The sequence below is a fragment of the Hibiscus syriacus genome, unplaced genomic scaffold, assembly GCF_006381635.1.
Source record: "Hibiscus syriacus cultivar Baekdansim isolate YM2019G1 unplaced genomic scaffold, ASM638163v2 tig00109972_pilon, whole genome shotgun sequence".
Classification (NCBI taxonomy): domain Eukaryota; kingdom Viridiplantae; phylum Streptophyta; class Magnoliopsida; order Malvales; family Malvaceae; genus Hibiscus; species Hibiscus syriacus.
The window spans coordinates 2,577,156-2,711,202 of NW_024062543.1; the positions used below are offsets into that span (position 1 = coordinate 2,577,156).

General features: G+C 35.1%; 8 protein-coding genes, 1 long non-coding RNA gene and 9 pseudogenes across 10 annotated transcripts; 11 read left to right on the plus strand and 7 right to left on the minus strand.

Annotated features, from left to right (window-relative positions):
• Positions 1–2,958: 2,958 nt before the first annotated feature.
• LOC120211350 lies at positions 2,959–4,242 on the plus strand (annotated as a pseudogene).
• A 12,870-nt stretch (positions 4,243–17,112) lies between these two features.
• LOC120211535 lies at positions 17,113–28,123 on the plus strand (annotated as a pseudogene).
• A 5,117-nt stretch (positions 28,124–33,240) lies between these two features.
• LOC120211351 lies at positions 33,241–36,269 on the plus strand. The gene is made up of 7 exons (XM_039209902.1): positions 33,241–33,420; positions 33,518–33,604; positions 33,704–33,928; positions 34,076–34,240; positions 34,325–34,378; positions 34,876–35,022; positions 35,670–36,269. The coding sequence occupies exons 1-7, from the start codon at positions 33,241–33,243 to the stop codon at positions 36,045–36,047; spliced, it is 1,236 nt and encodes a 411-aa protein (XP_039065833.1). The 3' UTR covers positions 36,048–36,269.
• A 3,722-nt stretch (positions 36,270–39,991) lies between these two features.
• On the plus strand, positions 39,992–41,737 carry LOC120211250 (annotated as a pseudogene).
• A 10,289-nt stretch (positions 41,738–52,026) lies between these two features.
• On the plus strand, positions 52,027–55,086 carry LOC120211536 (annotated as a pseudogene).
• A 5-nt stretch (positions 55,087–55,091) lies between these two features.
• LOC120211352 lies at positions 55,092–58,801 on the minus strand (annotated as a pseudogene).
• Positions 58,802–65,032: 6,231 nt separating this feature from the next.
• On the plus strand, positions 65,033–68,980 carry LOC120211537 (annotated as a pseudogene).
• LOC120211538 lies at positions 68,858–69,046 on the minus strand. The gene is made up of 2 exons (XR_005524605.1): positions 68,989–69,046; positions 68,858–68,909 (listed from the first exon to the last, which is right to left on the minus strand). It is a non-coding gene; the product is annotated as an uncharacterized LOC120211538 (long non-coding RNA).
• Positions 69,047–70,134: 1,088 nt separating this feature from the next.
• On the plus strand, positions 70,135–75,278 carry LOC120211353 (annotated as a pseudogene).
• Positions 75,279–75,606: 328 nt separating this feature from the next.
• On the plus strand, positions 75,607–76,021 carry LOC120211278 (probable E3 ubiquitin-protein ligase XERICO). Its single transcript, XM_039209861.1, has one exon. It carries the CDS (start codon positions 75,607–75,609, stop codon positions 75,985–75,987), a length of 381 nt encoding a protein of 126 aa, XP_039065792.1. The 3' UTR covers positions 75,988–76,021.
• A 171-nt stretch (positions 76,022–76,192) lies between these two features.
• LOC120211540 (beta-1,4-mannosyl-glycoprotein 4-beta-N-acetylglucosaminyltransferase-like) lies at positions 76,193–78,329 on the minus strand. Of its 2 annotated transcripts, XR_005524606.1 has the most exons (3): positions 78,199–78,329; positions 76,326–77,541; positions 76,193–76,208 (listed from the first exon to the last, which is right to left on the minus strand). XR_005524606.1 is itself a non-coding variant. In XM_039210052.1 (2 exons), exons 1-2 carry the CDS (start codon positions 78,277–78,279, stop codon positions 76,447–76,449), a joined length of 1,176 nt encoding a protein of 391 aa, XP_039065983.1. In that variant the 5' UTR covers positions 78,280–78,329; the 3' UTR covers positions 76,219–76,446. The 2 variants fall into 2 exon arrangements, 1 of the variants encoding a protein (XP_039065983.1); XM_039210052.1 differs by lacking the exon at positions 76,193–76,208 and having other exon boundaries at positions 76,219–77,541.
• A 4,162-nt stretch (positions 78,330–82,491) lies between these two features.
• LOC120211541 lies at positions 82,492–84,664 on the plus strand (annotated as a pseudogene).
• Positions 84,665–85,326: 662 nt separating this feature from the next.
• Positions 85,327–85,924, minus strand: LOC120211265. The gene is made up of 2 exons (XM_039209849.1): positions 85,780–85,924; positions 85,327–85,707 (listed from the first exon to the last, which is right to left on the minus strand). The coding sequence occupies exons 1-2, from the start codon at positions 85,908–85,910 to the stop codon at positions 85,434–85,436; spliced, it is 405 nt and encodes a 134-aa protein (XP_039065780.1). The 5' UTR covers positions 85,911–85,924; the 3' UTR covers positions 85,327–85,433.
• Positions 85,925–104,175: 18,251 nt separating this feature from the next.
• On the minus strand, positions 104,176–105,417 carry LOC120211354 (ethylene-responsive transcription factor ESR2-like). The gene has a single exon (XM_039209903.1). The coding sequence runs from the start codon at positions 105,415–105,417 to the stop codon at positions 104,176–104,178; it is 1,242 nt and encodes a 413-aa protein (XP_039065834.1).
• An 8,421-nt stretch (positions 105,418–113,838) lies between these two features.
• LOC120211542 lies at positions 113,839–120,042 on the minus strand (annotated as a pseudogene).
• A 1,519-nt stretch (positions 120,043–121,561) lies between these two features.
• On the plus strand, positions 121,562–123,627 carry LOC120211543. The gene is made up of 4 exons (XM_039210053.1): positions 121,562–122,047; positions 122,162–122,314; positions 122,427–122,632; positions 123,318–123,627. Exons 1-4 carry the CDS (start codon positions 121,562–121,564, stop codon positions 123,523–123,525), a joined length of 1,053 nt encoding a protein of 350 aa, XP_039065984.1. The 3' UTR covers positions 123,526–123,627.
• Positions 123,628–126,364: 2,737 nt separating this feature from the next.
• LOC120211544 (60S ribosomal protein L27a-3-like) lies at positions 126,365–126,985 on the plus strand. The gene has a single exon (XM_039210054.1). It carries the CDS (start codon positions 126,421–126,423, stop codon positions 126,859–126,861), a length of 441 nt encoding a protein of 146 aa, XP_039065985.1. The 5' UTR covers positions 126,365–126,420; the 3' UTR covers positions 126,862–126,985.
• Positions 126,986–131,897: 4,912 nt separating this feature from the next.
• On the minus strand, positions 131,898–133,668 carry LOC120211355 (glycosyl hydrolase 5 family protein-like). The gene is made up of 3 exons (XM_039209904.1): positions 133,301–133,668; positions 132,430–133,201; positions 131,898–132,331 (listed from the first exon to the last, which is right to left on the minus strand). Exons 1-3 carry the CDS (start codon positions 133,649–133,651, stop codon positions 131,898–131,900), a joined length of 1,557 nt encoding a protein of 518 aa, XP_039065835.1. The 5' UTR covers positions 133,652–133,668.
• Between the last annotated feature and the right edge of the window lie 379 nt (positions 133,669–134,047).

The window sequence follows — 134,047 nt, forward strand, 5'->3', positions numbered from 1 at the left end:
GTGAGCCATTGACCCAGGCTGAAAATATGACTGTTATAACTCACTACATTATTAAGTTAATAAATCCATGATCGAATCCTAGCTTGGTTATAACTCCACGTAGAAAGTTCCATGTCACCCTATCATATGCCTTTTCAATATCTAATTTCATCGTAGCACCTTTGTTAGTCCCATTCGTTGCTGAATTTATACAACTTTACGTAAAGATGATAGCAGCAATGTGCGTGCTTAGATTTCTGTAATTTGCTCTTTCTTTACCAAAAAAAAAAGTTATTATTATAACAATGTAAGTTATTATATTTATCAAAAATAAAATAAAATTGATGACTAAATAAAATAATTAATATAAAAGTAAATAATTGATTAAATAAATAATTTATCTTTATTTTTAGAAAAAAATGTGGAAGTAAGGAGATGGATAAAAATATAGACAAGGAAATAGGACCCATATTTGGATAAATGGACCCATTATTATTATTATTATCATTATTATTAAATTTATTAATTTTAAAAAAAATATCTATCATAAAGTTGTAATGTCTGCTTTATTAAATTCCAAGCCCGAACTTGTTGTGTAGGAAGATAGGAATAGTCTCTCGAGAGAGAGACTAGCTTTGATCTGCCCCAATGATCTTTCGTCATATGAATACTACTATTCCATCATACTCTCCAAAACAATGTACTCGATAAAGCTTGGATGGTTTTGTGAATACCCTTCCAAGCATAAGAACTCCTATCGCCCTTAGGGGCACTTAGTATGTCTCAATTGGATAGTATGTGCTTTCAGACTATGCCAACAAACAGTCAGGATGATGAATTAATCTTTATATTTATTTACCGAGCATATCCAAATTAAAAGAGCGAAGATCCCTTAACCCAAGCCACACTTGACTCTTCGGGGTATAAATTGTTGACCACGCCACTAACGACCATCCACGTTATGAGATCTTACATGTCCACCAAAATCGTCGCATTATGCCAGAGATTTCATTAAACAAGTGTCCTGGAATCAGATAATAAGGCATCGCGTACTGGGGGAGGACTTGAACCACGAACTTTAGAAATACCTCCCTACCGCCAGAGGATAGCAACCGTTTTGTCCATTCAGTAACGCGTTCATGAACCTTATCTCGTAGATACGAGTTTTCCCCCCCAATATATAATGGAAGTCCTAAGTAATGGCCTATGTAGTCGACAGCCTATATACCTAAGATATTAACCATTTGTGTACGATGTTCTGGTAAGGTTCGTGGGCTAAAGTACAATACTGATTTAGTTAAGTTCACACGTTGACCATAAGCATGTGTGTAAACGTTTAATGTTTCCTTGATCTGAATAGCCTCATACATGGAGTTCTTTAGAAAGATCAGACTATCATCCGCAAAAAAAAAGAGATGAGAGACACTTGGACCTTGTTGAGAAGCTCGAATCCCTTTAATTAGACCTGTCTTTTGTGCTTCATGGAACAAAGCCGACAATCCTTGGTTAACAAACAAGAAAAAAAAAGGCGATAACAGATCCCTTGTCTCAATCCCCTTGCGGGGGTGAATTCACGAGTGAGTGAGCCATTGACCCAGGCTGAAAATATGACTGTTATAACTCACTGCATTATTAAGTTAATAAATCCATGATCGAATCTAGCTTGGTTATAATCCACGTAGAAAGTTCCATGTCACCCTATCATATGCCTTTTCATATCTAATTTCATCGTAGCACCTTTGTTAGTCCCATTCGTTGCTGAATTTATGTAATGTATATCTCATGAGCAACAAGAATACCGTCAGAGATCTGCCGTCCTGATAAAGGATATAATTTATACATTATAAAATGTTGGACAAATGATACATTTGAAACATTAACTAATTAGTTAATTAGTTGATGTTAGCTGAGACTAAGGTAGAAGGATGTTGGTTTGGTTACAACTTATTAATGTTGGTGTTATATAAAGTCGTAAATGTAAAAAGCCATTTAAGGCCAAAAATATCATTATTTTTTTAACAAAGAATGAACCAATAAGTAGTTATGCACTCACAGGTTTAACCAAACGAGATCATGCAAGCAAACAAATTAAATCTGACCAAAAGTAAACGAGGAGTGCATACCTACAGTAATGGATGACAATGGTGAAACAACTACGTCAACTTACAAATAATAGCAGAGGAAACATCGATCAAAACAATGGAATGCAGTGGCAATCCGTTGTAATGCATGCGTGCATTAACAACCGGAGCAAAACAGACGGATAAATCTTCAATCTTCGACGATTGGAGCATCAAACAAATCACTCTGAAAAGACGATTCGAGTACGATGGATGTAATGAAATGGTTTGTCGGAGATATTGTCCCGGGAGGAAAGGTGGTTTCGAGGCTGTCTGGGGGTTGGTGGCTTCTCTTATAGCACTCACGCCCTCTTGCTCAACTCTCCTAAAGGTCCTGTTTCGTCGGGTCTTTGTTCCAAGAGTCTTATAGCCCGAGACGAGCAATGCCACCGCCGTTTCACTTCGCTCCTCAGTTGCCGAGGCACTGCAGCGGACGCCTGTGCCGAGGGACTGCGGCAGGGGCCTGTTGGCACCGAGAAAAAGATTCAACCTGACAATGCGTCAACTTACAGAAAAGCAAGACTTTTGAAGCAGATTGAGGATAATCGGCCGTTTCCGGAGAACCCGGTTGGGAAATTTCTCTGAGGCAGCAAATAATGGAACTTTGGTAGGTGGAAATGCGAATGCGAACAATGAGGGCGATTCGCCGATCAAAGAGGAAGTTGTCGGAGAAGATAAGGCCGTGGAATTGAATGATCCAAGGCATAATGAGACTTTCAAGACGTGTGATCTCTTTGACGGTAAGTGGGTGAAAAACGGTCGTCGGAAGCCATATTATCGGACAGGTTCTTCCTTTCATCGACAAAGACTTCGATTGTCAGCGCAATGGGAGGCCTGATGATGGCTACATTAAGTGAAGATGGCAGCCAAATGGATGCGACATACCACGGTAAGCTCCCCATCTTCATGCGAGGAACATGAAAAGCTCTTTTAACTCTTTCATCATACAGCTGAATGCAAATGATCTTCTCGAGAAATTGAGAGGAAAAAGGTTGGTTTACATCGGCGATTCATTGAACCGGAATATGTGGGAGTCGATGGTGTGCATTCTCCGCCATAGCGTCAGAAAAAGAAGAGGGTTTACGAATTTCCGGCAGAACTGATTTTAAGAAGCGGAGAGTTTTTGCATTCAGGTTTGAGGCAATTTTTTTTGGGAGAGATTAACGTTTGTGTTACAAAATCTATACCAACTGTATCTGCATCTATAAGAACATGATTTGATGTCCTTGTAGGATTACAATGCTCGGTGGACTTCGTTTCTGCTCCGTTTCTCATCCAAGAATCGTCTTTCAAGCGAGCAAATGGATCGATCGAGACACTCAAGTTGGATCTCATGGATCCTGCAACTTCAATGTATCATGATGCTGATCTCATAGTGTTCAACACGGGTCATTGGTGGACTCATGATAAAACTTCCAAAGGGTGACTCCACACCAGTAAACTCTTGTGCTTTGCATGTTACATTACCATTATGATGCCATTGGCTTTTGTGATCATGCAGGGAAGACTATTACCAAGAAGGCGACCACGTGTACCTCGGCTCAAAGTCCTGAAAGCGTATCAGAAGGCAGTAACAACCTGGTCGAGATGGGTCGACGCAAACGTCAACTGCAGTCGGACTCAGGTTTTCTTCAGGGGATACTCTGTTGCCCATTCTGGTATGAACCTCTTTTCTCTATTTGCATACAGGTTAACATATCATACTGATACATGTGTGCGCAGATGTAGTATGTAGGCTACACTGCTATGTTTCGGACTCTCCGTCTTAAATACTCGAGTCTGATGCGTATCTGGATATCGGTGCAGGGGAGGCCAATGGAACTCCGGAGGGAAATGTCACCAGGAAAACTGAGCCGATCACCAACGAAACATACTTGACCAATTACCCCTCCAAGATGAGAGCCCTGGAACATGTTCTCAACAGACCAAAACTCCAGTCATATACCTCAACGTAAGCAGGCTCACCGATTACCGGAAAGTGTGCATCCCTCGATTTATCGAGGAAACAAGACCGAAGAAGACGGGATCGCGCGGTGGCGGTTCAAGATTGCAGTCATTGGTGCTTGCCAGAGTACCCGACACTTGGAACGAGCTGCTGTATGCTTCATTGCTGAAGGCTGGGAAGGGAATCTGGGGGAGATGAGCAAATCTAGGCCGTTGATAGAGTTTATGTAACTACAAAGCTAAATGCGCCATATGTATGTTTTCAAAGATCCGTTTGATTGATAAATCTATAGCATAATTTTCTTTTCTTCAAACATATAAATATCCTTTCTTTGTGTTGATAAAATTGAAATATATAAACATTTATATGATTTAATAATTAAAAAATTATTTAAATTTAATTATATAAACATGTGTTGTTTAAATGTGTCATAAAAAATAGTATTTGATAAATATAATGTTTAAATTTAAAATTTTAGGGAAAAAAAAGACGATTTTATTTATCATTGAAGACGTTCAATGCATTTAATTTTATAACAAAATTAATTATATTTTAAATATTTAAAAAATTAGTACTTTATTTTAAAAACTTAATTGGATAAAAATACTTATTATTTACTAAAATTTTTAATAAATTATCACTTTTTCAAATAATTAGGAGTGATTAAAAAATAATATGTTTATATTTTTTAATCTATAACAACATATTCATATCTTATAATATAATTATTTAAATTTAAATTTTTATAATATATATATATATATATTATTGCTAAGACCTCTTAGTAGATTAAAATAATATACTAAATAAACTAATCTAATCAGAGTTTTAATAAAAGATAAAGTATACAAATGTGCCTCCAACTATAGAGTAATGTTTATTAAGTCTATCGATTGTTAAAAATTATAAAATGATCTTTATAGTGTTGATTGTTGAGTCTCTCGATTATTAAAAGTTACGAAATGGGCACTCGAATATTCATTATATTTCAAATTTATTATTTTCCTTTAAAATTTTGATGATTTTCTGAGTTGAACATTAACTTACTCATTGTAATATAATAAAATATGATTTCAGAATCTCAAATGACTATCATATTTCAATCACAATGTTAATATTCATCTTAGACAACCTCTAATTTTAATAAAAAATATAAGTTTAGAATATAATAAATGGTCAAAAAAATTTATTTTATAACTTTAATAGTCGAGATACTTGATAAATAATATTCTAACAATCATATGTTGAGATTAATTTTACATTGCAAAGTAATGAATGAAATATATAATGAAATTATTTGTGGGGAGACAAAAATCCAAGTATGGGTGAAGCTGATGGGTAGGTTTCAACTTAATCCCTAAGCAACAATGGCCGCCTGGTTTTAATCGGCGGTGATAATCATCTAATCAGAATCTACGATATTAAAAGATAAAAGGCATAAAAGAATCCAGAAATTGAGCGGAGCAGAGAAAATATGGCTAGCCTTCAACTCTCAGTTCCCCCGCTAGCCGCATCCCGTCCCAAACGCACTACAGTTCGTTGCAGTAGTGACCGCCAAGGGCTTTTTAACCGCATTGCCCTGTTTACGATAACGTTAGCCATCTGTCCCTATCTTATCACTTTATTCATCAATTCTTCTTCGTCTTCTTATTCTTGTCGTTTTTTACTCTGGGCTTAATAAAATTTTGCAGTTAAATGATTTGCTGAGTTTGGGTCAGGATCGTATATGAAAACGCATCAGGGTCGACCCAATACATATGTTAGATGAATCTTAACCCAGGACAATATGTTGAGGAGTATCAGTTTTTAAGTCTTGACTTATGTGAGTGGTTTGGGACTTGGTTCCGAAGAGGTTGAACGAGCTGGGGCAATTCTCTTTTGGGGGTTTTGGAATCATGAGTTTAAGCTAGGTGAGTTAGTTGGGCTTCAGGTCAATATTTGGGCCTTAAGTCAACCCGAACGAAAATGAGTGCTCACAATTATCGCTCTTTGCCAATTGTTGAGAAATAAGAATACGAAAAAGAAACAAAGCGATGAACTTTGGTTTTAAGTTTAATCTTGTAGAGATGATCCACTCCTTTACACTTGAAGATGCATTATGTTGAAATGACGATGACCTACTCATTTATACCCGATGGGATAAAATTATGAAGATAATGGTCAGCTCATTCATACTTGATAAGACTTGAAAATGATATTCTACTCCTTTGCACTTAAGGAAGCATGCTTTTATAAATGGCGGTTTGCTCATTCGTACCCAATAAGACAAGACTTGGAGAAGATGATATTACACTCATTCTTATCCCAGGAAGTAGGATTTTCTAAAGATAACACACTCATACTCTAGAGATGATGAAAATAATATGATCCTTCATACTCAATGATGTTAGATTCTAAATATGATTTGCACATTTGTACATGAGGATGTCAAATAGTTAAAAATGATATGCTCATTTGTACATGAAGATGTCGTATTCTGAAGATATCGTTCAGAATATTACTGGAAAAAACGAGTTGGTTAGGCATTACAGACAGTGGCGAAATAAGTTGCCAATGCGAAAACTTTTGGATGTTAGAGAACATTGATTGTATCAGCTACATCCTCCATGCAAAATTTAACTACTTGATCCTATCGCATTTAGGATGAAATTGAAAAATATCATTGCCAACTACAACAATTATATGTAACATATAACTTATTACAAAATTTAGCATGTTTGAGGGGTATCAATTTTCTAGTGCTTATAGTGTGTATATATAGATTTGGCCAAAAAAAATTAGCTCAAAACACCTGATCAGTCGATGGAAGGCTTAAGAGAGGCGACGAAAATCCAAAAAAAGTAATTCTCCCTTGGAAGTGCAGACGCCAAACATTAAATTAAATAAAAATTCTAGAGTATAATTTCTATTACATTTTTATTTTAAAAAATTATTTATGTTTTGTGTATTATACAGTACAAGTATAGTGACATAAAATTATTATCTCGCCCAATGCATTAAAATTTATTGGACCGACCCTGCTCTCACCGTTATAAAAAAACTTTGTCGATCTGGGTTAGACGGATCGCGGATTAGCCCAGTTATCCATGATATAAAGGAGTTATCCAAGTGCTTTGTAGAAATCGTCTTCACTTTCGGCAACTTTCCTGCCTTCAAGTAGTCAGGTTTGCTAAGGATGTGGGTTTTCGTAGAATAGTCGTGGTGGGTGATTTTCTCACCGTTATAAAGAAGCTTTGTCAGTCTGGGTTAGACGGATTGTGGATTAGCCCTGTTATCCATGATATAAAGGAGTTATCCAAGTGCTTTGAAGAAATCGTCTTCACTTTTGTGGGCCGAAAAGCGAACCACGCCGCTCATATTCTTGCTTGCGAAGGAAAAGAACATCGCTAGTTACAGTGCTGGATTGAAGAAGCTCCCCCGGAGACGACGAGGGTTGTAGAGTTGGACTGATGTCGTCTGTAACTCCGTTAGTTACGTTGGAGGTTCGGATGGCGATCTATTGGCTTGACGGGTTCTTTCTGGTTCTTTCTTTGTGTTGATTTTCTTTCTTCATTTTAGTGCATTCCGAGTATTCTGTTTGTTTGTTAGCTCCCAGGCAAGAGGGATGTGATGGGTTCTCTTTTTGTACAAGCCTGGGTTTTCTGATGTATTTAGGTTTTACATCATTTTAATCTATTCTAGCTATTTTTTTAAAAAAAAGCATTTAATTATGGGAAATTATGTTTTAGTACTTAAACTATCAGTTTGCCTGTTTAGTACCTAAACTTTCAATATTTTTAAAACCATAGTTAAAGTTTATTTGTTGTTTCATTTTATTACCTCACTGTAAAAATTTTAGTTTTTATTTCATTTGAGCATCCTGTTCGAAATTTAACATTAAGTTTTGAAAAAAATTAAAGGTTTAGGTACTAAAACGGACCAAAACTAATAGTTTAAATACTAAATGCGTTAAGTTTTTAACAACAGAGTACTAAAACGAAATGAAAACTAAATGTTAGGCATGATTTTGAAAAGTTGAAAGTTTAGATACTAAAACAGATCAAAACTAATAATTTAGGTACTAAATGTGTAATTTACCTTAATTTTTTAGACCAATTAGAATGATAATTTTTAGACCAAATGTAGGTTTGTTAAAACAGACTTCCTGATAATCTTTGATGTGCTATTAGGAAGTTGGGTAAAGTATCATATTTTGGTTATATTTAGAATGATTGTTGGGTATAGAATATTGAGTTGAGAAGAGTATTATTTCAGTGGGAAATTACAGTTTGGGAGGATTTCATCAGCACCTTAAACAGGGTTGTTTAAAACCTTTCGATGAGATATTACTTAAGGTAGTATGACGAACCTAATGTCGTTTTTACAATAAGCAATTATTATGGCGCCACAATAAGCGATGGGAATGCTAAAGATAAGGTGTGGAATATAATATGGTATAACTTAGTACCTGAAAAAGTACATGCATTCGTGTGGAAGTGTGCAAACCAAAGGATCCCCACATTCACAGAGTTAGCGATAAGACGAATGTCAAACCTTATTTCGTGACGTTGTAGTATTTGTGGAACGAAGGAATAGACAGTTGATCATCTTCTTTGTCACTGCAGCTCTGTGTGGAGAATTTGGAATAGGTGGTGTGCGTTGTGGAACCTAAATTTTGTGTGTCTGAATAGTATAAAGTCATTTGTTCTCTCTTGGGTTGACCAATCGGTTTCTGCGAAGCATAAGCAAGTGTGGGCTATGGCAATGTTCGAGTTTATCTAGACGATATGGCTTTATACAAAAAAAAGATGTTTTTAAATAGAAGAGCTGGTATGAAAACTGAGTGTTTGATGCAGCAGTGGCACGGATAAGATTCTGGTGCAAATGTAAGTGGTTGAGCATGAACTTCTAGATTTCTAATTTTACAAATCTTCCAAACGCGATAATTGGAGCCTATGGGGGGTAAAGGGTTGTAGGGGTGTTGCTGCTCATTTAGGTTCATTCAGCTTGGTTATTGTTGTTAGGCTCGATGAAGCTCGTTCGATCAACCGAAATATGCTAAGAGGGGGTGAATTGGTTTTTTAAAGTTTAGGGAGTAAGGAGTATAAAGATAGGAGAATTTGTACAATGATTTATAGTGATTCAATTCCCTCAATGAAGTCTACACTAAGATCACTTAGGATTTTCTAACAAATCCACTAATTTGTTCTTTCTTTTTCAAAGATAAAGAGATAACATTTACAAACTCCCTAGCTTTTCAAAGGCTTATAGAACAAAACCCCTTTACAAAGAAAAAAGAATTGTAAACAATAAAATCTATAAAAATGAAGGTGTTTACAAATTAAAACTCACAAAAACACAAATATTTACAAGAGAAAGAGAAATAAAGAATGAAAAGTTTTTCTCTTGTGTTTGATTGCGTTGTATAGGCGTTGGTCACCTCTTCAACTGTCCTCAACTTGTGTTCATATGTTGAAATGCGTTACTAGCTGTTTTAGCGTTTGGGGAGGTTGGAGCCGTGGAAGACTTTCTGCACACAAAGTTTCGAAACTCTAGGGAAAGTTTTGAAACTCTTCAAAAAGTTTCTGCACACAAAAAGAGAAATATTTTAGAAAACATTAAAGCTCTCTTTTTTCATTCTTGAAATTGAATTTTTCAACATATACTTATCCCTTTTGTTATATAAAAAATAATTCAAAATTTAGGTTCAAAAATAACAATGGAGAGTAAGTAGAGAATCTTAGCATTAAAATCATTTGAAAAATCAAAAGCTCCCCCTCAACAAATGCATTCAAAAAAAAATTGACTTTAAAAGCTTGTCACTTAAAAAACATTAAATTTCAACAAGATGAACAAACTGTTAGTAGCACATGAAATTCAATATATCCAAGTCTAAATACTTTATGCAATATCAATTATAATTTAAGGGTTGTGCATAAAACTATCCAAAAATGTTATGCATTTGAAAAATTGATATCAATTGTTAGAGAAATATCATTGCAATAAATCACATGCATAAACATTTAAATTAAGGTCAAAAATTAAAATTTGTAAAAACAAAGCTTAAAATCAATTTTGACCAAAATCATCATGATGAACAAACATTTATGAAAATCATTTAAAACTTTAGAAAATGCTCACCACAACACTTTTAACATACATGAGATAGAAAAACAAATCATTATATCAAAACTCATGCATGCTTTAAAAACACACGAGCAACCAATTGTGCAAGATAAATAAAATAAACTTAGAGGTACTCATTCCATATCAAGTGTGGCTAGAGCATTTGAATATATTCACTTCATCACCATTGCTCCCACGCCTACAAGAGACATTCAATTGGATTTTGGTATCCAAATTGGTTTGATCCTTGGACGTTAGTTTCATGCCCATTGTTCACTTTGAAACCCTACTTGTCTAATTTTAAACATTTCTTTCTTTAAAGGACAAACATGTTCCATGTGACCATGATAATGATAATGTCAATATTTGTCATTATGAAATTAAATTAATTATTTAAAATGATTCTTTTATTTTGTTAAGCATTCAAGCTTAACTTTAAATGAAAACATTTTTTTTCAAAATTTTCAATTTGTTTTTCAAAATCAATTTTGCTCTAAAAGAAAATCATTTTCAACTTTAAATTTTGAAATCATTTTCTTGTTTGGAGTCATGATCTCAAGCTCCAAAAATAATCATCATATGCATCTGTAACTCATCAAAAGAATATGAATCAAATTCATTAGAGTAAGAATATACCTTGGGCTCTTCAAGAGCAATTAAGCACACTACCATTGGTGGTTATTCTTATTGTCACCATGAAGTTCTTGAGCTTATATGTAGCTCTTGGAATTTGAACAAGAAGAAACGTCTTCATATACATAAGGACCAAATGCACAAAAACAACGTATGCATGGCCTTGGTTGGCATTTTGTTAGGACGTTCTTTCGTTCCTGGTCACTCCACTCCTTCGTCTTCTTCGTTGGAGAAGAGTAGTCGTTCTCGATCTTCTCTCATATATCAAGATCATTGGATTGGATGAATAGTTTCATTAATTTCTTCCAATGATGGTAGTTAGCTCTATTGAAGTATGGAGGCTTGTCGATCGGTGAGAGTCTTCCATGGAATGAGCCGAATGTGGAAGTCATCTTCAGTTATGTTAGAAATGGATAGAGCTTCTTCAAGGATCGTCTTAAGGTTGTTAGACCTTCTAATGATTCAAACTCTAATACCAATTGTTAGCTTGATGAAGCTCATTTGATCACACGAAATATGCCAAGAGGGGGTGAATGACTTTTTGATGTTTAGGGAGTAAGGAGAATAAAGATAGGAAAATTTGCACAATGATTTATAGTGGTTCAACTCCCTCAATGAAGTCTATATCCACTACCTAAGCTCTTCACTTAGGATTTTTCAACAAATCCACTAATTTGTTTTTTTTTCAATGATAAAGAAATAATCATTACAAACTCCCTAGCTTTTCAAAGCTTAACTAGAACCAAAACCCCTTTACAAAGGAAAAATTGTAAACAAGAAAACCTCTAAAAATGAAGGTGTTTAAACATTAAAGCTAAAAAGCATAAATATTTACAAGAGAAATAGAAATAAAGAATGAAAAGCTTTTCTCTGTGCTTGATTGCTTGGATATGTGTTGGTCACATTCTTCAAGTGTCCTCAACTTGTTTTTTACATGTTGGATGAGTTTCTAGTTGTTTCTAGCCGTTTGGGGAGGTTTGGAGCTGTTGGAAGACTTTGCACATAAAGTTTCGAAACTCTAGGGAAAGTTTCAAAAACTCTCGAAAGAGCCGTTTGAAAAATATGACCATTGACCCAAAGTATCAAAACTTTAATGAAAGTTTCAAAACTTTTGAGATAGTTTCGAAACTATAGGAAAGTATCGAAACTTTATAGGATTCTTCTTTGGAAAGTTTCTAAACTCTTGAAGAAGTTCAAAACTTCTGGTCAAAATAATCTCGTGATGTGTTCTTTTTTGAGTGGGTGAACTGGTTGTTAGAAAGTTATAGAGCGTGTTAGGTGTTGCATTTGAGGAGTTCTTGTTGTTTCAGGGCGTGTGGAAGGTAATGATCGACCTTGAGTTTGTGCTACTTATCGATTGGGTAGGACGTTTTATACTTTTACTAGTAAATGCATTTTATCTTTTCAGTGGGAGCATCCATATAAAAATTTGAGTCTTTAATAGAGGAAGGTTGTTGTTGTGTGTTGTGTTGGTTTGATGAATGATACCCCATTTAGTTGGTATAATGTTTTGAAGCCAAAGATCCAAGAGTGAAGTTACTGCCTTGTTCACTTTGACAATGGGGTGTTGCTGGATTGCTTAAGTTTGTGTGGAGTGCTGATACAAAACCATGGTGTTCGAGTCGGTTGTGCCCGAATGGTGTAAGGCTTGTTTTGTAATTTTGGTTCGCTGATAGGCATGCTATGTTGTCTCGTGTGACGGATTTTGTGCGCGTGTTTCGTTGGCGTATGCTAATTTGATTTGTTTGTGTTGTTATAATATCGAGTACCCCTCGTTGGTTCTTTCATGGCGCACTATTTTTCCTCCATTTAGGCTTAGAGAGGTTTTTAAACGAGACCCATGAATTATACCTTATTGTATGAACTTCTTTCATTACAATACAAAATAACAATTTCCAAAAAAAATATTACGTCAACATTACAATAGTCAATGTTGTTAAAAAGACAAAATTGATTGATTGAATGAATAAAAATATAAAATAGATCTAACGAAAATTTTAAAAATAAAATTATCGATGTAGATTTACTACATGATGACAATGAATCCTTAAATCTAAAATTTAAATTCATGTATATTTCATTATCGATGTATAAGAATATTTATTTTCAAAATGAAAACGTCTAGGTTGATCTTTAATTCAGAATGTGATAGCAATTGAGAAAGCGAGCAAACAAAGAGTACAAAGTAGAAGCAAATGTGAAGGATGAGGGTCACATGAAAGTTCTCCTTTTCCTTCTTTTTTTTCCCAAATCGCAATACGTATTTTATCTTTTTATTTACCATTTAATTTAATTTAAATTTAGAACAAAAAATTATATGACTTGAAAAAAAAGAACTTTAAAGGTTGATCAAGATGTTCAGGTGGGATAATCAGAATAAAAAAATAAAATATATTTTTAATTTTCATCACATACATTATTAATAAATATCATATCATTGACTATTGATAATTTAACGATATAATAATAAACTTAAGTTAAAAAAATCCAATCACAAATTAAAACTATTTATAATTAAATATCAAAATCAGACATAAATAAAATTGGCAAAACTTTCGAGATAATGTTTTGGAAAAAATTAATTCACGAGATAAAGAACTTCCAATATTAATTGCTCAAATAAGGTGAAATTCACAGTGTTGGTCGTAGGTCGCCATGCCTTCCGGGTCGCCATGTCTTCCCGACGAGCTACAAGAGATAGCATGTGCCATGCACGTCCCAACACGCTGGCCATCCGAGGCCATCCGACCGAGGCTATCTGAGAGCATCCGAGGCCATCCGAGAGCATCTGAGGCCATCCGAACGAGCTATGCGAGGGAATCCGAGGGCAGCCGAGCGAGCTATGCGAGGGAATCCGAGGGCAGCCGAGCGAGCTATGCGAGGGAATCCGAGGGCAGCCGAGCGAGGGTAGGTCGCCCGGAGTGCATGGCGACCTACAAGGTCGCCCGGAGGGCATGGCGACCTATGTGTTGGGACGTACATGTGCCATGCAACACGCTCATTCTCTCTGTTTGAACAAGGGTAGGTCGCCCGGAGTGCATGGCGACCTACAAGGTCGCCCGGAAGGCATGGCGACCTACGACCAACACTGTGGATTTCACTATATTTGAGCAATTAATCTTGGGAGTGCATTAGCTCGTGAATTAATTTCTTTCAGAACATTATCTCGAAAGTTTTGCCTATAAAATTTAATCACCAATAATTAAACGTACTCCTGAATTCAGGGATGTATCAATGGAGGCATATAGGGCAATCGACCTTCTTGAAATTTTAAAATTATAACATATTTTAGATTTTTTTTCATATATTTTCTATTGAAAAATCTATTTTAATCCCTTAAAATTCTTATAAATTCAAATTTACTTCTAGAATTTTATAAATTTAAATTCGTGCCCTTAACATAAAATTTCACGTCCGTTGATGCTTGAATTTATTATCCCATACATTACTTTAAAAAGAATTATAGTTATCGTTAGAAATAGAAGATAAAACTTCAAAAAAAAAATAACAATGATTGATGAGTTCACGGTCTGGAAAGCAAAGCAGCTTTGGTTGTTCGGTATTATCGTCTATATTATAGAAATCGATAGCTGGGATGAACGGTGCTTTTATGTATTTAAGCATAATCATTATAATATTCTTTTATTTTTTAATTGAGTTTTATTTTTGTTTAATCAAAAGAAAATTATATATATTTATGTCTGATTATATCACATATAATTTTTATTTAAAAAATTAAATCAAAATTTATCGAAATAAAACTTTTTAAAATATAATTTAAATAAACCAACATTTCGATCTATGATTGTCCTGTGTAAAAATGATACTTGTCTTCCATTCTTATCCTATCAATCAGTATTCTCAACCGTAGATCCATGTCCCCTTCCTTATCCTTTACACATCATTCAGATGCCTTTGATTTTTTGCCCTTTTCTTTTGTAATACTGCAACCCTTTTGTAGTAGTCTATGATTGCATCTATATCTTAATGACACATATGAATATTACATTATTTATTTTTAGGGTAAATTACACATTTAGTATCTAAATTAGTAATTTTAGACCGTTTTAATGTTTAAATTTTCAATTCTTTTAAAATCATAATGAATGTTTAATTTTTGTTTCATTTTAGTACCCACTTTAAAAACTTAACGTTAAATTTTGAAAAAAATGAAAAGTTTAGGTACTAAAACAGATCAAAACTGATAATTTTGGTATTAAACGCGTTAAATTTTTAATGATAGATACTAAAATGAAACAAAAACTAAGTGTTAGGTATGATTTTTTTTATAGGAAGTGTTAGGTATGATTTTAAAAAAAGCTAAAAGTCTAAGTACTAACATATATCAAAACTGGTAGTTTATGTACTAAATGTATAATTTATCTAATTTATAATTATTTTTTATAATAATTGTGGTCTACATAATGTTGTCATAAAATTATTGACGTTGGATATTGCACAAATTATTGAATCTCTCTCTCTCCCCCTCTCTCCCCCTCTCTCTCTCCCTCTCCCTCTCCCTCTCTCCCTCTCCTTCTCTCTCCCTCTCTCTCCCTCCCTCTCACTCTCTCCCCTCCCTCTCTCCCTCTCACTCCCCCCCTCCCCCCTCTCCCCTCTCTCTCTCTCTCTCTCTCTCTCTCTCTCTCTCTCTCTCATTTGTGTTTGTTCCCTTTGATTGATAATTAATATAGTATATAAAAGGGGTAAATTACAAGTTTGGTAACTAAAATTTTCTCTATCTTCTATTCCACTCACTTTGTTTTCAATTTTTTCAATTGACTCCCAGAACTTTATAAATTGAATTTTTTTGTTACTATTGAGCTGTTTGTTTACTTCAAATGATTAAGCGTTGAATGATTCAAATGCTGAATGATTCAGAAGCTCTGTATGAATTAGCTCTGAATGTGACATGTTGTTTGATAATGGCTCTGAATCATTCAGAATACTTCTGTTGAATCATTCAGCACTGTTTTGCTGAATCAGTCAACACTGAATCATTCAGAGGTGTAAAACAAACGCGCTGAATGTTTAACGGTTCAACATTCAACGCTGAATGATTCCATTAAGAGGCAAACAAACATCCCATATGTCTTTAAATAATTAAACAACGTTATGACATGACAACTTACGTCAAAATAATGTCCTTTTGAATTCCTAAAAAATATTAAATTTTAGATTAAAATAGCTTCATTTTGATTAAAATATAGGCATATCATAATGCCATTAATTATATAACGGCGGGAGTGACAAAAAAAACTAATCTATAAAGTTTTGAGTAAATTGAACAAATTGAAATTAAAATGAGTCAAATGAGAAAGAGTAAAGTTCAGTACCAAGCATGTAATTTACCCCCAAAAATGCTAGAATCGCAACATAAGTGAACTTTAGCAAAGGCACACAACGGATTTGATTTTTATACTTTACGGAAACTAAAAATTTAGTCTAATTATGTTAACATTAATCTTTAGTTTAAAAATAAATTTTTAATAATGAATTGCCGAATTTTACGGTTTACCAACAAAAGTACTTTTGATTTTCATGAATTAAATTTTGACAAACTAAGATTGAGGGCTAACTTTTAGTTTTTGTAAAATAGCGGGATGAATTTTAGAATTAAACCGAAATATGAATATCAATATGAAATTCGTTTATTAATTAAACTAGATAATTAAAGAACGGTTGTGCGGCATTTTGCCTTTTTAAAATATAAACTCCGTATTTTTTAGAAAACGCGAGATATTAAAAATCTGATAATATCAAAAAAGGAAAGGTCAATCTCGTAATTCCGTCGAAAATGAGGGGGTACTTATCAACCAATGATTTAAATATCACAAGTCGACGACAATGGACGAGCAGATCACGGACCCCACGCGTTGAGTCATATGGCTGCCCATTTCCCCATGTCGCACAACTCACCCCAAAACAAACCGACACGTGCCAATCGATGATGATAAATTGCCGCTCACAACGGGGATCTTGTCTGATTTTCCTTAATTTTCAATTCATAGCATTCACTCAAGCTTAAGCTCTCATCAATTCAAATAAAAAAAAGTCTTAATAAAATAGTAATAATAATATTCTTATTTATTCTTCGAAATCCGAATCACAGATTCACTCTTCACTTGCATTTCTCAAGGTATAATTTGATTTTTCTTTTTTTCTTTTTCCGAAATTATGAAGAATTATTATGTTGAATGGTGAATTCTTGAATCTGTGAATTGCTTTGTTTGATCTTCATGTATGTGTGATTGGTACCGTTTGATTGTTTGTGTTTTTATTGGATTGTTGTAACTGTTGAAATTCTTCAGGGATAAGGAGTCTTAACAAGGAATGAGTAATAGCGTTGGCCAGAATCTGATACAGCAGCATTTCCTTCGTCCCCGGTTTTAGAGCATCAAAGCAGCTCAAAGGTTTCTGGTATTCCTACAAATTCCTTGTGTCACTGCTTTGCTAAATCAATCGTTAGCTAAGCCACGCAGATACCGGTTATCTACGAATTTTATGGTAACAGCTTGAGTAAGAGGAAACAAAATTAGCCATGGCGAGCCCACGGGCTGTGACGTTTATCCCTCAAGCCGTTTTAGCCGCTGATCCGGCTTCTGAGGTAGAGTACTTTTCTAGGCTTGCTGCTTTGCTTATCAGCTTACGCTTTAATTTTTCTGTTAGAAATCTGCGACAACATTATTCCAACTTATACTGAAGCATTAAAGGATAGAAACCAGCTGTAACATATCTCTCTAGCTATTTTGGGTTTGAATTGCACAAAACATGTATATTACAATTTACAGAAAGAAGTTTATGGATACGTATTTCTTTTAATGTTATATCCTTTTCTAAAATAATATTTATTCCTTTCTTGAGTGGAGATGCATAAGCAAGTAACCATGTTTCTTTTGCGTTTGTTTTGTTTGGATCAAAATCGGTCATATCTGAATTGATTTTCCTTTTTTTCCTGATTTTTGCATGGCACATAGTTTGTTTATAGTTTTTCTGATGAATTCTTACTTTGGTGCAGACTCTTGGAAAATTCAACATTGATGGTATTGAATTGCAGGTGGTTATAGCATGTGCTATGTTTTTAGCTAAGCTATATGCTTCTCATAAACCACTGGTTTAATTGACTTTGACTTGGAATTTGCGGTGCCTTTTATCTTATTATGGCTCAAATATTACCTTTTATGCTTGACCAGGTTGATGCTAGTGCTCATACTTCAGGATCTATCACACAAGTAAATTTCAGGATCATGTATACTAGTGACTCTTTGATCTTTCACTGGGTGGGATTCGTAGTAGAAATGAGTAAGTTCACTTCTATCGGTTGATGGTTATCTTAATGTTACTTGATTTTGATTTAAGTGCTAATATTAAGTTTCACTATATTAGTGTTTGAGAAAACTCTGTTCTACATTTTTTATCTTTCGACAGAAAGTGGATACTTCCTCACATCAACCAGAAGGGACCAAAAACTACAAGAATAGAGCCCTAAGACTCCATTTGTGAAGGTTAGTACTTAGTGCTAAAAAGTGACAAAATTTCAGTTTGTACTAATCCTAACAGATATTTTATTTTAATTTTTCTACATGTTGCTCATGTAGTCTGGCTCCACTTCGTATTTAAAGTTAGAAATTGTTGATCCTGAAATACAAGCTATAGAGTTTCTCATATTTGATGAAGCCCGAAATAAATGGCAAGTATCTGCTGGTTTTGTTTTTACTAATTTCCTAGCATTTGGAAGGGTTATGTAAAATGAATATGCTTTTTCTCTCCCCATATTGACATTTTCAGGATGAAGAATAATGGTCAAACTTTCATATAAAGTTACCACATAGGAAGACATTGGTCTCAAACATTTCAGTTCCTGAGGATCTTGTTCAGATTCAAGCATATTTAAGGTGGGAGCGAAAGGGTAAACAGATGTATAGCCCTGAGCAAGAGAAGGCAAGTAATAAGCATATTAACAGTTTATTTGTTCATTTTGTTAACCGTAGGTCTTGCATTTGAATTTGTTCTTTTTCTTGTCCTTGTTTCATTATTCTTGCTCCCTTTGGCTAGAAGCGATTTGATTGATTTTCTTTATTCTCTTGCATATTTAAGTTTCCTGCTCCAATTGGGGTGCCACATGTCATATTCTTATCGACATCTTTCTTATTTGGGGTAAAATGGACAGAAATGATAGTTTTAGATGCCTAAGTGGGACCAAAAAGTTTAGGTCCCAAATTGGAAAACAAGTACATTTCAGGGGCCAAAATGAGCACCAAGCGTAGTATATAAGGAGCTCCACTGATGTCCTTTTAACTGATGTTCTTGTTTAGTGGAGCAATTTATTATGCAATATCTGATAAAATTTTAAGGCATGCCTCTGTATTGGTGACAAAATGTTTTGGGTGCAATATCTTAGTTTCCAAGTCTTTATTTAAGAAACCAAGAAACGTTGTGGGTTCTTGTTTTATACATTTCAATCAGTGAGCAACTTAAGAGAAAAGCAGGATTATCATTGATTAACGTCGATATGTAAATCATGAATTTATAGATTTCTTTTTCCTTTAAATCTCCAAAGCATATGAAATCATTTTTGGGTTTTGTACAATCTCTTACTCATCTCAAAGAACATTCCTTTTCAATAGGAGGAATATGAAGCTGCTCGTGCTGAGCTATTGGAGGAAATAGCTAGGGGTGCTTCTGTGGATGACATCCGGTCAAGAATGACAAAAAAGGTGGACAAGAATCTAAGAAGAGTTCTTTTGATGAAACAAATAAAGATACCAGATGATCTTGTCCAAATACAAGCCTATATAAGATGGGAGAAAGCAGGGAAGCCCGCTTACTCCCCAGAGCAACAGCTTGTAATTTTCCTTTCTCCATCTGAACTTTAATTTTTTTTTTGTTTCAATTTCTTCTTTACTAAGCAAATTGAACTAGGTGATTGCTCATTGAATTTTAAAAGGTTAAGAGGCTCTCATCTTGCTTGTACTGAATAGTAAATATTGACTGGATCATTGTTCAATGATTAGAGGGAATTTGAGGAAGCAAGAAACGAGTTGCAATCTGAACTAGAGAAGGTGTGTCTCTTGATGAAATTCGGAAGAAGATTGTCAAAGGAGATAAAGACTAAGTGTCAAAGCAACTGCAGAACAAAAGATATTTTAGTCCTGAACGTATTCAGCGCAAGCAGAGGGACTTGATGCAGCTTATTAAGCATGCAGTAAAATATGTAGAAGAAACTGAAGAAAGTATCTCTGTTGAAACAAAACCATTGACAGCAGTTGAGTGCTTTGCTAAAGAAAGGAACTGGATGGTGGCCCTGTTATGAACAAGAAACTTTACAAACTTGGCGAGAAGGAGCTTTTGGTATGATAACAAGTGTTCTTTTTTTCTTCCTTCTCTCTTTCACTTAGAAATCTTTTAGAGTTTGACTACCTCCAAATATTCCAGCACTGTAACCAAACCAGCTGGTAAGCTAAAGATTCTCCTAACTACTGATTTGAAGAACCTCTTACCCTTCATTGGGCTCTATCTGAAAAGGGCGGCGAGTGGCTGGTAAGATTTCTTAACTACTACGCTTCTTGGTAAGACATTGGACTTTGGGATGGGATCTCTATTTATTCCATATAAATCTGAGACTAGTTTATGTGAACTTTTTTTCAGCCACCCCCGCCTTCTGTTCTCCCTCCTGGTTCAGTTTCTTTAGATAAAGCTGCAGAATCAAAATTTTCAACAAGCAGTTCTGCTGATCGTCCTAACAGGTTCACCATGTGATTTCAATCTTATCATGTGTGCCTTGGGACTGAATTCCAATAAGACATAAATTGGATTTCCTGAGATTTAGATATAATAAGTTAGAAAGAAGACTGTTTCTCGTATTCATATCCTGAAATCTTATTTAGGTGCATGCATTGAGATAGAGATCGAGGATGGTAATTTTAAGGGAATGCCATTTGTTCTCCTGTCTGGTGGAATTGGATAAAAGATAAAGGCTCTGACTTCTATGTAGAATTCAGCCAGAGATTCAAGCATTTCAAAAGGTAGTTTCTTAATTTCATCCAGAAAATTTTGGCTCCATCTACATGCTTTGCATATTTATCAGTTATTTTCAGTTTGAAGTTCTTTCCTGTATGGTTAACTGGAGTTTTCTTGAGAAAAAAGGATGCTAGTGATGGAAAAGGTACTGCGAAGGTTTTAATGGATAGAATAGCCGAGCTGGAGAGTGAGGCTCAAAGTCTTTTATGCACCGGTCAGTGAACTTCTGGGACTTGAACTCATTTCCATCACCAACTATTCTCATTTTATGATATGCAGAGTTAGTTATTAGGAATTTAGTTATCTTGTAGGATTTCAGTACAAAGATAATTTGAATTTTAGCATCTGGATGTCTACAAGGAAGATCATTATGAGAACATTGCATTTGGAGTTGTGTCTCCTCTGCTAGAAATGCAGATAATGTCCATATTACGGTATATCATTTATTGTTATGAGCACTTTAAATATTGCTTTCTCTCTCTGAGACATGAGCCCTCCCATGTCCTTAATATCTCCGTCCCTGCACGCAAGCTACTGTCGTGTGTCTTTTAGCCCTTATTCCTCGTTAATTTTCATGTTTGACTGGAGGTTGAAATTTCACTTGGCAGTTTAGTCAAGTTTTAAATTCTTCGAATTTCTCTTAATGTACTCATATTTTACTTGAAATGAGACCATAATAGTTTTATGTTCACTTTCCCTTTGTTCTTCAATGAGTAAGTCTAGTTGTTTCCCTTTTCAGCTTTAATATTGCATCAGACTTGCTGGATCAAGCCAAAAATATGGGTGAATTGGGCCTTGCTGGGATCTTAGTATGGATGAGGTTTATGGCCACAAGGCAGCTCACATGGAACAAAAACTACAATGTGAAACCACGGTACAGTTCAGATTAATTACAAATTGTATGCTATCTGCATGATAATCATATGAATGCAAGTGAAGTTAATTTTATTTTGTGCAGCGAGATAAGTAAGGCACAGGATAGACTGACTGACTTGCTCCAGAGTATTTACAACACTCATCCACAGCATCGGGAGCTTTTACGCATGATTATGTCTACTGTTGGTCGTGGAGGTGAAGGGGATGTGGGACAAGAAATGGATGATATTGGTCATCCAGGTCAATCTTGAATAACATGTTTCTATCTTTTCCACTCTTTTTTTATATTTACTTAACTGTTATCCATCTCTTTCAGAGAAATAATGATTGCAAGGGAGGAATGATGGAGGAATGGCACCAGAAGTTACACAATAATACCAGTCCGGATGATGTTGTAATCTGTCAGGTATCAGATTTGTGAATTTAGTGAAAATTCTTTTGTAGTTTCCATCAGCTGATAGAACAAATGCTTGCAGGCGTTAATGGATTATATTAAAAGTGACTTTGACATCAGCGTCTATTGGAAGACCCTAAATGATAATGGAATAACAAAGGAGCGCCTCTTAAGTTATGATCGTGGTATCCATTCTGAGCCAAGTTTTAGGGCAGATCAGAAGGATGGCCTTTTGCGTGATCTTGGACATTATATGAGAACCTTGAAGGTCTGTTGGTTAAACCTTTATGGTTTTTCCATTATTGTGTTCCTTCCGTCATTGGCACCTTAACGTGTTAACAGGATTTTCTAATAGGCATCCGTTCACACACAGCTTCTAAAGGCTATCATTCTGTTCCTTAGCTGCATTTTGATTTAATTGTCATACGGATTCCTTTTACTAAGGCATGAGGTTCTGGGTTTATATTTCATCTTCTCTCCATTCTGCTGAATTAATTTTCTTCAATTTATTCCCTTGGCTTATGATGTCGCATTTCATTGATAATTTCTATCTAATTATGATTTATGCGTAGGCAGTTCATTCTGGTGCAGACCTCGAGTCTTCTATCGCAAATTGCATGGGCTACAAAGCGGAGGTAATATTAGAAATAAGGTGAATTTTTTCTGAAATTATTATTGTCAGCATTTGACAGGAGCTTTCTCTGTGTTCAGGGTCAAGGTTTCATGGTTGGGGTGCAAATAAATCCTATACCTGGCTTGCCATCAGGATTTCCAGTAAGTTTAACTTTATCTACTGAAGTTCCACCCCCCCTCTTCCCTGAAAAAGTTGATCAAATATTCAAGATACACTCATAACAGGAATTGCTTCGATTTGTCCTTGAACACGTTGAAGACAAAAATGTAGAAGCCTTGCTCGAGGTACGAATATTTGATTGGAAATCTATAATAACTATACCCATTTATTTTATCTGATATGCCATTTTTCAACCCCTCCTTTGACAGGGCTTGCTTGAGGCTCGTCAAGAGCTGAGACCATCGTTATTCAAGTCTAGCAATCGTCTAAAAGATCTATTGTTTTTAGACATTGCCCTCGAGTCAACTGTTAGGACAGCTATAGAAAGAGGTTACGAGGAGCTAAATAATGCTAGGCCTGAGGTAAATCTTGCACCTTCACCTTGTCCTATGTATCTTGCACTCAGTATTTCTGTGCAATGCTGTTCACTGATTTTGCATATTTTTTACATGGCGTGGTGGATAATCTTTGTTCTATCTATGATGTATATGAATTCCTGATTAGGCGTTTTGTGCATTGTGCAGAAAATCATGTATTTCATCAGTCTTGTTCTAGAAAACCTTGCACTTTCATTGGATGACAATGAGGATCTGGTCTATTGTTTGAAGGTAAATTACTGTCATACAAAGCTATGGTTGTGTTTTATTTCTTAAGAGCATCAACAGATTCTAAAGTTATAAATCTTTTTGGGGCAGATTTGATTGTTGACAAACATTTACTTATCTGTGCCAAAGATTTTGTCAAAATGCATGTCAAATTGTGGTAGAAGATGATAGGGAACATGATACTGATCTTTGAAGTTAGACTTCAAGGTGAATCTTTGTTAAATTTCTATGTTACAAGATAAAATTCTTTTATCTAGTGTTAAGTAGTACAATAGTCTCCTTTTGCGGAGTACGGAGATTCAGAAGAGATCATGGTAAAACAGTGTTGAAGAAAACGAAAGCTTGCTGAGAATGTTGAACTCCGTATTCTGGTTGGAATTCTTTCATGCAGTATTTTTTTTTTTAGGAATTTGACGGCCCGTTGCTTGAAGTTGCAGAACAACTTTAGAAACTTGAAAATTTCACTCAATTTTTAATGCAGTGCTGGATAGATGTTGAATTTACTAATCCAATGTTCATCTTCCTGTCACTATGGGTTAGACATATAGAGGAATTAATTACTAGCATATTCATTTGCATAGATTGCCTTCTTACGTACATTGCAGAAAGAGAGTTCAAGAATTCCATGAAAAATGAGTTTTTAAATTGTGGATAATAACTTCTACTTCATCACTTATGCAGGGATGGAATCATTCCATAAGCATGTGCAAGAGTCAAAGTGCTTCCTGGGCACTGTATGCAAAAGTACTAGACAGAACTCGCCTTGCACTGGCTAGCAAGGCTGAGCATTACCAGCGTATTTTGCAACCATCAGAGACTATCTTGGATCGTTGCTTGGAGTAGATCAGTGGGCTGTATGTTATTACTCCATTCAAATCTTAACTTCGCCATTTTAAATTTTATCTGGTTACTCGATCTTGGTCACATTATAAAATTGAAAGATAAAGCACATTTGTTGAATTTTCTTACAGATCAGCATATTACTGAAGAAATTATCCGTGCTGGGTCAGCTGCAACTTTATCCACACTAGTTAACAGACTTGATCCTGTTCTTCGGGAGACTGCTCATCTTGGCAGGTTGGTATATATCATTTGTCTGCGGACTCATTACCATAATATGTTTGCAATGCATAAATTTTTAGTCAACTACACCTAGGCTTAATTATTTTAGGAGATTTTAGCATAGGATTAAAGAAATATGATCCTGTCATTTACTCATTTATTGGAAACTGATGTAACTTTTCATGTCCTGTAACAGTTGGCAGGTTATTAGTCCTGTTGAAATTGTTGGATATGTTGATGTTGGACGAGCTGCTTTCTGTGCAGAATAAATCTTACGAACGGCCTACTATTTTAGTGGCAAAAAGTGTAAAAGGAGAGGAAGAAATTCCGGATGGTGCGGTTGCTGTGTTGACACCTGACATGCCTGATGTTTTGTCGCATGTTTCTGTCCGAGCAAAATTGCAAGGTGATTACCTGGTTATTTGAAATTTCTATGTAGCTGATAATTGGTTGTGTTTTAAGGTGGACATGATTCCAACTGCAGGTTTGCTTTGCTACATGCTTTGATCCGAATATTCTGGCTGACCTGCAAGCAAAGAAAGGGAAACTGTTGCGCCTAAAACCTTCTTCTGCAGATGTAGTTTATAGGTAGTGCAATCAGTACCTTCAATCCTGAACATGTCTAAAACATCATGTAACCATTAGTTGAAGTTAAACAAACCCCATTTTTATATAAGCAAAGATAATTTGAATCTTGTTCCCTTTTCATGCATTCTTTCAGTGAGGTTAAGGAAGGTGAGCTAGCTGATTCAAGTTCAAGCAACTTGAAGGGCGATGTTCCGTCATCTATCACTTTGATCAGAAAGCAGTTTGGTGGTAGATATGCCATATCAGCAGAGGAGTTCACTACTGAGATGGTCAGGCTTTCAAATTATTATTCATTTTATCTCCAAAACTCTAATTTGTTGTTCTTTCTTAACCTACTTAGTTACAATGAGATCAAGTATTGAACCTTCTAAACCCCTCCGTGTTGCTATATCTCTGAACTATGTTTTTAAATGGCGAACGTCTAATTTATGCACATCGGACATTTTTGTCTCCCAGGTTGGTGCTAAATCACGCAATATCGCATATCTAAAAGGAAAAGTGCCATCGTGGGTTGGGATTCCCACGTCAGTTGCCCTTCCATTTGGAGTATTTGAGAAGGTTCTTGCAGATAAACTAAACAAGGTTATAATAGTTCTGAACTTCTCAATATCTCCCTGCTTTTCCATAGCATGCTTTGATGCAATTTGTTTACAGCGACTTCATTTTGGGGTTATAATTCTATTTTGAAAGTAGTTTTTTAAGAACTCGTTTAACATTTTTCTTAACAAGAGGAAACAGTTTTGTAGAATTTTTATGATAAGAGAGAGCGATTATCGCTTGAAGAAAGAGCAGAGTATCTCTTCAAAATTGCTCACCGAAAATAAGAAAGCAACCTGTTTTTATAGGCTGAAAATTGCACTAGTAGAATACAACCAGGTAGTTTTTCCTAATCTTTATCTCCTAAAAAAGCATATTTTATCTTCTTAAGAAGATAAAACCTAATCATAAAATAACTAAATTACAATTAGAAAATATATTTTAGGATAAATTAAAATTCATCATCTTGATATATTTGATAATCTCAGCAGTTTTCCACAATGCTATTATAAGTTAGGTTTGGTAATGTTATTCTATTTGTTTTTTAATAATATTAAATTATTAAATAATAATTGTTCATCCTAATTACATTATTTAGTACATATTTAGTTATAATATTATTTTTAATATATTAAATTCTCAGGAAGTGGAAAAAAAGTTGCAAATTTTGAAGAAAAAGTTAAAAGGAGACACTGGTGCACTTGAGGAGATTCGTAAGACGGTTCTACAGCTGAGGGCACCGCCCCAATTGGTATGTATTTTACTGGTTGAGCATATGTTTCTATTATGATTGCAGTCCCTAATTGATAGAATCATTAGAAGCAGTGAAAATACTTGAAATAAAAAAATCTTAGTTCACTGAATCAGAAGTTTTCATGTCCAAATCTTCTGATCAAGGAAATTTTCCTTTGCGTTCTTCCATGTTCTTCCACTATTACCTAAATCTCCGTTTGAATATAATTTTCACAATAATTTTTTACCACCCTAACTTGAATCTTATGTGTAAGAAAATGGCTGCCCATGAATTGGATATTTCTTTGAGAGGCAACCAATGAGTTTTATTTCAATTTCTTGTTACTTCAGGTGCAAGAGCTGAAGACCAAGATGCAAAGTTCTGGAATGCCTTGGCCTGGAGATGAAGGTGAACAGAGGTGGGAGCAAGCATGGACTGCTATAAAGAAGGTATGCCGTTTTAAAGTCAACGAAGAGCGTATGCAAATTTTAATTTCTCTCGGTCACGGATTTCCCTTTAGCATTGACCTATTTGTTTCTTGCATTCGATCTAGGTATGGGCTTCAAAATGGAATGAGAGCATATTTCAGCACCAGGAAAGTGAAGCTAGATCACGACTACCTCTGTATGGCTGTCTTGGTTCAGGAAGTAGTCAATGCAGATTATGCATTTGTTATCCATACTACTAATCCATCTTCTGGGGACTCATCAGAAATCTATACCGAGGTATGTATATCCCATTTATCATCTTTTGTCATAGTTTCCTGTTATTTGTTTGTTTCAGCTTGAGGAAGAAAAAGGAATCATTTGCTCTACGTTTGACAATAGGTGGTGAAGGGACTCGGAGAAACTCTTGTTGGAGCTTACCCAGGTCGTGCTTTGAGTTTTGTTTGCAAGAAAACAATATCAACTCTCCTCAGGTAAAACATGCCTGCGTCAATTCCGGATAGAAAAGCGTGATAATTACGGAAACCATCAGTACAATGCTCTTTTATGATGTTATCGACATAAAACTAGATTTGGTTGCAAAGCAACTATTGTCTCCACTAATAATTTCCATGATATTTCAGGTCTTGGGATATCCAAGCAAACCAGTTGGTCTCTTCATAAGGCGTTCGATTATCTTCCGATCTGATTCAAATGGTGAAGATCTAGAAGGTTACGCTGGTGCCGGCCTTTACGATAGGTAATCTCCTCCAAACTCTTATGCAGACAGACTGCAGCATTACATGTAATTTGAAGAGTTTTTTTGGGATTGTCCTGCAATTCAGATCTTAAAAAAAGGTCTATTTCACTGCTGCAATTGAAGGAAATTTCTCAAGAAATCGTCTCTCATGATTATGTGCTTAACTCTTGGTCTTTTTGTGCAGCGTGCCCATGGACGAAGAAGAGGAAGTGGTGCTCGATTACTCGTCCGATCCATTGATAAACGACAGCAAGTTCCAGCAGGAAATCCTTTCCAGCATTGCTCGTGCGGGACATGCTATCGAGGAACTCTATGGATCTCCACAGGACATTGAAGGTGTCATCAGGGAAGGGAAGGTCTATGTTGTCCAGACAAGACCTCAGATGTGATCTTCCCGTTGTTTCTTTATAGTATATTCTTTTGGCAGTGTTTTTGCCTATGCCCAGGTTGTAAAATGAGCAAAAAGAACAAAAGTAACAAAGAAAACTAAAGAATAGGCTGGTAATGAATAAAAATACATCAAAATGAAGAAAGAAAGAACAAAGATAGTTGGATTATAAAAACTCAAAGCTCGTCTTTATGAATGAATGTATCATATAATGATAATGCTACCCGATGATTTTATGCACTTCTGTTGTATTTTTGGGATGGTGTTATAGTAGAATGTTTTTCCTATCCTATAGCGGGTCTTAGGGAACATCTTAAGAGTCCGAAGATCGTATAGGGCATAGAACAGTTACTATGACTTGCCTTTCAATTTTGAAATGTTATATGATGATCCAATGAAGGGCCTTTAATTGGATCATGCGGTTCACCACGGTAATGCCAACTTTGCAACGATGATCCGATTAAAGGCCTAGCGATAGTGAAGACCGGGTTGCAAAGTTGGCAAAACCCTTGATCGGATCATCATGGCTATGCCAACTATACAATTTAGTCTTTACCATCGTCGATTCCTTAATCGGGTTATTGTGTGGCGTCTCAACGTCAAAAGATAAACTACAATAAGTGTTTTGTCTTATACGATATTTGAAAGTGTTCTCTAAGGCACTCTACGAGATTTATTACAGAGTGAGGAAATAAACATCAGAAATTAATGTTAATACTGTTTTTAAATATGATATTCAGTTGTCTAAAATATCGATTAACGAAAGATTTTAAATAAATTTTGGATAAAATTGGATTTGGACAATTTTAGTTTTAAATATATTTTGATTCGATCCTAAATTAATATTTCAATAGTCGGATGATCTCAGTTTGTAAATACGGGTTAAGTTGAGACTAATATTAATCATTTATGTTAATAAAAATAATTAATTTATATTGCATCGAATGTCAATGGACAAACTTCATTAAGAAACTTGAAAGGCATCAAGGCTTGAATGTGGGCTATGATGAATCTGCTTGTGCAAGTAAAGTAACTATTAGATGAATGCAGCCATCATATGTATCATTATCATGAGTTGTCCCCATGACAAAGCAACGTGAATAGACCATGACATTCAGATCATGTACTCGGTAACACCAGCATCATCATCATCCACGCCATTATGATGCGTTATTAATTATATTGCATCGAATGTCAATGGACAAACTTCAATTAAGAAACTTGAAAGGCATCAAGGCTTGAATGTGGGCTATGATGAATCTGCTTGTGCAAGTAAAGTAACTATTAGATGAATGCAGCCATCATAATGTATCATTATCATGAGTTGTCCCCATGACAAAGCAACGTGAATAGACCATTGACATTCAGATCATGTACTCGGTAACACCAGCATCATCATCATCCACGCCATTATGATGCGTTGCCAAATACAAATCATTAATATATGATGCATGGAATGAAGCCTCATGCATGCATGCATGCTCCCGAACACCCGAGTAAATCAACAACAAAAGGGGGAAAAAAATAAAGAGATGTTTCATGCATGCTTAAATCTTTAGCAAAATCAAAGGTTTGAATTATAATATTATAAATTAAGTAAATTGAAATGGAAAAATTATCCTATAAAAAATCTTTATAATACCGTTCGAATTAATTCATCAATATCTCAAATACTAATAATCGTAAATAAAACTATCAAAACTTAATTCAATTATGCGTAAATTCAAATAGGATAAAGTACACAATTGGTGCCTCGACTATATAGCATTGCTTTGTTGAGTATATCGATTATTAAAAGTTATAAAGTGGTTCCCCGACTATGAAGTGTTACTTTTTTTGGTCTCCCAACTATTAAAAATTACAAAATGGTCACCTGACTATTGATATGCTCTAAATTCGTCCTTTTTAGTTAAAAATTGACAACAATATGAACTGAACGTTAACATGTTGATTGGATATGATAAGATACGATATTAGAATCTCAAGTGAATATAAAGCTCAGATGGTTCTAGGATGAGATTTCATCATAACTCAGTTAACCGGTTAACGTCTAGCTCAAACGATAGCCATTTTTAACGGAAAATGGTAAATTTGGAAAATAGGAATAGTCGGTGGTCATTTTATAACTTTTAACAGTCAAGGGACTAAATAAAGCAATGCCATATGTTAGAGGACCATTTTGTAACTTGTGATAGTTGAGGGACTCAACTAAACAACACTATAACTGAGGGACCATTTGTGTCCTTTACCCATTCAAATTAGACACACACACACATTAATGATATGCAGTATTAAGCTTTAAACAATTAATGTCACACTAGCTCATGATTCTCTTCTGTTCTTTCTTTTGCTTTGGGTTGAAAAATAAAAAAAAAATAAAATTGATCTGAATAGATGAATTATAATTCATAATTTTTTTTAAAAAAAATCGTAATTATTAAAATTGGATTAAATATAATTTTTTATTTAATTTATACTTTAACTTATAATATAAAAATGAATACTTTATATTAAAACATAATTGATTACTTTTTATTTAAAATAAATTTTTAACATTTTAAAATATTTGTCTCTAGTTATTAAATATGAATATCTTTTAGGCATAATGGATGAACTTCTAATGAACTTTTAAGTTTTAACCTTTGTAAAATATTCATTTCTAACACTTATATTTAATAAAAAAAAGATTATAATTTTATTATTATCTTTATCTAATAACTTTCATCTAATTTTAGATGAGGGGGAGATGTCCATTCAATAACTCAATATTATGATTCAAACTTTCAATGAGAGTTGAATTTGTGCTCGTATCTGATCTATTGATCGACAAATTCAGATTGGATAGTACAGAGGAAAGAGCGACTACCCCAATCCAATTTGCTTCAGAAGTCTTTATATTGTTGATACGAAGAAATAATGGTGAAAATATAATTAAATCACAGCGTTATAATATAAAATTACAGGCATGCAAAATGCGATAGCAGTCCACAAAACCAAGTGTGCGTGCTAAATGTCTACAAATTCCATAAAAAGTCCACGAACCATATGTTTCTATACAATCTAGTCCTTTTATTATATTTTAATCATTTCCAATGTTTATGCAGTTTTAAATTTTAAATATTTAATAAATTTAATTCCTTTGATATAAAATAACTTAATCTTAAATTTTGATCTTAGTTCCATTTATACCTATTTTCGAATTCAGGCACATATTGATTGCTGTACTGTTATCAACAGCTTGTTTCCATCTCTTTTTTTTTGGTGTGTTAACGTCAAATTATCTAAACTACAGAAAGAATTAATGGTAATAATTAAAGAGTATTAAATAGTTTGGGTAAAGTTTAACTTGCTAAAATAATGGCGGTTTTAATGTATGTAAGTGGAGTAAATAGGGATATGTACGGTGGTAGATCCAGAAATATTTTTTTAGAGTAGATAAATATATAAAAAATTTAAATGGGATGGGTACAAATAAAATTTTAGGGTGAGCGTCATCTGTAAAATAAGTAACTAGTCGAAGAAAACACATATTTTAGGGTGAGCAAGAAAAAATTCAAGGTGGACACTATCAGTAAAATAATTAATTAATCGAAGAAAATTTGAATTTCAAGGTGGGTGTGCCTACCATCACTAAATTGTGACTCCGCCATTAGATTCGCATAGGTTGGTCAAGTCAAGTGAACTTGATCAAGTATTATTTATCTTTATCTCGATTTCAATTTAGAAAAAATTTACTTGACTCTAATTTTTTTTTTGATAGAAAGTCGTTAGTTTTATTAAAAATAGAAATATTCAATATTACAATGAAGATTTACAAGCATAATCGTAAACCTAAAATATAATTAAGACATTTTCCTATTACCATTGAGATCAAAACTAGCTACCTAAATCACATAATGACCAAAGAAGGAAAATGTTAAAAAAAAATAACCAAAAGCTCGAACAAAATAAAGATACGAACAAATCTGATTGCATCGGCAAATGAACCACAAAAGGGGATGAAGCTATTGAAAAACCATGACAAATAAGAGTCGAACAACGTGAGAAAACTATCCATGAACGCAAAACGTGTATCCAAATCAATCCAATGGTCCAAAGCAGGGGAGATCAGCATGATAACAAATAAGCGTCATATCAGTCATGCCGATGTCAAATCCAACCATGAGGAAAAAGATAAACGACAACAACAGCCAAAAATCGAAAACTACCAAAATGTATAGATAAACATGCAACAAAGGCAAAAATAATGTGTCATAAAGACATAATTATTATTATTAAAAAACTAAAAAAGAAACAAAGAAGAAAGACAACTGAATTTCGGTAACTAGTATCAAAATTGGTATTGTCGTTGGCTAAACAAAATCAAAGAAAAAAAAGTTGATTCGATCTATAAAAAATTACACAAATTGTAAATAAAAAAGAAAGAAAAGAAAGGAGAGGGTGAAGAGAGAAAGCGGCTAGATTTTCAAAACTTAACTAAAAAAATTAACTTAATTTTAGGGGTAAAAATTTATACAATTCTTATTTTTATCAGGTAAAATAGAGATCTAATTGAAAAATATATAGTAAGAGATATCATAATAATTATTTATAAATATATAAATATAAATTATACGATTATTTTCGAGTGAGTATTTTTCATCCAAAATCAAAACTCGACTTAATCTGGTCCAACACAAATAATCTTTTAAAAAGAACATCGATCATATAAGATTGAATCGAATCGGAACGCGAAGGAATTGTGTCCAACACCAATCCCTAGGAGTAAGCTTACATGGAGAAGTTATAGGTAGGTGAGAAAGGGAAGAGCCAAAGACCAAAGCAAACAACATTGGAAACCCAGAAAATCAAGTTTATAATTCCCATTTGTCCTCACAAACCCAAACAAAAAACAGCAGAAATTCAGTACCCATTTCTTTTTTGTTACCACCTTTTCAAATTAAACACGAAAAAGCTAAAGTCTCAGTCTTTGTATTGGAGACTGGAAACACCCCTCCTCACACTTCACTTTCCCTCTCTCCGAGAAAATTCCTTCTTTTTTAATCCCCTAAGCATGATTTCATCACTGTATGCAAGTATTTATATCACCAGTCCCACATGGCCTAAACTTTAAGAAAACTCAAATCACTTAATTTCTCTGTTTACTTGGAACAAGTTCAATCCTTTGGGGTGTTGTTTTTTTTTTCTTGAGAGAGATTTGGCCATGGTGTAAAAGGAAAATGGTGCTGTTTCGATCGAAGACGACGATAATATACACAAATGGGCCTAGAAACAAGGACAATGGCTTCTTGCTGTCGTAAAATCTCATCGATCGTACCCATTTTTGTGTTCTTTCTCCTTGTTTCTTCTCCGGTTCATGCAAAGAGCCAAACTTTCCGGCCGGGAAAAGAGTTGCGGAAGCTGAAAACAGTAAGGGAAAATCTCAGAAAGATCAACAAACCGGCTCTGAAGACGATACAGGCAAATTAATGCAACGAAAAGCCTCTGTTTTTGTTTTGTTTTGTTATGTTTGCTTCTGTCTAGAATGCTAAATCGGCCATTGTGTTTGGTGGTGCAGAGTCCCGATGGTGATGTTATTGATTGTGTGCTACTGCGACACCAACCAGCTTTCGATCATGCCCGATTGAAAGGAACAAGGCCACTGGTAAATCATCAAAATTTGATTTTACTACAATGAATCAGTTTTCTGTATTTTTTTGATTTTCTATATGAAGATCGAAAGCATTTTTTGTTGGATTTGCAGGTTCCACCGGAGAGACCAAATGGTCATACTCCAAAGGGGACGATGACGATGAATGCAGCCGAAGATTTTCAGCTGTGGAGAAGATCGGGCGAAACGTGTCCGGACGGGACGATTCCGATCCGAAGAACGACGGAACGAGACATGCTGAGGGCTAATTCCGTCGCGAGCTTCGGCAAGAAACCCGCGAGACTCTTTCGAAGAGACACTACCAATGATGGTCACGAGGTAGGTGTAACTGAACTAGTACTCAGTCGATATCGGTTTCGAAATCGATCTCAAACGACCTCATGAAAGGAGAGGAGGGTAATTTTCATTAAGGCCACTAATTATCCTTAATCAGATGCTAATCAAAAAGTTAATATTGAATTACAGCATGCAGTTGGGTACGTGAGTGGGGATGAATACTACGGAGCAAAAGCAAGCATAAACGTGTGGGCACCAAATGTCACTAATCAATACGAATTCAGCTTATCACAACTGTGGGTCATCTCCGGTTCATTCGGCGACGATCTCAACACCATCGAAGCCGGATGGCAGGCATGTACATCATGTATAAACTTCGTTTTGCTCAAAAATATGATGGGAGGGACTAAAGTTGCAATTACACCCTTTCTAATGCAGGTCAGCCCGGAGCTATACGGGGACTATTATCCAAGATTCTTCACTTATTGGACCGTGAGTACAATTTCCCTTTTTCTTTGACTTTTTAGTATCTAAACTTTCAGTTTTTTTCAAAACATACCTAATGTTTAGTTTTCATTTCATTTTAATACCCCGTCGTTAAAAACTTAACGAGTTTAGCACATAAACTATCAGTTTTGGTCTGTTTAGTACCTAAACTTTCAATATTTTCAAAACTTAACGTTAAATTCCAAGCAGGTACTAAAATGAAATAAAAACTAAAGTTTTTAACGACGGGTACTAAAATGAAACAAAAACTAAACTTTATGTATGATTTTGAAAAAATTAAAAGTTTAGGTATTAAAATAGACTAAAACTTAAGATACATGATTTCATGTCAAATTAATAACCCGACGATACGAATGAAACAAATTGTATTAGATGGGTCGTCCCTGTGAATGAATCTCTGTAATACCCGATTCGAACTAATCGGTTAATAAATCGAATAGCGAGTTAAACTAAAAAATTAATGATTTTTGATGATTTTGCAGAGCGATGCATACCAAGCAACAGGGTGCTATAATTTGCTGTGCTCAGGCTTTGTTCAAACTAATAATAAGGTTGCAATTGGAGCTGCAATCTCACCAACATCATCCTATGGTGGCGGACAATTTGATATCAGCATCTTGGTTTGGAAGGTACCATTCTGCAATTATTATACAAATTTCAACTATAAATAAAGTAGAAAAGTTTTGGTCTAATTTCATGGAAGGTCCCTGTGGTGTGTGTATTTTCAACAGATTTAGTCCAACTACCATATTTTGATATTTTTTCACCCATACTTTTGAATAGTGTATTTTCAGTCAAATTATTTGACATTATCTATTTTTTAAAAAAAAATTATGTGGTGATGTGACATATAATTTGACATTTTTCGTATAATTAAAAAATATTATTTATTTTTCTCTTTTTAATTTTTAAAATATATGAAAAAATTATCAATTTTACGAGAAAAATATACATGTATATGTTATATGCGGTCATGTGATTAAGAAAATAACTCTTGTCAAACTATTTGACGGAGCTAACAAAAAAGAGTTGACATCAAGACCTTAAAGACATGTTTTGGAAAATAGAGGGACCTCCTATAGAATTAGACTAACAAATTTAGTTTCATTTTCTCATTAAGAGTAAAGTACTTCAAAGGTGGTTAAATTTTTCACAAATTATCATTTCTATCACTAAATTTTCAAATATTATGATGTTCGATAATCACAAGAATCTTAATTAAGCTCAAGTCTATAAACGACAACTTTTTAAAGTATCGCATACATATTTGGTGTAGGATCCAAAGCACGGAAACTGGTGGCTCGAATTCGGATCGGGGATCCTCGTCGGATACTGGCCATCATTCTTGTTCACCCACCTAAGGGACCATGCTAGCATGGTACAGTTCGGAGGAGAAGTTGTGAACTCGAGCCCGGGAGGTTCCCACACGTCGACCGAGATGGGCAGCGGCCATTTCGCCGGCGAAGGCTTCGGAAAAGCCTCGTATTTTCGAAATCTGCAAGTCGTTGATTGGGACAATAACTTAATCCCATTACCAAACCTTAAGGTGCTTGCAGATCATCCCAATTGCTATGATATCCAAGGAGGGATCAATGCAGCTTGGGGCAATTACTTTTACTATGGAGGACCCGGGAGAAACGTGAAGTGCCCTTAAAGACAAGGGTATTGGAAGGAATTTTTAATTTAAAAGAAATTATATAGTTTTTTTTTTAATTTTAAATAATTGTTGGGTGATATTGGGTTTCTTGTGAAGATCATTGATGAGTGAGTTTGGGTTTTTTGGGGGAAATGTTTATGGTAATTATTTTCCTTCTAGTTAATCCCATTTTTGTTGTGTTAATTATACCAGCTTTAGGGTCTTTTTTGTGTAAATTTGGGGGAATAGTGAATATTATATTAGTATGGCTTGTGGATCCACTTATGTATAATGATGAGATAATAGACATAATGTATTACTAGGCATTATTAGACATAATTATAGGATATTTTAGGTCTCGTAAATTTAAATTTAAGTAAAATTAAACTTTTGTCGCCTCAATTTTTTAGATTAAATACATAATAAATATTATCTATCACAATATTTGATCTTGGTTCCGTCCCCGAGAAATCATGATCTGAATGATGAGAAGAAAAGAGAGAGTTGGTCCTATATAATAAAGCAAGCATTCATTGAAACCAAAAACTCAACTTCAACTACAAGCAAAATACATGGGAGATGATGAGAGCATGGAGAAGGAGAGAGAGGAAGAGCGGTATGCATGGTTAAAGCTGAACTTGGCAAAGCTATTCAGTGCAGTCTTGCAGATAGCAGCTATGAGATTTCTTCGATTCAACTTACCAAACCATCCCTAGATGACAATGACCGTTTTATTATAAAATTATATTCGGTGATATTAATAAACTAAATAATGGCTCAATTATAAAATAAGTGTTTAAATTATAACTTTTTTTCAAATAGGTGTTATTTTTTTAATCATCCAAGTGTTTAATGTTACAAATGTGATCACTTTAGGTGTTCAGACGTAACAGCCGTTAAACTCTACCGTTAAATGGACGTGTCACGTTCTGATAATTTTAAAAATTTATTTAAATTAAAAAATAAAATTATATATTTTAAAAAAACAAAAAAATTGGGAAAAATATCAAACTTTGAAAACTCCAGTTTCAACCCCTAGACCCATGTCGGTCGTCTCGTTGACATCGTCAGACCTCCACCAGAACCTCCACCCTACGACAAGTCAAACCCGACCATAACGTCACATCTCTAACAAAAGAAACTACAAAAATAGGATTTTTTTTATAAATATAATAATTTGTAAAAAAATTCAAAATTCCAGAACATGACACGTGTTAATTAACGGAATTTATAACGGTTGTTATGTTCTGGACACTTAAAATGATACGTTTCTAACATTAGACACCTAAATGATTAAAAGAAGTTTGAATACCATTTAGGAAAATCGATATAATTAAGGACTTGTTTTATTTTATAATTAAGCCCATTTATGTTTAAAAACTTTGATGATATATCTTAATTTGAATTATTACCGGTGTACCGAATAGATATTATTTCCATATTAAATGCTTCTGTTTATGGTTCGAATAGAATAATTAAACCATCCTTCACGCAATGCTAGATTATTATTGGTATCCCCATCACCCTTAACCATCTTTGTCACACTAGACAAGAAAATTGGACCACATGGGCTCAACTTGGCTTCAAACAAAGGGGTAAATGTGTTTTTTTAGGCATGCGAATAATTCAAATTAAGCATGAACCAATTGGCTTCCGTGATAAAGAATTGTTGTGTTCTTTAAGAAGACCCATGTTCGAACACCATAGATTCCAGGGGTCTGAGCGTTCAATGTCGAAAGATTAGAGTTTATCTTTGAACAAATTATTTTGTACTTATCCTAGATTAATAAAAAAAATTAAAATAATTATATATATCGAGATTCGATTTTTACACCCATCACATAAAACTAACAAAATTTTAGATTCGAAAACATATAACTTTAGCTTCTACCTCACAAACCGGGACAAAGGAGGAGGTTTGTGAAGCTTTGGGTTTAAAGTTTAATTTAACTTAACCTTAATATTTAAGATTTAAATTTTAGAATTAAGATTTGGAGACTGTTTCATCTCTTAAAACTAGGATAAAACTACGCATTTAGTACTTAAATTATCGGTTTTAAGTTTAATTTAACTTAACCTTAATATTTAAGATTTAAATTTTAGAATTTAAGATTTGGAGACTGTTTCATCTCTTAAAACTAAGGATAAACTACGCATTTAGTACTTAAATTATCGGTTTTGATCTGTTTTAGTACCTAATAATTTTTCTAAAACCATACCTAACATTTAGTTTTTATTTCGTTTTAGTACCCATCATTAAAAACTTAATGAGTTTAGTACTTAAACTATTAGTTTTGGTCCATTTTAGTACCTAAAATTTTAATTTTTTTCAAAACTTAACAATAAATTTTGAACGGGATACTAAAATGAAACAAAAACTAAACTTTAGGTATGGTTTTGGAAAATGTGAAAGTTTAAATACTATAACAAATCAAAATTGATAGTTTAGTACCTAAACTATTAGTTTTGGTCCATTTTAGTACCTAAACTTTTAAATTTTTTTCAAAACTTAACATTAAATTTTGAACGGGATACTAAAATGAAACAAAAACTAAACTTTAGGTATGGTTTTGAAAAATGTGAAAGTTTAAATACTATAACAAATAAAAATTGATAGTTTAGGTACCCAACGTGTAATTTACCCTAAAATTAATTATAATTTTGGAGTCGGAAGTATTTAACTTTAGCTTAAACTTCATGGACCGGAATAAGGAGTGGGGTTTGTGAAATTTTGGGCTTCAATCATACCTCTAACAACGTATGACACAGAAATAAAATTGAAGAAAAAATAAATTAAAAATTCAAAGTGATAAGAAAATATAATGTAAATAAAAAAAGTAATATATAACATATGATATAAATATTTATCATAATAATTAACAAATTATATAAAACACGAGAAATTTTAAGATTTATTAGACTTTATTCAATTTATGATTTAGTTCTTTTCTAATAAAAGACAATATAAGTTAAAAACGATATATAGCAACCAATTCTAGTAGAATAGCGCGAACCAACTTATCTTAATGGTTAAAGGAATCGTTGTTGTTCTTAAAGGTCACGGGTTTGAGTACCAACAGTTAAATCAACGGGATGATTGAGCGTTCATTGTCAAAGGTTGAGTGTATTTAGAAGTCATATTACTTTATAATCACCTCAATACATATAAGCGTTCATTGTCAAAGGTTGAGTGTATTTAGAAGTCATATTACTTTATAATCACCTCAATACATATATTTTTATCAAAGTGAGTTCGAATTCAAATAAAATCTTAATGTACATTATCTTAAAATAAACACCTTTTGCAAGTAAATTAAATTTCTTTGACACCCAAAGCAAAAACCCACCATGCATGCCTAAATAATTTTTAAAATAATATTTTCTTTTTATTTCATTATATTATAATCGTTAATACTTATGTTTAATTATTAATTTTTTTTGAATTGTTTATGTTTAATTATTTCACATTTGAATTTATTACTTTTCTATTTCAATAACATCATAATTTAAATCATCATTTTATCCCATAATTATAAAATCGAAATTCAAACTTAAGTCATAAAAATAAAAATATATACTTAAAAATATATTTTAAGTCATTTAAATCATCATTTTATCCCATAATCATCATAAGCATGTTTTCAGGCATACTCCACAAACTTTACCAAACCAGCCTCTCTCCCTAACTAATAATGATAATATCTGTTAATTTTGCACGAACTAAATTACTTCGGTGGTTAAAAAAATGATTCTTATTCTTAGAGATCACGGACTTGAGCACCAACGATTACAATAGAGTAATTAAACGTTCATTATTAACTGATTAAGAATATTTATGACATATCTAAAGTTCAGTGAAAAAATTGAAAAAATTGAAAATACAGTAAATGAAATAAGATAGAAAGTAAAGTTCAGTGAGTAAGCAAGGATTTTACCCTTATACTTTCTATTTTGAGAAAATAACTAAATGCTTCCGTTGACGCTTACTATTTGAGCTCAGTAAAGTATAATCGGCCACATGAACACGAAAACATGGGCGGACCGATCCGACACCTACCGGTTCAATTCTTTTCCGTCATCCAAACCCGACGGAAGACAAGGTAGGACTAATCCTCCGCGCAGTACAAAATTTGGTCTAAAACCGTCGTCGCAGTCGTCCCGGACCGGCGATCGAGATTTTTCGGCTTTCCCTTTCGACATATTAACTAAAATCGCGGCGGCGTTCAATTTCAAGAATGTCCTATCGGCGTCTCTGGTTTGCAGGTCCTGGAGGGACGCGCTTCGGCTGCTGAGGGAAGCGATGGTGCTGCTGCGTCACGGGAAGCGGTTCAAGCACGGTTGATGCGGTGCCCGACGCGATTTGGAGAAAGCTCTGGACTCTTTCTTGAAAGGCGCTGAGCTGGGCTCCACGATCGCTATGGTCAATTCGGGGCTTATTTACTGGGAAAAGGGTCAAAAGGAAGAAGCAATTGCTTTTTATCAAAGAGCCGCCGCCCTTGGTGACACTGCTGGCCGGTGCAATCTCGGAATCTTATACTTACAAGGTATTTTGTGAGTTTTTTTTTTCTGTAAGATTAGCTTATAAATATAAGAAATCGTTGTTCGGTAATCGCATAGGTTCCGATCATGTTTGGAGTGACTGCTGAACAATATCCAGGTGAACCTCAAGATCATAAGGAAGCTATAAAATGGTTGCATCAAGCTTCAGTCGGGGGCCACGTTCGAGCAAAGTACCAGTTGGCCCTTTGCCTGGATCAAGGTTTTGGGGTGGAACGAAATCTTCAAGAAGCAGTATGGAATTTCTTTGCTTAGCCACTTTTTATATCATAATTAGTGAGCGTTTCCATTTGAGGAAAACTTTGATGATTAGGTTTACTTTGTTTTGTTATTGTTTGCTCAGGCTGGATGGTATCTAGAGGCAGCTGAAGGTGGATATGTGCGTGCCATGTATAATGCTTCGATTTGTTGTACATTCGGTGAAGGTTTATCACATACTCGTCGGCAAGCGAGGAAATGGATGAAGAGAGCAGCTGATCGTGGCCATCGCAAAGCTCAATTCCAGCATGGATTCACTCTAGTTTCAGTATGTCGAATTCTTCTATCTTTGTTTAAATATATGAACATTAATAGATGCATGTCTGAGATATGTATATGCACAAAACCTGATATGTTAATGGAAGCTTGATTCTGTTTCAAGTCTGCCATTTTTTTTTGTCTGTGTGCTTGTTATCAATATCTTCCTTCTCAATGGCATAATTGTGTGGCAATACTGTTGTGTTTATGCTATCCAAACTGACGCGAGTTGCGATGATAATACACAGGAAGGGGAAATGATGAAAGCTGTAGTGTACCTTGAACTTGCTATTCGATCAGGTGAAACGGCTGCCACTCGTGTCAAGAATGTAATCCTTCGGCAACTATCGGGACGTTTCGTGACTAGGCCCTGCTTCTTCCTGGCAATTGGCGTGCTTTTACTTCATATCGACCCTGACTGTTTACCGAACTTTCTCGTATAATCCTACTTGTTTCAATACTTGCGTAGGAGGATTTGGACTCTAAAATTACCTTTTAAGCAAGGTTTGGCTACTCTAGGCTACCACCGTTAGGTTTCTGCCTCAACCATGTTTGATCATCAGGTCACCTGTTTCAGTTGCTAGTATAATGGTAATTAAATGTTATTAATCGATTCAATTATCCAGAATTCAATATCATGTTATGATTAAACAAGAGTTTAGATGTATTACAAAGCTTCAAGGGCATACTTCATAGAGAGAAACGGATAATTTTTTTGAGGCAAATATTCATACTTATTTGATAATGTTAAGCCAATGGCTTAGTTATTTGACGCTTGATGAACATTTTGAAGACTGCAGTGATCTCAAGCTTCGCGATCATGTGTTTTGGATAGGCTTTGTTGCAATGTCATCCTTAAGCCCCATATCAGTTGCACTCCGAGGAAACATCGATGGCAGGTGAGCAATTAAAGAAGTCATGTGGTTGCATTGCAGAGAGCAAGCTTCAAAAATCAGCTTTTATCAACCAGCTGTAAAGCTACTATTTCGTGTTGTTTTCCGAACATTTCGATTGCAGGCGGAATCCGCGACAAGCAATCTTATTATTGCAGAGTGGGAGCATAATGACCCCGACCTCAACGACCCTTGCCTATACTATATACTAAAGGCAGATACTAAAGAAAATGTACTGAACTGGCTTGAAATGCATGATACCTGATCAGAGTCCTCTAGGAAGAGCAGAGCCAGGCTACTTGTTTCGAGCATTTGTTTAACATGCAAACCTATCACCAATAGAGAATGGTGTCTAAAGGGAGCATGTGTCGACAACATCGTTAAACTAGACATTTTTTGAGTCTATAATCAATCGGAAAAGATTGTATCGGAAACTTAATTGATAAGCCACATGCCTCAGACCGCGACTACCATCAATGTAAGCAAGAGACTGTATTACGAGGCCCCCTCCCTAGGAGTGAAACTGATTCGGAAATTCCACTGAAATTAAGAACAATATATGTCATCTTATTCTACAAATTTTGCCATCATTTCTTATGCATTGTTCTTCTCGTTTATTTTGGACTGGTTTTTGTTTGAAGCAAGATGATTAAGCTACGGATTTTCATGTACGATCTGAAATCTCTGTCGAACAAACGCCCTCTTTTGTCCGGTTAGTAGAGAGCAAGGCTGTTAAACTTATTTTAAAGGTGTTTATTTCACGATAACTTGGTTATTAAACGTCGAATTTTAAGCATATCTTGTAAAAGACGAAATGAATAATACACTATCCAACAGCGAAAAACCAATAAGTATGAATTGAAGAGCACATAAATTAAAGAGTAAACAGCAGATGTTATCATTGAACCAAACAATGGATGTACAATAAACAGTAAAGTGCAAAACCAAATTAATATTTTATTCCAAGGTGGTCGGAGTTGAACTGTGTTTTGGGATGTCCAAATCAATATTTTATGATTACAGATAATATATCTTAATAAATAAATATGTTAGAGTTTAATTAGAATTAGAATAGGGCTGTGCTTTTCTAATTACAAATAATTAACAAGTTTTATTTAGAATAGGTCTCTACTTTTGTATGGTACACCACTATATAACAAGCCACCCAAGTAAACTTCTCCTTGTAAGTCCCAGTAACTTCTCCTTCAACGTCTATTCTCCTTCAGAGTCAAAACAAAAGCAGCATGGCGAGTTTTGTTCCTCGGCTATTTCCTCCTCTTCATGTTCTTTCCCATCGTCATGCCCCTGCCCTGTCAACGAATTCACGTTGGATTGTTGATGAGGAGGACGACGTGTGAAGCTGGCGTGCGTGAACTGGTCGGCTCACTCGGAACTGATGGTTGCCGAAGGGCTCAGCAAGCAGCCTATGGATACGATCGCCAAACGGATTGTGTCGATGGGATTCAACTGTGTCAGGTACACTTGGGCCGGTCTATCTGATCACCAATGACTCCTTAGCATCTCTTACCGTTAGACAGTCGTTTCAACGACTCGGCTTCGTTGAATCCATCGCTGGAATTCAAGCCAACAACCTTCCATCATCGATGTTCCCCCTCATCAAAGCTTACCAGTTATCACAGATTTTTCAACTCTCCTATTAGAATTGATAAACATGTCTCAAACTTAATCTACCGCATTCATTTATTAATTGGTGTTTTTATTCCAGGCAGTGGTGTCAAGCTTAGGGGAAAACAATTTGATGGTCATACTTGACAATCACATCAGCAACCCGGTTGGTGCTGCAATAATTTAGACGACAACGGTTTCTTTGGTGACAAGTACTTCAACCCGATCAATGGATCACCGGGCTGACTCGGATGGCTACCTTATTCAACGGTGTCACCAACGTGGTCGGCATGAGCTTGAGGAACGAGCTAAGAGGCCCGAAACAGAACGTCAACGACTGGTACAGTACATGCAGAAAGGAGCCGAAGCAGTGCACTCGGCAAACCGGATGTCCTCGTTATACTTTCAGGATTTGATTTTGACAGAGATTGTCATTCATCAAGACTCAATCCGTAAAACTCACGTTCAGTGGGAAACTAGTATCGAGGCGCATTGGTATGGATTCCGATGGGCCGCGAACATGGGTGACCGGAAACCCAAACGAAGTTTGTGGCAGAGTTGCGACTTACATGTTGAAGACGTCTGGTATTTGGTTGAGCAAGGATACCCGTTGTTCATTAGCGAGTTCGGGATCGACCAAACAGGAGCCAATGTCAATGGCAATAGGTACTTGAATTGCTTCTTGGGCGTGGCAGCTGAGCTTGACCTGGATTGGGCCTTGTGGACACTCACCGGGAGCTACTATGTGAGAGCAGGAGCTGTCGGGTTAAACGAGTACTACGGAGTCTTGGATTATAACTGGTGTGCACCCAGAAATTCGAGCTTCATACAAAGAATTTCAGCTCTCCAAGCTCCTTTCCGAGGTAAGTCGACGTATATTAGTTTCTTTTTATTTGAGATTGATGATGTCAACAGAAATTTGATGCAAATCTTTTGTTATTCCGCAACGACATATGCAGGTCCAGGTTTGTCGGAAGCCAAACGCACAAAGTTATCTTCCACCCCTTAACGGGCTCTGTATCACAGGGAAACCATTCGCCCACCGGTTGCAGTTAGTCCCTGCACTGAGTCCTACGCTTGGAGTTATTCCCCCCACAAGACTTACTAGCAACAAGGACACGTTTATGTTTAAGCTGGCAAATCCGGGACATCGGCCGAAGCTTGGCATCTTCTGCACCGGCTCGAATTCGAAGTGGGAGATGATATCGGATTCCAAGATGCATCTCTCGGCTAAACTCAGGGATGGCAAATCCGTTTGTCTTGACGTAGCGTCGGACAACACTATCATCACAAGCGGCTGCAAATGTATAAATAAAGACAGCACATGTGACCCTTCGAGCCAATGGTTCAAACTCGTGGATAGCACAAGGAGCAGCGCAAGCGTTTAGTTTTATCGAGCGTCTGGTTTTAGTTTTATTTGTTTCGGAATGAATAGGAATTAGATAGGTAGCGAACATACAAAATCCAGTTAATTTTATCAATAAAGGCAATTGTTCTCTCTTTTACATAGATTAATCAAAACTCAAAGTTAAACCCAAGCAATTTCACCTGAATAAATCAAAAGACGAAGAAAATTATTCGAGCCAAATCGAATTTTATTCAAGTGTACACGACCAAGATTTTTATACCTCGCGGTATATGCTACAAACCTGTGTTCAAGTCATTCAATATATCGATCTTAATCTCGTCCGGTAATGGAGCAGAGGGACCTGCCTTGGAGTAGAAACCGGCCGAAGACCTACAGATCCATGCTGAAAGCCCAGGCTAAACCCTTCCCCGATATCAAAACATTGAATTGTCTATTTTAAAAAGAGAGTTAAATCTATTTATTTAATAGAAATTTAGAAAATTTAAACGGTTTTTGAATTATTAAATTTAATAAGTTTAATTATTTAAATTATTTTTTAAAATTAAGGATAATTTATCTTTTTTCTTTAGTATTTTTCTGGTATTAACCTCAATTATATATTTTAACTCAATCCACCATAAAAAAAATTACATTGATATAGGATCATTGGATTAAACAAAATCAATAATCAAAATATAAAGTTGAAAATGAAGAGATTCTTACAAGTAAAAAGATATAAATAATGATAATACATAAAGTAATTTTATCATCACATTAATATTGTTCTTTTTTTTTTTTTGATGGAGTGATCAGAGATGAAAAGGGATATTGGAAGATTGGATTCCACAAATCTATAGGAACATGCTCACTACTCGAGGTTGCACTATGATTAAACTGTTACATATAGCATTTTTATCGTACTTAAACTTAACTCTATCGAAGTCACACTAGAACCGATGCTATTCTTTCCCATATCACGCCCCTGCCTATGTGGACGAATTCACGTTGGATTGTGGACGAGAGAGGACGTCGCATAAAGCTTGGGGGCATAAGCTGGTCATCTCACTCAGAACTGATGCTTGTCGAAGGGCTCGGCAAGCAGCCTATGTATACGATCGCCAAACGAATTGTGACAATGGGGTTCAACTGCCTTGGGTACACTTGGCCGGTCATTTTAATCACCAATGACTCGTTGGCATCCTCACCGTTAGACAATCGTTGCTACCCTCAAGGCTAGCCTTTCCAGGTAAGTATTGCAACAAAGATCGTTCCACCCTTTTGCTTCTCCTTATGTTGTCCACGAGTTTGAACCATTGGCTCGAAGGGTCACATGTGTTGTCTTTACTTATGCATTTGCAACTGTTTGAGATGAGAGTGTTCTCTGACGCTACATCGAGGCAAATCGATTTTCCATGTCTGAGCTTGGCCGAGAGGTGTATCTTGAATCCGATATAATTTCCCTCCTTGTCCTCCCTCGCCAACAATCCATCGTGAATTCGTCGACAGAGGGATGGGCGTGATGATAGGAAAGAATAGGATGAGGAAGAGAATAGAACGTTGAAGGAGAGCATACTTGAGTAGCTTATATATACAGTGGTGTACCTGCCATTGTCCATAACAAAAGCAAACACACACGAAACTTGTTTCATGTAAATTAGCCTGGTATGGGTGACCAACCGAAAACCTTGTTCACACTCTTTGTGAACAACTTACCACGCTTTGCTAAGTTCAGTGAAAGATCCAGGTTTAGGAGACAGGTACCCTACAAACGAAGGGAGCAAAAGAACATCAAGAATCCACCAACACAACCTAGAATTTGTCCAAATACAAAATTATGTTGGTATAGGGATAGTCAAATATCCGATTCGACGGGTTTCGACCCAATTCGACCCTATAAGAGTGATTTTTTATTAAAAAAATTGGAGTTCGGGACGGGGCGAGCGGGTTATATGATGGGTAGGTTTGGGGCGGGTTGGGGCCAGATTTAAGGTGAAAATCACTGACCGGTTATATATAAGTATTTAAGATTTTTAATATTTTTATTTTTATAACGTTACAATATATTATTTAATGATTAAAATTATAATAAATTATTATAAAATATATGACTTTGATAATTTCAAAAATAATGAATTATTATAAATATATATATATTATTTTAATTATTTTAAAATATTGATATATTCGGATCGGGTCAAGATTTTAGTCAAAAAATCGAGGCAAGAGAAAAGCTAAAAATTATCGGGCCGGGTCGGGGACAGATATAGACAACATATTTTTGGGTAGGTGTCAAGACGGCTAAAAATCCGGCCCAACCCATCTCGTATCCATCCCTATGTTGATGGAATATATACGTGTCCATTCTAAAAATATTTATGGATCCGTCACTTATTTTTACCGGATCGGATCGGATCGGTTAAAGCTCCATGTGAGCAGCAGTAGTGGCCTCTACTGTGAAAGATTCAAAGTAGCAGCAGTCATGGTCTTTGATTTCTCATCTCAGATAAAAGTACCAGAATATCTATCAACCCACGAGAAACAAAATGTTTGAAAGTTGACGACCCACTTGCGTTTTGTCCCCCGATATCCGCCGTGTGGTCTCTCTGAAATTAGCAGCCAGAATAGCGGTCCGTTATTTGGATAATTGTCGTTATATAGCAGTAACGATATTATTTGAAATCGTTATTACACGATCACTATACTCGTAATGATCACAACAGTATCCGTCATGTTCATAATCACGATAAACACTACATAATCTCAATTTAAGTCCCCAATACAACTGTTGCAAATGGCCAAATATGAGTGTGTTTACAGACAGTCAACTCTGCCAATTTCTTTTTTTTTTTTGGATAATTAATCAATTTATTACCCAAAATAGCAAAGTTTGTTACAGCCAATCAACCAATCAACAAACAAAAAAACAGCCTAATTACACAACCAATGATTGGTTAGACTATACCCCAAGCATTACAAAAGAAAAATTAGTACTATCAAGTCTATTAATGGCTTTGCTCTTAAGACGAGCAGCAACCACGTCGACGATTTCCTTAAGAATATCATCAGCAGATCGGAATCGGCCCTGAAATAATCTCCGGTTCCGTTCCTGCCACAAGAAGTAGATGAGAGCATTCCACGAAATCTTCAAAATGGTGGTCAAGAGTGATTTTCCTTTCCAAGAGGCACAAGCACGAGATACCATTACATCCCAAGACAAAGCATAATAATTCATCCCATTCATGCTAAGGATAGATCTCCATATACCAACAGCCAAGGAGCAATTAGAGAAAATATGATCTCTAGTTTCTTGATGAATGCTGCAGTTGATACATAGTCCATCCGTGTAAATTCCCATTTTTTGTAGATGATCTCTTGTAGGTAATCTGTTCAATATGGTCATCCAAGCAATCAAATTATGCTTTGGAATATGCATAGGATACCAAATTAGTCTCTGCCAACCAACCTTCTGCACTTGCGTCCGAATATTCTCACATATTTCTTTGGTACTCATGAAACCAGAACCAAAAAGCAGGAAAAGCAGTAGGTCGCAGTTTTAAAATCCTTTTAAAACCCCAACTAATGTTCGTTCTAGCCTCGAATTGCCAGAAATCCTACCCTTTAACCACGTAATTGTGAAGCCACGCAACCCACAATGATCCATTGCCAGCAAGAATCTTCCTTATGAGACTGATAGTGCATGCTCTGTTCCAAATTGAAGTATTAATCAGACCTAAACCACCTTCTGACTTAGTGAGGCACATACAATCCCAGCTTACTCGAGCTCTAGCAACAGGCTTGTCATCGCCTTTCCAGAAGAATCGTGCACAAAGTTGGTCGACTGCTTTTAGGATCGAAGCAGGAAGGACAAGCTGCCTGCACCAGAAATTACTGATGTTAAACAGAACAGAGCGAATTAATTCCAATCTGCCAGCGTAACTGAGGATTCGAGAAGACCAGTGGAACAATCGCAATTTTATTTTCTCAATAAGAGGTTAACAATCCTTCATAGTGAGCTTGCGAGTAACTAATGGGATACTGAGGTATCTGACAGGAAGAGAACTATACTTGAATCCAGGAAAAAGCTTTATATCCGCCAATTCCCTTGAAGAAATACCCGTCGTAAAAATCTCGCATTTGGAAGAATTAAGCTTTAGCCCTGAAAATTCATAGAATAGATCAAGAACGCTTAAAACACCAGCAACCGAACCAATATTACCTTTGCAGAAAATCAGTAGGTCGTCAGCAAAAGAGAGGTGAGAAAGCCCGATCTTCTTGCATTTTGGGTGAAAAGCAAAGATTCCTTTTGAAGCAGCCAAGTTTAGCATTTTGGAAAGCACGTTCATAGCAAGAACAAACAAATATGAGGAAATAGGGTCTCCCTGCCTTAAGCCCCTTGCTCCTTTAAAATAACCAATCAAAGTGCCATTGAAGGAGATTGAGTATCTTGCTTGGGAAAAACATACTTCAATCCAAGCAATAAATCGGGGAGGAAAATTAAGGGCAGTTAGGATAGAAGAAATGAAGTTCCAATGCAAGGAATCAAAAGCCTTATGTAAGTCAATCTTCATAGTGCATCTTGGAGAAATGGATTTCCTACCATAACCTCTAACAATCTCCTGAGCGAGGAGGGAATTGTCAATGATGTTGCGACCTCGGATAAAAGCAGTTTGATTCAATGTTATAATCTGAGGGAGAAACTCAGTCATTCTGTTGATCAGAATTTTAGAGATAATTTTGTAGATAACAGAACAATAAGAGATAGGCCGGAATTCTTTGACAGTTGCGTGGTTTGCACTTTAGGAACAAGAGCAATTACGATCTGCTGAAGATATTCTTAAGGAAATCGTCAACGTGGTTGTTGTTCGTCTTAAGGGCAAAGCCATTAATAAACTTGATAGTACTAATTTTTCATTTGTAATGTTTGAGGTATAGTCTAACCAATCATTGGTTGTGTAATTAGGCTGCTTTTTTGTTTGTTGATTGGTTGATTGGCTGTAACAAACTCTGCCAATTTCTTTGGTTGGATCTTTCAAACCCTTATTTTTGTCTTATTTTTCGTTTGCTTCTAGAGATGTTTAGAATTTAATTTAAACTGAAATTATAATATAGAGACTAAATTCCCAATTTATGTTTAATACGGGGACCAAATTGTAGAATTTGACCCTTGTTTTGACTTCAAAGGCTGCGCCAGCCAGCCAGCCTTCCATTAATAGTCGCGTGTCACTATTTATAGGGTAAACTATTTGAATAGTCCCTTAATCATGAGGAGGTGTTAATTTGACCATTAATCTATTAATTTTATCAATCAAATCTATTAATTATTTAATTGATATCAGTCAAACCACCTATTGTTAATCCACAAAAATGATGGTGTGATAATTAAATAAATTTATATAACTATATTTTGTTTTGTTATTTACATATTTTCTACTGTTAATATGTAAAAATGATGATGTCATAATTAAGTAATTTATATAATTATATTTTATTTTATTATTTACATATTTTATCAATTTTATCATAATTTAAATTTAATTCAATAAATTTAATCATTCAATCAAATTATGATACATGTTGATTTTTATCAATAAGATAACTTTCAATAAAGTTATCCCTTCACGTTCAAGATTAAATCCCGTTCCAAGGTTTTGTCTTGACTAATCTGGACTGACATGGGTTGTGCATCTGGTTTTGGTAGGTGAGTCTCTCAACAGTGATTTTCTGTATACACAATTATTTGAACATGAGACATTGCTTAATCGATATTAAGTTACTTACTACTTAAACCATTATCGTTCGTCCATAATAGAAATTTTAGTACATGAGAAGATGGAACAAGAAATGCCAAATTGATTTTTATGTCACTCAACCAGCCGTCTTAAGTGAAAAACTCAAATTCTTTCTTTTTTTGGGCTAAAAAACGTTTTCTAATTGAAGATAATGTTTTTAGGGTAAATTACACATTTAGCATATAAACTATCAGTTTTGGTCTGTTTTATTACATAATCTTTTAATTTTTTTTAAAATCATACCTAAAGTTTAGTTTTTGTTTCATTTTAGTACTATGTTCAAAATTTAACGTTAAATTTTATAATATTATAATATTATAATATTTTTTAAATTTTATTATAATATTATAATATTTTTTTAAATCATACCTAAAGTTTAGTTTTTATTTCATTTTAGTACCATGTTCAAAATTTAACGTTAAATTTTGAATACTTTTTTTGAAAGTTTAGGTACTAAAATAGACAACAATGATAGCTTAGGTACTAAAAATGTTAAGTTTTTAACAGCAGGGTATTAAAATGCAACAAAAATTAAACGTTAGTTATGGTTTTGAAAATTTTGAAAGTTTAGATACTAAAATAGACTAAAACTGATAGTTAACGTACTAAATACGTAGTTTACCCATGTTTTATTTATAATCATTGGTTTTTCAAACCAAAAGAAGCATATTTTAGTTTGGCCCTTTTTTAATTATTTTTTAAAATAATATTATTTTGTGTTGTATAAGATAAAAATGTCAGTTTCGTTTTTAGAAGAATCGACTCATTAACTGAGTCTTTATGACACAAACTATCAACGTTAGATATTATCTTATTAATGAAATGAAAATATGTATCTTACTAAATATATCTTTCAAAATAAATAAAATTCACCCTACCGAGTCCATACTCATCCCTAAATACATCCAATATAATACGGACGTGCGTATAATGCCGTGAATCAAACAAAACTCTCCTCCTCCTATTGGCTATTTCCGAGTCTGACATAACTCGACCCATCCGACTCTCTATTTTTTTGGCAGTAAATCAGCAGTTTTATATTTTTCTTCCAGGATGGACTTGAGGTAAGTCTCTGTTCAACTATCTCAGGCTCTCCCAGCTTTATTAAAATAAAAAATAAACAAAATTATATATATATATATATATATATATATATATGATCTTTCTGTCTTTGGCAGTTGGATTTTGATTGGTAAATGAATAAGTAAGACTAGCAGCTACAAGTTTTACTGGGTCATACTCGTGTTTGAATTTGGTTCTTTCTATTTGTACATCTACTTGGAAAATATATAAAAACAATGAATGAGAGAGAATAGTCAAGGGGTTTTGGTAGAAATTTGTCTACTTCTTTATTATCAATATGACTATATTTTTCACTTTGAATGCACTTTCCTGGAACTATCCTTTAATGGGTTTCATTTCGTTTGTTGGAATTTTTGTTTGAGTTCTCCTTTTTTTTTCTTCTGGTTATTTGAGATGTTAAGCCAAGAAGAAAAGGACCGGCATGCCAAGGCGGCTGCCGGTGTTGCTGCCCGTAAGCCGTATCTGCGGTCGGTCTCTTGGACCGACCGTTCGCCGTGCAGGCCTCACCCTAAGCCGCCTATGAACGCGAAGGGGAGGTCTTGTTTGCCTCCGCTCTCTATAACGAGAAGGCCGGTAGAAGAGTGGCCGAAAGCCGGTTCCGATGATCTCGGTGTTTGGCCTAATCCCCAGACTCCGAGGGCCTCGGTTAAGCCGCTTGAGAATCCTGGTTCCTGTAGGGAGTTTCAGTTGAGGAAGGATAAGCTTGCTTTCTATGATAAGGAGTGTTCCAGGATAGCTGAACATATTTATTTAGGGAGTGATGCTGTTGCTAAGAACAGGGAAATCCTGAGAACAAACGGGATTACTCATGTTTTGAACTGCGTCGGCTTCGTTTGTCCCGAGTATTTCAAGCATGATCTTGTCTACAAAACGCTTTGGTTACAGGATACCCCGTCCGAGGACATCACCAGCATTCTCTATGATGTTTTCGATTACTTTGAAGATGTCCGGGAGCAAGGCGGGAAGGTGCTGGTACACTGCTGCCAGGGGGTTTCGAGATCGTCTTCTCTGGTTATTGCGTATCTCATGTGAGGGAAGGCCAGAGCTTCGAGGATGCGTTTCAGTACGTGAAGGCGGCTCGAGGGGTGACGAATCCGAATACAGGGTTTGCCTTCCAGCTTCTGCAGTGCCAGAAGAGGGTTCATGCCGTGCCTGCTAGCCCGAATTCCGTGCTTCGGATGTACAGGATGGCTCCACATTCCCCGTATGATGCTCTTCATCTTGTGCCGAAAATGGTAGATCATCCAGGTAAACACGCACTCGATTCTCGTGGGGCGTTTGTTGTGCATGTTCCTTGTGCTGTTTATGTCTGGGTTGGAAGGAGATGCAGCTATGTGATGTCGAATAGCGCTGCATCGGCTGCCAATCAGGTTATTCGGTATGAACAGGCAAAGGGTCCTTTTTTAACTGTGAGAGAAGGGGATGAGCCTTTAGAATTCTGGGATGCCCTTGCTAGTGGACAGCTCTCGGAGGATGGTTGCAACAGAGCAGAGGGCAAGAAAGTAGCTAAGTTGGCTTCCGAGAATGATAACACGACTGCAGTAAGCGAAATTTGTGTAGGCCAAAGGAAGGTAGATGAATATGATTTGGATTTCGAACTTTACCATAAAGCACTTGCTGGTGGAGTTGTTCCACCTTTTTCGGTGTCGAACACCGAATCTGAAACTTGCCTTCCTGCCAGAGAAAATGGGTGGGGTAGGCTAAGACAGAAGTTTGCTAGTGGAATCATGAAAGAGTTCGTCAAATCATCCAAATTGGGTTGTAACTTGACTCCAGTCAATGGTAGATCAGATATGGTCATAGACATTTGTAAAGACACAGAAAATACTGTTTCATTTTCATCTCCATCGTCGTCGATGATCATTCCATATGGTTCACCAGATTCCTTTGATTGTTCCCCAGATCACAGCTTGATTCAGAGTAAAGATCCTTGTGATGAAGAACAGTTAGTCACTCGTTTTGGTTCTCCATTGGAACCAAGTTCTCCTTGCGGTTCACCAAATTCCTTTTCTTGTTTTGCAGCCAGCAGCTCGAAATTCAGTTCCAAGTCTCCTTCACTTTCACCTTCAACATCCGACTATGCCAGTTCGTTTACCTTTTCACCCTCATCCTCGAATTGGTCTTCTCAGCAGCCTTCACCTTCCGGCCTAGAAGCCACTGATCTATCTTCAATCAAACATTCCTCAGCAGTGAATTCTTGTTTACCATATAAAGAAAGTTTCCCATCATTGAAAAAGTCATTTTGTTCCGGTCTAACTTTGAGAGCGGAAAATCCTTGCTTTCCCTGTAAAGGTACCTCACCCTCCCTCGCAGAGCGCATGGGGAGTCATCCTCCACCTCGCATGTGGTTACCATCAGCAGATGCACCAGTCCCCCGTAAACTCGTAAAGTCTTGGTCCTTTTCTCTGCCCGACTTGGATGATACTGTAATGAGCGACCGAGATCGTAATGAATATGGACCTGAAGACAATAGAGAAGAGTTAATGTTAGGTGTTGAAGCTGTTGCTTGCATTGAGTCACATAGTCGAACTGAAGATAAAAAGGAATATGGAGGATTTCGTGCTCAACCTACCGGAGTAACCACTTCGGTTCTGTATCAATGGCCTTCACTCAATAAAGTGAAGATGCATCAATCTCACATCCTCGAGTCCGCAGCAACATATATGCTGTTGGCTTCCGAATCGAGCTCGGGTGTAAGTGACCGTTCTAGTGTTTTATATGTCTGGCTAGGGCGTAAAGTGGGGTGTGAAGAAGAGCAGAGTCAACTTTTAAGCCGTGATGGAACACACACGGACTGGGAATCTATCGGCCGTGACTTTCTTAATAAAATGGATTTTCCTCTCAATGCCTCTATACAGGTAGGTTGGTTTACTGTTTACCGCCATTGTCTCATGTTATGACCCATGCGTATGAGTTAGATAAGTAAATCTAACATGGAGATTTTACTCGACATGCAGATAATTCGAGAAGGCGGGGAACCAGAGCAGTTCATGAACCTTCTCGACGGTTTTATCATTCCAGAAGGCTGAACTGGGCTACCATGATGTGAGGTCTCTTTGAAGAGGTTGGTAATAATCTTTCATCGATGAATATAGGAAATGTAGAAATTGCAGCCCAGGCAGTGCAAATGTGATTTCTATCTGCTTGTGCGGCGTATGTCGATAACATCCGAGGTTTTTGTTTAACAGAACATGTAAAGAAATCAAAGTTCTGTTGTAAACGAGTAATATAGAAACTGGAAATAAATGCTCAAGATGCAATTAGTAGTTCTTGTGATCATATCTCTTCAGTTTCACTTCTTCAGTTGCAGTGAAGTTGTTGCCTTTGTATAGGAACATGTCTCCGTTATTTGCATTATCTACCAATATAGAACATAAAATTGAGGTGATTGTTTAATAAAACATATAAAACTGGGTTAAATCAAGAGTTTCCAGCAAGTTGCCTGTCTAACAGCAAAAAGTACAGAAGGCATTAGCTTTTGACGGCACTCGAAACATTTGTGTACATGGCAAAGCAAAAGCGAAAGCCAAAACAAAATCGCCTTACTCCCCTCTTTTTAAGGTTCAAAAACAGAGGAAATACACCTGAAAATGATGCTGGTGCTATTCTTCAGATCCTATTCTGAGCTCTTAAGGCCATGGTGGGGCCAAGGGCGCTGCATCTCAGGGACCTATATGACCAGGTGCTCGACTCCAACCATCCCCTTTAGAGAGCTCTGCCTTCTTTGCACTTGAAGCCTCGTTAAGTTCGTCCCATACACTTACTGCACCATTAGCTGCCAAAAATATGAAAACATTATGTAAGTTGTCGAATTCAAAAACCTGGTATTTTACACGATAAGAATTATCCATACCTCGTGCAGGAGGGGCGGCTGAGGCAGTGGCCACTTCCTTGTTACCATTTGGCTGTCTCGTTAAAACATCCTGATCCTGTGCATAATTCTCACTGCCACTATCGGCAATTGCTTTTGTCGTATTCAGATTGCCATGCTTGACGAGGCGGACATCAATTAGAGAGGAATAATCAATCTGGAGAAAAATAAAGAAAAAGAAAAAAGAAAGGCTACCTTTGTTAGTTTTCTGCACTCCGGAAGAAAGCACAAAAGCAAAACAGCAGCTGGATCTCAGCCCTGGCATACAACTTTTGCAACAGACATGAATTACAGGATATGTGGACACTTCGATGCTGTAGTTCTGTAATTAAAGGCATTCCTGAACCAGTAACTATGAATAACTGATTTGATAAGTTTTCAGCATCATATATATTCCTCAAAGCAATTTCACGAAAATGGGAGAAAAAGGGAGAGAGACGTGGCAAAGTTCACAAACTACAAAAAAATAAAGCATACCGCTGAAATCCGAATTGTTGGACAGCTTGCTCTGCATTTTCTGGAAAACAGGTCAGAAACATTGTAAACCATTTCTCAAGCTTTTATGTTGTAAATCCAGATTGCTGGTCACTGATATCACCCAGCTAAGCCTCAAGAACTAGAAAGAGATAGAAACAAGACCTTCTTCAAGGGGCTCAAAGCGAATATGTCCTGGCCTTACTAATGTTGGAATCACATTATCCTCGACATCATTATTGCTGATTGGTTGTCGACAGTCTTCTGAAATTTTGATATTTTCTTTTGCAGGTAATTGCTGGTCGTTTTCTCCATGCAGCTGTTTTGATTGCAGCTGCAAATCAGATCAAACATAATTATCATCGAAGTCAATGATAGAGAAGTTTCTTTTTTCTAACGTCATATAACAAACCATATGTATATGCTTCATTAGTTCAAAAATTTTATGGCTTACCAAACAGTGTAAGAAATATCACACACAAATGTTTGCATGCATTCATGTACTAGAATATGTAAGTTATAACCTCTGATCTTCATCTTAATATAAACAAGAAATCACACCAACGCTCAATTACATCCATGTATGGCATGCTCATAATCATATAAAGCCAAAACCAAAGAAAGCATATTACTTGTCCATCAATCCATGGTAAACAAGCAAATTCTGAATTGTCAATTTTAATCATCTCTAGGTAGGCGTTATTTCTTTATTTCTAGAACTGCTTGTCCAATGATAAAAAAAAATCTTGACCTTAAAAGGCCCAAAATAAATTTACAATATTTCTAAAGACTATATTACCTTTTCCTTTCCAATTTTGGCCTGCTCCCTCAACCACCGCCTTTTAGCCTTTTTACGCCGTGCACTTCTACTAGGAAGCTGGATAGTAAGAAGCTAAACAGAAGGATTGGATGTGTTAGAACTGAAATATGGGATAAAGCAAAAAGGCCACCAAGATCAGTTGACAAAAATGAAAATTATGATATTATCAAGCAATTAAGAAAGTACAATTCTAAATTCTAAGCCAGGAACATTAAATATCAACATCTAACTACGTGGATGTGTGCATTAGGTAGCTGCATGGCTTGGGGTTATTGCTCTTACAGTCTTACCAACAATGACACTGACTATTCAAGGACACACACAAGTTCATAGATCAATTTTCTTAGAGATATGATACCATCTCAGACATTGATGAAACTAGTTCATTCCATTCAAAACAATAATGTCAAAAATAACCTTCTTGACTTGAGTAGTTGTCTTAGGTTCATCAGCACTCCCTTTACCGGTGTTTTGAAGCTGGGAGGACCTGTAAAGCAGAAACAAGCAAATGAAGAAATACCCATCCACATTGCAGAAAGAGAATTAACTTGCACAAAAGATGAACCAAAACCAAAATGAGGGATATAAATACCAAATATTATTTAAATCTCTCTTTCTCCCGAATGATATGTTGTAATCACCTACATTGTCAAGACAGATATTACCTCCCCAAATTGGTTTCATCATCAGTATTTCATCAATTTCAGGGCCACTTGAGTTCTGTGGCTCTCCCTGTATGTCAACTGCCTTGTCCTTCTCAACAACGTTGTCATTGGCGACAACCTTTTGTTTATGGGAGCTTTTTCTTTTCTTTGAATGAACATCAAGTCCATCATCTCCAGAAACCAGAGATTTCTCAGCACTAGCCAATTTGCTTTTCTTCTTCCTAAAAATAAATGTAGCATACTGTCAAAACTTAAAATGATAAGCAATTACTAGTGCAGGCATCTAACAAATCAAGTAACATACGAAGGTTTAATGTGATTGTATAAAGTAACTTGCCTCGAACTTGGAAGTTCATCCCGAGCCTTTCTTTTCTTCGAAACAATGTTTTCAACAGGTGTGCTTTCAACTTGAGGCTGATTCTCCAATGCTACACATTCTTGTTCATCTTCTTCCGATTTGCTTTCGTACCCCCCAGTTTCCTTATCAAATTCCGCATTAGCTAGAAGCTTGACGCCAGTATCCAGAGGCAGTCGTTCTACAAATTCCAAATCTTCCAAAGAGTTCAAATCATTGCCAGCCTCGATAATCTCAGTCGATTTCCTTCCTTTCTTCTTCACACTGTTTTCATAATAAACAAAAAGTAACCATACAAAATAAATCATGCACAAACTACAAGAGTAGAAAACACTAACCTAACTATATCTTTATCTTTTAAAATACTAGCCGATTCGAAAGGAGGCAAAGCAAAGCTATCCATCTGCAATGAAAAATTAATAGCGTGACAAGGCAATACATATAACAGTGTGAGATGGATAGAGAGACTTACGCAGAGGATGAGCCCGTTGGGGCAAGATTTACGGATGTCGAAAATGCGGAGAAGATCGCAGGTAAGATCGAAGATGGTTCGATGCTTGGGTTTAAGGAGAAACCAGCTTCGCTTTAGGCCTTGTTTCTTCTGGGACTTGCTGAGAATGTTCGGATCCTCAAACACCAAACGGAGCCTTGCCGTCTCCATTTCCGATGACTGAGGAATTGCAGAGAAAATAAGAAATGTGAATTTCGCTGATTTGGCCACCGTTTCATAAACCCTCTGCCGGGGATTCGCGGTTTTCGATTGTGAGTTAGCGACTGTAGAGTCATAATTGATTGACTCACGAGTTGTCCGGGTCCGCTCAGAAGGCTTTGGGCTGAAACTCAGTATTCGAACAAAGACCCAAATTTATAATCAACAACCAATTGATTTAGGATTTAGCATTAAGTGATTTCGATAATTACAAAAAATTATTATTAAACTAAATATTTAATAATTTATTATAAAAAAATATTAAATATTCATCTTTATATTTTTTTAACTTATTTCGATTTCTTAATGTTGTAACTAAGACTTAAAGGAGCCTCTTGAAATCCAGGGATGAAGCATTTGTGGTCCAAGGGAATCTTGTTGCTCATATGGCTTTGGTATCTGAATTTGGAAGGAATGCAGAGTATACGGGGAAAAAAAAATTTTCAACGGGATTCCTTGAAGTGGTAAACATCCTTGTCATAACCATTTTTTTTGTAAAACAATTAAATATTATTTTTTAAAAACAATTATGACTTTAATTTGGAAAAAATGGGTGATTTTGAATTGATTTGAATAAAATTAAAAAGAGTCGCCATCAACCTTTGGGTTAGGTAGGTCGAATACCTAAAAACGTCTTTTAAAACAATTTTAAGAAAAATCATTTTTTAAGACAAGATTCGGTCTGCGTTACCAAAGATTCATTTAAATGGATTCGGGAGTCGGTTACGTGCGGGGAAGGGTAAACACCCCCACAACGCCCAAAAATTGGTACTGTGTCGCTTACACATCGTTGTAAATGGTGGAAATTATAGATTAAATATAAAGTTAATTTATGATCCATTTATTGAAATTTAATTAATTTACTTCGAGTTAACTATTTAAAGAAAATCCTTTAACTCGATAAGAAATCTTGAAATTTGCAATCCTCCATCGGGAAAGCTATTTCAACTATTTCTCTTTTGTAAAAGAATATTCTACCATTGATTATGTAAAAAATTGCGAATCAAATATAACTAAAAACGATGTTTACACACGAGTAAATTGATTAACTAAAACGTGAATTGAATACAAATTAAAAAATTTGAAATTTACATTCACATAAAATAAAATAAATTGTCACTTAAAATAACACACATTGCATCGTTTGAACAAATTAATTAGCAAAATATACTCGACTTATTTCAAGTTTCTATGTTGTTAGAATGCCGTACCGGATCACACCACTTCGATCAAGTGGTACTTTCCACGCCCATTCTACACATACGTGTTCTTGAAACATAATCGAATATTTCATACATAGATAAAAATAAATGAAATAAATGTAATTGGAAATACAAAAATAAAATATTCACATTACTAAAAACATTATTTACATAATACAAATAACCGAGTAACGAGTACAATAAAATCATACCTAAATGACTAAAATAAAATATTATAGATCTAAACACAAATATAAATAATCACATTCGATTTTAAAGTACCAAAATAAAAAATAATAAAAACCTAAAGGAATAAATAACAAATAAAACAAATAATCCAGGGCCAAGAACAAAATATTAAACAGTATGCAAATTATACACAAATAAGATTAGGGACCAAGATGAAAATAATAGAAACTTAAAAGGCTAAACAATAATTATAAATAAAGAAGAGCCCAGATAGCAAACATTAAATAATACATGAACCAGAAATATAAATAACCCATAAATAATGCTTAGGACTAGATTGCATTAAAATATAAACATGCAGGCTGAATAAAAAATTAAACCAAAAGTAAAACAGTGACCAAAATGAAAGATTTACAAATGTTGCTGTCAAATTCGAACATAAAAAAAATAACATATGATCAGTGACTAAAATGTAAGATACATAAATATCATATCCAAATTCGAACGTTCACAAAAAATAAGCAATACACAAAAACCCGTGACTGAATTGAAATAATTATAAATATTGGGACCAAAGTCAAATATAACCAGAATAGCATAACAAGTAATAGCATGACTAAAATGCAAGGAAGGAAAAACAAAGGCTTGAAATCAAATAATATATAACTTCATTATATGACTTAATAATTATATTACAAAGCGCGGGGACTAAACGTGTAGTTAACCCAAATGAAATTACAGATCGGTCCCCATTGAAACTACGTCGTTTCGTGGGAGATGTATAACCCTAAGCCCAAAGCTTTCTCATCTCACATTTCTCATTTGCTTCCTGAGCCCCAAAAAAAAAAAAAAAAGAAATGAGAGAGTTCTGAACTCTCTCCCCGAACCCATCGAACAGCCGCCGCTCCACGGCGTTTCCAGCGGCGGTCGGCTCTTAAAACAAACACCCATAAACCCTAAGTTCCTCTCTTCCTTCTTTCTCTTTTGAAAACCTAAAGCTCTTCCCCTTCCCACAACCAACTTGAACCCGAACCCCCCCCCCCAAAGGTGGGAATTTACCTTCGAAGATGGCCCAGTTCCTCCGATGAAGCAACAGTGACCCGTTCTTGGTAAGTTTTGGCTCTCTCTCTTTTCTATTTCTTTTTTTTTTTACCCCCCGAATGTCCTCTCCCTTTTTTTCTGATCTTTTTGCTTGATTTATGGTCGATTTTCTTCGTTTGGTGAGATGATGATGTCTAGAATAGGGGTAAGGGTCTCTGACCTTGGTAGGGACAAATTTCCCGATTTATCGGGATTTAGGTATTTTTAATTTAGGGTTTGGATATATTTTTTTTACTGATTTGGGTTGATTTGGGACTGATGGGGTTGCTGTTTGATTGATTTTTCACTGTAGATGACGATGGTGGCGCGGGAACGGCGGCTGGACCATCGGAGTGGGCCGGAACAGTGACGGCGGCGCGGCTGTTCATTTGCTGCTGGCGGCGGCGGCGGCTGGATGATGATATGATTAGGGTTTAAAACCCTAATTACTTGGGCCAGATCCAGGCCTGGTTTGGGTATTGGGCCTGAACCGGGTCTGGGCTCCAAGTCTTGTAATTCTGGGTCGGGTTTGGTATCTGATGGGCTTCGGGTTTGAGCCTGCAAAAATTTGTAATAATAAATAATAATAAAATAATAAGATGACGATAATAATAATAATAATAATAATAATAAAAAAACGAAAAAACCCGGACAAAAACGGGTGTCTACAATCCTGATACCACTTATGTAAAGTTTAAGGTTCGAATCTTTGTGTATGTAGAAAATATTCACTGAGAGACTTACTCATCAAAACCAGGTGTATGACCCGACGAAGCCTTAGAATTGAACGACAACAAAAAAATACATTATATAATTATTTTTTTGGATGAGTACATTATATAATTTCATTATGGTTTGGAGTTTTACCTCTAGGTTGCGTTTGGTTAACGGAATATAAGATTACCTCTAGGAATAAGATTACCGAAATGTAACATTACTCTGGGAATGTTGTATTATCTTGTTTGGTTTGCTTAGCATAAATGTAAGATTACAGTGTTTGGTTTGAATAATATAATATTACTTTTATGCATATTTTACAAATTATGCTTGTGTTACATATTTTTAACAAGTAAAATTTTAATATTAAATTATAAATATTTGAATGAAAATTTATAAAAATATTTTAATTATTACACTATCTAAGTTTAAAAAAATACATTTAATATAGAATTAATATCAAACTTATAATTTTCATAAGTATCATATTTATTTATATATAATATAATATAATATGAGAAATAATATTGTGGTTTCGAGTTGACAAATATATTATTTTTTAATATATAATATATATATTTTTAATAACTGAAAATTAAATATTATTTTAAATAATTACATTTTTATAATAATAATATTTTCACTTTATAAAATTGTAAAATAATTAATATATTAAATATTAAAAATATAAAATAATTTTCGCTTACTTAATTTATTAATATTTTATTAGATTTAACTCTTTGTATATTATTATTATTATTAAAGTTTATAGTTTTGAGTAAAGTATGAAGAATAAGAATTGAAAAGGATCTATATGAAAAAAACTTATTATTTGGAGAGTATTTTTGTCCAAAGTTGTGAGAATTGTTCATTGCCTAATGTTTTGGAGGTAATAACATTTATATCATTTTAACCCAAAAATACTACTACTAATAATAAATTATTATCTGATAATTATCTTTTTCATAAATCAAACATAATAATACAATTAAAAAAATCATTTCCCTTAATAATGTATTTTTCCACGAACAAAACGCCATCTTAGGGATAGGGGTGTAAACGAGCCGAGTCGAATTCGAGTATTGCTGAGCTCGACTCGACTCGAAAACTCTGAAATTGAGCTCGACTCGAAAACTCGCGAGCTTAAAATTTTCAAGCTCGACTCGAACTCGAAATCTTGAACTGAAGCTCGTGAGCAGCTCGAAAAGGCTCAAAATAAAGAAAAAAATTCTTAAACTTAACTCAATTGAAGCCTCAAACTCGAACCTGAACCTTAAATACATGAAAATCTTAATGTATTCTCTTCAAAAAAATCAATACATAAATATTAATTTTTTTTATAATTTTTTTTTAAAAAAAATATAATCTTATATATTATATTTTCGAGCTGCTCACGAGCTTTTCGAGTCGAGTATCAAGTAGCTCGTTTCGGCTCATTAAGAATTTGAGTCGAGCTCGAGCCGAGTCCATTCGATCCGAGTATTTATCGAGCCTTGATCGAGTCGATCGCGAGTAACTCACGATCTGTCTCGTCTCATTTACAACCCTACTTAGGGATACACTTCATCCTTTTGTACAACTGTTAGAAGAGGAGGATACTTAATATACTATTTTTATAACTGATAGTTTTGATTTGATTTGGAATACATTATATAATTTCATTAAAAAATATAAAAATAATTTTATAACGTAAGTAATATATAACTTGAATTAATTAATAAAATATAATGGACTAACGGATGATTGCAATTGATCATCGGGTAAACTACACGGGTGACTATCAAACTATAGTCATCAATAATTTTGACCACCAACATTTAAAAACGATCAAACAGACCACCAAACTATTTAAAGCAATCAAACATACCACTAGTCGTTAATTTTTAACTGAGGTGATGATGTGACCGTTAATAAAATTGACATAATTATATATTTAGTCCTTAATATTTACACATTATATTGATTTAGTAACTATTTTAATTCAATTAATTAGATTTAGTCCTCTAATCCGGAGGTACTATGTGTCACTATATAATTAGAGGATGAATTTAATTAATTTTGATATGTTAATTAATTTTCCCACCAATTAAGTGGTGACACATTTCACTACCTGTGTAAAGGGAAAACGTATTGGAATATAAGTGCATTTATATACTTTGCTTGATTATTTCACACAAATATATATATATTAAATTATTAAAAAATCTAATAAATAAATTATATTTCACATATATATTAAATTATTGTCAATGAAATATTTAACAATAAAAATGAGTTTAATATTTTTATTTTTAAGTTAAATTATTTTTATTTTGTGATTTGGATTCCCTAAATAATTTTAATATAATTTTTATTTTTAATATAATTTATATATTATTATTTAAAAATAATTGTAAAAAATAATTTAAATAAAATATTAAATTTATTTTTATTTTGTGATTTGGATTCTCTGAATAATTTTAATGAAATTTTATTTTTAATGTAATTTATATATTATTATTTAAAAATAGTTGTAAAAAATATTAAACTTATTTTTAATTTTAAGTATTACATTGACTATAATTTAATATATATGTGAAATCTAATTTAATTATTAAAATTTTAATATATATATATATATATATATATATATATATATATATATATATATGTTATATAAAATAATCTCAAACACAATATATAAATGATTATGCACTTCAGAACCAAATATATGACTTTAGTCTATCGGCAAAAGCTTGACTTACCAGGTCCTGTGTATTTATATTCTAATATGTTTTTCCTTTACAAAAGACACGTGTTATCACTTAATTTATTAAAAAATATTTAATTAACATATTAAAATTAATTAAATTCATCTTTTAATTTTATAATGATACGACATTTTTGAATTTGAGGACTAAATTTAATTAATTGAATTAAAATAATAATTAAATTAATATAATATATAAATATTAAAGAATAAATATATAATTATGTCAATTTTATTAACGATTAAAATTAAAGATAAGTGGTATATTTAATTGATGATCATAATTTGATGGTCACCGGTGTAGTTTTCCTAATTCATTTTCCTTCTCTTTTAGACCTGTCTCGTTTATTCTCTTAATCTTTTTCGCACATCTCAAAGAAAACAAAATATCAAAGAAAAAGAGAAGAAATAATATATTTTCAGAAAATGTCGAAACCCTGGGGCCGCATCGGCGCGTGGGCCGCCGAGGCCGAACGAGAAGAAGAGGAGGAACGTGCGGCTGCGGAAGCTGCCGTGCCCACGGCTGAATCTCAGAATTTCCCTAGCCTGAAGGAAGCCGCTAGGGCGAAGCCCAAGAATAAGAAAATGACTCTGTCGGAGTTTAACAAGGGGACTTACTCGTCATCAGGCGGGGGCGGATTGGGTGGTGCTAGGGTAACGGAACAAAATAGGCTGACACACGAAGAGATGATGCTCCTCCCTACCCGGCCCAAAGAACGTTCCTCCGAGGAATTGCAGTATGAACGTCTCGGAGGTGGGTTTTCATCTTACGGAAGGTCAGGTCCAGGTGCGGGTCGGGTATGCGTGACCGTGAAGATAGCGTTGGATCCTGGGGCTCCGGAAGGAGGCAGCACGGAGGTTTTAGTGAAGAACGACGGGGTCCGCCGTCTAAGGTTTCTGATTTTGATCAGCCCTCGCGTGCCGATGAGGTGGATAACTGGGCAATGGCAAAAAAAGTAAGTCCTTCGTTGGATTTGGGCAGGCAAAGTCGATACGGTGGGCTTGGAACTGGAGGAAGTGGTGGATTTTCAAAGGCTGATGAGGTTGATAATTGGACGGCTGGAAAACGGTCAAATCCAACACGATCTTCGACATTTGGTTCAGGTTTTCGTGACTCTGGGCCTGAGCCTGATAGATGGTCCCGAAGTGGTGTTCGCGACCCTGGACCCGAGCCTGATAGATGGTCCCGTGGTGGTAGTGGTGGTGGAGGTGGAATCAGAGAGGACAGGCCTATATTAGTTTTGGATCCACCGCGAGGGGAGGTGAATGAGCTTGTGGTTAAAACAAATAGATCGAATCTTTTTGGGGCAGCAAAGCCCAGGGAAGAGGTGTTAGCGAAGAAAGGGTTGGATTGGAAAAAGCTGGATTCTGAAATTGAAGCTAAGAAGGAAACTAGTAGGCCTACCAGCGCTCATTCCAGCAGGCCATCGAGTGCACAATCTAGCAGGTCCGAAGGTCCCCAGCAGCAAGGGTTTGAAAATGCAATCAAGACTAGGCCAAAAGTCAACCCGTTCGGTGCTGCCAAGCCTAGAGAAGTTTTGCTGGAAGAGCGAGGTCGGGACTGGCGTAAGATTGATCTTGATTTAGACCGTCGCAGGATTGACAGGTTCCATTACATTTCTCTAATCATCTTGCTTATAAATTATGGCAAACTTGTTCCTGTGGGATTTTGCTTGAATTGTGAACTGATTTTGATGTGTTTCATTTAATGTTGTCACTCGTTAATGATGGTTTCAAAGTTCTTACCATATTTGCTTCAGTAAACCGCCTTAGCTGTTGCCACTTTGTCGACATTGCAGATTGGTTTATAGTCCCTAATCCATGGGTATACAATACTATGTTTTCAGTAAGAAATCCTTTATTGCTAGAACTTTGAAGTTGATCTAGTGCAGTTCAATATCATATGATGAATTATATTTAATCTTTTTGGTGGTTTCTCCATTTTACTTTAAATGACTAAATCACATTTTATGTTCAGATTGTTGCCTTGAAGCATGTGAATTTTTTCAATACCACATCCCTCTGTCTATTACATGCAGAGGTTTCAGTTGTTCTTGAGTGAGTGTTTAACTGTTGTGTAAAATACTGTGGTTTGGCAACTCGTGTCTCACTCTGCTTGGACTTGAGTTGTTTTGCGATCTGCATTTTGTTTTTCTTTGTTGGGGGCCGGAGCAGATGGAGTTCTAGGAGACATTTTTCTTTCTGTGCTTACATCTGTATTATACAGCACAGAACTTGATATGTTTAGTATATTAGAAAGTCGGTTTAGCTGCAAACAACAAATTAACTGAGCATATTTTTGTCTGAGCGGATCTTTTCTTCTTATTTGAATTGCATATGGTTACTGAAGTACATGATGAGCATAGGGCTCCATCTTGGAAATGAATTTTTGACTGTAGTTCTGAACAGATGTTTGGCCTCTCAGCCGAGCTTTTGCAGCTTTTCCGTCCATTAAATTTACATGTACTCTTTTATTCTAAAATTTATTTCATTTATGAATACATAACCAACTGAATTGTGACTGGAATATATTCTTGGTTATGTTCCATAAGCATTGGGGCTTGTTGAATGAGAAGCTGTTATTAATTTTTTTTCCATTCTTGGTGGGTTAGGGGTGTGACATTAATACATTATGTTTTTCTTTCCATTTTTGGACCAGGGGATTCTTTCTATTTTAATTTCTTGACAGCTAAGCTTATTTCTTTGCATATTCCTAAATTCAGTGTTGCTGTTAGTTATCTTTGCCACTTGTTGCCTTTGGGTGCATGAAGACAATGAAAAATCACAATCCTTATTACTGTTCAGAAGTTGTTTATGTACTGGAATTGTGAAAGTTTGGAGCATATGCACTGGTAGGTCACATAGGAGGCAGTACCTATTGCCTTCAAATTTGTTTTTTCCGGTTCAAGATTTTAAGGCATGATGGTATTCCTACCCTTTCCTTCCATCAAAGCATTTTTGTTGAAACACTGCTAGGTTTCTACTCTTCTTTGTGGTACTTGAAGTGCTTTGTTTTAGTTAAAATTCATTTTGTTGTCATTCCTCCTGTTGTATCGTTATTGTTTTCATGCTTATATGTGCTTGTTTTTAAGCCATCATGTAATATTTCAAGCTTTGTGCTTCTTTTGCGTGGCTTGATTTCTCCTTCGAGTTAAGTTAATGCAATATCATCTTTCATTCTTTTGCGAGATTATTAATGCAATTTTTTATAAGCCGCTGCCTGCTTATTTATCAATTTACTCTGTGATATTCCATTTTCCTGTGCTTACAGAATGCTTTGCTCTATTGATGTGATTCATTGTGATTTTCATTGTGATTTCCTGTGTAAGACTGTAATCTTTAGATGGTGTCAGATGCTCTAATTGTTCTAATGACTTGCTTGTCGTTGTGTGTCAATTCCATTTTGTTCCTTGTTTGCAAGCAACTTTTGAATATATTGCCCATGCCATTATGTTCTTCATTTCTAATGAGAAAAAAATGTTTCAGGCCGGAAACAGAAGAGGAAAAGATATTGAAGGAGGAGGAAAGGCCTGGTTCTGGTGCTGGCAGGACCGGCAGCTTCCCCGACAGACCTCCTTCTCAGTTTGGATCTATTGATGTCTCTAGAGGTGTGGAGTTCATGGATAGGCCTAGATCTCGTGGTACTACAGATGCATGGACAAGGCCTGGTGATGAGCGAAGAGGATTTAAGGGAGGATTTCAGGGAAACAGAGATGTGGACAGGTAAGGGTATAAAATATCAGCAGTTATATCTCTCATACCTTTACTTCTTTTCGCCCGCTCCCCTTCTTATTTCATTGATATAAATAATATGGAGAATTTGCAAGTTTAAGAGCGTGATATATTATCCCAAGTCCCTTTTCTTGCATCTTTGAAGCTGTTTTTTTTGGGTGAATTAGATACCGAGGTTCGTAAAATGCATTTTTATTCTGTCCCTGTCTAGAACCGATGCATGTTAATCAAATGAAGCATCCACTTTAATTCCGTCTGGTTCCATGATCTGTAGGTCTTCTTTTGCGTCTTATAACTACGTACTGCCATTTGTAGTCATGTCATGCACATTGTAATATTTGCATATAGAAACCAGACAGATGAAATTACGATCTCTTTTGTTTTTTTACTTTTTCTAAATATCGCAGGCCAAGATCAAGGGACAGATGGTGAACCACGATCGGAATTGTTCCATTGAATTCTGTCAAATTAATTTTGACAACATGGACCAATTATATTTTGTTTCCTTATTGTTTATTGCTCTGGTAAAGTGGAGCGAGGATTCTCGAGTATTGGAACAAGGAACTATGCGATAATCTGGGTACTCAGGTAAAAATGGCCTTCCCACCATTTTTCTCCCCTCCCCCCTCGTTTTTGGGTTTTCCTGTAGAGCAAGGAGCTTATATTGGATAGGGACTGGAATTTTGCTTGTGTGATATCCACCAGTTTTATCTTTAATATTCCCATGGAATGTCATAGAGAAGAGTCTAGTGTTGAGGTGGTTGGTGAATTTCAGGCTGTTTTCTTTGCTTTTGCGTGAACCTTTTTATCCTTTTTTTTCTTCCTCTTTCTAGCATAAATCAACTGATGATGTATATTTATTTTTTACAAATGCTGCAAATAAGGAAGTGCTTTCACTCACCGACTTTACAAGCTACAATCACCCCACCTAAATATGGCCTTTATTAGTTGATTTGGTTAAGAGCCACAACACAGTTTTAACACCGTAGTTCTGATGGTATGTACGATATCACTGTTTATAAATTTTAGAAAATAAAATTTCAATATTACTAGATGTGGCATGGGATGGCCAACCCGACTCGACCCGAAAATTTTACACTTTTCACCAGATCCGACTCAAAAAATATATACCCTCCACCCGATCTAATATTTTGAGATAGAATTCGAATGCGATTCAATTCGAAATAATAAAAAATATTATATTTATTCAATAAAAAGTGATTTAATTGTAAAAATAATATATATAAGGGTATTATTGTAATTATAACTAAATATAAGATAAAATTATATTTTTTTCTAGGTCGGGTCGGGTATTTTTTACCTTAAATCCGAATTTAATTCGACTCAAACATCACTTTTAAAAAACAATCTGACCTAAGTTGACTCGAACCTGAATTTTTTTTTAAAACCCGTTGGGTTCGGGTCCCAAGTTTATCTTTGATGTTACTTAACAGAGAAAATTAATGATAGTTACGGTCATGGATTTTATAGTGATAACGTTTGTAATGTTAGGTACGTGTATCAGTTAAAAGTAATTTAGACACATATTCATAAAAATCAATATAGTTTAGACAATTATTTTATAATTAAAAATAAGAAGTCAAAATTTCTTAATAAAAAAGTTTTTTTGTTTATTATATAGTACTCCATATTTATATAGTATATAAGTAGGCCATTCTCATGAGTTGCAAAATCTCACCCTCTCTCTTTCCATTCTTTTAGTTCTACGTATGGCTTGGGGTCAGTCCTCCATTTTAGTTATGGCCATATTTGGCATCTCCCTAGTGAACCTCAATCCACCCTCGGTGGCAATCGCTAAAACCCCTTGTCATTTCCCGGCAGTATTCAACTTTGGCGACTCCAACTCCGACACCGGAGGCTTGTCGGCTGCATTCGGTCAAGCTCCTCCTCCAAATGGAATGTCTTACTTCGGCCACACCGTTGGCCGCTACTGCGACGGCCGCCTTGTCATCGACTTCATAGGTAGGGTACACCACACCTTATCTCTTTCCATTCAAATCGTAGAGCTTTGTTTCACCGTGCATAAACTTTCTCCTCCTCGAGATTGAAATTTCAAAAAAAATTAACATTTTAAATTTAAATATAATTTTGAATTATATTTTTTCTAATTTAAATCTCTCCACCGATGCTTAGGTGCTGTTTGGTTGGCATGAATCTATTGAAATTAGAGGGAATTGGAAGCCTATTCCACCACTTTCTTATGTTTAGTTCAAGTTTTCTAAGGGAATTAGAATTCCTCATGGCTTTAACTTTCCATCAAATAAGGGAAAGTGAATTTCATCCTTTCTATGATCGAATTCAATTTCCTTGTTGGAGGAAATTGAAATTTGATCATACTACCCTCATCAATCTTATGGTAACTTATTCATATATTGAATAAAAATATTTTTTTATTTTGGGTCGGATTTCTAATTCATATATTCGGATCGGGTCGGGTGAAATTTTATTTTGATCGGGTCGAGTCGGTTTTTTAAGTGTGATATTCGGGTCGGGTCGAGTTCGAGTTTAAGGTGAAAAAATACCCGACCCGAAAATATATATAATTTTACCTTATATATTTAGGAATAATTATAATAATATTCCTCTATATATAATTTTTTTCAATTAAGTCACTGTTTTTATTGAATAAAAATAATTTTTTTATTATTTCGGATCGGGTCGGGTCAGATTTATAATTCATATATTCGGGTTAGGTCAGGTGAATTTTATTTTGGTCAGGTCGATTTTTTTTAAGTGTGATATTTGGGTCGGGTTCGGGTTTAGGGTGAAAAATACCAGACCCGACCCAAAAAATATATAATTTTATCTTATATATTTAGGAATAATTACAATAATACCCCTCTATATATATTTTTTCCAATTAAGTCACTGTTTTTATTGAATAAAAATATTTTTTATTATTTCGGGTCGGTTTTCTAATTCATATATTCGGGTCGGGTGAAACTTTATTTTGGTCGGGTCTCGGATGGAGGTTCCCTTGTTCTCGGGTCAGGTCGGGTAGACCAAAAACTCGATCTAATCCGACCTATGACCATCCCTAATTTAGATGATTTTAACTTAAGATGTTTATTAGCATGATTTTTATAATTTATTGAAATGAATAATCAATCAATAAAATTAAAATTTATTTTTTAATTTTTTTTATAATATATTGTTACATGTAATTTATAAAACAAACTAAAATTAAGAGAAAAAAATAAGAAGGACAATCTTATTATTTTATATTACTGAAATCAAATTCATCTGACATGTCTGCGAATCAAACAGAATATGAAATTATATTCCAATTCAATTTTTTGCCAATCAAACAGAATATGAAATTGAATTTCAATTTATGACAGATTCTAATTATTTCACAAAATTTTAATTCCATCAACAACATTTCAACGAACCAAACGTAAACTTCTAGAAAGGAAAGCATGTTGATTGTCGTAACCACCAAAGAAAGGGGATATTGTATCTATAATGATCATGCATTCCGCATTCCCATAAAAGAAAATAGTAAAACGTGCACATTGGATTTTAGCCACTGCATGTGAATTGTCGTTTTGGGATTTTAAATCTGGCATAATAATAAAAGGTTTAATGCCAGTATAACTGTCCAAATTATATCATTTGTGTCGGATAGGTGTCTATATTTTTTTGGTTCATCAGGGTAAGAATGGACACGGGTTGGGTTTGGGTCGGGTTTCGATTAATCCGATCCGACGTAAAAATTGTACACCCTCCATCATCCGACACGAAAAATGTATATCCTCCACCCTCGATCTAAATTCAATCTAATTTTTTGAGATAAAATTTAAACCCTACTCGATCCAAAATAATAATAAAAATATTATTTTTATTCAATAAAAATAAAGATTTAATTGAAAAAATAAGATATAGATGGGTATTATTATAATTATCTTTAAATATATTATTTAAAATTATATTTTTCTCCAGGTTGGATTAGGTTGGGTATATTTCACCCTAAACTATAACACAACCTGATCCGAACATCACCTTTAAAAAAATTGACCAGAACCCGAAATTTAAAAAAAAATGACCCGATCAAGTCTGATCGGGTCAGGTTCGAGTCCCATGTCCATACCTACATCAGGGTGCCTAACGTTACAAACGTTAGCACTTTAGGTGTTCGGGCAGACAACATTGTTAGTTTTTTCCGTTAAGTGACACGTGTTACAACTGGTAATTTTGAAAAATATATATATAATTAAAAAAATAAAAAAATATAATTAAAAAAACACACATAAATTTTGAAATAACGCTTAAACTTTGAAAACCTTCATTTCAACCTCTAAACCCACATCGATCGTCGCCCTTTGCCGTCGAATAAGCTCCACCCAACCTCCCCTCCGCCGACGACCAAAAACCCTATGAAATCGTGACCGATTGACAACCGATCAACGATACATCGATGTTTTAAATCCCGCAAACCCTATGATGAAAATCGTGATCTCACGTGATTCCAATGATGAATCGGCAACAACTATGGTTGTATATAACTAGGATGATGGCAAGGACTACATCGACGGCGGTGGTCATGGCTGGAGAGGGCGGCAACGACGGATTAAAGTTAGGATTTGAGATTTTGGGACTATTTTATAATATAAGAAAACTTAGGGTTTTTTATAAATATAATAACATTTTTAATATATATTTTTTTAAAAATAAATTTCAAAATTATCATGTTGTGACATGTGTCACGTAACGAGAAAAACTAAAAGGTGTTAACGGCCTGGGCACCTAAAGTGCTAACGTTTGTAACATTAGGCACTCGGATAGACCAAAAAAATGTAGGCACTTATTTGACACAAATGATGTAGTTTGGACACAACAAATATTTACACAAATGATCACTATACTTCTTTTTTTAGCATTTTAAACCTAAACATTCCATATTAGAATAAACCGTCTCCTATTGGATGAAAATTATTAATTAATTAATTGTTAATGTTTTGTTCGGACTTAGCAAATACATATGTGATGTCACTTCAATAAAAAAAATTATTTTTGGATAAACTAGAACTAATTACAAATGCACTTATAAAAATATATTTAAAAATAGTTTAATTTTTTTCTTGATAAAGTGACATCAAACGTGGACTTACCACATCAATAGGAAGCCTTAACCATTAGTCAATTAACGATTTTTATCCACCTAAGAACAATTTTACTCCAAAATAAATCGTTGATGGTTAAAATAAGTAAACAGAAAAGATGAGAAAATGATCATTTGTATAAATGTTAGATAATCTTATTATTATGTGTTTAAATTTATAGATTTAATCAAATTCAAATTTAATTATTTCTAATCAAATAATACGAGCACCTTAAGGATACAAGACAAATATTTACATTATCTTTAATTATTAGTATATTCAACGACTAGTAAACAACAGTTTAAAAAAACCTTAATGTAATCTTTAATATTTACATTATCAAATAATTTTGTTAATTTTTTATTTTACTGATTGTATTTATCTTAAGATTTTCTTCGAGTCTATTTGTATAATTTTTTTGTATTATTAATATACATATAATCATTGTAAATTAAGATTTTATTCGAGTCTATTTATATAAAATTTTTGTATTATTAATATACATATAATCATTGTAAAAATATTTCTGAATCCGTCAAGTAGCTGAGAGCCTTGGATTACCGTATCTAAGTGCATTTCTCCACTCCCTGGGAACCAACTTCACCCATGGAGCTAACTTTGCCACCGCCGGTTCAACCATTAGACCTCAAAACACCACTTTGCATCAAAGCGGTTTCAGCCCCATCTCCCTGAACGTTCAATACTATGAGTTCCACGATTTTCATTCGAGGTCGAAGACGTTGCGTAAACGAGGTACTAATCGATACCATCGGCCGTTTTGATTCAGATTCCGATGTTTTTTTTAGTATGATCGATTTGAATGATGTGTTTAGGTGGTGTTTATGAAACCTTGTTGCCGAAGGAGGAAGACTTCTCACGTGCCTTGTACACGTTCGACATCGGCCAAAACGATCTCACCGCCGGTTACTTCTCGAACATGTCCGTAGGCGAGGTTAAGGCTTATGTTCCCGATGTGCTCGATCAGTTCCAGACTATAGTCAAGGTTCGTAAACCAAACCTTTGTCGGCTTTCGACTGATAAACGCCCGCGTTTCGGATCGATTTATGTACTGATTATCAGGTTGTAATTTGTATGTGATTTGCAGTACATGTATGACATAGGAGGCAGATACTTTTGGATACACAATACCGGGCCAGTCGGGTGTTTACCGTACGTCATGGGGCGTATTCCAGTCCTGGCGGGTCAGATTGATAGATACGGATGTGCTTCACCGTTCAATGAAGTGGCCCATTTCTTCAACCGTCGAACAATTGCGCCGAGATTTGCTGCATGCTGTATTCACCTACGTCGATGTTTACTCGGTGAAGTATTCACTAATTAGCCAAGGAAAAAAGCATGGTGAGTCCATTTGATTTTCATAGTTACAAATGATAACAAGAATTCATCGAAATCAATCATTATATTAATAAAACCGAACTCGAATCGATGCTATATGTGAAAATGCAGGGTTCGATCAACCTCTTAGAACATGCTGCGGCCATGGCGGAAAGTACAATTACGACAAGAACTTGGGGTGTGGAGGAAAGGTTAATAAACATGGGAAGGATGTGTTAGTGGCAGCTCCATGTAAAGATCCTTCAAGTCATGTGAATTGGGACGGCGTGCACTTACGGAAGGCACTAATCGATACATATTTAAACACATCGCTGACGGTTCGTTTTCGGACCCTCCGAATCTGTTAAACATGGCCTGTCATAGGAACTAGGGAGTGGAATTCAAGTCTTGTTAGTTGTTCCTCAATGTGTACGCAAGGCAATGGAAGTGTTGGCTGAATCTGCAGCTGCATAAGTATTTGTACTCATGGAACAGGTTTTTACAGTTATTTGAAGTGACTGAAATCAATTATCATTTCCTTTACAATCCTTCAGCATCTCAAACAAATTACTGTGCGAGTTTTGTGGAACAAAATCAGCAACATTCTTCCCCCATGTCCATCATAAACGCATATTACCTTCATCCACACTGCGTTCCTCGAACCTAAAATCTTAAAAGAAAATAGCATCCTCTTTAATTACGCACCCACAATTATAGGACTGAATGTTTGGGTGATGGACCATCATGGGGCTATCGAATTTCCCTACTTCAGCCGAAGGTGTACTTTCGGAGCTTGTAATGAGCACGGTTCTCTCGGTGGCTCCATCGAAGAACATGGTGAGATCTTTACTCCAAGTAACGGGTACAGCTTCTTCAAATTTCAACATCGAAGACTCGGAAGAAGAGACGATGAACAAAACAAGGGTGAGGAGGGTATCGTTGACAAAGTTCAAGTCTTTGTACCACGACAGATGCTCCTCCCCCTCGTCGGATTCGGTTCCGGGAACCAACACTTGCTGCGTGTGTTTAACCGGGTTTGAAGCCGATGAGGAGGTGAGCGAGATGTTTTGCAAACATTTTTTCCCGCAAAGGTTGCTTAGAGAAATTGTTTGGGAACAAGCATAGTACATGTCCTCTATGTCGATCTAATCACTAGAATTAATGGAAAACAAGTTATTTTTAGTCAAATTTCGATCAGAAAAATACTTGGGTTTTGTTTATGTTTAAATTTCAAATAAGAATATGAATTTTGATTTTCTTTGCCTGGAAAAACCCCACACCAAACTTGTTTTAAACAAATTCAGTGCACTGCAAACACATCAAAAGACTTCCAACAAATTATCTTCCTGGAACAAATTAAGGAATTCAATATACATGTATGAGAAATTTGTCTCAACACAAAACTTCCCAGCACAGGAATCTGAAACAGCTAGAACTCGAATGAGGAAAAGTTATATACATACCTAAAGTTTCCAAGCATTCATCCAAGTCTCCAGTCACCGAACAATGCTGCTCGGTCACACGCCGCAGTCGTTAATTGTTCAGTTGAACTGTCTGATGAGCCTTTACAGATGACTAGAAGAATCACTCGTGTTCTCTCAAACAATTTCCAGGTAGAAGAAACTTGTGTTTATCTGCATTTTCTAGGAGATAGGAAGGAAGATGAACAGCTGAGAAGGAATGAGGAATAGGACCCATTTTCCCGATTATTTCCTTGAATGTGTACTCTTCCGGCAGCATGTCGAATAGATCGGCACCCTTGCAAATCACTCTCTGAACTCGTTTCGGGTTTAAAAAACGAGAGAACCTCACTCGATCGTTATGACTGTAAGCTTTCATCTTGAACACGAACTCGCTGATGCGACGGAAACAAAAACTGCAGTGCCACCCAGCGTCAGCCAAGATCTCATCCGTCTGCCGATAATGCACATACCTTGTTTTACCCGTCTGATACCGATGGACTGAAGCTCTCCAGCTGTTGTTATCTACAAGGAACTCGAAAGAATAAAGATAATTCTTCAACCGAAGATGAAGAACTTGTGGTATGTCATCACACCACCTGAGGAGATTGATCGTATGCCGGCTCGGAATCTCATCGACGTCCGAAACTATCAATAAGTCATCATCGGAAATTCCTGATATTTTGAGGAGCTGATCCAACGCTACCCGCTGCAGAGCCTCTTCAACAAACGGGTTTTCTCCTTTCTTGAACCTTCCCCCGATAGTTCCATAAGTCAACCTCGTTTCAACAAACTTGAACTGATCCCGATGGCTAGCGAAAACCATAGGCTTCGGGATTCCAGTAAACGTCAAATTAGACTCGAGAAGAACGAAATTCGTCACGTAAGGGTACAACTCTTGCCATCGAATGGTAAGAATATCGACTTCGTTGCTAAACAACACGGCATCGTAAACCCGTCTCGGAAATTCACGAATCCTCCAGCCATGGAGTTTGCAGAGTGTCTCCATCGATACATTCTCGTGATAATAATGGGGAATGTCATGAAAAGGCTTGGGTGGAGACTCCCACAGCGGCCGGAAAAAGTAAGAAATCTTCTGCCCGTGAATGTACACACCAAATATGCACGTCGGAGCCAGTATAAATAGGAAAATATAAGTCTTCATATCAATGCCACGCAGTATACAGCGGATTCTCGACAAGCTCAGCCGGCTTGATTCCTGTACCATAGAGACAATACCATATTACCATATTAGGATACATCATCGTACTAAATTGAGGCTGCGGTGTCATTCGGTTACGAATGTTGTGAATATCATAGTGACCTTGAAAAACGTTACAATGCGGTAATTATACTGCATTGAAAAATGTTACAATGCAATATTTACACTAGGTTGCAGCCCGAAATAGCATAATCACAGCACAATCGACCGAAATCGCGATAATCACAGCACAATCGAAAACGCATATATTTCGAAACGAGAATACTATAAATCCAGCAGGGAATCGAAGTAATCATCTTGAGCACAGTAAGCATAACAATTTCGAAAGGGAAATTGGGGGGGGGGGAGCAATGGAATAAATGCAGCTCATTTACAAATGGTAATTACCTTTTAGATTCTTCAAAAAGTAAAAAAGAACATTCCCAGGTTACTTATTACATCTTTACGATTTACCCAACGAAGAAATCAGACAAAAGCAATTCCAGATCGGTAACAAATCAACAGCTATGCTTTTCCAAATCCCCAAATCAAAGGCATTTGTTCAAAATTCAATCGAAACCCAGAAAACAACCAAATTAACAGGCGCAATAGCGAGCATCTAATTTCAACCCAAAAATTGAAACATAAACAAGATTATAAGAATGGTGAAAGTACCTGGCCGCAAACGTCTCCACAGATATCATCCGTTTTTTTGGAACAATAATGGCCTCCACCTTCATTCATCATCCACCACATTTTACAAAAGGGAATCTCGGAAAGAGAAATCTTTCAGGCCAGTGTTGCAAATAAGAGTGTTGCTGATCAACAATGCAACTATTGATAACAAAAGAAAAATTTCAAACATCAAACCCTAAAATCTAAGGTCGAACGACACGTATTTTTCTTCTTCTCAACTTTAATAAAGTTTAAGAAGTTATATTAAAATTTTTAGGAGGTACGGAGTTATAAAATTTTAGGGGTACGAAATTATATAATCAACAAAAAAATACAAAGAAAAAAAATCTAAAATATAAGAGAAATTTGAAAATTCTAGGAGTGCGAATGCATCCCAGCACCCCTCAATCCATCCCAATATGGGACTCAGTGTTTCTTCCTTGCATATTCGTTTTATGATTTAGGGTTTAAGTTTAAGATCATCATTTCTAATAATACAATCTTTAAAGTTATAAACCCGGATTTTAATTTACCTGTATTTGGATAATTATTAGTGTAATCGACCAACTTTTTCAACTATGGTGTAAAGCTTAAAGTTTTAAAGATGATGAGGTGGTAATTGGAGCATTGAAATCATTATTAGCAGAAACAAAGGCAAAACAATGTTGCCTCAGCCTTCATTCAAGCCTTGGATTTTCAATCTCTTAGCTGGATTAACCATCTTTTGTGCTACATGAACAGCAAAAGGGGGGGGGGAGTGCAGCTAAATCCCATCATTTAACAACTGCAAATTGTGAAACTTTTTCAAGCTTTAAAACGCTTATGTTTTGATTGACTAATTTCTCCCTACTTGTCCAATAACCACAGTAATGTTGTTAACAAAGTAATTATCGTATAGTTTGATTAAACATAGGACATATCCTGTTCAATGTCCATCATTTTGCTTTACCATATGGTTAATGATCGTGATTGAGATTTGCCATAGAGCCAAACTAGAATGTGAATGGATTGATATTGTTCCTCACTCAGTTGTGTGTATACGTACGTTGATGGGAACAAGTTTATCTTGTCGGACTGTTAACAATTCATTCTTATTAATTTGAATATAGAATCATGACCGTGAGATAACAACAATTAGACGATGTGTGGTATTCAGCATAGCGTTATTATAGTTATTCATTGTCAAAGATCTTATTCATGAACTGTAGCTAACTCGAAAGATATAAATTTCGTTCATTAGCCTCTTGAAACACAAGATTCCGGCCAACCCAAGCATTGAGTCGTGACGTACAAAATTTGAAGCCTTAAAAAGCTATTACAATTTACAAAACAGACAGACAGACAGACGGCGATATCACCACCAGCTTGTGTAAGATTCGCTCACTAGAAAATGACCAAACCAGACACCAGCTGCGTCATTTCAGTGTCTCAATTGTTTTATGATTTTTTATTACTATACACTTAAATGATGCACTTTATTAGAATTTCAAGCACCAAGATGAACAGATAAAAGAAGCTTGGATTCTGTGCATCTTCTGGTTAGTCGGTTTCCCAGAGCAAATCCCAAAAAGAACAAATGGAAAGCTGAGATTATAGGACGTAATGATAAGAGTATTCGATCTATTGATAGATTAATATAGATTAAATACTTTAAAGAATCTACTCGTCTTTCTTAATTCAATTTTCTTGGTTCACACATTATCATATTCAAACTCTAATTTTATTTAAAGAAGGCTTAATATAAAAATAAGTGATTGGGTTATGTCTTGAAAAACATTTTAGTGTTTAAAAAAATTCGCTAAAAGTAGGCTTGAAAAACGTTATATTTTTAGGTGTTCGGATATTAACCGTCATTAAATATCTCTATTAAGTTAAATGACACATGTCACATTCTGATAATTTTAAATTTTATTTTTAAAAAAATTGTAAAAAAATGCTACTGTTTGTTATGGAGAAGAGTTCAAAGTTTCGTCAGATTTTAAGTCATCGTTATTCTTCGATTTCGGCCAATTCCGACGTCCATAAATCAGAACGCCACCATCATTCGAACCACTGTGCTATTTTGATCAAAACCCAACCGTTAGGCAGCAACGATGATGGTCAGAGATGACCTCCGACTGTTTGGGTTAAGAAATTGAAATTGGGAATTAAGGATTTAGATATTTGGGATTTTAGATTTAGGGATTTTTGGTAACGGTAAGAACGACAATTGATCAATCGGTGGGTGATGACCGTTCGACGATGACGATGGTGGCCAGAGATGAACGGCGATGATTGGTAATGGAAGTTGAAATGAGAAATTTTACATTTTTAGGATTTTTTTTATAATTTCAATAAAAAGTTGGGTTTTTTATAAATACATTAAACTTTTTTCTTTTTTAATTAAAAATAAACGATATGTACTTAAAAATATAACTGAAAAAATATTAGACACTTATTTTTAACAAAAAAAAAAAATTAGACACTAAAATATTTTTTAAGACAAAACTTGAACAACTATTTTTATGTTAAACTTTTAAAGAATATAATAATTCATCCATCATGTAACGTAGGTATCCTTAGCTTTCCCACTAAATTTCAATATCACCAAATCTGCCAAAAGGTAAGCATCGATCGAGCCAACACAAGCCCCGCGTCTCGGAACTGGACCCTGGTCGGGTAGTTCTATTGTACTACAATTTAATATATGACTAAAAAAATATTATTATAATAATAATTATTATTTTAACATTTTTGATAAAATACTATTTAAAACATTAATTTTCTACTATAAATGTTAATTTCATTATTTAAAAATCGGTAGAAAAAAATAACATTTTAAGTAACGTTCAATATTAACATTTTCGATAGAAAAATAATGTTTTAGATAGCACCAAATTTTAACATTTTCGGTAGAAAAATAATGTTTTAGGTAGCGTTTTATCGAAAATGTTAAAAAAATAATAACATTTATGGTAGCGCATTTCCTTAACTGTATATTAAGGCTGTTGTACCTGAGTCATCCCCACCCTGTCAAGCCTAGGGTATGATAAATTTTTAATTCTTTATATATATATATATATATTAAGGTCAAGTTTTTTTTGTCCTCTCAATTTTAAGATTTTTTAATGATTAATTCTGGTTGACCCACATCACATACATAATTTTGGTCGATGAGTTTACTAGCGAAAATTTTCTACATACACAATAAATTAAACTTGAGACATTACTTAAACGATATCAAAATTCTTACCACCTGAACCAACTCCTATAGATGTTAAGGTCAAGCTTTATGAATAGAAAAATAATTTTAAAAAACTATGTATGGATCATATATATATATATATATATATTATATAATAAAAATTATACATTTAGGGTATGTTTGTTTCTTGTAATTTGTTTTTCGGTGTTTGGTTAGTGAAAAATAGATGATCAACGTAATTCATTTTCCTGATCAAGGGAGTTTCCTTTGCATTTTTTGGAAAATGACTTTCGAAGTGATTTTCCATAAGTTGTTTTTTAAAATTTTCATTTCAAAACAGAAATACTTAAAATAATATTATTTTATATATTTAATAATAATATACTATTTTAATATCATTTTAAAAAAGTATTAATTATTAAAATATATTATTAATGATTTTAATAATATAATATACTATATTTTTTTAACGATATATAATAAATTATTAATAAATTTATTTTTATTTATTGATTTCATAAAATAATATTATTAAATTATAAAGTCTATTTATTAATAATTTGTAGAATATAATACTAACAAATAATATTAAATAAATTGTTTTAATATTTTAAAAATAATTATATTAATTATTTTCTAATAAATAATATTATGTATTATACTTGATGTTTGTAACAAATAATTTTTAGAAAATTTAAGTACAAGTGGAAAATGGTTTACATGCATCATCCAAACAACCTAGAATGAATTCCAAAAAAAAAATTAGTAAATATTATTTTTTGAAATTCGTTTTCTATGAAACAATCTAACCTTGATATAAATATATCAGAATCTCTCTCTCTCTCTCTCTCTCTCTCTCTCTCTCTCTCTCTTAATGTGCAAAATGATGGTGAAATGGGGCACAGGTGGACCAAGCCTTTCTCTTTGCACGCTGGCATCGCATGCTCATAAGACTCATTGCCAAATTGAATCTTGGAATGGCCATAAGAAATTTACTTTCATCTTTGATTCTTTGTTTCGCTTGTCATCTGTTTGGGATTTGACCTAAAGCTCTTGTTAGCTTATTCATTTCGATTTCTCTCACCATTTTACTTTATAAAAAACTCAGATAAACTGAGAGAAACTACAACTCACTACCCAGAAAACTCAGCCATGAAGTTTATGAAACTCGGATCTCGACCCGACACTTTCTACACAGCCGAGTCCATAAGGTAAGATTCTCATGAACCGGTTCAACTCAGGGTTAAGCTTTGAATTTGATTTTCTCAAGAAATATACCATGAAAATTCATTTTCTTGTTGCAGGACTGTTTCTTCTGAAGTCCTTAGGGATCTTGCAATCGAAGTTAAAGGAACTAAATATCTGCTTCACAAGGTAAAAAACCTCTGTCTTGAGTCGAGTTGAATTCAGTAGTTGATTCTTTGCTTACATTTTCGATTTTTGATCATATGCAGTTTCCTCTGCTGTCCAAGTGTTTCAAGTTGCAGAGATTATGCTATGAAGCAACACAAGAGGTAATCCGGTTACCCGATTTCCCCGGCGGGATCGGGGCTTTCGAGCTTTGCGCTAAGTTCTGTTACGGCTTCACGATCACTCTCGGATCATATAACATCGTGGCGGCGCAATGCGCGGCCGAGTACTTGCAGATGACGGAAGATGCCGAGAAGGGGAACTTAATGTACAAGCTGGAAGTGTTCTTTAATTCTTGCATCTTACAGGGGTGGAGGGATTGTGTTGTGACGTTACAAAGCACCAAAGCGTTTCCTTTATGGTGTGAAGACCTTGGAATTACTAGCAGATGCATCGAGTCGGTTGCGTCGAAAGTTTTGACACACCGTTCGAAGGCGAGCTTGTCGCGTAGTCATTCAAGAAGGGTTGGTGATATGTCGTGTAACGGAACCGACAGCTGGCGGCATAAACCGATGACCAAAAGTTGGTGGGCAGAGGACATGGCTGAGCTGGGGATAGACCTTTATTGGAGAACCATGATTGCTATTAAATCCGGTGGGAAAGTACCCTCTAGTCTCATAGGGGAGGCATTGCAAATGTATGCATCTCGATGGTTGCCGAGTGTATCTCGGAAAGTGAAGGCTAACTGGGGACGAACATCGGATTCGGACTCGGACGATGACGTTTCTTCGAAGCACGGGCTGCTGTTGGAAACGATTGTGAGTTTACTCCCATCGGAGAAAGGCGCTGTCTCTTGCAGTTTTCTACTTAAGCTCTTGAAAGCTGCCAACGTTCTTGATGCTTCATCGAACTCGAAGATGGAATTGGCTAGAAGAGTGGCACTTCAATTGGAGGAAGCAAGAGTCACTGATCTGTTAATACCCTCTATCGGACTCGAGCGATACCGGTTCCGGTTACGATGTAGATATAGTCCTCACCATTTTGGAACAATTCATGTTACAAGGACAGAGTCCTCCTACTAGCCCTCTGAGATCGAAGGTCGGCCTTGAAAGGAGAAGACGGTCCCGTTCAGCCGAGAATATCGATTTCGAGTTTCTAGAAAGTAGGAGGTCTTCTTCAGCATCACATTGTTCCAAACTCAAGGTAGCCAAAATCATGGATGGTTATCTTCAAGAGATTGCTAGAGATAGTAACATACCACTATCGAAATTCATCGCAATCGCCGAGAGAATCCCCGACTTCTCACGGCCCGACCACGATGATCTTTACAGAGCTATTGACATTTATCTCAAGGTAACCAACTATTAACTAATAGTGTTTTTCCATGTTCTCGATTCATAAGTTTTTATTGTAGGTGTCATTTTGCCTACACAGGCACATCCGGATCTGAGCAAGACCGAAAGGAAAAAGCTGTGCCGCGTCCTCGACTGCAAAAAACTCTCGATCGAGGCCCGCGTGCACGCTGCACAAAACGTAAAACTGCCTCTAAGAGTAGTGATACAAGTTCTCTTCTTCGAGCAAGCTCGAGCCGCCACGGCCAGGGGGAAAGTGGCCGATCTACCTAGCAACATCAAGGAACTTCTAGCTGTCCATAACATTGATCCATCAAGGCCTCCAGGAACATTAAGCACTAGTACCAGCGTTCGAGCCGACGATCAATGGAGCGTTTCGGGTCTTAAGTCGCCCAAGTCAAGAACCTCGAGACTAAGGATGAAGCTCGCCAAAGACGACGATTTGGACGAACTCGACATGGTTACAGATGGAATGGGAAGACATTCTAAGTTCAAGGCCTTCTGTGCTTTGCCTACGGGGCCTAACAAAATGTTCAGTAAATTGTTGTCTAACAATAGAAGTGGCGGCGAAAAGAACTGAGTGAATTTTGTTTGTAAAGTATACTCTCTTCTTTTTCTTTCATTTTCTTCTTGTCATTTGAGTAAAATTCAATCAATTTGTTCAAGCCATAATATTTTCTCTGTCAAAAATAAAAATGCTTTTTTTTATTTATAAAAAACCGCTAATTTTATTAAAAATCGAAAACGGGAATACAATGAAACCAAATCTGCATGGCTTAGCTGTTCATATGGATTAATTTATATGTACTTTCCATTCTTCTTTTTTGATAATAAATTTTATTTTCAATTTAATCCCTCAATTTTTCAAAATTTTCTTATTTCTACCGTTCATCATTTTTAGTAAAAAATATTCTCTTCTTTTTATTTAGTCCCTTGACTTTGCTTTACTTATTTTGGTTTTTTTGACCAATTAGCATTCCACCTACTGATTTCCAGTAACTTTCCATTAACCAGGCTTATCAAATCCTGCGGTGAATTTCAGTGCCATTTAAAACCACACACTGCTAAACATGTTTAGTGTTTACTATAGCTGTTCGTGTATCAGTTTGATGAATCGTAGAATCAAGTTCATACGTGTCACGAGCTTTGCATGAACAGATCATTGATGCGGAGATGAATGGGAAAACCCAGCAAGAAAACCCAGAAATTTGATATCATACCCAAGTCTTGCCCAGCAGCAAGCTAATCAATAAAACATACGAAACACTATATATATATATACACACACACACACACACACAGAGAGAGAGAGTTATTAAGGCCATCATACATCTGAACTACTCGATGGATCATTCAGCAGTGGTAGTTGCAGTGGGAGAAATTTGCTTAGACTTGGAGTGAGAGTCGATGCTTTTGGTCCGCTTGAGACTGGGTGCTCGATGAAGCCTGCAGCGGAACGAACCGGGATGCGTGGTCGGAGAGCACAAGCAACTGGTCCTAGTCACACTCGGCTGTGCCGGTGCCGGTGCCGCATGAGCCTCCACGGTTTCAGCCTCCGGTGGAACCTCCACCTTCAGATCTGTCCTTGACATCTGCCCACCGTCCATTCCACCACTCGTTCTCCTGCCAAGTTTCAGTGATTAGCATCAACATGAAAATTACACGCTATTTGTGTAAAGTGAAGATGGAAATTACAAGAGTTCTTGAACGATCTTTGAAACAGAAGATGATGATGAGGTAGCTTTGAATTGGAGAAAACAGAGGATTATTGATAAAAGAGAATGCAATTGGATATGGCTACAAGTGTCTTTCCCCGCTCTGATCATCAGATTTCTAATCAAATCCATTTACCCTCCACCAACATTTATATATTCTTTTAATGCTTCAAGTAATGATATCCTAATTTCATCAATGTCCAGTATTAATATTAAGGGTAAATTATATGTTTAGTACCTAAAGTATCACTTTTATTCGGTTTTAATACCTAAACTTTCAATTTTTTCAAAATCATACCTAAAGTTTAATTCTTTTTCATTTTAGTACCCGCTGTTAAAAATTTAGGTACTAGAATGAAACAAGAAGTTAACAATGGGTACTAAAATGAAACAAAAAGTAAATTTCAGGTACTAAAATGAAATAAAAAGTAACAGTATGTATGATTTTGAAAAAATGAAAAGGTTAGGTACTAAAACGGAACAAAAGTGATACTTTAGGTACCAAACATGTAGTTTACCATAATATTAAATAATTGGGTAAATATCCCGTTTAGTACCTAAATTATCAATTTTTTTTTTGATAAGTTGAATTTTATTTATCCAAGTAAAAGTACATCAAACAGCACTCATCCCAAAACAGGGAGTATAAACACCAATATACAACAAAACAAAGTTAGTCTATACTCCAAGAAGTACAAAGTCTAGAATTTACATAATCAAGTCTATTAATATTTTTATCTTTAAGTTTGATCCGCACATGCTCCTTAATAGACTTGAGAAGATGATCGGCTGGTCTTGTTCCTCTGTTAAAGATTCTTCTGTTTCGTTCTTCCCATATGAAGTAAATAAAGGTCGTCCAAGCAATCCTCAATATGATGGAAAGCAAAGAATTTCCCTTCCATTTATGTGCAGCCCACTCAATTTGAGATTCCCAATTCCTGTGAGCATTTCTTATGCTTGAAAGCATCATAATAGAGTTCCAAAGAGAAGAAGCATAAGAACAGTCAATAAAAAGATGATTTCGGGATTCATTTATCTCATTATACAGAACACATATTATGTCAGAAGTAATGCCCATCCTAAAGAGTCTGTCACGAGTTGGAAGACGATCCAGAATAGCCATCAAAGTGATCATGCTGAATTTAGGAATATGATGAGGAAACCAAATCACTTTGTGCCAGTAAACCTTTTCTCTTGGAACTCTGATATCTTCCCAAATGTCTTTAGTACTCGAGATTCCAGCAGCAATCGTTGAGGTAGTATCATTCCTGAGTTTTAAAAGTTTTCTGATGGTCCAACTATAGGAAGTGGTAGCACTTATGTCACTTATAGCATTATTTTTAAAAACATAGCAGTAAATCCAAGCTACCCATAAAGATCCTTGTCCAACCAGAATTTTTCTGATAAGTTGAATCATACATGCTTTATTCCAAGAGCGAATGTCCTTCAAGCCGAGTCCTCCTTCAGATTGGGGCAACAAATTCGATCCCAGCTAATCCTAGCACCTTTGGCAGCAGTATCATTACCTTTCCAAAGGAATCTAGAGCAAAGTTGTTCAAGTCTATTGATAACTTTCTGAGGAAAGATAAATTGTCTATTCCAGAAGTTAATAACACTATGTAAAACAGTTTTAATAAGCTCTAGACGCCCAGCATAACTTAAATTTTTTCCACACCATTGATGAAGTCTTTGTTTAATATTATCAAAGAGAGGATGACAGTCTTTTTCAGTTATTTTCCTAGTGACCAGAGGAACACCAAGATACCTTACCGGAAGAAAGCCTTGTTTGAAACCAGTGGCGGATTTAATGGAATTAAGAATTCTGCTCGAAATACCAGCAGCAAAAAATTCAGTTTTGCTAACATTTAAGTTCAGACCAGATAGAACATAGAAATGATTGAGGACACTGATAACCCCCATAATAGAATCAAGGTTTCCTTTACAAAAGATTAAGAGGTCGTCAGCGAAAGCTAAATGGGTGATACCCAATTTTTTGCACTTAGGGTGATATCCATAAATACCTCTGGCAGCAGCAAGGTTGAGAAAATTAGAAAGAATATTCATAGCAATCACAAAAAGTGTTGGTGATAGGGGATCACCTTGTCTAATACCTCTCTGTCCTTTAAAGTACCCTATGAGGCTACCATTGAAGGCTATGGAGTATCTAGCTTCTTTGAAACATGTTTCAATCCAACCTATGAAAATATAAGGTAACCCTATGGCTTTAAAAATAGAGGAAATGAAATCCCAATTGAGGGAGTCAAAGGCTTTTTGTAAGCCAATTTTGAGAGCACATCAAGGAGAAATATTTTTCCTTCCATAACCTTTTACCAATTCTTGGGCAAGAAGAGTGTTATCAATAATGGATCTACCTCTCACAAAAGCAGTTTGGTTGAGTGAAACAAGGTCAGGCAGCAGCTCATTCATTCTTTTAACAATAATTTTTGAAATAGTTTTGTACACAACCGAGCAGCAAGATATAGGTCTGTAATCCTTCACTTTGCTAGGGTTTTGGATTTTAGGAATCAGGGCAATAATGGTGGAATTAAAAGCAGGAATGATAAATTATCAATTTTGATCTATTTTAGTATCTAAACTTTTCAATTTTTTCAAAATCATACCTAATGTTTAATTTTTATTTCATTGTGGTACCCGCTGTTAAAAACTTTATGGACTAGCTGACGGGGCATAACTTTGGTAGACAGACGACCAATCTGAATGGTGGACCATGAGACAATGACGAATCAACCAACATAATCCTATTTCAGACCCTTCAAACTATTGATGTTGAATATCGGAGGATTAAGAAGTCGAAGAGTCTATCGTTGATTTAGGAAGATTGAAGTATTTTTGGGTGAAACGGAGATAAAAATCATGTTCAGGGGATCGAAAAGGTACGAGCTAGAAATTAAACTTCATCGATCGACGACTGTAGACGTGGCAGTCGATGAGTCCGTCCATTAAATTTTTAACGGTGAATACTAAAATAAACAAAAGCTAAACGTTAGGTATGATTTAAAAAAATTAGAAGTTTAGATATTAAAACGAACTAAAACAAACTAAAACTGGTAGTTTATGTACTAAACAGGTAATTTACCCTAAATAATTATTATAATAAATTTAATCTTAATATATATATATATATATATATTATCTGATTTATTGATGTGTATATTGAATTATACACTGTCAATATATCATATATTGGTATTTAATTATTATATTATAATTAAATATTAATAAAATCTAAATTGAGGTCAATAATATTCATATTTTTATTAAAAAAATCATGAGATTAGATTATGACCCCTCCCAATAATCTTATGGTGGGGGTTCCTTTGTTTTAGTGGCAGACATTCTCGTGAGTGTTGATGGTCAATAATATTTGTTTTTATTAATCAAAAAGAATTTTAAGTATTTCTATAATTCTTTGTATTTAAAACTTTAACTAATTAAAATCTAAATAATTTGCATATTTTATTCAATTCAGATTAAATTAATTTATAGAAAATATTTTTTAGAAAAATATTTTTAATAACAATATTATGTTATTTAAATTAACCTTGATCAAAGCCTAAGTCAAACTTTATCACTCATTTATAATGTTTATTATCAAATCACATTATTTTATAAATCATTTATTAATTAAATAATCACTTCTTCGTTTAAAAAAATTAAAATTCGCAATTTAGGATTTATGATTTTTAAAAATTAAATTTTAAAATATACGACAATATTTAAATTCTAATTTATGGGTCATTGTTTTAATATATTCTTTTTTTTTAGGCTCAAGGATGGGCAAAACTCGTTTTTATTAAAAAAATGATCTCAATTTCATTAATTCAACTCAACTCTGAAATTTTAAATAAATTTGGAACGATAAAATATGATTCAATGATTCGACTAGCTCGAAATTTGTTAACTCGATTCAATTCGACTAAATCGAATATTCATTCTTAATTTCTCATTCATTTTAAGTTCATTTTTTTATCAAATTTAAATTATATTATCTTCTACAACTATAGAATATATGTGTAACTCTAATTCTTACTTTTAACAATAAATTTACTCTTTTTATAATTTAATCCCTCGACTTTACATTTTATTTCATTTGATTTTTACTATATTTTTATATAATTTTTTTCTTATCATCCATTTCTTAAATCCTTTATACTCCTATCAGTACTTTGTCCCTAAAATACCTATTTTAAAACAATAAAATTATAAATATATTTTATAATTGTAGATGGTATTTGATTTACTAAATAACATTGCAATGTAGAATAAATATCGATAAATATATGTATATGAAAGAAGACCTTAAATTAAAATCAATATATACTATAATTTTATAAATTATTAATTAAAATTGAATAAAAACTCAAACAACTTACCATGATTGAATTCAAAATTTTAACATAAATACAAAATTTAAAAAATAAAATATAACTTATAATTTAACTCAAAAAAATTCGACTCAATTCAATCAACTACACACTCTTATATGAACTCTATCGTTTATATTCCAGCAATTTTTTTTATTTATGATTATGTCCCATCGTGTTATATTATATATATGGGCGGTTGGGACATGACAATCCACCCACCTAATATATATATATATAATAGTTGTGATCCCGATTTTAAAGCTTCACATTAACTAGTTCCGATTAATCTGTATCACACATTTAATTTTAATAGATAAGCATACGGATGGACATGGGTCGGTTTTTTAGTCCACCCGACTCGACCCGATAAGAAGGAGACCTCAACCCGTGACCCGATCCAAAAAAATAATTTTTCACTTGACCCGAACCGATAGATAGTTTAAAAACCCCGACCCGAAATAATAATAAAAATTATTTTTATTCAATAAAAACAGTGACTAAATTAAAAAAAATAATATATAGAGTGATATTATTATAATTATTCCTAAATATATAGGATAAAATTATATATTTTTTCAAGGTCGGGTTTTTTTACCCTAAACCCGACCTGAACACCACATAAAAAAAATATGACCTGACCCGAACCTGATTTTTTTAAAAAAAAATCCGACTCGATCGAGTCTGGCCGAAACCCATCGGGTTCGGGTTAGATGTCCATCCCTAGATAAGCATCTTAGTAAAACTTTTTTTTACATACATAAAGATTCGAACTCGATACTTTATTTAAATAGTATAAAAAAATAATATTTCTTCTAATTATTAATAAACAATATTTAAAAACTCTAAAATAAACATTAATGCGACTTAGCATGACAATGACTTTCTAAAAAATTATAATATTTTAGGATTCTTATAAATAAAATAGAGAAAATCGCCTCAGTGACCAAAAATACCTTATAATATACGATTTTAACCAATTTTTTTTGGATTTGCCAAAATGACCAATAAAATCGCAACGCGATATAAAAATCGCAACGCGATTTAGAAAATCGCAACGTTAAAAAGAAAATCGCAACGGTCAAAAGAAAATCGCAACGCGAGCTTCCAAGTTCGCAACGTGATTTAGAAGAAAATCGCAATGCGATTGATAGAATCGCAATGCGATTTATAGAATCGCAATGCGATTGAGAGAGTCGCAACGCGATCTAGAAGAAAATCGCAATGCGACTGAGAGAATCGCAATGCGACTGAGAGAATCGCAACGCGATTGAGAGAATCGCAACGCGATTTAGAGAATCGCAACGGTCAAAAGAATAGTTAAAAAAATTTTGTTTCTTAAGAATTTTCTCTAAAAAGATAGTATCCGCGCGGACGTGTCGAAGACACGTATTACCACGACCACGACCACGACCACGACCACGACCACGACCACGACCTTGTTGAGTGAAAGAGGACAAGGGGGACTCTCGCGCGCCGCCGCCGCCGCCGTCTCGTCTCGGGTCGGGTCGGGTCGTGGTCGTGGTCGTGGTCGTGGTCGTGGTCGTGGACGTGGTCGTGGTAATACGTGTCTTCGACACGTCCGCGCGGATACTATCTTTTTAGAGAAAATTCTTAAGAAACAAAATTTTTTTAACTATTCTTTTGACCGTTGCGATTTTCTGTTTAACGTTGCGATTCTCTCAATCGCATTGCGATTCTATAAATCGCATTGCGATTCTCTCAGTCGCATTGCGATTCTCTCAGTCGCATTGCGATTCTCTCAGTCGCATTGCGATTTTCTTCTAGATCGCGTTGCGACTCTCTCAATCGCATTGCGATTCTATAAATCGCATTGCGATTCTATCAATCGCATTGCGATTCTATCAATCGCATTGCGATTTTCTTCTAAATCGCGTTGCGAACTTGGAAGCTCGCGTTGCGATTTTCTTTTGACCGTTGCGATTTTCTTTTTAACGTTGCGATTTTCTAAATCGCGTTGCGATTTTGATATCGCGTTGCGATTTTATTGGTCATTTTGGCAAATCCAAAAAAAAGTTGGTTGAAATCGTATATTATAAGGTATTTTTGGTCACTGAGGCGATTTTCTCAATAAAATAAACTAAGTATACGTTCATCGTATCTATCGACAACACTATACATGGGTTCATTGTAGACTTAATAAAATCACATATATAACAACACTCCATTTATTTAATAAACTAGACAAGAATATCCAATTAATTAAGATACATTCAATCCAAAGTTTTTAGACATTATTACACTTTTATAACTAATCGGTATCTGATTTATTAATTAAATAATTCAAATTAAATATTATAAAAATTTATTTTAAAGATGATATTTTATTTAATCCGTAAAATTAAATATAGAGTGTTATTGTTATTTAAAAAATCTAACGCCTTATACTGTGTATCGAATAATATTAGTTTTTTTTATTATTATATCCACAATAAACATTAATTGAGAGTTTGAAACTGCCCTTTAAAAAATATTAAAGAAATGATTATTGGTGGGATAAAATTTTAATATTTAATAATATATGTTTTAAAGATTCTTAACCATTTGATAATGTACGCATAAATATCTTATAATCTCTTATACTTAAACTTAAGATATCTAATAATAACGATCATTCATTTAAGTTTGACCACGGAGATAGTTTAAAAAAATGGTTGTCCCTTGTTCACATATATAATGGGGTAAGAGGGAGGTAAGATAGTAGGCTGCCTCAACACTAGGTTGAGAGCAGCTTCCGTAAGAAACCTCCGAATTATGAAATGCCCTCCATGGGACTCGATCCCACGACCTCAAGTTAAGAACATTGTGCTCTACCAACTGAGCTGGATGGTCATTCTACTGAGATAGCTTAGTTTGTACTAAAATTTTAATATTTTACATCAGTTAATAATTTTATCTATTTTATCTTCAGAATACATTTCAAAATTTAATATAACCGTTTAATTAAATTTTTAACCTTAATCTAAAAATTAAATAAATTAAACTCTTAAATTTTGTTTTGAACTCTTGATGTATTGTTTCTTTTTTGTGACATCCACATGGTATATTATTTTTCCTCCAATTAGGTTTAGAGAGAGTTTTTTTTAATAAAACTTTAAAATTTGAAGCTAAATTAATTATATATATTGTTTAACTTGATTTTTTTAATATCACATAATGAATAGAGGGTGTTTAGGGTATTGTATAGCCCAAGCCAACTGGCTTTATCTAGGGATGTAAATGGGTCGAGTCTGGTTTTTGGGTTACTCGACCCGAGAAAAAAGGGTCCTCCACCTGTGACTCGATCCGACGAAATTAATGTTTCATTAAATCCAAATATATGACTTAGAAACCCGACCCAATCCGACCCGAAATAATAATAAAAAATATTTTTATTCAATAAAAACAGTGACTTAATTGAAAAAAATATATAGAGAGAAGAGTATTATTGTAATTATCATTAAATATATAAGGTAAAATTATATATATATTTCGGACCGGGTCGGATTTTTTTCACCCTAAACCCAACCCGACCCGAACAATGCATTAAAAAAAAAACGACCCGATCAGAACCGAACCTAATTTTTTTTTAAAAAAAATTTAACCCGATCAGATCGAATCAAAATCCGTCGAGTTCAGATTGAGTTGCCATCCCTAGCTTTATCGGAGCCTTCGTGACCTTTGACGATTTTAAAGGTTGCTTATTGTTTTTTTAGTTTAATCATTAAATTAACTTATTGGCAAAACTGTTCAATTTGATTATCTTAATATCTACGGCTTTTTTTATTGTATTCATAGAAATTGTAACATCGAAGTAATGAATTTTAATAAAATATTTTTATTTAAATTTATCATGTCAATGAAACAAGTTTTAATAAAATATAAATTTTTAATTAAATTTTATTATATTAGGGTAAAAAATTTGAATAAAAAATATTTTTTTATTAGAATTCAACGCGACAATTTTCAAGTCACCGTAACAAATATCGTAGATCCCTAAATAAACTTCTATATGTCCTATTCGATTAATTAATTAAATTGTCTGTCCTGTTAGGGCAAAAAAAACCTTTTGTCTTACAACATAACCCAATCCGATATGGGCCAAATCTGACCCGGTATAAGCTTGAGATGAAGAGTAAAGAAATTAATCGTTGATATTTTTTTTATATTTTAAACCTTGAAATTAATTTGATATTTAATTTTTTTTAGTTCAGTTACATATATTTTTTTGAGTTTTAGTTCTAAATTGGTATTTAAATTTATCTCCATATCGGAATATCAATCCACCATAAATATAAAATTTGACTAAAACATAAAATTTTAACATTAATTTTAACTAAAAAATCAATTGCACACACCCAATTAGATATAAAAATCATATACTAAATTTAACCTTTTTAATCAAATAAAAATTTCAAAACTAAATTCAAATAGATATATAGTTCGGAACTCATCATCATCGGATGAACAAAATATAGGAATAGAAGAAAAATACGAGAAAGTCTAGGGGATGACAACCTAATTCAAGATAATAAAAGAACAATTTTAGGCACAACAAAAGATGTAATAAAAAATCATAATATTTTAGGTTTAACGTAATTTAAAATTTATATATTTTTTAAATATTTTCAGCTCAACAAAAAATATTACATTTTTATTAATAATTTAAATTCACAATATTTTAAAATACCTATAATTTAAAATATTATATTTTTTATTAAATTTTTGTATTGCTCCTAAAATCATTGTTTTTTTACTTTATATTAGATTGTCGCGATATAGAATGAGTAAAGTAAATGTGAGTTAATATGCAAGGTAAGTACAGAATTAAAACGGTGTCGGGAAAAGATGTATCTGTGACAGCGTAAAGACGACCGCAAAGCACAAGCCACGCGTTGGATGGTCCGATGGGACAAGTTTGGTTGTTCTGTCCACACCGCATTATTGCGACATCCATCCCATCAGTAGGATTCAATCTCGACTCTTCCTTTTCACCCATCTTTTCTTACCAACTTCCACCATTATTCTAATCTATTTTCATAGTCCATTTTTTTAGAAAAAAATAATAAAAGATTTATTAATAATTTTTTTAAAGCTTTGGAAGTCGACAATTTAATTTGAGGTTAGAAACGGTTATATCTGGCAAAACTTTCGAGATAATATTTTGGAAAAAATTAATTCACGAGATAAAGCACTCTCAAGATTAATTGCTCAAATAAAGTGAAATCCACAGTGTTGGCCGTAGGTCGCCATGCCTTCCGGGCGACCTACTAGGTCGTCATGTCTTCCCGGCGAGCTACAAGAGATTGCATGTGCCATGCACGTCCCAACACGCTGGGCATCCGAGGCCATCCGAGAGCATCCGAGACCATCCGACCGAGGCCATCCGAACGAGCTATGCGAGGGCATCCGAGGGCAACCGAGCGAGCTATGCGAGGGAATCCGAGGGAAGCCGAGCGAGGGTAGGTCGCCCGGAGGGCATGGCGACCTATGTGTTGGGACGTGCATGTGCCATGCAACACGTTCATTCTCTCTGTTTGAACAAGGGTAGGTCGCCCGGAGTGTATGGCGACCTACAAGGTCGCCCGGAGTGCATGGCGACCTACAAGGTGCATGGCGACCTACAGCCAACACTGTGGATTTCACCCTATTTGAGCAATTAATCTTGGGAGTGCATTAGCTCGTTAATTAATTTCTTTCAGAACATTATTTTGAAAGTTTTGCCTATCTAGACACAAATAAAGGTGGTAACGGTCGGGTTAGGTTGTTAGGGTCGGATTTTTATTAATTCGATTCGATCTTAAAATATGTATAATATATTTGAGTTTGAATTGATTCGCAAATTTTATATCTTCTATCCGACCCAACTGGATATGAATTTCTAAAGTATAAATCCGACTTGACCCTACCATATTCAATATGAAATAAGAACTTAATTAAAAATTATAAAAATTTTAAAGAAATTATATTATTATCTTATGGTCGGATTGGAGTTTTTTCACCTTCCAGTTGAAGCCGCCCCGCCCCTAACACCCTTTAAAAAATCTGACCCGACCTGATCTGAATCCATTTTTTTAAATCCAACACTATTGAGTCAGGTCGAAACCCGTCGGATTAAATTGCCATCTTTAGACATAAATGAAATTGTGATAAGAATCATAATATTTTAGGATGAGTGTGACCTAAAATGTTGTTTTCTTCCAAACATTTTCGGTTGAACTGAAAATGTTACATTCTTCATAATATTTTAGAATATTCAATCGAAGATGTTAAAAAGATTGTACTACTTCTATCCTATTAAAAATGTCTCGTATTGACTTTTAAAAGTTAAAATTTTTAAACTTTGATCATATTTTAAAAAATTAAATTTTAAAAAATCCAAATGAAATTGCGATAAGAATCATAACATTTTAGAATATTCAATCGAAAATGTTAAGAAGATTGCATTAGTTTGTCCTATTAAAAATGTCTCGTATTGACTTTTTAAAATTCAAAAATTTTAAACTTTGATCATATTTAAAAAAAAATAAATTTTATTAAATATATACTTCAAATCTACTTGATTAAAAGCTTCTAGAATATATATTTTTTTCTTCATATTTTTATCAACATTAAATTTTAAATAATAACGAGTCAAGTAAGTGGACAAAGGGAGTAACATTTTAGGTTGGACATTTTTATCGCTTTTTCGATTGCACCTCATGATGGTCGTTTTTTAACCTTATATTAGGTTACCGCACATTTGAATCACTCCTCTAGTCTTTATTGTGGTATTGGGATTAATTTACAAAACTTTAATAATTAAAGGGCCAAACTGGCAACGAATGACCCCCCTCGATAATAAACTACCGTAAACAGTATTGCTTTAACAGCGAATTCCTTATTTAAAGCAGCGAATGTGAGTAATTAAGCCTGTAATAATAATTATAAAGCTGATTCAGTATCTTGTACCCACCACACTGCATGTCCTTCCCCCTACACCCTTCGATAAAGTGCCGCATGCATGCATGCATGCATGTCTAAAGTGATCGATACCAACACTTTTCTTCTTTATAATTAAGTTGAAAAAGAAAAACTATTTTTTTAACAGTTTATGCTGATGTATTCGACATCTATCTGTTCAGCGGTGAAACTTTTTTTTACAGTGCGGAAGAAACTTTAAAAGGAAAAATGCTAAGGATCTAATTGAAGAAAGTGCTTCAATGGTTTATGTGTCCTTTTTTTGTGGTTTGCTGTCCTTAAAAGGACTGTTGCAAGCTAGGGTTCTTTGTACATTCCTTATGGTATCCAATGTTTGTTGGAGTAAATAGTAGATTCTTTTTCAATCAGGTTGGTTGGAGTTAGGTTATTTTTAGATCGATTTGGATTGGATTAAATTTCTTTTCTTTTTCTTCCAATTTTAGGGTTTTTCTCTAACAAATTCAGACTGACATGCATCGCACATCTAGTTTTGGTGGATGAGTCTCACTGCGAGATTGTTTTATGTTTGAGCTGTTTTGAGTTTAGCGGGTGATATTTGAGACTGATGTTCTTAAGGTTGGATTGTTTGAGTCATTTGAGGTTGTTGCATTATTTCGAAGGGTAAACACAAATGGTCCTTCAATTATAATGATTTTGAACCCTCGATTACTAAAAGTTATAGAATGATTCTTCAACTATAGGGTGTTATTTTATTGAGTCATCTAATTATTAAAAGTTATAATATGATCACTCGACTATTCATATGTTTCAAACTTGTATTTTTTGTTAAAAATTTGACGACCATCTGAGCTAGACGCAAACCTATTGCCTGACATATGATAAAATCATATTTTAATGATGCCTACCGGTACCGTCATTACCTTTAAGCATTGGTTCGACGACATAATGAAAACTTAGAGTCGATCTAAAAATATATCTCAAACGGTTTTAGATCATATTTGACTATATCCAAGTCAGTAGGTTAACGTCCAGGTCAGATGACTTTAATTTTTCAACCGAAAATGACGAGTTTAAAATATATGAATAGATATATAATCATATTTTATACAAGATTTGATTGGAGCTACAACATTAAAAATATGTACATAAAGTTTGCCAATGTACAAAAAAGCATAAGACATGAAAAAATATACACGATTAGGTCAGCCGAGGCCATTGTTCCCGAAGTTGAAACACAAGTTTTAGTATGAGTAAATGCCTCGCCATCAATCTTGGCTTTAACTTACTCCCACTCCCGCATTTAATCGTCGAACTGTCAACCGGTCCATTACTACATTCTTTCAATAGCGACTTGCAACTTTATTTACATTACAAATCAACGTTAATTCGATGATTTAATCATTTAATAATATATAAAATATAATAATCGATCATGATTATGACACTAAGTTGTTGAACTGTCAATGGTGTGATAATGTGGTTATTTCTTTGAATTCTGTTAGAAGATGGGTGAAGAATTATGAACAAATTGAGAAAGAATGCATTGTTTTATTACAAAGTAATAATGTTGATTTATACACAGTTCAGTAGCACATAACTGCTCTTAACAAGCTAACTGCTCGTTTAACAAACTAACTACCATTTAGTAGCTTATGCCAGCAAGGCAAGTCATGCAACACACGCTTCTTAATTCTGCTAATATTCTCCCTGCTTCTTCCTTCCTTTAGAGTAGACAAACGCATATTCTTGAACGAAATTCTTCAAATGCAGTCCTGGCCAATGGCTTGGTGAATCCATCCGCAATTTGATACATGGCTGGAACATAACTGACATTCAACTGTCCTGCAGCAACTTTCTCACGCACAAAGTGGACATCTAAATCAACGTGTTTGGACTGGGCGTGATATACTGGATTCGCACTCATGGCCACCGCACTGGTGTTGTCACACCAGACAACAGGTTTAAGGCTCTGTGGAATACCTAAATCTGTCAAGAGAGCTTGAATCCATGTGATGTCTGCTGTCGTATCTGCCACGCTCTTGTATTCGGCCTCCATTGTGGATCGAGAGACTTTTCGTTGCTTTTTTGAGCACCAAGAGACAAGGCACTTGCCAAGGAAGATTCCATAACCTGTGATGGACCGTCTATCATCGATGTTGGCCCCCCAATCAGCATCAGCAAACGCAACTATGTCTGATGCACGTGCAGCTGGAGTAAACAGAAGTCCATGGTTAAGAGTAGAAGCTAGATAACGCAGTATTCTTTTTACTGCAACAAAATGAGATTCACGTGGTGCTTGCATGTGTTGAGCAACTTGGCCAACACTAAACGAGATATCCGGTCTTGTATGACAAACATACAAGAGTGAACCAACTATACTTCTGTACTCACTGGCATTCTGGATCAGCTGTCCTTCTTCATGAGAGAGTTTGGGAGACACCACCATTAGTGTAGCACAGTTTGCTGCTTTCACCATCCCCTTTTTCTCTAATAATTCTATGATGTATTTCCTTTGGCTCAGCATGACAGCATTATTCATATATTTAACTTCAATGCCAAGAAAAAAACTCAAATCCCCGAGATCCTTCAATGAAAACCGAGTATGAAGAACAGAAACAAAATTTTGTATAGCAGTAGGAGCTGGGCCAGTAACCACTATATCATCGACGTATACAAGAACATAGATGTAGCCTTCATCACTATGCTTTGTAAACAGAGATGAGTCTGCTCGAGACACTGCAAATCCCATCTAAACCAGATTTTCTTTTAGCTTGACATGCCAGTTGCGAGGAGCTTGTCGAAGCCCATAGAGAGCCTTTTTTAGCTTGCATACCAAAGGTTTACCAAGATCATAAATTTCTCAAATCCAGGAGGTTGTTGCATGTACACCTCCTCGCTTAAATCTCCATTGAGAAAAGCATTGTTGATGTCTACATGTCGAAGCTCCCACCCATTCAACACCGCTATAGACAATATGATGTAGAATGTTGTAAAACGTACCACAGGACTAAAAGTGTCCTTGAAGTCATAGCCTGGAATTTGTGAGAACCCTTTGGCAACTAGTCGTGCTTTGTATCTGTTAATCGATCCATCAGAGTTGTGCTTAATCCGGAAAAGCCATTTGCACCCAACAGCCACTCTATCTTTGGGGAGACTGACTAGTGTCCAAGTATCATTATTAATCAATGCATTGTACTCATCGTGGACTGCTGCAGACCATTATGGAGACTGAAGAGCAGCATTGATTGTTGTAGGGGTATCATCATCCAGTGTAGATGAAAATACTTTAGGTTTGAAGATCCCACATCGGCTACGTGTCATCATGTGATGAACACGAGTTTGAGGTAAATTGTTAACAGCCTCAGGACTGGGTGGGACATCAATATTGGGCTCAAGAGCACTGTCTTGCATTCCATCATCTGGGATGTTACTAACTTTAGTACCCATATCAACAATATCACCAGTAACACTCTCAGAGGAATGTTGTGAAGAACTATCCGGAGTATGCTGAATTACATTATTAATCATCTCGTCTTCATTATGAATTGCTGGAATACTCACTTCTTCATGCACGGTGGTGATATTTGGTAACTGACTTGGTAATTGCTGGCAGAAGGTTTTAGTTGTTGCAACAATTTGAAGTGGCTGTGAGTTTGAGCTGGTGCTGACTGCAGATTTCGTCGAGGTGCAGTTTTCTTTCCCTACAAAAGGAAAAATAAACTCATTAAATGTAACATGACGAGAAATATAAACTCGTCCATCGGGTGCCAAGCATTGGAACCCTTTGTGTTGAGGGCTAACTCCCAAGTACGTGCATTCTTGAGACCTGAAGGCCAGTTTATGTCTTTGAAACATACGCAGATGAGGAAAGCATTGGCAACCAAAAACCTTCATCATGGAATATTCAGGTTTTCTTTCAAACAGTTTCTCGAATGGTGACACACCTTGTAGCACCTTGGTAGGTAGGTGATTAATTAAATACACTGCAGAAACCACTGCATACGACCAATACTTAATAGGTAATGAAGCTTGGGCTAATAAAACTAAGGCAAGTTCAACAATGTGACGGTGTTTTCTCTCCACCACACCGTTCTGTTCAGAGGTGTGTGGGCATGTTAGTCTGTGGACAATCCCATCACGGGCTAGCAGCAATGAAATGCTTCTGAATTCACCACCCCAATCTGTTTGTAATGCTTTGATCGAGCTGCCAAATTGATTGGTTACTAGCTTCTGAAATAATTGAAACGCTGTATATGCTTCATCCTTGTGTTTCAACAAGTAAACCCAAGTATGGCGAGTAAAAGCATCGACAAATGAAATGTAAAATCTAAAGCCATTGGAAGATACATGTGGTGGCCCCCATAAATCCGAGTACACAAGTTAAAATGCAGAAGAAACCACTGAATTTGATTCATTGAAAGGCAGTTTATGACTTTTTCCCAAATGACAAGCAACACATTCTTTATTTACATTAGACTTGAATTTGAATCCTAGTTCAGAAGCTAGATTTTCTAAAGTCTCAACAGCTGGATGACCAAGACGTCGATGCCAAAGTTCATCCAATGCAGTCAATCCAACACAGGTATTTGCTTGAGCAACATGGACTGCTGAGGATTTATTATTCATATCGAAAAAGTATAGTCCATCACTTTCTTCACCTTGAAGTAACAACTTCCCAGTGGCTTCATCACGAATACAACATCGATTGGTATGAAACTCAATAAAAATGCCGTTGTCCCTAGCAAGCTTGGAAACCGAGAGCAAATTCTTGGTTATTTGTGGAACATGCAATAAGTCATGCAAAACAAGTACTCTTGAATTGGTATTTACACGAGCATCACCAATCGAAACAACATCAAGAGGCATACCATTTCCAATTAAAAGTTTACCTGGACCACGATACTCAGAAGCATTTAGCAGGGTATTGGCATCTGAGGTAACGTGATGTGTGGCTCCCGTATCAACCACCCAACGTTTAGATTGTATGGAGGCTGTATGAGCTTGTGGTTGGTCACCTGTGGAAGATCCACTCTTACGTTTGACACAACACTCACAGCCATCATTGGTAGAAGGAATTGTAAAATTTCCAGAAGAGGAATTGATTTTATAATCTGATTGAAACTGCCCTTGATTTCCAGAAGTAACACACGAGAAATCCTTACCATACCTATGCCAGCAACGATCGACTAGGTGTCCCACTTTGCCACACAGTTGGCACTGAATCCTAGATCTGCCACGACCTCTTCCACCAGCTCGATTATGAAAGGAATGGCCAGACCTCTGATCAGAATTGTTGCCCATCAGTGAGGTATTTCGAGCATCGCCCTGTGCAACATTTGCACTCATAGGTAAGGAATCCAGCTGATCCTCAAAGCTTGCTAGTTGCGTTTCTGCATCAATTAGCATTGTAGAGATGCTGTCTAAAGACAAGGTTTCCCTCATGGATGTGATGATCGCCATAAAGGGTTGATATTCTCTAGGAAGCCCTTTGAGAATGCTCGCAATCTGTTCAACTTGTGGGACAGAACTGCCACAAGATGCCAACGCATCACATACCTCCTTCACCCGTGTGAGGTACGTACGCATGCTGTCACCACCTTTCTTCAGCGACTGGAGTTTATAATGGAGACTCATGACTGCTGTCGTTGATCGATTGGCAAAGAAGTGGAGTACCGTATTCCAAACAGCTGCTGCCGTTTCAGCACCTACGAATTGGGGAAGAAGATGGGGACTGATTGTGGACAACAACCATGATGCGAGGGCACTATCTTGAGCCACAAATTCTTCATACTCATCATTGACACGAACCGTGCCATCACCATCAACCAGAGTTTCTGGTGGAGTAACTGTTGCACCTGTAAGTAACCTCTCCAAACGATGACTTCTAATGGTAAGCAGAATCTGCTGCTTCCATAGAAGAAAGTTCATCTCGTCGAGCACCACGTTTACTTTCTTGTGAGTAAACGCCTTCGAGTTCGCTGTAAACTCCATCAAGAATTGCAGCGGAAATCAATCATAGAGCCCCAAGATCAATGGCGATTGATACCATGTTAGAAGATGGGTGAAGAATTATGAACAAATTGAGAAAGAATGCATTGTTTGATTACAAAGCAATAATGTTGATTTATATACAGTTCAGCAGCACATAACTACTCTTAACAAGCTAACTGCTCGTTTAACAAACTAACTACCATTTAGTAGCTTATGCTAACAGCTTATGCCAGCAAGGCAAGTCATGCAACACACGCTTCTTAATTCTGCTAATAAATTCTAATTCGGACATTGTTTTTGTTATTAAATTTTAAAAAGCTTCGGTTGACATTGGAATTGCATTTGCGTGTCAATTGATCCATGCATAAAATCATCAACTTCTTCGATCACCATTGTCACTTAATCATTTTCCATCGATATTTGTGACAATATCAATATCAAAACATTTGCATTTCACGTATTTTATATTGCTGGAATGATTTTTCAAATACACAAATCCATCTAAAAGTTCGAGGTTCTAATACTTCAATCATCTATGATGACTGCCTGATGAGTATAGTTTCGAGGGTAAAACTTAATAGAAGAACATTAGGAGAATGCTCAACAAGAGTGATAGTCCCCAGGAAGAAACAACCCTTTGTGTTATTTCCCAGAGATTATTCCTCCTTTTTCCTCGGACGCACAAAAAAGGGCTTTCTCGTCTCATTAGCCCTTCACATTTTCATTGCTTACTTTTTACATTTTCAATCGCTTCGGTTTGCGAACCAAAAAAACGATCAGAATATCCACACACAGATCCTTCACCAATGCCTTTTCGTTGTCTATACGATCACGTAGAACCCAAAAGCCCGACAATACATGCCACAACCCAAAGTCAACGCAGTTTAACCCATAAGAAACACACTTTACTGTCTATCTCTTTTTATTTTCTGAAGCATAAGATCCATGTTTACCGTGTAAATCAAACATAAGAAAGATGATTTACTCGGTTGTTCAAGGATTGAGTACATTCTGTAATGATAAAACTAGTGGCTATTGCTTGAACGTGACGAGAAACCCTAAAATTAATCATCGACTGATCAACTGTTTTGAACCCTGGCTGCTAGGAAATCGGGGTGGTAGTGGTACTGATAGATATCATCCAACGTGCAGTCCTGAGTTTGACTCACTGGTGGAAACTCGGTACAGTTCGGTACCAGTTGAGGACCCGTGATTCCATTGAAGCTGTGGAACTGCGGATGGAATCCATGGCGTTGATTTATGTAAACGCTTGAATGCTCCTTCTTCTTGTTCTCATTCATCTCACTCAGGGTTTGAACAATGGGGTCTTGAGTAGGATGAGTAACTGGTGGTGTCTTTGGGTTGGGCTTTGGAAAGAAACCCTGAATTATCTCTTGCAGCAAACCGGAATCGGAGGACTCCTGTCTGAAGAACTCCGTGTCATCAGCTTGAGGATTTGACATGGCAGCAGGCGGTGGCGGGTCCACCACTGTGGTGTGAGTCGAACTCTTTTCCTTGCGAGGAAGTGTCATAGTGGAGCCAATGAAAGAGTCTGTGATGTTGTCGCTTGCCGGTGAATTCAACGGAGTTGCACCGGTCAGCACCGTGGGGAACGGGAAAGAAGAAGATAATGAAGAAGCGGCGGAGGATGTTCCATTGATTAATGGAAATCGGTTAAGCCGAGAAGGAGGTGGCGGCTGGAAAGACGGGTTTGAAGATGAGTTCAAGAGGTCACGTAGTAAGAGCATGTTCAAAGAAGCATTTCTTTGTGGCCCGGACTCCACAGAGAAGTCTCCCACTTGGGGTTTAGCAAAGCCTGGCCAATGACGATGCTTGCCGTTAAGATCCCTGACGGAAGGCGGCTGTGATTGCCTGGAGAAGTTGAACGGAGGAGGAAGAAGATGATCGTTGTTGACGGAGTGATGGTCGGTCACAGGGTAAACAAAATTGGTTCGAGCCTTGATCCCACGCATAGCACGAGCAGCGGAGTCATAAGCGCAGGCAGCCTCTTCCGCCGTGTCAAAAGTGCCAAGCCACCGCCTCTCCTTCGACTGCGGGTCTCGTATCTCAGCAGCGTAACGCCCCCACGGCCTCCGGCGAACTCCACGGTACCTCATAGTCCCACCGGAGCCACCATTCTCTTTGATTGACCTCTTGTTTGTTGCCATTCCTGCTGTAGTAGTACCGGTGGTCTTCGAGGCAGCGGCGGAGGCTGTGGTTGAAACGGCCAACTTCTTCGGAATTCCCGTGATGGCAGAGTCCGGCGGGTCAGTTTCAGGCACATGAACGACGCCGTTTAGTCTCCTGAAAGCTTCTTCCATGGGGTAAAAATCAAGTGAAAAAGTATCTGATAAAACAAAAGCAAAAGAGTATCTGGAACTGGAAGCTGGGATGTGGATAGAACTGGAGCATATACCCTCGTATTTATAGCAATAAATTATTGGAACTGAGCAGGCAAGAGGAAGAGCATATATCTACAGAAAGTGACCCATTTCTCCCCAAATATATTTCCAATATTCTAACCAACTACAAGTTTAAACTTCATGTTTTTTTACCTAATAAATACTTGTAATTATAATTTTCTTTTTAATATTTTTTCGTTTATACACCTTTCTTTAATCTTTTATCAGGTAAGAGAATTACAGAAAAATAATTTCTTTTTATTTTGTTTCTCACTTATATAATTAGGAATGAGTATAGTTTGGACCGAATCAAATTCTCGAATAATTTGATTTGAGAAAAATATCATTTTTTATTAAAAATTTGACTTAGACCTAAGTTAAAGGGAATTTTATTAAAAAATCTTTAGTCCATAATTCTCCACTAATTAAACTCTTTTCTTCTTCATTGGTCTTTTATAGGGAGAATATTCAAGTTATGATTTTTGTACATGAAATACTACAGAACCAGCTTTCCTGTCAACATTAGAAAACGTTGATTTCCATGAAAGGAATAAACTCTCTCTCAAAACCATCGAGTGAAGAAAGGCATGCACTGCACTAGCATTTCGTATACGTTCTGCCTCCGCCACCTAAGAGAAGTAATTGCCGTCGGCCATTTCCGAGAAACCAAACAAGAGAGGAACGTTTCTGGGGAAAATTTTCTTTTCAATTATATTGCAGTGATTACAAGAGATTATAATTTTGAGAAAATCAATGCGTTTCTGTTTCGAGGGACTGCCCCCAGTGCGTTTGCCTCTACCATGCAATAAATAATCCATATTTTTGGAACAAATTCTGGGAAGTCGAAGAGAGCTTCGAGAGGCCGTGATTCAGGTGCAGAATGATTACACTGACGGCGGCTCAGACGTTGTTGCTCCCTTTTGAGACTGTTTTAGCGTTGACATGCACCAGAAAAATAATTGGAGTTTTCAAGGAATTTTAGGGGCAGCAGCGGCTTTTGCCTTTTTTGTGCTTGCTTTTGCTGCTGGGTTTAGTCATCTGGTTTAGGGTTTTTATGGGTCACATGGACTTGTCGTCCCACAGAGGGGGACTCGTAGGATCTATAATGGAGGATTACCCCACACTTTTAGGTCAGATAATAAAGAACTGGAAGGAACGAAGCTGTCCATTATCCCCTTTTATCACTTTCTTGCTTTAAACCCTAACCTTATCTTTTGGTTCAAACTAATTGCTCCTCCTTTTATTTCGGTCCTTTCATGCACCATTTCACATATATATTTTTGAACAACGACAACCGGATTTTAATAATAATAGAATGAATCAAAATTATAACGCATCAAAATATAAAGAAAATTAAAACATTCTAATAAGAATGGTGACTAATAATCAAAATCCAATAACCTTAATAAGATTTTTTTGTCTTTGTTCAATGAGACACTTGAACTAAAGGATAAAGAAGTGAAGAGCAAATCAAATAATCTGGCAGGTTGTTTTCGCTATATAATATGAATAAATCGACAAACAACCTTTTACCAAAAGAGGGGATCTGACTATACGTGATCACCGACTAACCAATCAGAATATAAATGTCGGGATGTTTTTTTAGCGAGAACTAAAACGACCGCAGAGGTATGCGAAAAGCGTTCCAACAACAACATGAGGATCATGCCATAAGAGCAGAGAAAAATCATATCACAATGACATAAAAGCTTATTCGAAATTAAAAATACTCAAGCAAAAAATAAATAAATAAAAGACGTAAAAAATTAATAGCCATCGACGATCGATAACTAACAATAAGATTAGTGTCGCCGTAAACTAAACAAAAATCGAAGGGAAAGATGAATACGACGTAAAAATATTAAAAAGAAAACTATGTTGAAAGAAAATATAGGCGGCTAAGGTACCTTGTTATTTCCATTTTATATATTTTTAAACAGATTAATGGGATAATTATGAATTACCCCATTTTTTTTAAAAAATAGTTATAATTTGTCCCACGTGAACTACGATGTTGACTCCGTCTCTATTAACTTTAAACAACCGAATTAAAATGATCATCCTCATAATAAATGTTTATAATATTTAATTCGAATCGATAAATTAAAATAATATTTAAAATTAAAGCGTAAATAAGGAGTATTTTTTTTATCGAAGTAAATAAGGATTGTGTGTGGCCGAGACAAGGTGGTTCAACTTTACACCAGGTGGGTGGCCCTCGGCGGAGGCGCCAATCAGAAAAACAAAAAATAAATAATGAAAAACAAAAAACAAATAATGAGAAACAAAGATTTTCTAACGACAAAATGAGATTCTGTCAGGCCCAAAGGTCATATAATGAGTTGAGCAACCAGCTTTTTACACTTACACATATCTGCCTATACATCATAAATTGATGTGAGACAATATAATAATACATTATTAATATATTATATATTAATATAATATTTATTTTATATAAATATTCAATATCTTTTAAATAATTTACTGCCTTTATGTATACAGTATTTTTATTTTAAACTTATTAAAAACAAGCTAAAACTTTTCTTTTCATCTCTATTTACTAACCAATCATAATTTCTAAGCTTTTTCAAATTAATTGAGTTATCATATAAGCTATAATCATGTGATTTAAACTATTTTTCTAAGTATTAATTTAAAGAATGCATAAAGAATTTCAATGCAGGGATTTATTTGCAGGGATTACTTCCCATTTACAGATGCGAATATTGAAGAATGCATTACTAACACTGTTCAACTACGTGTTTATTTATTTAACTATACATGCATTGCATTCTATCTTTATTTTTAATTTTCTGACTGCCGGAGGTCTTCCACGGAAGTTGCTTTCAACCTTGCGTTCGGACATCCTATTACCCTACCCCCCTTACCCCATTGTATATGAAAATAGGGTTTTGTTGTTGTTGTATAAAGAATTCCAATGCCCTTTACTTGTGGCTCAAACATAGAAGAATAAGAATCGTGTTTTTCAGTACCATCAATATTTGATTTATTGATAGATTAGTCTGAATCAGGTTCTATAATAATTTAGTATGAAGATGATCTTTACAATCTAAATTCACATTAAAAACTTCTAATTTTTGTTTTAAAAAATTAATGTATCATCTCGTTATTCGAATAAATAGCTAATAGAATTACAAATCACAACAATATGAGGAAATTTTAATGATATAATGACAAAATGTTTGCATCAATAGTCGGTATGCTCCATATTCTTTTTGGGATCATTTTAACTCTGAATTTTTTAATTTTGGGTAAAAATAGTCAACGTCGGATGAAAATAGTTAATTGACTAACGATCAACATATGTTACTGACGTGACATTTGCACACGTGTTTAATTGATGTACGTGACACGTCACATGCCATGACTTTTCTTTGATGATATTATAAATGTCACTTCATCCATTAAACAGATGTAAAAATATCATGCTAGCAACATAAATAAAACGGGTCGAGCCTAAACCCGTCGTATTCGGATTAACTTGCCATCTTTACATAAAACTATCGTTTTCGAGGACTGAAAATAATGAGGCAAGCCTACAGGTGTGGTAATAAAAGAAGAGACTTGGAAAAGCACAACATACACAACCTGTTATACAAACATGTCACTCTCGGCTGGGCATCAAGTGTGGCACCACCACTGCACCTCACAGCACAGCACAGCACAGAAAAACACCCTTTAATTCTCAAGGCAAAAACTGACAATCAGAGCATGTAACCAAAGCACCCGGACACACCCAGGCCCTCCTCCTAAACATAATAATAATAATAATAATAATAATAATAATAATAATAATAATAATAATAATAATAATAATAATAATAATAATAATAATAATAATAATAATAATAATAATAATACCTTCCAACAAAAAGCCATTTTCTAATTAAGATTGTATTAAATTTCGATGAGACCACCTTCGACGTGTGTCTTAATTTCATCGGCTTCCTCTGTTTTCTATGTTTCTGAAACCACAACCAAGTTGCAGCAGCACACGCGCTCACTTACGAATGAAGCTTTTGGCTCTTACCGTTAAAACTTTTAATATTTTTCAAAAGTATAGTTTTGTATCATTTTCGTATTTTGTCGTTAAAAATTTTAATTTTATTTTAGTATCTAATTTAAAATTTAATGATAAGTTTAATTTTTTTAGCAGTTTAAGTATTAAAACGGATCAAAATTGATAGTTTAGTTATTAAATGTGTTAAATTTTTAACGACGGGATACTGAAATGAAACGAAAATTAAAAGTTAAGTATGATTTTGAAAAAAATTGAAAATTTATGTACTAAAACTGATAGTTTAGTGACGCTAGACAGAATAACGATTATCCTGTAGGCTAGTTCCAACAGATGATTCACAAGAGAAAATTCGCCAAAAAACCAGAGAAAAAAGTCTTTAGGGTTTAATAAAATATTATAAAATCAAAAACTATCCAAAATCAGTTAACAAGCCGGACTGTTATAGTCAAAAATCTTGATTATCAGAATTTTACTAAAAATAGCAAAATTCCGAAAATCACTCTAAATTGAAATTCAAAATAAAATAAGCAATCTGCAAAAAATACGACTGAAATCAGATTTAAAATGACTTCCTAATTGACAATCAAAATATTATCATAAATAGTAAAAAAAAATATAAATCTAGTGATTCGGAGGAGAAAACGGAATAATTTGAGGTCGAAAAAAATGTCACATAGAGCATAACTCAATGTGGACAGCGTGCGCGTTGAAAAGAGCTTTCCGGATTGGGGTCTTATGCACGATTTTGACACCCGTAGCCAAAGTTAAGGCCAAAAGACTGAAGCACACTCAAAACGACCCCAATGAAGAACATATCACAATCAATTCCCGCCTTTAAGCTGATATGCCAACTCATGGTATCTCAGCGCCATCAATGTGCAATCTGACAGCTCAGCATCATCTGTCTCGGATCCCCCTGCATTATTTAGGTATTAAACACGTAGTTTATCCTTGAATTTTTATTTGGCTTCAATTATATTAGGGCAAACTAAGCATTTAGTATCTAAACTATTAATTTTAACCTATTTTAATACTTAAACTTTCAATTTTTTCAAAAATTATAACTAGCGTTTAATTTTTGTTTCATTTTAGTACCCCCGTTAAAAACTTAATGTTAAGTTTTAAAAAAATTGTAAATTTAGTTACTAAAACAACCCAAAACTGATAGTTTAAGTACTAAACGCACTAAGTTTTTAACGTCGGGTATTAACATGAACAAAAACTAAACCTTAGGCGTGATTTTAAAAAATTAAAAGTTCATGCACTAAAACAGACTAAAACTTATAGATTATATACTAAATATACTAAACGCGTAGTTTACCTGTTATATTATTAGACTGTCAAAATTTTAATCGCACGATGATGTGGATGGATCATTTCATCATTGCAATGACCGAGACAAAACAATGTCATTTTAACGTGACTAATAATACTTAAAACTACGTTGTTTTAAACACTGAAACTTTATGAGTATATCATCAATCTTACTATTAAACTTTAAATTAAATTTTAGACACAACGCTATTGGTAACCAATAGTTGCCCGTCACTGGTTATCATTCGCGATAAGATCGTATCAAAATAGTGACGGGTAGCAGGTAACAATTCCCTATTAGCAGCCCTTAATTGCATAATTTGTTCTTCTAGCTCTCATTTTAGTAAAACCCAAATCTTGATACTTGTTGGACTAATAAGCGTTAAAATTTTAAACCAAAAATTTATAAAATTATATAAGAATAAAAACAATTAATAAAAAATATATAAAAAATATTTAAAATATATAATAATTTAAAATTTTCAGATAATAATTGTTCCGCTCATTCCCCTTGATCCATCCATGTACGGATGGGCATGGGATCAAACTAGAAGAGTTTTGACTTGATCCAATCCTATTGGGTCAATTTTTAAAAAAAAATCTAGTTTGGGCCGGGTAAGTTTTTTAAAAGTTATGTTCGGGTCGAGTTCAAGTTTAGGATTGAAAAATTGGACTCAATCTGAAAAAAATGTAATTTTACTTTATATATTTATGAATAATTACAATAAAAATCATCTATATATTATTTTTAATTAAATCTCTATTCTTTATTGAATAAAAGTATTTTTTTTATAAATATATCATTTCAAATCGGGTTGGGTCGAATTCAGATCAGGTAGAGAATATATAATTTTCGGGTCAAATTAAGATCAAAAGAAGGATATATAATTTTCAATCGAGTCAGGTTGATCGAAAATCCTACTCATGCCCTATCCCTACATCCATGTTTGCTAGCATTATAGGGTATATGTGGATATATCCGAGCTGCCAAAGAAAAGAGTTTCTATATGGCTTTTCTTCTACATTGCATGTTAATTTCAATAAATTCCGGCAATGGTCCCCGTTATTCTTCCATAATTCATTGCCATTGCTTGCTTGCTTCAATACCACTTTGCTTGTCCCATCTGCAAGTAATACATAGCCAATCACTGAATACTAAGAAAAACGGGACACTAAAACCACAATGTACTGGGATTGTAAATGATATACCTACTAATACCTGGTCGAATAATAAAGAGTTCGATGTTCCTTAAGTAACGACTCCGGTTCAAGTAAGCAAGTTTCAGAGAGCTCGACTCCGAATACGATCAGAACCGATGGGGCGACTAGCGACCGGGCGTTTCTGATGAAATAGTTGCTGAATCTGTGAACACGTCGGTCGACGGGCAAGATTCAAAAAATACAAAAAGACCCACATCAACTTGCCACTGTCTTCTCGCTTGCAAAGTTGAAAAGCATCCATTGTCAACTTTCATTGATGCCACAATCTTCAATGGATAAGAAGAAATTATTGGTTTGCACAGAATACAGAGTGTTGCTGTACTGTCAACTCACTTGACGTTTCGCCATTGCTATACCACATATCATTCGAAGACGAGCTCGGAGATTCGTTTCAGACCCCAATGTATAGCGTCTTCGTTCACCTGCAAAACCATAACATCAAAAGAATGGCATAGATGATGAACCCTGAATTTCTTCAGACTTGATGCTATTGCCAGTGATCCCTGCGGGTTTTAACAGTATTTTATTCTTTACTTTACAAACTTCACGTCCTTTTACAACTGAAAAATCAAGTAAGCCTTTGATTTGAATCACATAACAAATGGAGTTTTATATAAAAATCATAATCAGACGAGTATGTGATCTGAATCATGCATAAAATGAGCGATTATTTGAAAAATTATGATCAATTTTTTAACATTTAATGACTTATTTGATCATGGTTTTCCATATATTAACTCCTTTTGTAAATATTTATGGTCAAAGACTCGTTTAATTTTCACCTATAATTGAATAACTTATTGTCATTGTTTCATTACCCTGTCCCATCGTCCTCTGCTACTTTATTAATTTAGATTTTTTTAAAATCTAACTCATGAATTAAATAAAATACTTTATCAATTTTTGGGCCTGAGGATTTTCTCGAATTTAATGCGTATAGAGTGTTTGTTCAAAAATCCGAATAATAAGAAACATTCTGTTAAAAAGACAAACAACGTTCTTCAAAATTAATCTCATCAAATGATTGAAACTTAGACATTTAAATGAATTTTCATCAATTTTGATTAAATTTTATGAAAAATCAATCATAAAAAAATAACTGAAATATATATTATAGTGTTTGATCTTACTATGGATGAAAACCAATAGCGGACGATAGTTGGCCCACAACTAAAACTAAAGGAGTTAGAAATTTCTGTACTAAAATTTTGAAAGAAAAAAAAAACCATTTAATTGAACATTTAAATATCACACAGCTTAGCAGGAGACCAGCTATTAGAAGGGTTCAGTTAGTAGGTTGGATTAACCGATTGAATTCAACATTTAAAGATTTATTAATCGATTTTTTTAGTTAACTGAATTGATTTTTTTCAAAAATAAATGATCGAATCGAATAAAGTTCCGTTAATCGGTCAATTAATCGAATTAACCGAAGGTTATAAATAATATATATATTTATATTATATATTTTAAATTTTCAGTTAATTAGGTTAAAACCGGAATTTAAAACACTTTTAAGGTTAAATGATATATAAATAATGTATAATATATTAAATGTTTAATAATTTTAATTAATTCGATCGACCGATCGATTTCGAACCAAATTAACCGATAATTGAAATTTGAAAAAAAAAACCATAATAGACCATAAAACGGATATATATATATATGGTTGAGAACAACTTCCGTAGGAGACCTTCAATTTATGAAATACCCTCCGTGGGACTCGATCCCACGACCCCAGGTTAAGAGCCTTGTGCTCTACCAACTGAGCTGGATGGTCATTCCCCTTCTTTCTTGAATCTTTACTATAATTCCATCTCAAAACTCATGCCTTCATAATACAGTTCTGCTTAATAAAAATTAAAGCTCAGATCGGTTCACATACCGTTCAAATCGCCGGCAGGTTGCTGGCTGAGGTAGTAGCATAAAGAAAACAACTTAGTGATGCCTTTGTTTTGTTGGTAACCCTCTCCTGGTTCCAAAAGGCAATGAATTCTCGTTGGATGGTTATACACTTTGGTCAGCTGTGGAAAGCTGCTTCGATATCTGACGTGACATCGGTCGAGATAAAAATTGAAGGATAATTGAACTGAGATTAATTGCGATACACCAATTTACAAGACAATCATATTACAGCATCGGTCTGTCTTCTTGTCAACCGAGCATATAGACCGTCTTTCTGAAGAAGCTCATTATGACTGCCCGTCTGCAAGTTTGGATGACAATTATGTCTATGAACAACAATTCTCGATGCAAGCATAATGCTTTCTAACAGAAGATGCACCCGCACACGTATATTAAAGTTTTGCTATTAGATACGGAAGAAAATAATGTCAAGTGTTCAAGAAAAGAGCCAACCTCGACAATTTGACCACGATCCATCACCACAATTCTGTCAGCAGCTTGAATTGTAGAAAGTCTGCAGATAGAGCAGGAGAAAATTTATACTCACTGCTCAGCCTTTGAAAAAAAAAGATAACACCTGAAAGCTTACCGGTGTGCAATTACTACGACGGTTCTTTTGGATGATAAATCACTTCTGACGGAACGAAGAACACCCTGGATAAAGTGGCATGATAAACACCGAGGGTCAGAAACAAGTGGCTCTCCAAGTTCCATCCTCAACCTCCTAATGAGAACAGGTAATATAAACATTGGTGTTGGTATTCATAACAATGGCTACCTTTGTATTGTGTTCACTTTCTGCATCCAGTGCACTGGTTGCTTCATCAAGGATGAGAATTGTAGGGTCTCTAAGAATGGCTCGAGCAATGGCTATTCTCTGCTTTGTCCCCCACTGAGCAGGTCATCATCGATACGTGTGTTATACCCATCGGGAAGTAATGTGATGAAGTCATGGGCATATGCCTGCTTGGCAGCCCATTCAACATCCTCTTGCTTTATGTTTCTGGTACATCCATATTTAATGTTTGAACTGATGTCCATGCGGAAAAGTTTTGGTTCCTGTACAGAATGAATATATTCATGAGGGAAGATCCACCAAACTTTAATGAAATTCAAAGTTCGAACTGAATGGAGGACCTGTCCCACATATCCTATTTTCCCCCTTAACCACTTGATGTCCAGTTCATTAAGGGGGACACCATCAATTAAAATCTGCAAAAAAGGTGCAAATCTAACGTAATATTCAAATTACAGGTATCGGAAACAAAATTGCTGAGATGTAAGCAGAAAATATAAAATCGATAGCTACAGAACACTGCGATGTTATACTCTCGAAAAGGAAAGTGTTCAATTACCCCACTAAAGATCAAAGTTACAAGAAGCCTATATCAAACACCAACTGCTCAGAGGTAATTGAATAGGATGATCAGAACATTTCTACCTGACCATTTGTTGGCTCATAGAGACGAAGCAAAAGATTCACAATCGTGCTTTTCCCACTACCACTGAGACCAACCTATTCAAGATAAAGCACATAGCAAATTATTCATCATAATCAGGGGGGAAGTAATGGAAGTTTGTAAGAGCCAAGAAACACTCACTAGTGCAACCACTTCACCAGGATGAACCGATAAATTTATATGCCGCAAGACCGGTACCTGTTAAAATTATCTATAATATTAATTGTTTCCATGTAGATATAGTAACACTTTTACAAAGATAGAGAGATCCATGCACCAAAAATTTAAGTATAGGGTCTTGGGATATTAGGAGACAACAAATAAGATTAAAAGTCTCAATAATCAGGCAATCCATCCAAGGGATGTACCAAGATAAAATTTACAGCAGAAAGAAAATGCTGCAGAGCTGTAAAAGCCTTACAAGGAAAAATTGCTATTTTCAATTTTCACATTTTCCACTTTTATATGGTTACTCAACTGGATTCTCAAGAAAAAAAGAGAGAAGGCCGTCTAAACCTCCTACGGAGAATAGTCCGGGAGACAAGCCAAAGAAAAGTAGCATTCCTTGTTTGTAAAGCATCTTAAGAAGAGCTTTAATCATTGTAATCTCGGAAGGAAGGGGAAAATTCTTCCACATTGATGCTTTCTATGAAAGAATGTAGCTAAAAGCCTGAAAAAGTACACCATCTCCTTTTGAATTGTTCTTAAACAAGAGAATGTGGCCCTTAGGTGTTGGTTGTTTTGTGGGTTTCAGTTTGACAGGATTCCGTGACTTGGAAGTAGTGTGCAATTATGTAAGAGGGGAAAAAAGTGTAACAAATGAAATTTATCTCTATTTATACTTATTTTGTGGAATCAAAGGAGCAAAATCGGCATTTGAAGGAGAAAAGTTTTTCTCTTAAAAGGAAAAAAAAACCCTACAAGAAGAAAGTTCCACCCTCATTTGTAATGCACTAAAATAATAGAAACGCTGACACTATCAAACGAAAGGTGTTCCTTTAAGTACTTGTGACACTAAGGACAACATACCATTGATCTTGAAGGGTATTGAAAAGATACATTTACAAATTCTATACACCCCAGCAGCTTTTGCAGTGTCATTCCTATAATTGAGGAAAATTCAAAGTAATACAAGTTAAATGAATGATAATATCAGCCATTGAATGGATGAGTAAAACGATGTTTCTCACACCCTAGACTAAGATTATCTATTATTTTGATAGAGAGAAAGAATGATTTAGAACAATAATAACTACTCTTCAAGATTATCTATTATTTTGATAGAGAGAAAGAACGATTTAGAACAATAATAACTACTCTTTCTACACACATATCTGTCGCCCACTAAAACGTAACATGCTTCAGAATCATTTGAAACCTTCTATCTAAAACCTGTGTGAATCAAAATGTATTTGAAGTACCATATGCCAAAATAATGTACAACATATGTTACTATGTAGCAACAACACATCCCTTAATCTTTGATCCAAGTAGGATGTATCAAGGGAAATAATATATTCAACCAGGCAACTACATGTTTTACTGGGTTGGAGTTAAGATTCAGCAATCTCCGTGATGATGGAATACTATGCATCACAGAAAAGTGAATGAAGGAGCCTTTCAGCAAGAATAAAAAAATGTCATGAAGTGTCTATCAAAACAAATAAAATGCTTGCCTTTGGATATGAATTGATCACTAGGCATAAGATCCATCAATTGGAAGACCTTTTCACTTGCTCCAACAGATTGCATCAATGATGATACATTATCCCCAATCCACCATGTTGAATAGATTAGCCATTCACTGTATAGTATAAACTTTGTAAGTTTCTCTGCTGTTATATGACCGGCAAGAATATACATCCCTCCAACCAGCACGGCAATAACCTATAGAGAAAGGAGGAAAAGAGAGGAAAATTCAATAATCAAAGGAGTACATTACTATTTTCTTTCATTTACAAGATTATACTTCCTTGTTAGCAAGGACAGAGCCATGGGTCGCAAACCTGAGTTGCATGGTATAGAGTGTTGAAGGTTAGATTCCAAATTCCATAGGCAGCACTTTGTCTCAAGCTTATCTCAGCCAGTTTATCCAGAAAATGATTGTACCTGTTAATCATAAATATATCAAATCTTTGTCGATATCTATCAAAGGAAAAGATAAAAAAGCAATGACATTCACTTTCAGACCAAAAAAATAGTAGAATAGTTAACCTTTTCATTTCTTTCTTCTCTGTTCCATAAACACGAACAGTTCTCATTAAGGATAATGTCTCTTGAGCCACCTATGAAATAAATAATGAGAAACCTTTCAACCTATTGTTAGAAACAGAAAAGAAATGCAGGATACAAACTACATAGAAAGTTTATATCAAATACCTCATTGCCAGAAGCACCAAATTCTTGGATCATTTTTGCTGTCTTTTTCTGGTACCTACACAAGGACAATATATTTTTTCTCAAAGAATTATTACACTTGACAATAGACAAACCACCCATATACTCCGCAAATCAAGAATAAGATAACTGTGTCAGTCTCAATTTTAGTTATTACAAGTCAAAAACCTCAGTTTGAATCAAAGCATCATTTTTCTCAGAATCCAAACACATTTTCTGTTATCTGTCCTTCCTCCAACCCTCTAAAACCTACCGTGTAAATTTGCAGTACTAACTAACACTAATAGCATTCGGATATGTCCTCAATCCGAATTTTATTTTTAGCTACCTTAAGATGCATCCATTTTAATCACTTACCCCCTCTTATATTTAAGTAAATTAACTTCAATGTAAAGAAGCAAAAAGTGAGGATACTTTAAAAAATCTTACAGGCCATAAACCGTCATAACTGCTGCTAGACTACAGCATATCACCAATGTACATAAACCAAGTGGCCATGACAAAACCAGCAAGTAGATCAAGGCACCTGTCCCCTAAAAGAAGAATGATATGCTAATCAGATTCCCATTATTCCAGAAAGCACAAAAAGAATAATTATTTGATTAGTAACAAACCTGAAGAACGTTTCGCAAAATCAGATTAAGATCATTCCCGATCACACGTGACACTTGTTGACAATCTGAACCAAGCCTACTTGTCAAATCACCAACTGTTTCACCATCAAAAAAGGATATATCCTGTGGAAAATATGATGTAAAGTTTGCTTACAGAACAAACTAAAGATGTATAATCACAACCAACATGCCTAACTGCAAGCACAAGCCAATAGGAATTTGAGTTTTGAAATATTCAGAACCTGAAGAAGAAGAGCAGAATACAGTGTTTCTCTCGTTCGCTTAACCTGTGGATATTACAGGAAGAAGTCAGGCCTGAAGTCATGCTCCATGAGAAAAAAATGGAAATAAAATTTTGAACAGTGATTCTCAGGAAGCAACCCCAAAACGCAGGGCCCTATGTGAAATCCAGAGAAGGCATTGGATGTTAAATAGTCAAATGATCATAGGAAAGTACTCACCAGGATCATATTTGCAATGCCAAAGAAGCATCCTCGCAGACCACTGAAATTCAAGTGAACAGAGCAAAGCATAAACACTGTTACTTATTCCTTCGTGAAAGCTCAAATTCCAATAAAAATATTTAAAACTCTTGTGTTTACCGGAGACTAGCATGCAAGTGCTTAAATTTCTACATGTTGGTTTGGCCATATGTAATGGTGAACCCTTTTTAAGTATTAGCACACGCAAACAATTAAGGGATAAAAACCATAGACTGATAGAAGCATGATTTCAGATTCTTTTAGTATCGACCACACAAAAAGAAAAATCCCATATTTAGTATTGCAATTTATATAGAAGGGAGATCTGACCATACTAGATTTTGACCTGCATATTCATGCGGTAACACACATCATAATCAGATGGCGTACATTCATATGGAACGTTGCTATTTCACGAGTTTGTGCCGAAAATATGGATGCCGTCAAGTAATGGGGGATAGATATTTCCGAAAGCTGAACCAATATATGCATCAATCAGTTTACATGATTAGAAAGCAAAAAACTCAACAAAAAAAAAGTACCGGAAACCAGAGTTATTAATTCCATCAAACAAGTTAAGAACAAATAACTTGTAAAAAAAATATAATACGCTATACTTACAGCAGCCACAATCAGGGTAGAAAAGGCAGCGAAAATAACCAAACGATCATTAGCAATCAATTGCCACATTCGAGTAAGCGCCCGCCAAACCGTCACCGGTTTAGCCAAGAAATTAACCTCCACTTCATCGGAGAAGCTCCACCAGCTCCCTCCTGGCAACACAGATCGGAGAAAATCGATCCATTTCCGGAATCTATCTCGCAACTCCACACTCTCTACCGTATGCTCTTCCTTGAAGTGTTCTAGATTCGTCTCTAGCAGGAATCCGTTAACCGAAGACGACGAATTCAAAGGAGGTAACCGATGGTTAATTCTCCTGGAACAAATCGAGACGTCACCTCTCCTCGAAAATCGGAGAGTCCGGCGGTTAACGAAATGGAACCGTCGATCGTAATGAGACAAAACACGACGGCAAGGGTCTAACCTCGCGTTGCAGCAAAGGAGAAGCGCCATTGGACGGGGTAATGGAGGGAGTTTGTTTGGGGATAAAGCTACAAGTGTTTTTCAAAATCTTTAGCTTCTGGCCCATGTGTTGCTGCGAAGGAACGGCTGCGATTTTAAGGCACCGGGCGAATGGCAAGTGAGGGAGACTTTTGCTTGATTCATTGACTAAAATTCTCACGCGTGAATGCATGTGGGGAAATGCGCGCGTTGCCGGATCTTTAATTTTCTCTTTTTTTCCTACATTTTCCCGTTTTATTTCGAAAAGTTTTCTGTCACATCCACACCGTTAGATCAGTCCCGATAAAACGACAGCGTTGCGTGGAGTGCTCAACTGTAGTTCGTGGAGGTTATTACTATTTCCGATGACGTGTTTGAACGCATCAAGCTTTTAGCCGCCCGCCATATATACGACACTCGTCTAATAAATATTATGGTTTAATTCCCAATTTCATCCTTCGGATTTTAAAAAATTAAGAAATTTATCCTTCATTTTTTAATTGGAAGGTGGCTTTAAACCCGTTTTAAATACGAATAGTTCTATAATATGTAGGTTCCGATGTATCCCTTGAAATAAATAGTTGGGTGTCAGATGGCACAGAGTCAAGTACTGAAACTTGATAGTGATTAAGAGCAGGTATCTTCTCTAGTCAATTAGTAACCATTTTAGATTCTCGTGAAATTTAAATAAGTTCTTTAAATCATGTTTGATTTCGAGTAGCTGAGATGGCTAAAGTCTGTGCTCGAGGTAAGCACTAACTTCACGGCTTTCGTACAGTATAATTGTACTTGGAGCCATTCAAACCTTGAGATCTATATAGAGACTCTATAGTTCAAGCAATTGAAGGGACGTGACGATGTCGAGATCTTTTTAAAATTCAACGATCCAATCATCACTGCTAGAGCGAAACATACCTTTTATAGAATCGAAATTAGTGATGGATGATACCGAGATATCGATGTTCAAACAGATTTAACCTCACGAAGGTGATGATCACTTTAAGACTTCATTCAGTGATAATAAGAGGTGAAAGCCTTTGAGGAAAAGTTAACAAAATGGACGGACCAAAAAAATTATTAAGATAAAATCTACATATGATAAACTAAAATTTAAAACTTCACACTAGATATTAAGATTATTATGATATGAAATTTATCATTAAATAAGATCTTCATAATACTAGGAAAAATTTGTACATGTAGCATTCTTTTAATGAAGACTTTAATGGTCCAACTATTTATATGAATAAAATTGAAAAAAAAAATTATATATATATATATATATATATAATAAATAAATAAAAAAATCAGTAGTTTAAAGTCATGTGTCTACTCGCAGTTGCATTGATTTCTTATTTTTTTATAAAGTAGAGGGACGGATATATAATTAAACGAAGAGTATGTTCAAAGTTTATTCAGTCTCAAGGCAGATGAAAGGGTAATTTAGTCATCGAGACCAAAAAGCCAACTTTCTAAAAATATCTACACGTTCACGGTGGCTTTGTTAACTGGAACGCCATATATTTCCTTTCTTCTCTATCTTTCTGTCGGACTCCGGCCATGGCTGTGGTTATCGGAAACCTAGCTCTGTTACTGGACGTGACTTCAGCGAGGACCGTTATAACAACGGACCGAAAATCCCGTCCGTCGGCGATCGACGTTGTTTTGAACTTACAGAAGAGAGGTCCTCATTTCTCCCACGCTTCTCTATCCGGCAAGAGCCAACACGACTGCTGGGATGGGGAGAATCGGTCGCACAGAGCGGTGGCTCGTGGCAAAGCGAAGGCGGTGGATTTCGACGACGCTGCGTCCAGCGACGACGATGGAAACGGAAACGGAAAAGGCAACGGATTTGAGGAGGAAGAGGAGGAGTACGATTGGGAGAATGAAATGAGAAAGAGAGTTAAAGAAATTGAGGAGATGAGGGAGCTGGAGAAGAAAGCCGAGGAGTTGCAGAGTAAAGCGGAAGCTGAGGAAAGTGAAGGCGAAGATAGAGAAGAAACCGAGGAGGAGAAGAAGCTGAGAGTGAGAAAAGAGCTCGAAAAGGTCTTTCGCGCCCTTCTTTGTTCTTCCGTCGCTACTCAAAATGAATTAATTCGCAATAGAAATTCAAATTCAAACTTAGATTCTAATCAGATTTAGATCGCTGCGTGAGAATAGGTGGCTCAGGAACAGGCGGAGAGGAGAGCGACGGCACAGTTGATGTTCGAATTGGGCCAAAAGGCTTACGGAAGAGGCATGTACGGACGCGCCATAGAGTTCCTCGAAGCCGCTCTGACCATCATTCCCAGGCTGACATTATTTGGCGGTGAGGTTGGTTGATAGCAACGCCGTTAAAGTCAAGGCCACTTGAAATTTGAGCGGCGTTTAGCAGAATTGTCGAAGACTAACAACAAAACTTTTTCGTTCTCTTCTGTGGTATCAGATTCAGATATGGCTGGCAATGGCTTATGAGGCGAACAACCGCCACGCGGACTGCATTGCTCTGTACCAGCAATTGGAGAAGAAGCATCCTAGTGTGAGCATTCGACGGCAAGCTGCCGAGCTCCGATACATTTTGCAAGCACCCAAACTGAAGATTTCACAAGAAGAGATGGTTACTATACCGCTGATTGGTTCTAGTTACGACAGGTATATATGCTTTCTGTCCTTTTGAGTTTGGCATAAAATGATGCAGCAAATTGACATTAGACGACACTTGCTTTTATGTTGATTAACCACATTTCATTTCAGCTCCATTTTTGCATCTAATTATTACCCTGTTGTTTTGAGAGTAAGCAAATATACATTTTCTTCCTCAATCTCACATGTTTAGCTGGGAATGGCATCCGATGATATTCATCAGTTCTGAGAATATTATAGGAATGTTATATGAGTTCAAATTTCATGATCTTTAATGACCCTCACCTTTAAAACGTGACGCTTTCATGATCACGAACCATCATCATGGTTGCTCATCATGCCTATTCTACTCACCGAAACACTCAACATAAAATAAAATAATAAAATAATCTCTCTGATATCATTTCTAACGGAACAATTCTCCTCTTTCCAAAAAACAAAAAAAATCAACTTTACCATTAAGTCTAAGGGTTCATAACTAGCTTACTAATTTTCTTGTACCGGATTGCTACTAATTATGTTACATTGTTCTTTCTTGAACCTGGTTAATTTTTATCTCTGCCCACATTCAATAACCAGTTTCTGCCTAGTATTTTACTGTTATTTTCCATCTCTGAATATTTACATGTTCTCATTTTCAACTTTGGTAGGTAATAATTAGAGCTAACTACATGCATTATTTGAAAACATTCAGCTATGCAGCAACATGGACAGATAAGAACAAGGACAAGGATCAAAAGACGATCGGATCGATGACCAACCAGCTTCCGTGGTCCAAAGACTTTCTGGGTGATTTTCTGGTGTGGCGACCTCCGGTCGGACTGGAGAAGAACAGAGCGTTTTGGATCGCTTTGACAGTATGGTTTGGCTTGGTGGGAGCTGCCTTTTTTCTACACAAATGACTTCTGTCGTAAACAGAGACAGACTCCACCATGATTGGTATTTGTTGGATCACGTTTATATATAAAAATGTTCATTTAATTATTTATAATGACTTGTTAATGCGGTGGATGTTGAATTGGTTACTGGTTATTTCTTTGCTGAAGTATCTTTCTCTTCAGGTTTCCTCTTTTTAAATTTAGTCGGGTCTTACGTTTCTGTCTATATGCAGATATTTTAATGCAGGGATTTATTTACAGGGATTACTTCCCATTACAGACGTGTATATGAGGACTGCATATGAAGATTGTTCAACTATGCATTTATTTATTTATTTACACATGCATTATATTTTATCTTTATCTTTAATTTGCTGAATGTCGGAAGTCTTCAACGGAAGCTGCTCTCAACCATGGCGTTGGGGACAATTTACTACCCTACCTCCCCTTAACCCCAATACACATTAGAATAGGGTTTTGTTGTTGTTGTTGTCGTCGTTTCAGACTTTGACGTTAAGTAGGTGAAAGAAACTTGATTACCAGTTTACCACCAAAGGCAAGGATCTATCGAGGTTGGACGGGTGGAGGCGATACGTTGAAAATTTAAAATTATTATATATTTTATATTTTTTTATGTATTTTTTTTATTAAAAATATGTTTTTGTCTTTAGAGTTTTATAAGTTTAAATTTATCTCTAAAATTTTATAAATTTATATTTGTCCTCCCTAACATAAAATTCTGCATAAGTCCGTGATTAGAGGGTCAATAATTGATGGACCATTTCTTGGGTAAAGAGTGCACTCTTCTTCATTAGACAGATCATACAAAACAATGGAAACTGGGTTGTGCAAGGCTTAAACACTTGGGTTTTACACGCAGGATTGTAAAGTAACCAACAAGTTTCAATTTCATAAACGAATAATAAAATTAAGACAAAGTATGGTCATATAAACATCAAATAGATTATGTCGTACTCGTAACACACTGTAATATATAAGTATGATTATGAGAATATATAAACATTGCCAACAACTACCAGATCATTTACCTTATAATGAAAAGGGGTAAATTCTACGTTTAGTATATAAACTATCAGTTTTAGTCTATTTTAGTATCTAAATTTTTTATTTTTTTAAAATTTTACATAACGTTTAGTTTTTGTTTCATTTTAGTATCTCGACGCACTGTATTTTTTATGAGTAAATTATATCATTCATCACTCAACTATCTTCTCACTCATATTTTGATACTAAAGTCTAAACTTTTTCAATTGAACTACTCAACTTTTCAAATTGTTCTTATTTTAATCATTCTATTTTATTTTATCAATAATTTTTGTGACATGACATTTTTATTATTTTATTAATATATAAAAAAATCTGAAAATTATAGTGATTGAATTAGGAGTAATTTAAAAATTAAGTAATTAAATTTAAAAATTTAAACTTTAATGATTAAAATAGGAGGGAAAAGATAGTTGAGTGATGAATGATGCAATTTACCCAAAAAAAAGATACCACGTGCAAATACTCGTTAAGTTTTTAACGATGAGGTATTAAAACAAAATAAAAACTACACGTTAAATATGATTTTGAAACAATAAAAAATTTAAGTACTAAAATAAATCAAAATTGATAATTTAAATATTAAACGTGTAATTTACTCTTAAAAAATCATGTTGACATTAAAAACAAGGTTATTAGAAAAAACAGCCGATAAAGACAAACATTGCACGACAGAAATACAATATTTTAGTCAACGTCACTTAATTATAGATTTGATAATAAATATGTTATTCTTTTATAAGTTACAAACATATTATTTATATAAAAGATTATTGTAAACAAGTTATTATATTTTTAAAATTGAAAATTACATCTAATGTAGTCTCGTATAACAAAATTTTAGTCTTTAAATTTATACATTCAATTAATTTTATCGTAATTTAAAATAATTAAAAAATTTAATTCTTTATATTTAATTTTTTTATTAATTTAATATTTTTTTTCTATATTGTCAAACCAAACAAGCTCATCAAATCAAAACAATAATTGAATAACTACATTCTGTCATAAAAATAATAATAAGTTATGGTTAAACTGTTATTATATTATAAAATTAACAAGAAAATACATTTACACAATAAGACCAAACAATTTAGGAGAAGAATAAAGACTAAAATGGTGAATATTTTTTTAAAATGTGAATAATTAAATTTATAAAACTATTTTGAGTCATGATCAAATTGATATATTGCATAAATTTTAAGTACAAAACTATTATTATATCAAACTACGTTACTAATATTTAACTAAAAAGTGACTTGTTTGCAATAATATTTTAATTGAGAAACAATTGACATGTTTGTAACTTAAAAAAAGTGACTTGTTTGTTATCAACTCTATAATTAAGTGACCTTGAGTGTAATTTATATTATTTTCAAATTATCACTTTGGAACCCATCAACAGTATCATATTAGGCTTTTTCGCCTACCAAGACAAACAGTTTAATTATTTAGTTTAATACAGTATATAAAATTTAATAAATTTTTTTATTCGAACTTTTATCATGACGTGCTAAAATTTAATAAAAATTATATTTTATTAGAACTCATCACTTCGACGTAATGAATTTAAATAGAAAATATTCTTTATTCAATATGATGAGTCTCTTAAATATTACATCAAATATCGTATATCTCAAAATAAATTTCTATTTATCTTATTTTTTCAAATAATTTACCCATTTTCACTATTGGCTAAAAACCCCATCATGTTTAGCCTAAAGCCCAATGTTGTTAGGGCCGAACCATAAAAAACCCTATATCTACTAAATAAAAGCCCCCAGTAACCCTACTTTAATCTTGCCTCTAGCAGCCGCTTTATCCCCTTCCTCAAGCTCCACACAAATCCCAGAAATGACAACCCGCTTCAAGAAGAACCGCAAGAAGCGAGGCCACGTGAGCGCTGGTCACGGTCGTATCGGAAAACACCGCAAGCACCCGGGGGGTCGCGGTAACGCCGGAGGCATGCACCACCACAGGATCCTCTTCGACAAGTACCACCCCGGGTATTTCGGGAAAGTCGGAATGAGGTACTTCCACAAGCTGCGCAACAAGTTCTACTGCCCCATCGTCAACATCGACAAGCTCTGGTCTCTCGTCCCGCAAGACGCCAAGGGTAAAGCCAACAAGGACGCTGCTCCGATGATCGACGTGACCCAGTTCGGCTACTTCAAGGTCCTCGGAAAAGGTGTCTTGCCCGAGAACCAACCCATCGTGGTCAAGGCTAAGTTGGTTTCCAAGACTGCCGAGAAGAAGATTAAGGAGGCTGGTGGTGCTGTTGTGCTCACCGCCTAGGTTAGCTTTTTTTCAGTCTTTTTTTTTCTGGGATTCGAATGACAGTTCTGTTATGTTACGTTACGTTATTATCTTTTTTGTTTGGAGTTAAACTTGAAATGAAATTTTCATTTTACTTTTGTCCAATTATATATTAAATATTGATGATCTGGGTTACCATGCTTGTTTTATTTGGTTTGCATTGTTGAATTTCGTTGCATTAAGGATGCCTCTTAGCTTTTAATAAAGTTTGCACACACACACACACACACACACATATACACTTTGGATAAATCAATAGATTTGTGTACTTCTGTTGAATTTTGTTACATTGAGTATTTGCTCTATGAGATGCATATGGCATTGTATTAAATACAAGTGGTCGTGGTTGCGGTTGCTGTGTCGTATAACAGTTGTTGCGGTTGTGATATCGTGGTTTGGTGATCTTGAAAACAGTTTAGATGCGGACGTAGCCTTATATGATTATGGTCCAATGTGAGCCTTTTTGATGTGTTTCTGATTGGCAATTTAGCGGTTGTGATATCGTGGTTTTGTGTTTGCATATTTGGCTTGGCTTGAAATATGACCAGCTTTTGGTGGTGAAGTGTTCAGAGCATGAAATGCATCATCTACCATTGGGTTTGCTGCGTTCTAGTCCCAATTTTGTAACCCTAGGCTTTAGTATTCCAATATATATTACCACTTTCTTCCATAATAAATTAGTATTATACTTTTGAAATGGCATTATCATAAACATTATTCAAGTTTTGCTGATGATATGGATCAAAATTGCATCATGAGGTGAAGGAGATGTGATAGATTGCCATATAATGCTTAATATTTTTTGGGTAAACTATGCATTTAGTACCTAAATTATAAATTTCTGTCTATTTTAGTATTTAAACTTTCAATTTTTTTAAAATCATACCTAATGTTTAGTTGTCATTTCATTTCAATACCTCGTTGTTAAAAACTGAACGTGTTCAGTATTTAAACTATCAATTTTGATCCGTTCTAACATATGCTTTCAATCTTTTCAAAACTTAATGTTAAATTTTGAATGAGATATTAAATCGAAACAAAAATCAAAGGTTTTAATGACAAAAATCAAAGTTTTTAACTGTAAGGTTCTAAAATGAAATAAAATCTAAATTTTATATATATGGTTTTGAAAAAATTGGAAGTTTAAGTACTAAAACAAATTAAAATTTGATAGTTTGGATATTAATCCCGTAATTTACCCTTTGATTTTAACTTAAAAGAAGAGAATTTTTAAAAGATAAAATAACTTCATTGACCAAAAATATTTTATAATATACGATTTTAACCAATTTTTTTTGGATTTGCCAACATTGCGATTTAGTTGGTCATTTTGGCAAATCTAAAAAAAGTTGGTTAAAATCGTATATTATAAGGCATTTTTGGTCACTGAGGTTATTTTCTCTTTTTAAAAAGAGAAGTATTAATGTAATGATATAATTTTTTACTATGTGATGATATATATATATATACAACCCACTTCAAATATATGTATCACCTATTCAATCTTTTGTAAACTAACATTATATAAAATTGACTTTTAAAGAACATAAAAATTTTCCTTATTGCATGTTAACTAAACATAAATATGAGTTAATTCACTATATGCCCCCAAACTTTAACCTTTATTTTAAATTAGTCTTTAAACTTTTGAATGTTTCAATTTCAACCCTAAACTATGACTCTCATTCTAAATTAGTCCTGAACTTTTGAACATTCTAATTTCATCTCTAAACTATGACCATCTTTCTAAATTAGTTCCCAAACTTTTGAACATTCTAATTTTATCTCAAGTTCACCCAAATATGAATTTGTTTCAACCATAGTTTAACTTAAATTTTGTTTTTTGTTTTAAAAGATATAATAATATAACTTGGAAAGTTCAAAAGGTGTGGGAACTGGTTTAGAATGCAGGTAATAATGTGGGGATGAAATTAGAATGTTCAAAAGTTTAAGGATTAACTTAGAATGATAGTCATAGTTTAGGTATGAAATTAGAACATTTAAGTTTAGAGACCAATTTAAAACGAATGTCATACTTTGAGTACATGTGATGCAATTAACTCCAAAGATATTTAGTTGTAAGTATACATATATTTATATTATTTTAATATAATTTCAACTCCTAACTAAATAAATAAGGTAAAATTGTGTTTTATCCTATGATTAAATATGAACATTTATATTTACCTTAATATCATTTGCTTATGACTTATTTCTCTTCTATGTTTTTGAGAGAGAGGAGGTTATTATCTACTCACACTAAATTGAAGAAAATCAACAAATTAGATTAAAATTTTGTGCATTCAATATTTTAAAAAAAAATTCAACTTTATATTTCAGTCATTGTTTTTATTTAATTTTAAATCAATGTATAGATGAAATTAACAATAGAAAGGGTTTTTTATTTAAAAATGAATTATTTTAATTTAAAAGTTTTAGATTTAACTACTAAATTTATTTAATCTGATAATTTTCAAAAAAGTATAATAAGCCATATGATTTTAAAAATCTTGTATTTAATAAATGGGTAAAGTATACAAATGGTCTCTCGACTATAGAGTATTGTTTTATTGAGTCATCCGACTATTAAAAGTTATAAAAGGGTTTATTGACTCTAGGACGTTATTTTTTAAGCCCTTCAATTATTAAAAGTTACAAAATTGTAACCTGACTATTCATTGTATTCCAAACTTGTCATTTTTTAACCTGATGACTGGGATATTATAGTCATTTGAGTTGCTGGATTCTTGTTATATCATATCTCAATCAGTAGGTTAACGTCTAACTCAAACTGCCATCAAATTTTCAACGAAAAAGGATGAGTTTGGAACATAAATAATAGTTTGGTGACCATTTTGTAACTTTTAATAGTTAGGAGACTTAAAAAAATAACGTCTTATAATTGAGGACCATTTTATAACTTTTAATAGTTAGAGGATTCAATAAAGCAACAACTTGTAGTTGGGGGATCATTTATATACTTTATCCTTAATAAAAATATGGACGATTCTCTTAACCCAAAAAAGGGGTTAACTACATAAATGACCACATAACTATGTGCTGGATCGCGAAATGATTACCATTTGTAAACTTGCGTCAATATGGCTACTGAGCTATTTAAATAGTTTTAATATAGCCACATACTGTTAACACTTAACAGAAATGTACGTGGCAATTAAAAAATTGGTATAATTAAGGCACATGTCCTTGTAAAGTTACGAATTAATTTTGGGTTCAAATCCAATTAAGTTATTTTATTTTTTTCCTGCATAAACTTGAACAAGTTATAAAACATATGTATTATCTCAATAACAAGCGTGAGAATTAGCTCAATGGTTAAGGCATGCACAGGTTACCCTTGGGTGTTAAAAACTAATCTTTATTTATTCTCACTTCAATTCAAAAGGTGACACATGTCACCTTTTGATTGGATTGAAAATTTATTCAATTAAAATTAAAAAACCCTCTAATAAGATTGTGACATGTGTCACAATTTGTTTGGAGAAATAAATTTATTAGATTAAATTAAAATTAAGACCTAATTAAAAATTAAGAATTAAAATTAATATTGGTGATCAAATTGATTAATTCTAAAATATAAGAGATTTAATCTATAAATTTAATACATGACTAGAATACAAGATTTTAAAGTTAATGCTCAAATTAATTAATTAATTAGACAAATTAAAACAGAATCAAGATAAAATTGTGTTAAATGAAAATCCAAAGAAACAAATTATACACAAGTATTGACCAAAATGGAAGAAAACAAAGTAGGGTTCCAACATCGCGAATACGTAACATTACAAGGACCCATGCCCTAATTATACCGATATTTGTTAACTATCACGTAGACACTTTCGTTAAGTGTTAACGGCATGTGGCTATCATGAAACCATTTAAATTGTTCAGTAGTTATATGTACGCAAATTTGAAAATGGTGGTCATTTCGGGACCCAGCCCATAGTTATGTGGTCATTTATGTAGTTTACCTAAAAAATAAAGAAGTTTATTTTTTCTTGAAAAAAATGATGAAATTAAGTTAAATGACAAACTCATCCCTCAATCTCATCGTCTCCATTTGGATAAAAGTTGTGCAGAAAACAAGCTAAAAGGTGGAGGCTGTTGTCCAGACGTATGCAATCTCTTAAATCCATGGAAGCTACTTTAATTACCATTTCAACTCCTTTTTGTTATTTATTTTGTCGCTACTGTCTTCTCCGTGTAGCTATTCCCATTAGGAAGCATCCGTTAACTGCATTTGCAATGCCAAATTTTCAATTTATGGAAATTGGGTTTTTCTTCCTTTTATATGTTTCTCAACATCTATGATACTTTTCTCGTGAACTTCATTTTGTCATAATTAATAGCTTAGTTTTCATATGTTCATAAATGTACTGGGCAAGAGATACTCAAAATTTATGCTTCAGTTTTCAGAAAAATCAGTCAAATTTGGATATAATGCTTGCATTATGCAGCAAAGATACTTATATATCAAATTTTGTGCATATACTTATCTCAGACATGCTTCCATTATTGTTTATATATTTAAACAAAGATGTCGCTAAGTTTAGACCAACGGCGGAGTCCGCAAAAGAGTCGATCCGAGACTATTTGAGTAATTGGAGGGGGGTTCGCGAGGAATCGTACATCGAGCTTGGAAAGTCCTTTGGCCAGTTTCGGCTCCAAGGAAGGTCCCTCTGCTCCATTACCGGAAGAGATTAAGACCGAAATATTGAATGATTTGAACACAGGTTTGTAGCATATACCGCGAGGCATAAAAATCTTGGTCGTGTACACTTGAATAAAATTCGATTTGGCTCGAATTATTTTCTTCGTCTTTTGATTTATTCAGGTGAAGTTGCTTGAGTTTAACTTTGAGTTTTGGTTAATCTATGTAAAAGATAAAACAATTGCCTTTATTGATAAAATTAACTGGATTTGGTATGATCGCTACCTATCTAATTCCTATACATTCCGAAACAAATAAAACTAAAACCAGACGCTCGATAAAACTAAACGCTTGCGCTGCTCCTTGTGCTATCCACGAGTTTGAACCATTGGCTCGAAGGGTCACATGTGTTGTCTTTATTTATACATTTGCAACTGCTTGTGATGATAGTGTTGTCCGACGCTACGTCGAGACAAACGGATTTGCCATCCCTGTGTTTAGCCGAGAGATGCATCTTGGAATCTGATATCATTTCCCACTTCGAATTCGAGCCGGTGCATAAGATGCCGAGCTTCGCCGATGTCCCGGATTCGCCAGCTTGTAAACATAAATGTGTCCTTGTTGCTAGTAAAGTCTTCTGGGGGGAATAACTCCAAGCGTAGGACTCGGAGCAGGGACCTAACCGCAACCGGTGGGCGAATGGTTTCCTTGTGATACAGAGCCCCGTTAAGGGGTGGAAGATAACTTTGTGCGGTTTGGCTTCCGACAAACCTGGACCTGCATATGTCGTTGCGGAATAGTAAAAGATTTGCATCAAATTTTCGGTTGACATCATCAATCTCGAATAAAACAAAAACTAATATACGTCGACTTACCTCGGAAAGGAGCTTGGAGACCTGAAATTCTTTGTATGAAGCTCGAATTTCTGGGTGCGCACCAGTTATAATCCAAGACTCCGTAGTACTCGTTTAACCCGACAACTCCTGCTCTCACATAGTAGCTCCCGGTGAGTGTCCACAAGGCCCAATCCAGGTCAAGCTCAGCTGCCACGCCCAAGAAGCAATTCAAGTACCTATTGCCATTGACATTGGCTCCTGTTTGGTCGATCCCGAACTCGCTAATGAACAACGGGTATCCTTGATCAACCAAATACCCAGACGTCTTCAACATGTAAGTCGCAACTCTGCCACAAACTTCATTTGGGTTTCCGGCCACCCATGTTCGTGGCCCATCGGAGAATCCATACCAATGCGCCTCGAATACTAGTTTCCCACTGAACGTGAGTTTTACGGATTGAGTCTTGATGAATGACAAGTCTCTGTCGAAATCAAATCCAGAAAGTATAACGAGGACGTCCGGGTTTGCCGAGTGCACTGCTTCGGCTCCTTTCTGCATGTACTTGTACCAGTCGTTGACGTTCTGTTTCGGGCCTCTTAGCTCGTTCCTCAAGCTCATGCCGACCACGTTGGTGACACCATTGAATAAGGTGGCCATCCGAGTTAGCCCGGTGACCCATTGATCCGGGTTGAAGTACTTGTCACCGAAGAAACCGTTGTCGTCTAAATTATTGCAACACCAACCGGGTTTGCTGATGTGATTGTCAAGTATGACCATCAAATTGTTTTCACCTAAGCTTGACACCACTGCCTGGAATAAAAACACCAATCAATAAATGAATGCGGTAGATTAAGTTTGAGACATGTTGTTTATTCAATTCTAATAGGAGAGTTGAAAAATCTGTGATACCTGGTAAGCTTTGATGAGGGGAACATCGATGATGGAAGGGTTGTTGGCTTGAATTCCAGCGATGGATTCAACGAAGCCGAGTCGTTGAAAGGACTGTCTAACGGTAAGGGATGCTAAGGAGTCATTGGTGATCAGATAGACCGGCCAAGTGTACCTGACGCAGTTGAATCCCATCGACGCAATCCGTTTGGCAATCGTATCCATAGGCTGCTTGCTGAGCCCTTCGGCAACCATCAGTTCCGAGTGAGCCGACCAGTTCACGCACGCCAGCTTCACACGTCGTCCTCCATCGTCAACAATCCAACGTGAATTCGTTGACAGGGGCAGGGGCATGACGATGGGAAAGAACATGAAGAGGAGGAGAATAGCCGAGGAAACAAAACTCGCCATGCTGCTTTTGTTTTGACTCTGAAGGAGAATAGACGTTGAAGGAGAAGTTACTTGGGACTTTGAAGGAGAAGTTACTTGGGTGGCTTGTTTATATAGTGGTGTACCATAACAAAAGTAGAGACCTATTCTAATTACACTTGTTAATTACAAAAGCACAACCCTATTCTAATTCTAATTAAACTCTAACATATTTATTTATTAAGATATATTATCTGTAATCATAAAATATTGATTTGGACATCCCAAAACACAGTTCAACTCCGACCACCTTGGAATAAAATATTAATTTGGTTTTGCACTTTACTGTTTATTATACATCTATTGTTTGGTTCAATGATAACATCTGTTGTTTACTCT

Coding starts and splice junctions, on each gene's coding strand:
- LOC120211543 (XM_039210053.1), top strand. CDS start 121,562: ATGGCTGTGGTTATCGGAAACCTAGCTCTGTTACTGGACGTGACTTCA. Junction 122,048..122,161: donor TGAGAAAAGAGCTCGAAAAG/GTCTTTCGCGCC, acceptor GCGTGAGAATAG/GTGGCTCAGGAACAGGCGGA. Junction 122,315..122,426: donor TGACATTATTTGGCGGTGAG/GTTGGTTGATAG, acceptor CTGTGGTATCAG/ATTCAGATATGGCTGGCAAT.
- LOC120211544 (XM_039210054.1), top strand. CDS start 126,421: ATGACAACCCGCTTCAAGAAGAACCGCAAGAAGCGAGGCCACGTGAGC.
- LOC120211354 (XM_039209903.1), bottom strand. CDS start 105,417: ATGGAAGAAGCTTTCAGGAGACTAAACGGCGTCGTTCATGTGCCTGAA.
- LOC120211278 (XM_039209861.1), top strand. CDS start 75,607: ATGGGGCTATCGAATTTCCCTACTTCAGCCGAAGGTGTACTTTCGGAG.
- LOC120211355 (XM_039209904.1), bottom strand. CDS start 133,651: ATGTTCTTTCCCATCGTCATGCCCCTGCCCCTGTCAACGAATTCACGT. Junction 133,202..133,300: donor CCCTCATCAAAGCTTACCAG/GTATCACAGATT, acceptor TTTTTATTCCAG/GCAGTGGTGTCAAGCTTAGG. Junction 132,332..132,429: donor TCTCCAAGCTCCTTTCCGAG/GTAAGTCGACGT, acceptor CGACATATGCAG/GTCCAGGTTTGTCGGAAGCC.
- LOC120211540 (XM_039210052.1), bottom strand. CDS start 78,279: ATGTGGTGGATGATGAATGAAGGTGGAGGCCATTATTGTTCCAAAAAA. Junction 77,542..78,198: donor GTGGAGACGTTTGCGGCCAG/GTACTTTCACCA, acceptor TCTATGGTACAG/GAATCAAGCCGGCTGAGCTT.
- LOC120211265 (XM_039209849.1), bottom strand. CDS start 85,910: ATGATCAGAGCGGGGAAAGACACTTGTAGCCATATCCAATTGCATTCT. Junction 85,708..85,779: donor AAGATCGTTCAAGAACTCTT/GTAATTTCCATC, acceptor GAAACTTGGCAG/GAGAACGAGTGGTGGAATGG.
- LOC120211351 (XM_039209902.1), top strand. CDS start 33,241: ATGGCTTCTTGCTGTCGTAAAATCTCATCGATCGTACCCATTTTTGTG. Junction 33,605..33,703: donor TGAAAGGAACAAGGCCACTG/GTAAATCATCAA, acceptor TTGGATTTGCAG/GTTCCACCGGAGAGACCAAA. Junction 34,379..34,875: donor GATTCTTCACTTATTGGACC/GTGAGTACAATT, acceptor ATGATTTTGCAG/AGCGATGCATACCAAGCAAC.